The sequence below is a fragment of the Amphibalanus amphitrite genome, unplaced genomic scaffold, assembly GCF_019059575.1.
Source record: "Amphibalanus amphitrite isolate SeventyFive unplaced genomic scaffold, NRLGWU_Aamphi_draft 000383F_arrow, whole genome shotgun sequence".
Classification (NCBI taxonomy): Eukaryota; Metazoa; Arthropoda; class Thecostraca; order Balanomorpha; family Balanidae; genus Amphibalanus; species Amphibalanus amphitrite.
In genome coordinates this window covers 280,833-397,975 of record NW_024881877.1, presented here as the reverse complement: position 1 = coordinate 397,975, position 117,143 = coordinate 280,833, and the positions used below count along the sequence as shown (strand labels likewise).

At 48.5% G+C, this 117,143-nt stretch overlaps 3 protein-coding genes across 3 annotated transcripts; 1 reads left to right on the top strand and 2 right to left on the bottom strand.

Moving 5' to 3' along the window:
• Positions 1-9,249: 9,249 nt before the first annotated feature.
• On the bottom strand, positions 9,250-30,845 carry LOC122390121 (digestive cysteine proteinase 2-like). The gene is made up of 6 exons (XM_043382783.1): positions 30,686-30,845; positions 25,743-25,913; positions 25,322-25,560; positions 24,878-25,179; positions 9,970-10,177; positions 9,250-9,842 (listed from the first exon to the last, which is right to left on the bottom strand). The coding sequence occupies exons 1-6, from the start codon at positions 30,815-30,817 to the stop codon at positions 9,416-9,418; spliced, it is 1,479 nt and encodes a 492-aa protein (XP_043238718.1). The 5' UTR covers positions 30,818-30,845; the 3' UTR covers positions 9,250-9,415.
• On the top strand, positions 15,782-17,972 carry LOC122390119 (procathepsin L-like). Its single transcript, XM_043382782.1, has 4 exons — positions 15,782-16,589; positions 16,740-16,910; positions 17,035-17,273; positions 17,410-17,972. The coding sequence occupies exons 1-4, from the start codon at positions 16,437-16,439 to the stop codon at positions 17,834-17,836; spliced, it is 990 nt and encodes a 329-aa protein (XP_043238717.1). The 5' UTR covers positions 15,782-16,436; the 3' UTR covers positions 17,837-17,972.
• An 8,255-nt stretch (positions 30,846-39,100) lies between the features above and the next one.
• LOC122390126 (protein amalgam-like) lies at positions 39,101-110,938 on the bottom strand. The gene is made up of 12 exons (XM_043382797.1): positions 110,790-110,938; positions 104,343-104,618; positions 58,446-58,577; positions 52,677-52,880; positions 52,255-52,376; positions 49,226-49,379; positions 47,189-47,286; positions 46,538-46,715; positions 45,919-46,046; positions 44,090-44,300; positions 43,707-43,826; positions 39,101-40,898 (listed from the first exon to the last, which is right to left on the bottom strand). The coding sequence occupies exons 2-11, from the start codon at positions 104,404-104,406 to the stop codon at positions 43,723-43,725; spliced, it is 1,395 nt and encodes a 464-aa protein (XP_043238732.1). The 5' UTR covers positions 104,407-104,618; positions 110,790-110,938; the 3' UTR covers positions 39,101-40,898; positions 43,707-43,722.
• Positions 110,939-117,143: the final 6,205 nt, after the last annotated feature.

Genomic DNA, 117,143 nt, shown 5'->3' with positions numbered 1-117,143 from the left:
AGTGGGGTAAGATGGGTTTTTGCAAGGTTTTGCAAAAATAGCTGCAGTTTATTTGTTGAGTCAGGTCTAAGTCTCATCTTCTGGCAAATGGAAGTAAAATGTCTGTAAAAGGTTTTCACTCAGTTTCCCGTTTCTATGATGTTTCTAACCGGCCGAAAAATGGCTCCAAAGTTAAGGTGCCCGTCTTACCCCACTTTCCCCTACACTATGGATGTTTCAATGAAATGAGTGCTTTTAAAGAAATCGAAATAAAAGATAGGTAATTGACTGAACACAAATTCACCACTGGCTTCTGGTGGTATGTGGTGGGAAAGGCAACCCTGGTCCTAATTTTTCTCGCTCGTAGCGCTATTGGTTTGGTCTGCAGAGGAGGCGCCCGTCTTACCTATCCTGACCGTCTTACCCCACTTTCCCGTACCTAATTAATGAATAATTTGAGACTGAAAGTCACCGGCCAGTTTCTCTCACTTTCCTTACCAGCTATGTCCAGGTATGCCTTCATCCGAATTATCTGCGTTTGATTTCCTCCACTTTGTTGCCATTCCGTGTGACGTTGGTTATTTTTTCAGCCTTTATCCGCTGCACCGCCGATGATGGTTGAGTAAACCAAGGCGAGCGGTCGGCAGCGATTGCCCAGAGGGCGGAACGGCCGTACTCGTCGCTGCCCCGTGCCTCCCCGCGCCGGTCGGGGGCGCTCTCACAGGTGTGGACGGCGCCCAACGAGCCTGTTTACGCGCTGCTGAGGTGGCGGCGGCGTGCGGCTCCCTCCTGCCGGCGCGTGCCGATGGCCCCTCTGAGTCGGCTGGACCGCCGACGCGCCGCGCACTCTAAATTGGCCGCGCCCGCCGCCGGCGACCATCTGACGACTGTGCCCAAACAGACAACGGCGCGTCGGCACTCGCGTCGATCTCCAGAGACCGGGGCGGAAGGCGACGGAAGACGGGGGATACCTACCGCTGTCTGTGGTTAAATCTGTGCTGGCTGGGCCATGGCGCTGGGACCTCGGTGTTGCAATGCAGACTAACGTTTCTGCTCTTGGCTCACTACAGCTTTTGTGTTCAACAGGTTCTACCCACACGCAGCATGATGTGAGAAAAATATGAACGAACCGATCCAAAGACATGCTCGTACAATCGAACAACGTATACACCTTTTTTCATTGCGAGTCGGCATAGATTCAATTGACCGTAACCATAGGCGGCCCAGTTCGGTAAATGAGCATTGTGTTAGACTTACTTTGGACTGTACGACAGTTTTCATTTCGTTAGTTTATCCGCTGTTTATTTTCGAACGGTGTCACAGTATATATCGACAAGGGCATTTGATATCGACACTGACAATAGATTTAGTCTTAGTTCACTTAATTTAGTCGCTTCTCGATTGAATTAGGCAATACAAAATGGATTTCGTTAATGGATAATTTGATTTTTATTTGCATTTGATTTTTTGTAGGACAATGAAAATATGAAACATGTTTTGTTTTGTGTTGATGAACTATGCTGAAGTAGCAAACTGACCACGTGGCGTATCTTTATCATTTACACTTGAACCTCTACTGGTTCCCGGTAGGCTAGGTGACCTCAAGCCAGGTCAGTGTGCTTGCTTCATTCGGTATCAAGATGCCGAGACGCCGCCATACCGTTTGTGCCGCGGACCGCGAGCGAATCATCCAAGCGTACCGTGATGGCAACGATTACGTCGCTGTGGCCCGCCAGTTGAGCGTAAAGAGGACCACCGCCTGGTCCATCGTGGCAAAGTGGATGCGTATTCGCCGTTCTTGAACCCCATATTGAGAACTGTTTCTCTGTCTACAAAGCAGACCTGAAGCAGCGTCTTGGACAGGTGCAGGGTATACGCTGGACGATCGCGGCACGGCTCTGGCGGCAGGACACCGTGGCATCGGAACGTGGAGGAGCGCCATCCTGGAGGAGCTGGCGGATCAAGCGATGGCTGCCATGACCCAGGAGAAGGTGGCAGCTGCTTATCAACACGCCAACGCGTTCATCGGCGCCTGTCTGGCCAGAGAGGACGTATGGGCCGAGCGACCGCACCGGCGCGGCGACAACTGACGGCGGCGGAGCGGTCGGTTATGTGCACTGATTGTGCTGCTTGTGTGCATTGTTAATGCAGTGTTACGTAGTGTTCTTTTGATGCGGCATGGCCATTGGCCATACACAAATGAAATTTTGTTTATCATGTTGCTTTTTTACCAGAGGCATTTCAAGCTGATGAACCATTACTGTGGATTAAATTGATTCGTTAACTGCTTGTATTTACATATTTGTTTTAAAATGTTGAAGTACACACACATAAATAAAGTTCTACTTGTATTGAAACCAAATTGTGTTGTATCGTGCAATGAGACTAAAAAGAAATTCTATGGTGTTTTATGAACGTGACAACAATTCATTATCTGCGTATATTCGTAGAGACAGGCCGCGAGGACAATCAAACCAAATTCAGTTATGGGTATGTCGACTATGAACGCTCAACTCATACATATTGATTATATGTATACGATGAAGTTTGATATAATCGTAAACGAAATTAAAAGACCTTTGTCAAAATTGATTCACGCCCGTCTATATCAGATGGACGTTGTCATATTCAGTGCGCTATGTCTAAATCCACTGAACAGTGTCGAAGTTGTGCACACTGCCTATTTTCAATGCCCCTTATCGTGAAGGCGCGTTGTGTCGATGAGAGGCGCGCAAATGTCGAAAGACCACGCCTGTTGCCGGCTTAAATGAAAGAAGTCTATATGACCTGCACAGATGCCGACTCGCAATGAAAAAAGGTGTAGTTGTTGAAACACTTTTAAATATTAGGTGAGTGCATAGGTACAAAGACAACAGACATACCTACACATAATTACATGCATAGATATATTAGTCAAATAAACTCACACGCGGGAGCAACGACAGCTTTGACAACAAACATAGACCTCTGTATACAGAGGTTTATTATGCAACACTACATAGAATGGGAAAATCCTGGCCATCGACTCACCAAGTCACTGCAAGTGGACCTGCTAAGTGCCCGGCCATCTCGGACTGCTGGCAGCGCCTGCTGAGCGGGACGGGACGATACCTCCCTGTCAGCTAAGTCTTGACCCGTCCAGTTTGTCACGTATACAACATTTTAAAGAACGTGCGTGACGGCCTAAATTCTATCATTTATTGCATCACCTTGATAGAACTAAGTATAGTTTGACAAGCCTAAGAAAGAACGGAGTTAAAGCGCCTGAATCACTTAGTACGTGTTTTGATCACTTGAAATGTATGGCGATGCAGAGTGCAGACCTATACTCTGACCTATACAATCAAATTTGTTCGATTTGTTCATTCGTTCGTTACAACACAATACGAATGATACTAGGCCCATGGTTGCTTGCCCAGTTGCATTGTGCCTGGACACTTCGGGTCAATTATTACATTTACGGGTTGCAGTGTCTCCAGAGCGGCTCATAACGACTTCGCCACTCACAGAGGCGGATCTGGCCACTACCCATGTTTCAGCGGCGGCGTACGGCGGCGGGGAGGAGGCGATGACGAGACTCTGCCGCACCGCAACGGCTGCCGACCGGCGACGGCCGATATTTTGAGCTGTGTGAGTCTGATTGGATTAGACTTGAACAGCTCTCGAACTCGAATGGATGTTTGGGCCGGCCAGAGCGCGGCGAGGATTTATGGAACACTTTGCCGTTACTCTGCCGAATGGGACAAGAAGGCTCCCAAATCGGCTGTTCCGGCAGCGGGATGTTTTTTCATCGAAATTCAAATTCACATCTGGAAATGATTCGGCATGCTTTATTCGATTTAACGGGTGTTTTGAATTGTGAAGATGGCAGCATCAATTTCAAATATTTCATGTCGAATTGCTATCGCGAATAAAATGTGTTGTGATAGTGTGCTACATTATTAACCCTCGCCGGACCTATTGGTTTTCTACATACGCGCCGGCCGAGGGGGGGGGGGGGCGGGTACGACCCCCCCCCTCGCCGTTTCGCCCCTGGTGGAGCTAGCGCGTCGCGGAAAAAAAAACGAGCGTGTGCGCCGTTACGAGACGCAGAGATTGGTACCCGATTTTAAGGTCCTAGGTCAACCGGTTACCTTTGAGGTCAGGTCAAGTGCCCCAAGGTACGGTTCAGTTTTTGGTGAATAACTTCGCAAAAAACGGACGCAGCGCCGCGATTTTGGCAGCATCGTGTTCGTCTCGCTCAGATGCGTCGAATGATATACTTTTTGTTCGGGTCAGGTCAACTTGGGGTGTTGACCTCAGGTCAAGGTCAGGTCAGCACCCCCAGGTCACGAAGTTGGTCAAAAGAGGTCATGTCGCATATCATTCGATTCGGCAGGTCTTCCTGAGTCCATTGGTGGCTTCCCTGACTCGCTAGCTCAATTTGATCAAGAGTTATTGACGAAAAACTAATATGACCTTGATGACGTCATAAATGACGTCACGCAAGGTCAACATTGCAAAAGTGACGCATCTAACCTTGCAAGGAGTGCATCAAATCACGATTCTGTGTGCTTGAGATAGTTGGAGATCGTTCCCGGCGCCAGAATAGCAGTTTTCATTTTTCCCCATTGACTTATAATGGTGAGGTCACGAAAATGAGCTGACCTCATATGACCTTAAGGAAAAATCCGAGATATACAAGTTGTGAGACTCATAATGGATACTAGATCCTGCAAGTTTCATTCCCCTGTGACATCTCTTCTGGCAGTGAGGGCGTTGCGAAGTTGCGACATCTGAAGACCGTGTAGAGGTTCACTTATGACGTCATAGGTCAGTGACCTGACCTGACCCAAAAATGCGGTTGGTGTCAAAAGATCCGGCTTGGATCAAAGGTCAGGTATGCCAAGTTTCAGCTCTCTATCGCCAGCGTGTTCGGAGCTATCGCGGAAAAACCCTATGGGGGGGGCGGCACCCGCCCCCCCCCCCCTCGGCCGGCGAGGGTTAAGCACGAAGGGTAAATTGACGTCCTACGATTCCTCGTATTCACGCCTGCAGTATTAATAACAGTTTCATCGATGAAAAATAGTTGAAATGTCAATAGAAAACACATTTTTTTATGTTGTTCAATAGAATTAGAAGAAACATAAACTTTGTGTACGTGAACCGAACCAGACTGGAAGCGCGGATCATACCCACACAAAAAAAAATCGTGGAAGGAAGTCAGTTGATCAAATATGTAGTTTTTGTATGACAGCAGATGAATTAAAACTCGCCGGGCACGGATCCATTGGCTTCCTATAAATTCTACACACCGAGTGGGACGACCCCCTCGCCGTTTCGCCTCTTATTAAGATACTGCCTTGCAAAAAAAAAAAACGAACGTGGTGTCGTTACAAGACGCAGCGACGTACCCGATTCCCGCGCCCCACTGAGGGGGGGGGGGGGGGCTATTCAAAGCCCCTTCTCGTTTTTCTGCAATAGCTTCTCAATCGCCAGACGTATCAACACGAAATTTTCAGCACCTTCGGCTACATCAATTTGACACCTTCTGTTAGCTATGAACTTCGCAGCTGCCATAGGTCTGCCGGAAATGACGTCAGAGTGACGTCATGTTCGGCCGATTTCGACGCAAAACATTGAACTACGGCAATCGGTCTCAAAAGCGATACGAAGTTTTCAATACATAGTTAGTCTCTGTGGGGTAAAAAAAAAAAAACATTTGTTTAACCCGCGCACCGACGGGGGTCTGCGCCAACTTAGTACCGACGGGGGGGGGGGGCGGATGACCGCCCCCCCCCCCCTGAGATCTCGAGAACGAAGCAAGATAGCGACAAGCGGTAAACGGCATCGGATACGCACGGACAAGGTCTACAATTTTTACTGAGGTCATTTTCAGGTCAGGTCAAAGATGACGTCACAGGGGTCGAAAAAGTCAAAATGGCGGCGCTAGATATGGAGAGGGTTTTTCTCGAATAACTTTCGAAGTAGTCAAGATAGGAACAAACTAAGGGCATCACCGTGATCCTCTCGTCAATCCGCATCGAATGATATATATGTTGACCTCGAAAGGTCAAGGTCAAAGGTTGACCTCAGGTCACGTGACCTCGAGGTCATCATGTATATCATTCGATGCGTCTTGACGAGCTGAACACAATGAGACCATCTGCGCGGCTGTATCTTGTTCCTGTAAGGAGTTATTGGCAAAAAACCTTTGGTGACCTTTGATGACGTCACATGACCTTACAGCTGCCCAACAGCAAAACAGACCTCAAGGTAGTGAAGGTTGATCGTATGTGAAGTCATGTATGGTATATGGGGCCATTCCGACCCGTTTTAGTGGTAAAAACAGGGAGTTGATTTTTCCCCCATTGACTTATAAAGGGGAGGTCGCGAAATTGACCTGACCTTAGGTCACCGACATCAAAATTCCGAGATATACAAATTGTAGCTACTAATGACCTAATAACATCCTGCGACTTTCAAAGGCCTCCGACATCTACTGTAGCTCTGGCACGGTGACAAAGTTGCAAAAAAGTGACTTGAGGTTGGGTCATTCAAAGTGACCTGGTGACCTGACCTTAAAAGTTAGGAGGTTCAAACTTGCACACCATGTGTAAAATTGATGAGAGAATAGTCATACCAAATTTCGCGGCGCTACGCGCCGCGGTTTTCCCGCTATCCGCGAAAAACCTCAGGGGGGGGGGCGGATATCCGCCCCCTCGTCGGTGCGCGGGTTAAGCATAATAATATTGAACCAGTAAATGTGAAATCTCATTATCACAAATACAACATTTTTACCATATTCTGAACAATGATTTTATCTTTATATTTATTTATCATCTTGAATTATAAAGCGTTCAATGTCACCATGAACGAGGAAGCCATATTTCCCGCCTATACAAACAGCCGTTCACGCATCATCACCTCAGCCACGAGTAGAGCGAGCTCTCCTATTTGATGCCTAATGATGCGAACGAGTTAAACGGACTACAAATAGTTCGCGGCCGAAGTGCTCCGATATTTCGCGTACTTGTCCCGCTACTGGCCATTGAAAATCTGCTTTGAACTTCAGTTTTGATAAGCTGCCGAACTTCTGCTGTGATGCTAGATGACATGAACACTATACTTTGTTTCTCAAGACATTGTGTTTAGGGCAGTGCCGATCGAGTATATACTTGTGTTTATAGTGTATAACAACATGCAGGTTAATGATTAATCGCACTTTTATATACTGCATGCTTACATTCTGTTCGTCATATGAACATTCGGTCCCGTAGCTCAGTCGGTAGAGCGTTGGACTCCGCGTGGCGAGAGCACGCGCCCCGGTTACAATAGTTCGGGTTCGAAGCACTCGCTTAGCGGTGGCTCTGCGCTGTAAATCCTTCCATTTAAAAGGTTCGGACCAAATTTATAAATCATACATCAAATTAAATTTGGATTTTAAAATGATTCGAAGCTAGCAAAGTTGAAATTAGAGGTGAAAAAAACCATCAAAATCGATTGGCAAGCGGGCATTGAATGGAAGGAACAGATAAAGCTTGTGTGACCTTACACGCTCAGCTTTGAATGTACCCAACGCGCTTGAATGCATTCAGACGGATGCAGTGTACCTATGTTATGTGAATCCACGTTCAGTAAACGGAGGGACGGGAGATGGTGACTGTCGTAATAAAATAACTATTCAAAACTCCGTTTAGTCCTAAACTGGTTCAAATAACGGATTTCGCACCTCATTTTCAGCGAAATTGTCCGCTCCCCGCGCGGTGCGCAAGCAATAAACGCACGCTTTTGCGTCCGCCCTGCCGGTGATGCCAAATGAAAGCCATTGCGCACGGGCAGTTAATTTGGATAGGATCGGATAGGATTACTACTGCAAGCGCCTTCTTCGCGCCAGGTGCGGCGCTCGCTGGGTCGTCAAGGAGCCGTGATGTGTGAGGTTTGCAAACCATGGTAAATAACCCCAAGCCGATGGGTGTTTGAAATGGCTGTGCAATCTTAATTAACCTAGCTGCGTGGCAAAGTACGCAGCACCCTGCTTTCGGAAGGTAGCTCTAAGCTTCTCTTCTGTTAAAAGTTGGAAGAGAACGCGGGCACTAAGATTTCAAAGCAATTACGTATGATGTGTGTCTTCTCCCTTGGATAGTAATCAAACGAAACAACATCATCACTTCGATCAATTTTGAGGCTCAATGATAGACTACATCAATATTGAACCTTTTTTTCAAATTTAGAATCTAGGTAGTAGGTACGTACGTACCTATACCTATGTACAACCAAGGTACCTACATTTCATTTTACAAAGATAGACTTAACTAACCATGGCTACCACCGTTTGCTAGTTAGCCTTGTTCTCTAAATCCTCGACAGGTGTTGGGCGTCAGGTTTGTCAGATCATCCCTGACACCGCTGAGATGTTCAGTGGAACAGCGGCTGTGGTTTCCCACTGCCGGCCTATCGGGAGCCGCGCGGGGAGGCCGTTCGTAGCCGCTGTGTGTGTGTGTGTGGGGGGGGGGGGGGGTGACGTGCGTACCGCGACCGCCGTCCGTCAGCCGTGACGTTATGTAGCGTCACCACCTGCCCGCTCCCACGGCCGACTCGTCACAAAGGCAGCTGGACCCCCTCGCGCCCCCCTGCTGACACGGGCAGCTCATGCGGTGCTGTCGTGTGCGCCGGCCCGGTCTAAGAAACGCGACAGTTGGACAGATACAGACGACTGTCGGACTGGCAATGGGCGTCCCACCCGCAGATGGATTCCGTTTGCGCTTTGCTAAACCTGGTTTCGCTGCCACCTGGCTTATTTTTTTTTCGGCCACCTTCCGACACAAGTACGGAGAGAAAACTTTTCATTCTCTCTTCATTCTCTTCATTCTCTTTCATTCTCTTTTCATTTATCAGATGGATTCCGTTTGCGCTTTGCTAAACCTGGTTTCGCTGCCACCTGGTTTATTTTTTTCGGCCACCTTCCGACACAAGTACGGAGAGAAAACTTTTCATTCTCTCCCGCGTCTGACCTCTGTACTCTGTAGTTACATGGCTTTGCTTCGAATGAATGGGTGTGTACATACTCTACTCAGTCTAGAAAGTTGGGTAGGTATGCGATGCATATTGTTCCAGTCTTCCATAAATAAGCGGACATGTCTTTTAATTCCGATCAGTGCGTCAAATCTCACCTTTTTTGCACTCATGGTGTGAATTGTAGTCTTTAGGTCTGCAGATATGTGCTGAGGCCAGCTTTTGGAAATTTAATATACGTCACGTATTTTGCTCATCCACACGAGCAAAGACATATTTTGATCTTTTAGAAGTGTATTCGGCATAGTTTTGTAAGCCAAGGAGTCAAATATAGGGTTAACATATCAACAGAATGCATCGGCTTCTAAATCCTGAGTTTCCAAGCGAAACGCTGTCAAGTTCACACTGAACTTTAGCCCTTCAAGCTACCTTGAAACTGCGTCTAGACGACGGGGTAGGAGGCGGAGGTGGCAATGCCGCACTGGTTGCCGGAGTTCCTGGTCATCTTGATGTAGCCGTCCATGCCCCAGCTGGCGCCCCACGAGTTCTTGACGAGCCAGTAGTCCTGGCCGTTCTCAGTGCCGTAGCCGACGGCCAGCACACCGTGGTCCAGGCGGCTGCTGGAGCAGCGAGCCTCGTTGTACACACCGCCGGAGTACAGCTGGAAGGAGAAGTGGGAAGCGTCGATGGCGACAGCCACGGGGCCGACGTTGGCGACGGCGTCCTGCAGAGCGCTCTCGCTGCCGGAGCGGACGTCGACGTAGCTGCGGAGGGTGGCGACGTTGTTTCCGTTGGCCTTGCAGTATCCGTCGCGGGCGGTGTAGGGGTAGGCAGCCTCGGCCTCGATGCCACCATTGTCACGGATGTACCTGAAAACGTCAGACGTAGTAATGAAAGCAATGCATTTTACGAGAAGGATAACACTATTGTTAATATTATTTCATTGAGATCTTTAGCCACATCTCTTTCAGCGGTGCGGCTAGTGTGGCGACTTACTGGAAGGCCGAGTCCATCCAGCCGCCGTTGCAGCCGGCGTTGCCGTAGGCGGTGGAGCAGTCGACCAGCTGCTGCTCGCTGAGCGAGACCAGCGAGTTGCCGGCCAGGGCCCAGGCACCCTCCAGCGAGCCGGTGGCAGAGAACGACCAGCACGAGCCGCACTGGCCCTGGTCCTTGACGCCGGTCACCACACCAGAGCCGCGCCAGTCCACCTCAGCCGCGTTCACCTTGCCAGACACCTGAGGGAACAAGTGCCGTCAATGATATTGCTTACCAAAAGACGCCAACCAAAGTGCTAGGTATCATAGGGAATAGCTGAAAATTCCAGTAATTGTTTTGCTGTAATATGTAATATGTAATACTTACCTTGTGGGTCTCGTGGGGCACGGTGCTGCCGATCTTCAGTCCCTTGAAGCCGCGGGCAAACTCTTCCGAGGTCAGGTCAGCGAACTTGTTGAGGGCCAGGGTGAAGGTGTGCTTTCCCTCGGCGTACTCCTTCATGTGCTGCGCAACCTTGACCTTGTTGTCGGCGTACACCTGACGAACAAGACGATCGGATCAGCTACTACCCTGGACTATGAATATTCAATATACAATCACCTCACGCTGGAAAGTGTTTTATGACAACTACTGCCACGAATCGGATGTTTTGTCTGCTTCCAGTCATTCATTTCATGTAAGCCTATACCTTCATCCTGTAGAACTCCTCGATGGGGTTAGCGTAGGACTTGCCATGCTTCAGCTTGAAGGCCTCCCACTCGGGCCTCTCCACGAAGGCGGAGGCCGCTCCGGCCAGAAGCACAACCAGCAGGACCTTCATGACTGTTCGGGTAGACGAGCAAATGGAATAGTAAGTGCCCCTGACATTCGGATTATCTAACGAGGCAAAGCTGTAAGTACCTGCTGTTAAAGGGACTATCCCACCTTCCAAAATGTTGTTAAAACCAGTTAAATTGTGCCCGACTTTATACAGGGTGTCCCATAAGTTCGTTCTCACCTAAATTTTACGCTTTTAGGCTCTCTTGCTTAAAGGCACGCTGAAATTGGTTCGTTACTGAGCTTACGTGGTTGCCATGGCTGGTAGAAATATGCTCCACAGTAACTAATTTCTGTAGACAAAATAGTTTTTGCTAGAGAGCCCGTCTCCTACACAGACGGCTAACGCCGCAACATAGAGGTCTCCAATACGGGTACGTCTCGGTATTTAGTCAGCACGTGACCATTCGCGACGATTGAGGGTGATTGAGGCCTACCAGTCTGTAGACAATGTCCATCGCTAACTGGACGCATAGTCAGCAACTGACACCGATGATTTGTCGGGAGTCAATCATTGCAAGTTTATCCCCTTTTTTGTCAGCTCTCAGGAGTGAGCCGTGTAGCCAAAACTGTGTGGCGCCAAAGTGGCCATCAAAAAGGTCAAAGGGTTAGAAAGTTGGTAAGCAGACTTTTCAGGATGGATTACCAGCTGTCTAAGAGTGTTCTTTCGGGGTACATAACTCAAGGTGACTTAAGCTTTGCTTACCGGAGGGCTCAAAACAGTCAAAAACGTCTTAAAATGGCCAAACATGAGTTTCGTTATGCCTGACGCTAAAAAAACTAAAGGGCTGAGGACATCAACCAGGTCATCTGGACTAACTAGTCCACGTTCGAGATGAAACACCCGTCCAAACCCGAAAACAGCCCCATAAGGGCAAAGGAGGAGGCCTCTGTTTCGTCCCGTTATGTTCCTATGCGAAAAGCCAAGGTCACGGTATTGTGGGGTTATAGGCGTCCAGACGCTGACCAGGTTGCGATTGGTGTCCCAGAAACAGCTTTGGGAAGCATAATGCTTTTCCAAGAACATCTAGGAGGAGTTTCAGCCCTCAAGCTGAACTCGAACCGCAAGTATGAACACATTTATAGAGGAGAAAATGGCATCCGAGAGGTCGTAGGCCCATCTTCAGGCAAGACAGTGCATCAGTGCACAGGTCAAGCAAAGCTCAAAAGCGGTGCAAAAAGACTGTGACAGGCGTTTGTGGCAAGACCACATGCCAGGCACCTCATCGGATCAAAATTTCATAAATATTTGTTGCTTATGCTGAAAATTAGGCTCGTCGAAGCGTAGCGCTGTTCAAGTCTCGAGGAGCTCACGGCGCATGTCAAGTCAGTCTGGGTTAACTTTAAGCCTGCTATGCAGCCAAACATGCCGGTTGGCATGCCGCAGCATGTGTTCATGTGTTTGCTTATTAAATGGGGAGCACATTGAGGGGTCACAAATATATCAAAACGCAATGTACTCTGTTTCACATGCAAATATAATGTGAGAACGAACTTATGGGACACCCTGTAGATTGGATGACCAGGAACACGGTTCTAGCATTTATTTTTCATTAAACATCTTAGGCTTCCCATATTTCAAACACAAACTTTCAAATATGTGACGTCACAGCCCAAAATTACCTCCTTCCCCAGGCCACATTACTGTCATAAAGCTGATTCTTTTTACTCTGTAGGCACCACAACAAAGTTCAGACCAAGTTTTAAGCGATTTTTCAACGAACAAACCCATTTAAATCAGAATGACTAAACGAGGTGACGTCACACTAACGGTCGCTCCATGTTGAAGATAGGGCCTTGTACAAGGCCCATTTTCAAATGAAGGGAACGAATTTCTTCAACACCAAGAGGCCGCGGGGGTTGTAACCTAGATAGATAGTGGTTTCTGAACCTCGCCGCAAACTTGGCTATCTCAACTCAAATCCCATGTTAAAGGTGGGATAGTCCCTTTAAATGAGTGCCTTTATCGTCTAGTGTCATGGTAAACAGCAAAGCAGCATGATTTCTAATTTCTAAAATGTGCTACGATACACTATACAGCCTACAATTTTTCCTAGCCAGTCAGCAAAAGCTTCTTGGAATCCTTCTTGGAATTCCAAGATCCTTCTTGGAATCCTTCTCTTGATCTTGTGAGCCCGGCAAATTGTTTTTGTGAAGTGCGTTAATGAACAAACCAGTATCTGCGGGCCTACTAGAGGCGCCTCCATTCCTAATGCGTAATGTAAATCAAACCAAAAGTCGATCGACGCCTGTGACGCAGCGCGGCTCAGTGCTCACCTGTACGTATTTCCGCAGTCGTGTAGCATCGCCTCTGGGTCGCTCCTATTTATATGGAGAGGCTATCAGCCGTGACCCTGCTGTGTTTGTCACTGATGTTCTTGGTCCCACGGGGTCGGCAAATATTGACTGCCATTTTGATAAGCCGCGTTTGAACTTTGAAGGCTAGTTATGTAAGTTATTCTTCAAATTTGGACACACAAAAATGTCGATTAAATTTTTAACTTCCTTTGGTAGCTTGTTTAGGTAAATGCATTTGTGGACATTGTAACACACAATTTGTTCCCTAGATGACTCGGACGTTGAGTACGAGTATGAACAACGAGTTATTTAAAAGCGTTAAGCTAAGGGGTTTTCACAATATAATATCTACTTCATGCCGTTGTTTTGGTTGCTAATGATCAGGCATCCAGTTATCAGCTTCCGAATTTCCTAGACGATTTGGGTCGTTTGGTTAATTTGGTTGCTTTTGAGGGTTTAACATCTGATGTTTCAGAGCAATGGCATTTTCTTGAAGAAGAATTATTCCAATATGAAATTTCTGTGCCAGTTCCATATCTAAATAATAAAACATTGAAATACTAAAGCTCAGATGTAGCCAATGAGCCTGTATAATTCTTCCGTAGGTTAGCCCTCGCCCGCACATGGGGGGTTGCCACTCCCAGGTAGGTTTTCTGTTCTGCACTCAACATTTAAACCTAGAAACCTGATTTTTCGTAGAGCTGCTGCTCTATCCATTCTCAATGCCCACTAAAAATGTCAAGTTTCTGTGGTTTTTAGTTTCAGAAATATGACCTTGTTTTTCAGGTCATGTCATGACCAAAATGACAAATACTAAACATCTTGCGTCGGTATGTTTGCTAGTCTTACCTCCCACCTATCATGGAACATGTTATTGGACGGTGTGCAGATGTCAGGGTCAGGGTTAAGGTCAACGTAGCTCATCTAATAACATTGCAATTTAGGCTTGCTGAATTTACTTTTCATGAAGTTTCTCGACTGAGTTTTCGGTAAAAACTTCTCAGATCATGATCTCATGTAAATGGGACACACAAACCAATCGGTGCACACATCAGTATACACACAGACACACACAGACATACAAACAAATATCGTTGACCATGACCTAGCTTGACCAGAAATGACCACAGCCGGTAAAAACCTAGTCGGATAGTGTGATAAAGAGCTGTTCTACTGGCCTGGCACCACAAAGGGCAGCGCAATCAGTATATGATGGGCACCGCACGTGATATTCCAACGGTGGCCCCAAACAGCAATATTTTCTAGTTTGACCTGACCTGGAAGCTCAATGATCGACCTAATGAGGTGAAATTGGGTACCATTGGATTCGTCTCTTCCCAACGAATCTGTTGGTTTTTGCCGCGAAGCTTTATCTCCAAGAGGAACGAAATGGCGCGGGGGGGGGGGTGGCAACCACCCCCCTTAAATAGTACCTAATAAATATATATTTTTATAGAACCTATCTTTCATAGGAATATGTCGGTTGCATTAAAATGGCGCTTTTACCTTGAAAGATGCCTCTTTATAATTCATCACTATCATTTTAACGGAAAACTATTTATCTTATAGTTATATATTTTTATATATCTTTGTCACAAGCACTACATAATATGATATAAGTATATTCAACATCTGGGTCAGCTTTGTTACTTATCTCCGCGACATTGTCTCAATACCAATGTGCAGGCAAGGACGTTGGCGTGAGAATGGAAAAGAACGCCAACGATAGCGCCGCGATTTTGCTGCGTCACAGCCATGAAAAATGGTATATATAGTGGAGTGAACTTCATTGCAGCATCTGACTGTTCAGTGTTCAGGTGAGAGCTTATGTGTTGTTTGTACTTTAGCCGTTTTCACGATGGGCTATCCGGCGAGTGCACCTGATGACCAAATCTGCTATCTTCATTTTATGAATTTATTTCAGTGTTTTAATCGATGATGCTCTCTGATATGACAAAGCAGGCATATAAGCAATTAGTGCAACCCTAGTTGATAGCTGCTAAGAGACACACTGAACCTGATTTGACCAAAGCTGCACCTAATCTGTACCAGATGTGCACCAAATGTGTACCAGATGGCCGTCGTGAAAACGGCTATTAGTTACTGTAAGCTTGGACTATTAAACTACTGGTGCAAACAAATTGACCACGGCCAAAAATGTTAGGTACACCAGTTTGCATCTAGCTACCATTTCAGGATAGCCTCGTTAACTCTATTAGTGGGAGGGGGATGATGTTAACGACGCACCATTGATATCTCAAAATCTACGGCTGAATCTAAAAATTCAAACAGCATTCGATTTCACTCGAGGTGATCTACATTAAAAAGAAAAAAATCAAAAAAGTAGATTATCCGAAATCCCCATCTGCCCCAGTACCTATAGGTACTGGGGTAAATTATCCGAAAAAAGTAAATTATCCGAAATCCCCATCTGCCCCAGGGGATTTCGGATAATTTACTGTTTTGAATTTACGGGGTAAAAACTGCATATTGCAGACACTTTTTTGACTGCTTACCATGGCCATGTTTTTTAACCTATTTTAAGTATTTTGAAGCCCATCGGAACAGAATGAATCAGAAATCAACATACATTATAAACATTATAAAGTATTAAAAAAATCATAGGCGGATACAGTTAAATGAATTCGGGGTACACAAAATATAAAATATATCTTTTTTTTGTTAGTGCTATCACAAAAACGGATTGGTAGAGGTCATGTTATATAACATTTACGTGTGAAATCGACCTCCCTTTATTTTTCCTGGAGCCGCCTATGATCCACCTTTTACTCACTGGTGAACATGAAATAACTACAAAACATGTTCATTTCAAACGTCATTTCTTTTGCTACTTTCACATAACGAATGTCATGATCCAAGAAGCAAACAATCGATGTGTAATTACTTTCCAATATTCAGTACTGGACGCTCTTATTACTTTCGGAAGCATATGACATGTGAGTGTTGACGAGCACATCATATAAATAATGAATTCATTCGCTCCATGACGATCTAAATACCACCAAATCGCTCATCAAATGGTACAGTGCATATCAACATGAATCGCCCCTGTTTGGATACCTGCATCCGCAATTTGACAAAATCTGCACCTTATCTGTACCAGATGTGTATCAAATGTGTACCAGATGGCCGTCGTGAAAGCGGCTAGTATGTAATGCATTATTATATCCTCGAGCTATAATGCATTATTATAGCTTGCTGTATTATACCATGTCTTCTTGTATTACACCCTGAATTTTGAAAAAAAAAATCAAAGTAAAGCTACTTTTTGAATTTATTTACATTGTCTTACATGAGCATCCTTGATTTGAACGTAAGCCTAGCACGCTGACATGTCATGCGTTTACAGAATCATGAAGGTCCTGCTGGTTGTGCTTCTGGCCGGAGCGGCCTCCGCCTTCGTGGAGAGGCCCGAGTGGGAGGCCTTCAAGCTGAAGCATGGCAAGTCCTACGCCAACCCCATCGAGGAGTTCTACAGGATGAAGGTAGGCTTACCGATGAAATGAATGACTGGAAACAGACAAAACATCCGATTCGTGGCAGCAGTTTCATAAAACACTTTCCAGCATGAGTTGATTGTATATTGAATATTCATAGTCCAGGGTAGTAGCTGATCCGATCATCTTGTTCTTCAGGTGTACGCCGACAACAAGGTCAAGGTTGCGCAGCACATGAAGGAGTACGCCGAGGGAAAGCACACCTTCACCCTGGCCCTCAACAAGTTCGCTGACCTGACCTCGGATGAGTTCGCCCGCGGCTTCAAGGGACTGAAGATCGGCAGCACCGTGCCCCACGAGACCCACAAGGTATTGACGCATTACATATTACACCAAAACAATTACTGGAATTTTCAGCTATTCCCTATGATACCTAGCACTTTGGTTGGTATCTTTTGTTAAGCAATATCATTGACGGCACTTGTTCCCTCAGGTGTCTGGCAAGGTGAACGCGGCTGAGGTGGACTGGCGCGGCTCTGGTGTGGTGACCGGCGTCAAGGACCAGGGCCAGTGCGGCTCGTGCTGGTCGTTCTCTGCCACCGGCTCGCTGGAGGGTGCCTGGGCCCTGGCCGGCAACTCGCTGGTCTCGCTCAGCGAGCAGCAGCTGGTCGACTGCTCCACCGCCTACGGCAACGCCGGCTGCAACGGCGGCTGGATGGACTCGGCCTTCCAGTAAGTCTCTGAATATGCAGCAACAGTGAACTAGATATGTCGCCATATGTCAATGGATTATAGTGATCCATGTAAGCTGTTCATAACTGGTGTTTTCCTTGAAAAGCTCTGCTTACACTATGTCTGACGTTTTCAGGTACATCCGTGACAACGGTGGCATCGAGGCCGAGGCTGCCTACCCCTACACCGCTCGCGACGGATACTGCAAGGCCAACGGAAACAACGTCGCCACCCTCCGCAGCTACGTCGACGTCCGCTCCGGCAGCGAGAGCGCCCTGCAGGACGCCGTCGCCAACGTCGGCCCCGTGGCTGTCGCCATCGACGCTTCCCACTTCTCCTTCCAGCTGTACTCCGGCGGTGTGTACAACGAGGCTCGCTGCTCCAGCAGCCGCCTGGACCACGGTGTGCTGGCCGTCGGCTACGGCACTGAGAACGGCCAGGACTACTGGCTCGTCAAGAACTCGTGGGGCGCCAGCTGGGGCATGGACGGCTACATCAAGATGACCAGGAACTCCGGCAACCAGTGCGGCATTGCCACCTCCGCCTCCTACCCCGTCGTCTAGGTGTACTTCCAATGTTTCGTGAATAAGTTGAATGCAGCGATGCTGTTTAGTTTTGTTCAGTTACGCTCCAAAGTTAACCTTCCTTTATGATTTAACATATCCCACTCATTGAAAGTGCAATAAAATTTAGAACTCAATGTACATATGTGTGCTTCATTACAATCCAAACGAATGTCTACTGAAATATGTATTGACGAGTTGAGTTCCGAGCTCTAATTGAAGGACAGATGCCAGAGCTTTTCTCCGATAGTTGTTTGAGCTGCAAGAACCTAGTCTCACCAGTAGATGCCGGATGTGAAAGCGACGAGGCAGGAATGAACTTATCAGAGACGTGGCTAGTTGCACCTGGACTAGACTGCTAACTTCTTCAAGTTGAAGAAGGTTCTTAAGCCGCCATGTCAGTTGAGTAAAAATGTTACTAAACCCTCACCAACGATAATTATTGGAATACCTAAAAGGCGGATACCCGGCGGGCATACCTAAACGAACGAATCCGTAAAGAAGCCATGGCCTGCAACTAGAGTTGCAAAGTTTCCCCCAAAGGCTGCTACCGGCACCGCCCCGCCCCACAAATTTTTTTGGGGATACCGGCATGCTACCACGCCCAAAGCAAAAACACCACCAAATTACCGGCATACTAAAAAGCCTGCATTGTTGATTCCAGTTTACCCCTACAAGAAATGCCACATTTTCCTCTTAGTGTCCAAAGTTTGAATCATATGCTAATATTTTTTTGTGCAAAGCCAAAAATACCGGCATGCTACCGGCAAGACATGCCAGATACCACAAAAAAACCTGCGGTAGTGAAAAATTACCGGCATGCCGGTAATGCGGTAGGGAAACTTTGCAACTCTACCTGCAACAAATTCTTATGTAGCAGGGAATCACTAAGAAGTGATGGTCGGCACTCGGCATGTAAGGAACGTAGCTAATGGGGCTTAGCTATGCTAACAGCCGAAATACAGTCCTACGGAAAAACGCAAAAAAAATGACCGATCATAGCAAGATCATAGGACATCTTCCATTTAGCTGTCACATCCTTCAAGTTCAATGCCTATGAAAGGATCCATCCAACAACTATCCAAGGATAATTAGCGGAATCCACCAGCTCTGTTTTCGAGACCAAACCAAGGCCATATATAGGCGGACCAAACAACTCTTCAAACCCTATATACGGCGGACGGCCTTGCTCCGGTCGGGTATATAATGCCTTGCTTGCTCCCAACAATAGTGTTTGATTCAATTCAGCCAAGGACATACATAGTGATTCATTCAGCTTCGAGCTTCCTGCCCTTCTTGCATTCACCTTCACAAACCACTAAATTAAGCCAGCGCACGTGCCTTAGTCACGTTAGGAACCAACAGCCGGGCAATGCAGAGTCGATACCCAATCAGCACTCTGCATCGTCATTGCGTCACTGGCCGTCGTCCGACAGATTGAGAAGATATGGGTTGCACGGCTCTAGTCACCACAATAAATCCTTATTATGCGCCGATTTTCTGGATATTTGTATTTATATACATACACTTTGGATATTTGGTATTTTATTTGGTGAAACACTTCACGAATTTGGTGCAGTTACTTTCGCCCAATTTAAAAAGCAGCAGCGACCACAAGACCCGGGAGGTTGAGACGTGAGTCACGTTCGCGCAGGAAGTGCGTTGACCAAATGGAGCGTCTTTGGTTGAAACAAACACCGAGGCCACAGTGCGCTGGAGCGTGATATCGCCTCCCAGCGGTACGCCACGCGGCGTGCCTGCAGGTGAGTTCGGAGCGTGCCCTCCACTCAATAAGGGCAATTACGACTTGTGGTGGCAAACAATCGGCTTTACCGTTTCCGTCAGTCACGAACACTTCACAGTGCCGCGAGTGTTGTTTGCTGTGTGCCTAGCTAGGGTGAAAGCAAGGGTACTGCGCGAAGTGCGAATCATTGAAAGATGAGTGCCTTTTTCTGGTAGGGTTCGTAGGGTCTCACCCGGTTTGTAGTTGGTGATTTGTCTAGCCACCTACAAAGGTAACATCAATTTATAGAAAGAGGCAAAAACACAACAACAACAACAACAACAACAACAACAACAACAACAACAACAATAACTCATAAATGCAGTTATTTAACTTTAGCAGAAAAGATGAAGTGCCGTCAGTGATATTTAACCCGCGCCCCACTGGGAGGGGGCTATTTATAGCCTCTCCTCCCGTTTTTCTGCAATAATTTCCAAACCGCTTGACGTATTGACGCCAAACTTTCAGTACCTTCGGCTGCATCAATTTGACACCTTGTGTCAAATTTTGAACTTCGTACCTACCATAGGTCGGCCGAAAATGACGTCAAAATGACGTCATGTTCGGCCGATTTCGACGCAAAACATTGAACCACGGCAATCGCTCCCAAGAGCTACGTTTTTAAGCTAGATCCAATTTCTTTGCATGAGAGGACTCAGAATAGACTGCGCTATCAAACTGCTATCTCAGATTTTCGAAATTTGGAAAATTTCAAAAATCTTATATAATAAAACTCCAAATTTATATTTTTACATTTTTTCAATTTTTTTTTTGACTGTTCGAAAAACCGGAATATATGTGATAGAACGCATTATTATGACTAACTCTAGCAAGTTTTAGCTAAATATCTTCAAAAATGGCCAAATTATACGCATTATTGCAAAAAATTAACAATTTTTAATTTTTCATTTCAATTTTTCAGCACGAATTTGACATCGTACGCCAATATAAATAGCACCATCGTGTTCCTTAGCTCAAACTGCATCCAATAGACACCTTTTTTGTTGAAAAATTTTTACTTCAAAATTTGACCTTTTTTGACCTGAAAGTGACCTGACCTAAGCTAAATTTGACTCAAAATGACCTCAAATGACACAGACGACATCAAATTCGAAAGGTTTGGCCTAAATGGACCATAAAACATGTGTCACGTGACCAACGGATGATATAATATTTTCGTGACCTGTGATGACCTGACCTTGACCTGAAAATCAAAGTACAAGTTTGGTACCCTCAGAGTATCTAGAGCATCTGTTCACGAGTGTGTGAACCAAAAATGAGCCTGATCTGACTTGTAAGACGGCGGCCAGAGCCCAAAACGTTAAGAAGCCAAAATGCTAATAATTTTTACTTTGACCTGACCTATGACGTCATCAGTGACCTCGAGGTCAATGAAATTAGGTTTCGCTCGACAGTTTTCCGGGGCTATCAGACGCCGTTTGAATTTTGACGATCGGCCCAGTAGTTTCGGAGTTAGGAGGGCCCCCCCCCCCAGTAGGGCGTGTTATACGCAGACCCCAGTGGGGCGCGGGTTAAATTTGCCAGCAAAGACATAAATTATGAAGTGCTGGAAGGAAGACCTGCAGGAGGAATGATTGTTGCCTTATTAATTAACACTAAATATTTTAGCTAGATAACGAGAAACCAATGACAACATATGTCCGGCTCCATCCCTGACTCATCCCAAGGTCCACCAATGGCATATAGGTACTCTTCGACGCCCCGCCCCGCTGGCCTCCTGGCTCCGGTGCGGCTCGCTCTGATCAGGACCGTAGCGGTGCCAGGACCCGGTGCCTTCTGCTGATTGCGGGTGTTCGGCGCCGACCGCGACGACAGATCACCTGGCACGCGGCCCGTGGCGCGTGCACGGTAACCCACGGCGACGATCCAGGCCTGACACCCATGACGATCGAGGTCTACCTCATCACGAAAAAGAGCCGCCTCAGAGAATGCCTGACTTCTAAGGACTTAAGCGAAACGTGTTTTATGGTTATTCTTGGTTAAATCCAGAATGCGGCGTGTGACCAAGTGCACGGACTGAATATACACTGAGTGGACAGACGGGTAGCCGGCCAATTTACATTGAAAATGCAGCGCTTTACACAAACGTTAGTGTAACCTTAGAAAGTTGCATTAAATTAAGCGTGGACTGCAGAGCTCGTCCAAAGTTAATTGAGTCTGGTTACGGAGTGAGCGAAGCGAGCGGGGACTTTCGTATATTGAGTGAGTCTGGTTACGGAGCGAGCGAAGCGAGCGGAGTCTTTCGTAGATTAAAAAATTCTGAGTATGAGCGGCCGGCCGGCCGTGCGGACGCTTCTGCAAGGCTTATAGCTCAGCAACCACTTGACCGATTTACATGCGGTAATTTTTGTAGGGTAGCTTCATTCCTTCTGCAAAGTTTTGGACTATTCTCAATGCATGTGGGTGACCCCTTATGCACGTGCCACGTGCAAAACGAAGAGGTGTCAGTTTTGTAATGGTTGCAATATCTCGGTAACTACTGGGTCGATTACGCTGAAAGTTGGGATGTATGTAGGCATCCACTAGGCAATGCATATCCATGTGCCAGAGTTGGGGTGCTGCTGCACGTGCGCACGCACGTACAGGGGTCGATTCCAGATCTCGAGAACGGCTGAACCGGTTGTGCTCAAATTTGGTACACGGTTAGGGACCAGTTAGTAGAGTGCCGTGCACAAGTCAGTTGGGACCTATTTTGCACGTGCGCACGTGCAGGGTGCCGCTTGCAGATCTCGAGAACGGCTGGGCCGATTGTGCTCAAATTTGGCACATCGCTAGAGACCGGTTAGTAGGGTGCCGTGCACAAGTCAGTTGGAGGTTAACCCTCGCCGGCCGAGGGGGGGGGGCGGGTGCCGCCCCCCCATAGGGTTTTTTCGCGATAGCTCCGAACACGCTGGAGATAGAGAGCTGAAACTTGGCATACCTGACCTTTGATCCAAGCCGGATCTTTTGACACCAACCGCATTTTTGGGTCAGGTCAGGTCACTGACCTATGACGTCATAAGTGAACCTCTGCACGGTCTTCAGATGTCGCAACTTCGCAACGCCCTCACTGCCAGAGGAGATGTCACAGGGAAATGAAACTTGCAGGATCTAGTATCGATTATGAGTCCCACAACTTGTGTATCTCGGATTTTTCCTAAAGGTCATATGAGGTCAGGTCATTTTCGTGACCTCACCATTATAAGTCAATGGGGAAAAATTCAAACTGCTATTCTGGCGCCGGGAACGATCTCCAACTATCTCAAGCACACAGAATCGTGATTTGATGCACTCCTTGCAAGGTTAGATGCGTCACTTTTGCAATGTTGACCTTGCGTGACGTCATTTATGACGTCATCAAGGTCATATTAGTTTTTCGTCAATAACTCTTGATCAAATTGAGCTAGCGAGTCGGGAAAGCCACCAATGGACTCAGGAAGACCTGCCGAATCGAATGATATGCGACATGACCTCTTTCGACCAACTTCGTGACCTGGGGGTGCTGACCTGACCTTGACCTGAGGTCAACACCCCAAGTTGACCTGACCCGGACAAAAAGTATATCATTCGACGCGCCTGAGCGAGACGAACACGATGCTGCCAAAATCGGCGCTTTGCGGCCGTTTTTGCGAAGTTATTCACCAAAAACTGAACCGTACCTTGGGGCACTTGACCTGACCTCAGAGGTCACCGGTTGACCTAGGACCTTAAAATCGGGTACCAATCTCTGCGTCTCGTAACGGCGCACACGCTCGTTTTTTCTGCGACGCGCTAGCTCCACCAGGGGCGAAACGGCGAGGGGGGGTCGTACCCGCCCCCCCCCTCGGCCGGCGCGTATGTAGAAAACCAATAGGTCCGGCGAGGGTTAACCCCTCGAAATTTCGCACGTGCAAGGCTCACCCTCTCGCTCGCTCCGTTAGTCGCCCCAAAAGGAGTTTTACTGGTAAATTTTATTTTCCGCATAACGTTTTTACGGAGCGAGCGAAGTCTTTCGTAGATTAACGGATATTTCTGAGGATGAGCGGCCGGCCGGCCGGCCGTGCGAACGCTTTTGCGAGGCGTACCTATATCTCAGCAACCACTAGACCGAATTACATGCGGTAATTTTTGTAGGGCAGCTTTATTCCTTCTTTCAAGTATTAGACTATTCCCGATGCATGTTGGTGACCCTTTATGCACGCGCCACGTGCAAAACGAGGAGGTGTCAGTTTTGTAAGAATTGCAACATCTCGGTAACCACTGGGCCGATTACGCTGAAAGTTGGTATGTAGGTAGGCACCCGCTGGGCAATGCATATCCATGTGCCATGCAGTTGGGATGCTGCTACACGTGCGCACGTGCAGGGGTCGATTCTAGATCTTGAGAACGGCTAAACCGACTGCACTGAAACTCTGAAATTTGGTAAGTACATGGTTAGGGACTGGTTAGTAGGGTGCCGTGCAAAAGTCAGTTGGGACCCATTTTGCACGTGCGTACGTGCAGAGTGCCGCTTCCAGATCTCGAGAACGGCTAGGCCGATTGCTCTCAACAATGGCACGTCGCTAGAGGCTAGTTAGTAGAGTGCCGTGCACTAGGGTTGTTAAAAAAAACGAATTTTGGAAAAGTATGCCTTTTCTAAAATTCGTAAAAGTATGCCGCCAGAAAGTGCCTTGCTGGCGGAGGCGTACCGTCCTGATCGAGAACCGCGGTTGGACTTCACTGAGCACCCAAATTTGAGTAGTAGGTTGTGACCAGGAGATTAAAAGTGTGTGTGGGCGCTCAAACCAGGTCTACACCAAGGCCCTGGTCTATGTACATCGCTCCTAAGATGTGTGTCGCCACGTCGCCGTGACGTCCCACGTCGCCGTGACGTCCCACGTCGCCGTCACGTCCCACGTCGCCGTCACGTCCCACGTCGCCCCTTCCCTCCGAGTAGTCGACAAGGCTGTCTTGCATTGCAAACACATTTCATTTCAGATGCCAAATGTTTATTTCTTTTAGAAATGAAGGCCTGCTATCTGCACCAAAGTAGCTATTTTCTATATATTCGCACCGCATGCAAGTTATAAAGGAAATAAAGAATTGAAACACAGCTCGAAATTATTGAGAGTTTGTTGGAAGTCTTTTTCTCAACTCCAAGCAGCTACAATCCATCTAGACGACGGGGTAGGAGGCGGAGGTGGCAATGCCGCACTGGTTGCCGGAGTTCCTGGTCATCTTGATGTAGCCGTCCATGCCCCAGCTGGCGCCCCACGAGTTCTTGACGAGCCAGTAGTCCTGGCCGTTCTCAGTGCCGTAGCCGACGGCCAGCACACCGTGGTCCAGGCGGCTGCTGGAGCAGCGAGCCTCGTTGTACACACCGCCGGAGTACAGCTGGAAGGAGAAGTGGGAAGCGTCGATGGCGACAGCCACGGGGCCGACGTTGGCGACGGCGTCCTGCAGAGCGCTCTCGCTGCCAGAGCGGACGTCGACGTAGCTGGAGAGGGTGGCGACGTTGTTTCCAACCGCCTTGCAGTGGCCGTCGCGAGCGGTGTAGGGGTAGGCAGCCTCGGCCTCGATGCCACCGTTGTCACGGATGTACCTTAAAACGTCAGACACAGTGTAAGCAGAGCTTTTCAAGGAAAACACTAGTTATGAACAGCTTATATGGATCACTTTAATCCATTGACATATGGGCATGGCGACATATCTAGTTCACTGTTACTGCACATTCAGCGACTTACTCGAAGGCCGAGTCCATCCAGCCGCCGTTGCAGCCGGCGTTGCCGTAGGCGGTGGAGCAGTCGACCAGCTGCTGCTCGCTGAGCGAGACCAGCGAGTTGCCGGCCAGGGCCCAGGCACCCTCCAGCGAGCCGGTGGCAGAGAACGACCAGCACGAGCCGCACTGGCCCTGGTCCTTGACGTCGGTCACCACACCAGAGCCGCGCCAGTCCACCTCAGCCGCGTTCACCTTGCCAGACACCTGAAAAAAGATTATACGACATGTTTATCAGAGTTAAAGAGATGGAACGTTGCAACACTCAACAGCTACTTATCTGTTTTCGAAGGCAAAATCAATAAAAAACAAATCATTTTCGAAGAAATTCAAAATGGCACAAGTAGGTACCTACAAAGATTGGCGCTGGCGCAGTTCGCATCAATTACCTGGTGCATCTTGTGGGGAACGGTGCTGCCGATCTTCAGTCCCTTGAAGCCGCGGGCGAACTCATCCGAGGTCAGGTCGGCGAACTTGTTGAGGGCCAGGGTGAAGGTGTGCTTTCCCTCGGCGTACTCCTTCATGTGCTGCGCAACCTTGACCTTGTTGTCGGCGTACACCTGAAGAACAACGGTAAGGAGAGCGGGTCAGATGCTGTAGTTAAGTTACGATGGAATTTTAACAAGCCATAGGTGGCGGAACGGGGGGGCGGGCACTGGGGCACCGTACCCCTTTGATTTTGGCATTTTAACATTAGCCCTATGAGCGTTGAATGGAAACAGATAACAGATAACAGATAACAGATGTATTCAAAAGAAATCCATACAATATGGCTTTTCATTCTTCTACGTCAGTTACAATGCGGACACAATGAGGACACATTTACACTAAACACACAAACCCATCATACATACACCAACTGATCACAGCGCGTCAGCCGATCCCACGAGCCGCCTGACAGTACGGCGGAACCCAGGCTCGCCGGGAACAGCCTGCACACTGTTCAGTAACCTCACTCCCCGAAAACACATTCTCCTCCTTCCAGCTTCGGTACGAATGTTGGGGCATGTGATTAGCCCCGACTGTCGTGTTGCATGGGCATGCCTTTGGTCCGGAAAGAATGGGACCAAAAGTCGGCTGTGTCCCCTAGGGTGTTCCATTTTCCCCAACTTCAGCATTGGCCGACATTTCGATGTCGCCCCATAACCTTGCCATATATCCATGATGTGTGCAAAAACCCAGCTCGATTGAACAATATTTAGATGTCGCGCTCTTTTAAAACTTTTTTGCATGCTAGTTTCATGAAGAATGAAGCTAACACTCGTAGTATCTCAAAGCATTGGCTGGTAGACAAAACGCCTCAAAACGTTATTTGTAAAGCTCCGCTGCTATTAAAAACAGTCTCTCTCCTGTTTTCCCACCGACATTGGCAGCTCAGAAAGCCCGTCGCCGAATCCACGATTAAAACGAGCATTGTGTTCAAAATCATCTGGGCTGAATTCAGCCGAATGACGAAGATTAAAACATTCAACGCTATAAAAAACATGCAAGGCTTATTCATATGCTTAACCCGCGCCCCGTAGGGGGGGGGGGCCGAAAAGGCCCCCCCTGTCCTTTTCGGTCGATATCTCCTAAATGGCTGGAGATATCGCCACCAAACTTTCAGGACCCCTCCGGGCATCAATGTTACACATTGTGACCTAAAATTTTTCCAGAGGCTATGATAGGTTGGCCACAAATGACGTCAGAGTGACGTCATGTTCTGTCATTTTCGACCGAAAAAAGACCTTCGCGAGTAGACCTGTCAGGACTACAGCTTTGAAGATACAGAAAAATGATCAAGACATAACAGGTGTAGAATTGACAGGGCTACAAAACTGCTATCTCGAATTTTTGAATTTTTTGAGTTTTGACCCCCCAAAATCAAAAAAGCATTTTTTTGGATATATTCGCCAAAAAATCCAGAAAGTTTTTTGAGTTTCGAAAAAACCGGAATATATGTGATAGTGCCTACCGTCTTCTATCTACATAACAAATTTCAGATCGATACCTCGTTTTTTGGCCAAGTTATAGCGAAAAACTGTTCAAAAATGATGACGTCAAATTTTCAAACTCAATTTTTGGCAATTCTAGAACTCGTAGAGCAAAACGAAGACCACCATTAGACTCCCCGTGACGAGCTGCATCGAATCGATACCCATTTTATGCAAAAATATCAACTTTGAAATTTGACCTAATTTGACCTGACCTTGACCTGACCTTCACCAAAACGTGACCTAGGCTGGCCCCAAAGGCTGCCTAACCCACATAATCGCATTTGTCATGTAAAATGGACCATAAAACATGTATCACACGACACATTCATATTGTGACCCCCGGTGACCTGACCTCGCTGTTACCTGACCTGGTATCAGTGACCTCAGATAGCAAAGTATGTGTTTGACGAACAATGTACCATCGATGGTTTTCAATAAATTACCAATTTACTCGCTTTCACAGCACATTTCTTGAATTGCCTGTGAACGGTGAAAATCTGACCTTTGACCTGACCTGTGACGTCATCGGTTTGACCTAGGTCAATGAAATTTGGTCACAAGGTAGTTCCCAGGTGGGGCTATCGAACGCCGTTTGAATTTTGAAAATCGGCCGGTAACTTTCCGAGATCTTAGGGGGGGGGGGGGCCGAAACGCCCCCCCCCCCCTACGGGTGGTAGGGTCCGCCGGTAGCCCTACGGGGCGCGGGTTAAGAGAACATTAAGCAGGCGGGAAGGGTAGACTTGAGGCAAGCAATTGAGAAAGATGGCGTGCAAGCCCAAAGGCTTATTAACACTTTGAGTGCTGACTGCTGGTGCTTTTGATGGAATTTTAAATGACTGTTTTTCCTTTCTTACAGGTAAAATGTCGGTAACAAGAAAGTTAGCACAGTTGTGGTTGATCGAGAGAACTCCGCAACCAGATATTCTTGGTGCTCGCTTGCCCTCCCGTGAACAAGTATTGCTTTTTTTCTTGTACCAGCGTCAGGTACTCAAGAAGTCAGTCCCTGATTCCGTGTTGGCAACGAGTGAAAAGCTCAAGAGCATCTGGGACAAGGCGAGGTTGACAACGAAAACCGATGTGAACATTAGGAGGAACGTCAAAAAACTGTTTGAAGAATACAATGCCCTGAAAAAAGATCGGAAGAAGACAACTGAAGGTGCCGTGCTGAAGCAAAAGATTTGGAAGGGCGACTTGGTGGACCTTTTCGACATCTCCAGCGCGGACGTTCTGGAAAGGAGGGATGTCTTGGACGAGGACAAACGCTTCCTTCTTTTGCAGAGAGAAGATCGTACCAGTTCGTCCATGGCCGGCGTCGATACCATCGAACTGGCGAAAGAAAAGAGGAAAAAAGAAGCCGCTGAGAAGTTGGAAAACCGCAAGCGGAAGCAGAAAGCTGAAATGGATCGCCTCCAGGAGAAGGTAGCCCCTCCGCAGTATGGCATGACGTCATCTTCTTCATCGTCGGAAGATGAGGGTGGCGACTTCAGGGCACCGAAGAAAAAATCTCCTCGGCAAGCGCCCATGCAAAAGCCGTCTCTGAATCCCGAACTAACGTCCGTCTGGGATCGAGAAGGGCTATCTGTGCGTCAGGCCTCAAGCTCTTATATTGCGACAGCGAAGAACTTGGGCCACGATGTCAATCAGTTTGCCATTTCGCCGACCACCGTCCATCGTTCTAGGGCTAGAAACAGGGAAATGCTTGCGAATCAGCTGGAAAGGGAGGCTTTCAAGGATCCTCCCCCCATTGGTTCTTCACTGGGACGGAAAACTGCTACCGAAAGTAACGTCAAAATAGGCTTTAGAAGACCGCATTGCGGTGGTTGCTACCGGACAGAACTTCGAAGAGATCCTGGGAGTCCCTGTCGCAGAAGATGGAACGGGCCAAGAAGTGGCCAGAACGGTTTTCCAGCAGGTCGAGCGAGTCGGCGCCAGGGACCAGATCATTGGCTTTTCATTCGATACGACTGCCGCGAACAGCGGCATGCTGACAGGCGCCTGTATACACCTAGAAAACCTCCTCGGTCGCCCCGTGCTGTGGCTGGCTTGCCGCCATCACGTGCTGGAGGTTATCCTCAAGCACGTTTTCGAAAAGTGCTGCGGGCCTTCCACTGGTCCAGAGATCCCAGTCTTCAAGCGCTTCCAGGGACGCTGGGAACTTCTGGATCGTGGTTCGTACCGTACACTGAACGAAACAGAGCCAATGGAAAACGCCCTTGAGCTGCTCCGCGTGCAGATGATTGCGTTCCTGCGAAAGGTTCTCCATGACGGAAGCAACCCACGCGAGGACTACGAGGAGCTTCTCCGTCTGTGCCTCGTGTTCCTCGGAGGAAGTGAGGGACAGGTCCGGTTTCGAGCTCCTGGTGCCTATCATCAAGCTAGATGGATGGCCAAAGCCATCTACGCCGTCAAGATGACGCTCTTCATCGACCAACTTGAGCTGCCAGCTCGCGTTCAACAAGGCCTCCGTCAAGTGGCACTGTTCGTGAGCCTCTTGTACGTCAAGCACTGGCACGAGGCGCTGATTCCGGAGTACGCCCCAAAGAACGATCTGGAGCTCCTGCAGGCCCTCAACGATTATCCCGACGAGGAAGTCAGCGCACAGGCTACCAAGGCCCTAACCCGCCATCTCTGGTACCTTTCAGAAGACCTCATCGCGTTGGCTTTCTTCGACGACAGAGTCGAGGATGAGGAGAAGAAGCGGATGCTGGAGAACCTGGTGAAGCCTGCGTCCAAGAAGGCGCTGAAGCGGCTCGATGGGAAAGGACTGCGTGTGGATAACACCACTACCCTGAGCAACTTCGTCACTAGTCGCAGCAAACGGTTGCTCGAGCTGCTGGCGGATCGGGAAGATCATCCCCAGAACCTGATCAAGGACGAGGCACTGAAGAACCGCATCAGGGCCCTGAAGGTGGTGAATGACAGCGCCGAGCGCGGGATCGCCCTCATCAAACAGTTCGCTGGCGCTGTTAAGGATGAGGAACAGCGCCAGTACCTCCTTCGCGTCGTCCAGCTTCACCGCAGCCAGGTTCCCAAGCGCACCAAGGCCGCCTGCTCGGCCTTCTCACTCTAGAGTGCTATGGCGGTCATGAGCGCGACATCTAAATATCTTCCGATTTTGTTCAACGAGGTGTCAATCGCTTTCATTTGAAGTAAGAATACAGGGCAAAATCGAAATGACGATGTGTTTTGATTTCGAATTTTTCCATAATAATATGGAACACCCTAGTGTCCCCTTATTTGAAGGTGTTACGCCGCCACTGGAACAAGTGTGGGTCATGCTGGAAGTGCTTAATGAATATGATCGCCATAAGCCACACTATGCCATATTCATTACAAGCTTGTCTCTGCTAGTTTACCTTCATCCTGTAGAACTCCTCGATGGGGTTGGCGTAGGACTTGCCATGCTTCAGCTTGAAGGCCTCCCACTCGGGCCTCTCCACGAAGGCGGAGGCCGCTCCGGCCAGAAGCACAACCAGCAGGACCTTCATGATGCTGTGGAAGTGACAATACCAGAATCGTTGTTGGCAGCTGCCGGAAATAACGCCATGTGAAGCATTGCAAAACATTTATTTAGGCTTATCTATAAATTCTGAAAGCAATCGGCACTTATGTACTTTGTAGATACTTTGTATTGAATTGATATAGAAGCCTAGACAGCAGAGTTGATATTTTTACATGGAAGACCATGACATTTTTTTCGAACTACTCCGCCATATATTAGGCATCTATTTGACATCTTAATTTGTATATAATGTAAGATAAAAACAACAAAACCATCCAACATCATATTTATCTTACATTATTTACGAATTAACTTGTCCAATTCAAACAATCACCATGAAATCTCTTTGGCATGTTCTAAATAATTTGAAAATGCAAACAGAAAACTTATGACATATTTTTCACACCATAAAAATCAAATAATAATGTCCGAATGGATGATTGCGGTGGTAGGATGCTTCTGAAAAAGTAACGAAGCTTTGCCTGAACTACAATAAAGCTTCCGAGTAAAGTGCTATTGCCACAACTAGAAAGAAGTGCAGCATTTACCTCCTATCCATAAAATAGTTACATGATCCATGTCTTACCTTTGAGCTGTGCGAAACAGATGCCGCGCCTTGATATCACCGCTCCTTATATACCTATCTGCGGGCGGCGTTCGTCAACAATGGAGATGACTTGGCTACTTAGAATAATCTTATCACGCACCAATGTTTCATTTCTCACAGTAGTGTACTTTTGTCGGCCGCATGCTAAGGTCGGAAAGATATGTTGATTGTGAAGCCACCATATGGCATATTGCTATATGCGCTGATAAGCTTACACAGGCCATGAGTACCGCGTGAAATAACGTACTGTGTCTTTTGTCAAGTAATTGAAGTGAAACAAATTGTAAATTGAAAGTCAAAGGAATCATTGCTATTGATCCAAACGCATGTATTGATTTGTCTCAGCCTGGACTAAAGGTAAATTTAAGTCGCCGTTTGGAGGACATTGTTAAGATCCCTGTATGAGCTAGGTCATGTGTGACGCTAAATAAGCAGTTTCCGTGTTTCCACAATGAGAATGGGGTAGGGACCTTAACCCTATTAGTGGCAGGCTCCTGGCTACCCCTATTAGTGGCAGGGGGGGCTGTTTACGACCCCCCCTTGATATCTCGAGATCTAACGGGTCGATTTTCAAAATTCAAACGGCATTCGATTTCGCTCAACGTGATCTACATTTCTAAAAAATAAAAATTAAAAAATGTCAATAGGGGGGGGGTAGAGGGGGGTAAAAACGGGCAAATTGCAGATACATTTCAGACTGTTTCTCACGGCCAGGTTTCTGAACCAATCTTAACGCAACTTTTGCCGATCGATAGAGAATGAACCAGGAATTCACATGGATCCTAAAAATATGCATTTTCAAAAATCATAGGCGGATACAGATCATTGAGATTGGGGGTACACAAAAAGTATAGTAAATAAGGTTTTTGTTGGTACTGTTTCTAAAAAGGGTGGTAATGGTCTTGTTATGTTACAATTTTCTTATGAGATAACGACTACAATTGTATTGGTCATGCATAGGCGGTGTCAGGGCACCTATGTTGGGAGGTAAAACATAACCCCCCTTTTTGGACGCCTGGATCCGCCTATTATAGCAAAAACGTGTCAAAAGAGGATGCACAATAACTGTATATGTTATCACATGATACCTTTCATTCACTGTTCGTAAAACTGGTGCAGCGTCGTGATCTTCGCCCAAATGACTCGCTTCACGAATAGGACCCCCCAATTCTCAGTGCTCTGGAGCCGCCCCTGGTAAAGTTATGAACTTGAAATTTTCAGGGAATGTGCCCAATTTAGTTTTAGGAAAAGTCAGAAAATTTCAGCATCGTAGCTTCAGTGGTTTCGGAGATATTCTTGAAAAACCTGAGGGGTGGATAAAAACAACCCCCCCTGCCACTAATAGGGTTAAAAAAGGGTGCCGATATCTTGTGACCAAAAATGCTTTGTATTTTTTCGCTGCTTGATTTTAAGCAGAAATGCATTAACGTGCTTAGTTAATTCAAAAAATTAATGTACAAATTAATTCATGTACGAAAATAGGATGAGGGGTGACGTCACTTGGTAAGAAACTGTCAGAGAAGTTTACGCATTTCAAAACTAGGGTTCTAACCAATTGTAATTGGTATCCTACTGCCATGTGATTGGCTTAAACTCATGTGGACCTTATAAAAATCCGAGAATGGGCAAGTCGTAAAAGCTCGGGATATTCCCATGCGAAAGACTTTCTGGCGCTGAGGACTTTGCAAAAATTGTCACAATTTTTGGATCATGCAGAGGTTCATTGCATGATCTGCGTGACATGACTTGAAAATGCGGCCAGTGTCTCAGTATCAGTAGCTTAAAGTGACCATCCCAGCTTAACATTAGTTTTGAGTTGAGATAGCCAAAATGGGGTCCCTGGCTTGCACGTACCGGTTTGAGCACTCACAACATCGAGATGTGCCTCTACTAGAAAATATCTAATTTCAAAGTTGCAGCACTTTGAATTCAGAGGGGCTAATGCATTAGAATGCCCCTGCTGAATGTGTGACGTCAGCGCAGATCTAACGATTTTAAATATTTTACTAAAACGTTTGGTAGAACGCGGTGGTATATGCTGCTTTGCGCGCAGCAAGTGCCACACTTTCAGCTGCCAAGCTATTACTTCCAAATAAAGTCGCTAGAAACAGCGGAGATCCCAAAAGTAAACAAAAGTAAGAGTCTAATAGGTATCTTGAAAACCGTTGAATATTTTTCGGTGAAATTTGGTAGATACTCATTTTCGCTCTCTCTGACCCGAGCGACATCACTTTCATGCATATTCAACTTTTTTTAAGGTGGGAGGGTTCCTTCAAATCAAAGTTCAGGTACACTAAGTGTCAGTTTTCTATCACTGGTGCGTTCCAAGAAGCGGGAAAAATCGTCAGCAGGGACCTCCTTTGCCGGGAGGTTTTTAACATGGAACCTTTGATTTTATCTGCTTGTCGAGTCCTGCTACTTGATCTATGATCTCGCGGAGCTTTCTGTTTAGTTGTTGGCGTTTCAGACTCCGGTAGTATGTATGAACAGCGTTTTGTCCAGGTAATTTAGTGCGCTGGCTAGCCGCAGCTGTCGGTACCCATCCATTCATTCCCCAGCATCGCCTGACGGGAGCAGAACATTTGTCGACGTTATTAAAACCCTCTCCTGTGTTCCGGCACTTTAATAATGCACTCACATTCATGCCGTGTCTGTGGCCAATGCAGACATTAATCGCTATGAAATACGAGTTGCATCGTCATTACCGCCGTTGCACACATTGTGGTGTGTGCAGAAGTGGCGCCGGACAGTGGTGGGCCGGTCGGTGCCTCAGTTAGCTAATACGTTCACTGTCCGAAATGGCCCGCACGTCTCATAGAACAGCGTGTAGAAGCTCCGTGCACACAATACAAATCAATGGTGTCACGCCCGCTTCCCAAGTCAATGATAGCATCGAGCCGTGCCGGCCATTGAGCGTCGTGCTCCTCCCGTCGCAAAGCAGCCATTATATCGGCTATTCAGACGGGGTCGATTGCAGCGGGCCCGGCCGGTGTGCCCCGTGGGCCCTGAGAACGGTCCGGTGCGTGCCGAACGCGCCGCCGGCCCCAGGGAAATCAACACCTGGCGCACCGCTCCCCGGCACGTGCACGCGCGCGCCGCTTCAGCACTCACTGCACGTGCACGTGCGCGCCGCTTCAGCACTCACTGCACGTGCACGCGCGCGCTGCTTGCGGTTTCAGCAAACACTGCACGTGGCGCGAGACGGTGTCAACTGGTGCCACAGCTACCTCCAGTGGCTTTTAAAACGGGCTGGACGCTTTCCAAGCTCAAAACGAAATATTCATTTTTATGTTTACTGCAAGTTCCCATGAATATCTAGTCCCGCTGCTCAGCGGCTGGCATTCCTTGCGGCCTGATATCATTTATATGCGGCTTAAAATAAGCACAAACCGCGATCAAAACTAGGTATTTGAAATTGGTTACGTTGACTGCGATGGTCTCTTCCAGCCTGCATTGGCATTGACATTTAGTGAATTTAGGGAATAAAAAAATAAGACTATTTTAGGTGACTGCTCTCTATTTATTCGTTTTCTGATATTTTCATTTGTTTCCTCATAGCGTTGTATGCCCTCTTTGCCTCAACGTTGCTGCTCAACCATTTCACGCTGCTAAGTTACTTATTCACCCTAGCACAGTTCTTGTGGTATATTGCCGAACTACAAAGTAGTGCCTAGAGTGGCGCCGCGAAGGGTGTGTCCCAGCGGCCATTTCCGCCGCTCCTTGCCGCCGGAGTGGGCCCGAAGTGCGCCCTGAGTAGGCCGTGTCGCGGCCGGCCGGTGTCAAACTCGGACAGTTTTCCGGTCGGTATCCGTCCGACAGTGCCGGCCCGGGTCGCGGTGACGCCCACTGCGGCGCCGCTCGTCCCAGGGGCGCCTCTGGTCGCCGCCCGGGCCACTCCGCGCCGCCCCGCCGCCGCCGCCTTTATGGAGAATTCAGGGGTCCGGCCGGCGGTAGGCAGCGACCGTCGCGAGGTCAGCCGCCGGTCCAGGCTGAGCGACGTCAGTGTGGTGGCGGACAGCCGTGTGAAACATTCATCGCCGAACTAGCGTTAGATGCTAATATTCTCACTTTTGACATATACATTTAAAATCTGTCATTTATCACTAGCTGGCAACCCAGTTATTCCGAACGTGACGCATGAAAACACGTAGTTGGGCATCGTAATCTCACCTTTTCTAGCTAACAAAGCTCTATCTTTAAAGACTACTGCAAGTGAATACCAAAGCTCCCCCAATCACTGCCCGCCTACATGGCTGGTAGACCCCGATGGTGGCTGGTCTCAGGGGTCGGAGCGCTCTCCCCCACCCAACCATCCATCGGAGCGTGTTTCTTATTCACGTCTCAAACACACGCTCTCGATCAAACTCCCAAGAGAATGGGGCTGGCGAGGGGTGAGCCGCGCTCAGTGAGGCCACTTTTACCGTGGTGTGGGTCGGCGGATCGGCCTGTATCCCACGCGCCGTGCCCCTCATCTGCACGCTCCATCGCCCCCCGGCCGGCCGACCGCCGCGCCAGGAGTGCAGGCGCTTTTTTCCGACAAACAGTACGGCGCGGCGGGGGCGCGGCAGACGCCGACTGGGACGGGAAATGGTCCCGGAAAATGTATGGCCCACTGCGCCGTATGCGGGTCTGCCCCCGCGTAATGGATGGCCTCTTGGTGCTTACAGTGTTTTCGATTAAATTCACTATTACGCCAATTATTTGATGGCATGCATATTCCTGGAGTGTTTTCAGCCACCTATCCTCACTAAATGTGCACACAATGAATATATAACAAGAGCTGGAAATGCTTCTTGTTGTTATACTTTTGCCCTTTCGGTAGTCTTCGCACGTATAGCAGAGTTAGATAAATAGGGGCTTTACGTCACGGCTGATCCGGGCCTGTGAGGATCCATTACGGTGTTCAAGCTATCGGCGCCTGGGAACATATACTCATACTGAAAAACAAAACAAATGAAAATGCCCGTTCGTCCATAGGCACCATATTACCACATGCATGACACCCAACGCACGCATTTTATTCATCTATTTATTTATTTATTCACTTATGATTTTGACAATTTCTTCTAAAACTGACGATAACTTTAAGTCAGCGGCCGTTGGAGCTGTCTAATCGTCTCTCTCTCTCTCTCTCTCTCTCTCTCTCTCTCTCTCTCTCTCTCTCTCTCTCTCTCTCTCTCTCTCTCTCTCTCTCTCTCTCTCTCTCTCTCTCTCTCTCTCTCCCCTCGGACTCAGCGAACCTCTCTGACGTAAGCGCTCCTGAGTAGCCAGCTCTCAGTCAGGTTCGTCACGGTAAGGCTCGGTTAGGGCCGCCCGCACATTAGTGGCCACCTCGTGTGTCATTTTTGAGTGACGCTGCGTCACTGCACTGCGTCACTCAGTGACGACGGGAGGGGACTGTGAGTGACGACACGAGGGGACCGTTCGGCGGAGGGACCGCCGTCCCCAGGGCACCGCCCGCTCACTGAGTAGTCGGCTGGAGCTTAATTGAGTTGTGCGCGAACCCGGTCGCCCCGTCCCGGCTGTGACGTTCCGACGGCCGCACGGCGGAGGGAGAGGGACAAAAGAGAGCTCCGCCGCCGCCGCCGCCGCCGGTCCCATGAATATTGGAGGCGCCGAGAGCCGAGAGCCGCTGGTGATTGGCTGCTGGCTGCCGCTACTGGTGCTGGCACCGGTCGGAGGGGGGGGGGGGGGCGACCCCGCGAGTCTCCCCGTGGAGACGTCAAGGGCACCGTCCCCTTCCATGTATGTTCTAAAATGGCTTGGCATCTTTAGACGAGGCGCATTACCTGGCAGCTAAATTCATCAGCCCTATAAACATGTTTTTTTTCTAATTGGACATGTTCTCTATTGTCTCGTCATTATAGGTTGTTATTATCTGAAACGACTTGGGAGTTTGCTTTGAACTGATGTCGAAATACGTGTTTTACGTGCAATATCAATTCACCATACTTCATACTGAGTTTATCATACTGAAACAGGCAGTACATAGGTATTGACATCTTATCAAGGACGGGCGTCAATGACCTTATAAAGTCGACAAGGTGCCAATAAATAAGCACACACCTCGTATCACTTAGGCAGGTGAAATGGCCTGTAAGCGCGTAGCGTATCGATGTGATATGAAAGCCCAGGCTCGACCCGTCGTCGTCAGCGTCCGCTCTGCCAATTTCCCACTGCTTTGGACGTATCCGATCGCTCCTTTCACGAGGCGCCCATTGGCCGCACCCCACCCTCCCCTGGCCTTCATCACGTGCCATATAAGCCGCTCTTCATCCGACACCGGCCGGCGGTGTCCATAGAACGCGCGCGGCCCGCCGCCAATAGCACCAATTAACGAGAACTGGCACTACGACGAGTATGTGGCCGAACACACTGGCGGTGGAGGGGTATGGGCGCTTACACGGACTGGACCCAGGGTGGACACGGAACGGACACGGACCGGACACGGAACGGACACGGAACGGACACGGAACGGACACGGACCGGACACGGAACGGACACGGAACGGACACGGAACGGACGTGGAATGGACACGGAACGGACACGGACCGGACACGTACTGGACATGGAATGGACACGGAACGGACGGAATGGTTACGAAACAGACACGGAACGGACACGGAATAAACGTGCATTGTCGATCAATGAAAATACGATACACCATCCTGCTCAAACGTATGTAGCTGATAATTGTGATAAATTAAAACGAAGTTCCAACAAAACATTTAGCTGCTAAAATGCTCGCCATGCCACTCGGTCCTTTCGCACCATGGAATTCTCAGGTCAGGCAGCGGACCCTGTGGCCCACTCGCTCGCCGCTCTCCTCAAATAAGACGTTCAGCCATTACTACTGAGCCCGGGTAATGAGTGAATGCCGTGCTTGGAAGCCGTCGGTGCCCGCCGCACGGTGCTATCCACCGTCGGACGAACATAAACTGCCACTGAGCGCGCCCGACCAATTTACATAGCCCGGTGGCAATGTCAAACGGTCGCCCCGAGCGAGAATGATGTGTCAGTGACTTTGCCTCAAGTACTACCTTTCAGGAGGTGGACGGTTTTCCGATGCCGTTGGCTTTCAGTGACTTCCTGCGTGGCAGATCGATGGATGGGCACGGTCCGTGGGGAGGCGCTGGTCGGCCGGGCCAGTTTGTAGGTATCCATGTAAAGTAGCTGGTGTAGCTGAACTGAGACAAAGTCAGAAAGGATGAGTAGCAGACGGGACGAGCTAAGCGCGGCTGATGAGGTGCTTGACAGCTGTTTGTGCTGAATAGTGAATAGGCATTGAAATATAGCTACTGTTGATTAGAATAGCGACGTTGATACAATTTATCCAATTAGCAATTATGATGAATTCATAAAGAAAACATCTATGCCAGTTGGACATTTGAGAGCACGGATGAATGGAATGCCATATTATGGAAGGTAAAATATATTTCTACCACTTCGCTATTGAATATTTGGTAATTGTATTATAATTCAACAAAAGATATCCTGAATTGAAGTTAGTGCTTTTGTTATCTTGACCTAACTACCGAGAAAACATCTCACTGACGCTTCATCAAAGATCAATTCTGTTCTGACGTCAACATAACTTATGTCAGCTTACAAAACTTCAGTGTTAAAACTGTCCATATAACCCGAGTTCGTGTCTGTTAGTTGCTCCCAAGTATCTCCCAATAATGCGTATATTTATTAGAAACGGTGATGATAACGATGATTAGAGAGTCGTTAGAGTCGTTATGGAACAAAACCAGAAATTGTTACCTATATACTCAAGTTACTAACTAGATTACCTGCAAACATTGATGTTCCGTGTCGCCACGGTCACATAACACATAAATGAATGTACGGATCAGCGACAGCGCGATGTTCAAATTTTCCAAACAACCCATAAAACGAAGTTTATTTACACCGAAGTATTGCAAGTGTAGACATTCGAACACCAGCCACTCTGCATTCTACGTTTCATTGCCTTCGTTCTAGAATACATCACATTGTTTACACATTTCGTGGCGTCGCCCACTGTCGCCAAGTGTCGGTTCTTATTCGCCGTCTGGCTCCATCAAGGCACTAGAGGAGCAGCCAACACACGGCGCGAGGCAGCCACTGAGCGGTGCTGTTTGCGTGTACCGGGGCGGTCGGCCTGCTCCCGAGGGTGCTGGGTGGGCCGCCGACCGACCGTCGACCGCGACACGCGCACTCGAGTACGGCCTCAGAGAGCGACAACAGCCGAGCGACACTGCAAACCGACCCCGCAAACACACACGCACAGGCCTGCTGAGTATCGAAACCAAACACCGGACCGGGCAGTCGAGCTCATTCAGTTATTGTGAGTGATACCCTGGATCATTGTGATCTGGTGGAAAGTTCAGCTCGGAAATGCAGGTGGAAAGCATTATTGGCATCCATTCGCTACTACCTTCTTGCTATAAGCTACCAGTCTGTTGCGCAAAATAGTTGATGTGAGATGTTCGCTGTATTGACCTTGACTAGTTGATGGTAGGGTGGATAGGGGCTGAAGGACCCCTGGGAGAATCGAGAGACCATGGATAGAAGAAAGGAGCCGAGACGTAACATAACAGTGGTCAGCTCGCTGTCACAGTCACGCAATATTTGCGATCACGATCAGCACGTAAGTACGATACCGAATGTTTCCTCTCCATCTGACGACCACGACGAGACAAAACACATCTACTCGCTCGTATTTCCGTTTTACAGTCACAGTATTGGTGTACGTATCATATGCATACGAGATGCATATGTAGCATTCGTATGTAAACAATAGACAATACTACACCACTACACATATTTTACATCTGTTGTCACATTTTACATCACATCAAAACATCTGAGCAGTTTCGTACGTAAGCCTGTCCGTGATCCCATCCGTGAACATTCGTACATCACATTATAGTTCATCCGAGCCATGCAATCATGCACAGTCATACACGCTACATCATATCATACAGCCAGCGTATCTTCTAACCGCGCAATTCTTAGTCTGAGTCAATGGCACCGCATCTCACAGCTACACACATCCACAAATGTTATCAGCTATATCAGCCCCAAGTCTCGCTAACGACAGCCTCAGCCATGACCACTGAGCCTGCGACTATTCCCGAGTATAGTAACGGTGCACCTGTTCCAACGTTCGAAAGGTGATCTTTTACCAGACGTCTTTCATCACACACCATCCATTCGTGGGCAGCTGCGCTCATTTGTGACCCTCTGTGCCTGCTACCCGGCGAGTCTTCACGCGCGTGTCACCCGGCCCGTCAGTTTGACACCGCTGTAGCCCGACCAGGTGTCAGTTTCACAGAGGTGCTGCGTCTGACACGCCGGCCGAGGTCCGCGATGCCACGGAGCAGCCACGTGACCCGGATATGTTGGAGTGACGTCACCATATGACGTCATCAGTGACGAAGGAATGTCTCGAGCTGAGCTCCATGAGCTGGACCTGAAACGATAAGAAATGTCGGGAATTCAGTCGCAACAACATCAGGGTATCGCATATCCCTTGCGGCTTACATAATGGAAGGACTGGATGATGCAGTCGCAAAACACTCCATATTTAATGTTACACCGATTAGCGTTAATTGAAAATGTAAACCATATCTACTAAGGGAATTGCGAGTTTCACAGTCAAAGTTCTTTGCACTATTTAATTTATAAATGTGTGGACGTCGTGAACGCCTGCAAAGGAATCAGCTTGTGAGACAGTATATCAAGCGTGTGACCAAACGGGTTTTGGACCCTGGCAGCATATCGAAGGTGGAGGGCACACAACGCATAGTAGGCATAGAAGAGGTAGAGACGTAGGTCAGGTCTCTCATCTGACAGAGGTAGCGGGCGGATGTGGTTGCCCGCCGGCTAGCAGGAATGGTGGACCAGTTTCTGGGTTATGAAAACCCCAACGGAACGCTGAATTATGTTGTTGCATGATTTCAGTTAAGTCAAATTACCGGACGTCGGCGTAAAACATTTATGTAGTGCGTAGGACCAGAAGCCATAGCGTTGTGAACGTCTGCTGCAAAAGCAGGCAATCCAACCACAGTGGTTGCTACCGGAGGGGGGTGTTACCGAGACCGTTTGGGCATGTCCGGTAGGACACCGGTCTCCCACGCCGGATCAATGGCCACCATTCTCACCATATCTCGGTATAGGTTCAACAGATGAGTGACGGCAGCAGGCGTCTCCACCGCACACCCGTCAGCGGCTCAACGGCCTCAGAGGCTGTGAACTAATGGAACCTGTCCAATAGCAAAGACTTACCGGCTCTACCCCGGGCGACGGAACGTAGCAACAGCCGACGGACTCAGCAGCGCCCAACGGAAATCCGGCACCCAAAGTTGGGACTAAGGGCCTAGGGATTTTGGCAAATGCATGCTAGAATTCGGTGCAATTGGTGCCATACTGCAGACTTCGGCTGTAGTGGACCAGGCAACATGACGCCGTCATGTCATGATTTAAACTCATTTACCGTAACAACGGTCCATTTATGAATAACTTTTGCATATTTATGTAGGAAATGGATACCCTAAGGTATAGATGTGTTACGTAATGCTGCCCTGATTCATGATTCCAAACAAATACTGGAAAACGGACATGGAATAAAAGAAAAAGAGGAAGAATACTTAGAATTACCTCAGTGCATATTGTGTATTGCTCTTACAGTGATGCCCTGAGCCTATGTGCATTGCACAGAGCTAAAAAACCTGCACAATACCAATGCTCGGTCAATACCTACTAGCTAACCTCCAAGTCACCCTCCCCAGTTTAGCCAAAAATAGGTTCATTGGGACGCAGTTACCTAACTGAGCCGATATTATCAATATCTCTCCCCTGCAATGACTAAGGCGGACGCGATGTGCTGCCGTTGCTGGCAACAGTCGATTGAGATCGTTTACTGATAACGATCCACCAACAGTACGGCGACGAGCCGTTAATGACGCAGCGGGCCGGCCTGTCGAGTCGCGTCAAAGCACCGTAATACATTAGCGCCCTGCCCAGCAAGGCATGACCGGCGCCGGACTCAATAATTCAACCGCTGCCCGGTTTCGAAGGCGGCTCTGCGGTCTGTCCGCTCCCCGGAGACCCATAATGAGAGGCGGGGTTAAAGGCGATGCAATCGTTGCGTCGCTCCCGACGGACGTCGACTCGTCGTCGGCGCCGAGGTGCCGCGGTATAAATACGGCGGGACGGCGCGCGCGGCCCCAGGGGCCTCAGGGGCGCGGCGGCGCCGCCGTCTGGCAGCTCCTTTGTGCGCCGGCGGGCCGCGTTTATAGAGAGCAGTCGGCGGAAACCGGCCACCAGGCCTGCTGGGAACCGTTGCCTCGCCATACTTTTGCCGGTAAATTTGGTGACACGATAAAACTTGTAGCAGCGGGCGCCAGTGGGACCATGAAGACCGGACAGACGGTCAATTTACTGGTGCCGACGTCCCCTGGCCAACTACATCATCGGCAATGATGGCGGACGGTGCAGAACGGCGCCTCCGACGCCGGTCCGGCCCGGCTCGGCGCCTGACGGCGGGCGGTCGGGCGGTCGGTATACATAGGAAGGCTCGCGCCGCCCCTTCCGCGCTGTGGAAGTCGGGGTTCGTGGAAACGGAAACGATGGTCGGCCTCAACGCCGATCGGCGTCGTTTAGGGCGGCGACAGGGCTTTGGCCGAAGGGAAAGGCAACATATGTGTGAGCAAAAGCGAATGTGACTTCAAATTAACTTTCTGCCTACACCCAATGGTGCACGATAACAAATTATATAAGAAAGGGACGAACGAGGCTCATTACTTGCGCCGCGATCCCGTAAATTGGTTGACTGGTCGTTCACTTGCGCTGAAATCCCTGTAGGCAATCTACTCGTGTGGCTTCCTTGTGTTGCAGATCCTCGGACTCTTCTTTCTACGGATGTTACCATGGTTACCCACATGTGCTGCAGCAGGGTCACGTACCGTTTCCCGGAACCATACCAAGGTGACATAGCTGCATATTTCCTTTCCGATCATACAAATAATATTCACCAGAATTGTGTTTTATGTTGAAAAGCAGCCGACGAGGTCCTTCTGGGGGTGTTTTTGGTTACCTGTGCTGGTTCAAGCCGCGAGGTTAGATGACGAGGGCCTGCATCACCATACCATGCAGTTTTATATCTGTTCTTGTGCGGTCAGATGATGCTGGCGAGCACCATACCATGCAGCAGTTACCTACCTGTGCTGCCCGTGCTAGGGTCACATGATGTTGCCCGAAACCGCGTGGTTTTGCCTACCTTTGCCAGTGCACGGTCAGACGATGCTGGCCAGTATGACCCCCACGGTGATGAAGTAGATGTGGACGTAGAAGGTGAGCCGACCGCCGCGGCTGCCGGACCAGCTGCGAGACTCCATCGCTGACGAGGGAACAGAACGTGGCACATGTCAGCAGCATCCATACCGTGCAGCTGAGCGAAATGGAAAAACATGACCAACTGTCAACACCTAACTACATTTAGTTACTTCATAGGATATAGAGTGTATGACATACATATGGTACTACCTATACATATGGTATATGGTTACGTCTACGGGTGGCGTTAACCATTTCTACCGATATGGTGGAGCATATCGGACATCCTGTCTAAGAGGACAGGGGTCGGGGTGGTTGCACACTCACCTCTGCCGATGGTGGAGAAGTGGAACGTGTCCGAAACCCGGTTCCAGCCGTGCTTGTTCTGCGCCTGGATGCGCAGGTCGTAGGCGGTGGCCGGCGTCAGGTGACGCAGCGTCACTCGCTGCTCAAAGTGGATGTCGGCCACCGGCTGACGGCCCGTGGTGGGCACCAGCACCTCCTTCCAGCGTCCCGGGCTCTCGCCGGTCGAGTTTACCTGAGCGGGCGGAGGGAAGGTTACTGGTTAGTGTCGGCTTCATCTGCACGGACCGACCCTGAGCTGAGCCATCTCATTTTCCCGCTGATCAGGAAAATGTGATGTGAAACTGTGGTGCTGCTGCACTTATGACATCAATAACGTGGATATGCGGTCCCGTACATATTGAGTTTTCTGTTTTATTATGCTACATGAGAACAAAAAGTGACTGTTTTATGAAACTAGCTGAATTGGCTAAATGTCGGGAAATGTCCAGTGGTTGGAAGCGCTGCGCATCTCTTATCTCTTTCGTAGTCAAACGAAGTCCTATTTCTTTCAAATTTGTTTATAAAAAAAAACATACTCCAAAAGTGTGAATGACTTATAGCTATAAAGTTGAACTGTTTGCTACAAGTTTGTAGATTGAAGTAAGGTTGAGTTTTCCTACACGGTGATGATATTGAGGAGCATCATCCTACGTTTTATTTTTGCAAAGTTGTTGGAAACTTTCCGGGCCCTGCCGGGTGTTTTGAAGGCAGCGCTATCGGATTAGGTTGTCTGCTCTCTACCAGTTGTTTACCCGAGCCGGCGCGGTCTCGTTCGGGCTCTTAGCATTCTGCCGGCCAATTACTCCGGCGAGCCGGGAGGTCATCCGCAACGGGAGGAGCTATGGCAGCGCGATGGGACGAAGGCGGTGGGACCGGACAGAGACGTGGTGGGATGAAAAAGGTGGGACGGACACGGAGGTGGTGGACGGGGGCGATGGGACCATACGAGTCAGTGGGAAGAATAAGGTGGGATGGAGGCAACATGGGATGGGATGATTGCAGTAAATGGGACGGAGGTGACATGGTGGAACGGAGGCGGTGGGACGATCCTGCCGCGAATGGACGTAGATATGTTGATACACGGCACGGCGTTAAGTGATGCGTATTTTCGTCAGCAGCATTTTGTATGAGCAGCATTATACGAGTATATGCACACTCACAGCGGTGGCAAAATTGCATTTCTATTTAGGTAATTCATTCCAAATGCTACTTTTTCTTTTTCAGTTTTCCGTACCGGATGGGCAAAGGTGTCGAAAATGAAAAAGCATGAATATTCCCGCCGTGATACATGGCATGCACGTCCGCGCGCGAGCAGTTCCATCACGTCGACGCGAACAAGTCTGAATCATTTCCGGTAGCCGGGCGGGAGAGCGTCTCCCATTTGTAGTGAATCCGGGCGCATATCGTCCACCATCGCTGCAGAAATGGTGCCGTCAGCGGTGACACAGGCCGGGTCGGCGAGAAAAGACAGGATGAGCCGTACAATTTTTACGGGGTCATCTGCAGTTAACCGAGAAATGGCCGCCGGACGCCGGCTGCGAAGGGCGTCGTTGCTACGTATCAGCCTCGCTGTTGTGTCCCACTATCGTCCGGCGCCGAGTAGAACGACGTCCGTTATGGAGAACACGCAAGTACACCCGCAGATACACCCACAAATACACCCACACTTCTCATATCCACAATGCAAGTACGCATTGCTTCCAACTCCATATGAAAGCAAGCACATAAAAAGCAAGCACAATGAATATAAAAGTAAGCAAAGCCTTTCATTAATGATGTGTCTTTGAACACATCCCCGATCACATCCTTACCTTAGTTTTCCTGTACGCTATCTTGTACTCCAAGACAGGACTGAAGCTCTTGACCTTCCAGGCGAGGTCGTACGAGTCGACATCACCTCCCATCGGAGCGCTGGTGATCTCCACCTTGTCGGCCTCGCCTGAATTGGGGCGGTGGGCGGACTGGATCACTAGACGAACAGGGTTGCTCGGTGTCCGGTGACCTTATCCACCCACTGGGGCTCTCCGTAACGATAGCCTCATACTTTTCAAGAACCATACAGAGAGCTGGAATATCCGGTAATCCTAGGCTGCCTTGAGCTATTAGATTGCAAAGCCAGGATACATAATGCGATATACTTCTAACCTGTGCTGGTCTTCTACATTTAATGGTGACCTCTAACTGACTTCTGGTACTCTGGCTGTGGTACGTCTGGTACGTCTCCTTTGACCTGTGATAGTGACCTGTGCCCCCTACTTCTTGCATCTATATCTTACCTGCATGACGCCTGTGACGTCTGATTTCGACGTTGATTTCTGACTGATCTCTAACGCAGACATCTGACCGACCTCTGACATGTGACGATGACCTTTGACATGACATTGACCTGTGAATCTGACTTGTAACCTTCAAGTCTGACCTCAGACTGACCTGTGACGACGACCTCGGCTTGCGCCGTCCCCAGCTCGTTGCGGGCTGTGCACGTGTACGTGTCCAGATCCCCGGGCTGTACACTGTCGATGGTGAGCACGTGGCGCGCTCCGGGCAGCTCACTCGAGCTCGTCACACGCCGATGGTCGATAGGTGAGTTCCGCCGGCTCCAGGTCACCTGGAGGTCACGGGTCACGGGTCACAGGTCACATACGACACAGCAGTACCAGTAAGTAGTTAGTACAGTTCTGAAGGTCACAACTTCATCAGCATTCGACGGTTCGGGCGCTCACCGACCTCAGCAGTGCAGGACGACGCCTAACCTCATCAGCAATTCAAATGACCATAACCTCAGTACCAGGGGCTGCTCCTCATCGCTATTAGCACTGACGCTCTGTCCGGCAATAATAATGCAGGCTGTGGTTCGTCTACAAAAGCTCTCAGTTGCTGAAGAACGGAAAACTGTGATTTTCCACCCCCACCCCAAAAAAGGCGGCTCTGTCACTTTGGGAGGACAAGGCCATGATCGCATCTTCTGATGGCTATCGTACCTCGGTCAGACGCAACTGCCCGGCTTCCTTGCTACCTCACTCGGGAGACTGACCAGAATCTCACATACCCAGGCAAGCATCTGAGCAGCGGCTATCTCACCTCCGCCAGAGGATCGGAGAGCACGAAGCAGGCGAGCTGCACCTTGAAGCCCTCGCCAGTATGCACGCGCCGGGACTCCGGAGCGACCTCCGGCCGGTCTGAGAAGTCAGAGTATAGAAGGAAGATCAGTGGAAAAACGACCAGAGCACACCTTTGCTGGAAAATAATCTCACAGCCGTCTTCAGCTGGCGAGTAGTTCGAGTGTGTTGGACATTAAAATGCTTAAATCAAGATGAATTACCTACGTATGTGGTCACCGTGATTCTCCGCTTATTTTGGTGATGGCTTCATGCTGCGCTGAATTGCATGCGTTGTGGTGCTGCGCCTCTCTCTTATCACATATTTCTGTTTTTTTATGAAGCCCTAAGATTATGAAATCTCTCTAATGTCACTGTCAGTGAACGCATTTCCGCAAGGGATTCAAGATTTTATATGATTCAGGATGTGATGAAATGATCCCGAATGGGGTGTACAATGTTTCGGTGTTTCTGTTAGCCTTCACTTAAGAGATGTCGATGGAAGAGTAGAGAGATGGAAAAAGGCTTTCTTCGTGGCGCAACTTAAAGGCTACTTCGCGGCTCCATCCTCAAATGATGTCATATTTCTTCAATCTGATGTTCTTTACGGGTAATTCAGGGTGATGTTATTCGTTTCTGAAGTCATTTCTAAATTAAGGCTGACGTTAGCTGCATCCAGTTCTCCACCAACTGCAGTCGGAGGTTAATAATGCCGGTCGCAGAAGCGTGACCTGACCTCAGCCAGAGTACAGTGTTTGACGTAAAACAAATTGAGTCCTCCTGAACTCCATTACCATTATTACCTTATCGCTCACATAAATTGTGCACTTAGTCTGTCGAGCAATAACCGATCATATGATGACCTCAAAATATGAAGTGAATATAATATATTTCGTACTTATCAGTGCCCAATTTTTGCAGATGGGGAAAATATGACTGAGGTGAGACGCATGGCTAGTTAAAGAATAATTTATGAAAAATCGTCAGCTTTACAAAACGAGTCATGATAGTTATCCTCTAATTCTTTATAATCAACAAGACTAAGAGAAAATTTAGATTTAAGTTCGTATATTCATCATAGTCAGCTCAAACCGCCATTTGGGCTTGGCCATGAATAAAAGCATGCCCACTGTAAACATTTTATGCAATCAATATCAATGGATCAATCATGATAGCCTCCAATATTCCTAAACAGTTACTGCGATTACATTCGAGATTTATGGAAATGCTTTTATTCAAGTTAGCACATCCGACAATTGAGTCGCTTTGATTCTGCATCCTGAGCGATTCAGAAGGCTGCGCTTCTCTCCCCGGGGAGGCCCCGGCCTTTGTTTACGCTGACCTACCATCTCTGAACTCGGTGGTAGGCAATCGGCTCTGATAAAGTGCCAGATCAAATGTGGACGGGCCCACTAAACAACGGAGCGCACCGAGAGGCGGTGTATCGAGCGGGCGCTCGACGGGAGGTGGAGAGAGGCACGGTACGAGGACGGAGAGCGGGGAGGGCCATGCCGGACAAGGACAGGGACGGGATCGGAGACTGGACGGACAGTGGACAGTGGGCAAGGACATGGGCGGGATCGGAGATTGGACTGGGCAGCGGGCAAGGGCAAGGACAGGAACGGTGGCAGGACAGGGACGGACATGAATGGGATCAGAGACCCGAAAGAGACATGAGGTCATGGCAGTAGGTATGTTACCGGAGACAGGGCATAAACTGGGTTTTATGATGAAAAATATAGGGAACATCGGACATCCCTAAATTCTTTCGCGGCATATCCAGTACATACTTACCTACACACAGATAACTACAACGTGGCCTTGGCCCCTTTTCTAACAGATAGCACATGTGCCATGCAGTTTTATCTATAGGTAATCTAGATATCTCAATGCAAGCACAATTAGGCATTGCATTCTAACGAGATGATTATTATCACAATAGCTTCAGTTCATTGTTCAGTTTGAGGTCCTAAAGGACACAACAGACGGACGGACGGCTACCAGTGATCTCAGCACTCACAGAGGACCTGTAGACTGACGATCTGGGCCACCGAGTCTCCGATGCTGTTTTCGGCGACACATTCGTACAAGCCGGCGTCGGCGCGGGCCACCCGGAGCAGGGCCAGCCGCTCACCGGGAGCCAGCTCGACACCGCTGGCGCCGCCGACATCCTGCTGCGAACACAACAGGTAGCCGTGTCAGCAGGCGGAATTTGACCCGGAGTTGGGGAGCTGAGACGGTGAAGGAATCCTTCGAACGTGCCTCCAACGTTTAGGAAGAAAAACATGTTCAAAAGTTTTTATTCACATATGAAAAACTGATGTGGACCGAAACTCCACTGGGTTAGATTTGGGCTGATGTTTTGTTCTCTCTTCTTTTTTTTAATCCATTTGATCCTTCGACGGTGTAACATAGTAATTAAAATCCCACAACAAAAACATGAAAATTTGTTTGACATTTCTTTAGGGCAGAGACCAACAAATATAAGAGACGGTTGAAAGCTAATTAGCATGTTAGCAACTCTGAAATAATTTGTGAACATCTTGTCGACATTCAAGCTGTCATTAATCAGCCTGTCCTCCTGTACTCAATGCTATAGCGGAAACCCTGAAATTAAACACTCTCTGTTCTGAAAACAAAGACCTCACGTTGCCCGAGAATTTAAATTTGTAAGAAGGCATGTGCTGCTCACGCCTACCACGTGCCCAACTGGGATACACAGCTCCCCCTGCACTCCACGCGGCATCAGCGACTCACTCGCAGACCCACGCGATGAAACTCGCGGAAATGGTGTCACTTTGTCGGATCAAGCGTATGCAAGTTGCAAAAACAGGCACCGTAAAAACATCCCAACTGAGGCATCCTCCGTGAGTAAAAGACTTGGGTGTTTCATTTCATTTCTCTCTCTCTCTCTCTCTCTCTCTCTCTCTCTCTCTCTCTCTCTCTCTCTCTCTCTCTCTCTCTCTCTCTCTCTCTCTCTCTCTCTCTCTCTCTCTCTCTCTCTCTCTCTCTCTCTCTCTCTCTCTCTATCTCTCTCTCTCTCTCTCTCGCTCTCCCTCTCTCTCTCTCTCCCTCTCTCTCTCTTTCTCTCTTTCTCTCTTTCCTCTCTCTCTATCTCTCTCTCTTTCTCTCTCTCTCTCTCACTCTCTCTCTTTCTCTCTCTCTCTGTCTCTCTATCTCTCTCTCGCTCTCTCTCTCTCTCTTTCTCTTTCTCACTCTCTCTCTCTATCTCTCTCTCTCTCTCTCTCTCTCTATCTCTCTCTCGCTCTCGGTCTCTCTCTCGCTCTCGCTCTCGCTCTCTCTCTCTCTCTCTCTCTCTCTCTCTCTCTCTCTCTCTCTCTCTCTCTCTCTCTCTCTCTCTCTCTCTCTCTCTCGCTCTCTCGCTCCCGTCTGCTCAGACCGGCTCAAGTGTCTGGAAGACGCGAGTCGATATTGACGCCCGACACGAGAGTCAACAACACTCTCCTTTGTTGGGCGACCGTTTCACGCGCCAGACGAGAAGATCAAGAGAAGTCGAGGAGTCCCAAGCTGCCCCACTGTGGAGATCATATGAGACAGTACGCCGAAGACAGCCCGCGGGAAATAATACCGGGAAAGGGAACTGAGTCAAGTGTGCTGCGTTCTTTGATTTCTACAGTTCTTTTTATACCAATTAGCCTCGTATAGATGTTCTTGGAGGTCGGCCTTTGATAAGTCTTAGGCAAATGCCTACCCATCACTGTGCTAAGTTCGCTTCATCCACGCAAGGCGTGAGTGTCTGTGCCTGTTCGCCACGTTTGGCCCTCATGTGATGCCTGCGTACCCACCACCAATAAATAGTTGATGGGCGGCGGCGCGCGCGGGACCGTGCCCGGCGCCGGGCGCGGCGTCACCGCTCATTAGTGGGCTCCGTATCAATTAGCCATGCTCACTGATGAGCGCCGGCGGCTGCGATGTGGCCGATCAGCCTGTCAGCGACACGCCGCGTCATTGATTTGGACAGCAGTTCCGACCGAGTGCTCCGCCCCCGGACACCGCGGGTTTGGCACGCCCAGTCGCCCGACCGGTCATCGCGGTCTGATGCAGGACGGGACGGGAGCCGCCCCCGGGGCACCTGTATGATGACAGACTCCCCGGGCCACCTAACCGACTGATGGAAAAGGTCCACCGTCACGTGTCTACTGACAGCCGCTTCAGGCGCTTCCTGTTAGCGGAACAGCTTGCGAAAGAGGGATCACGGTTACCGTCATTGAAAGAGGGGCGCCTGTCACAGTCACCTGTGTAGTGATAGAGATGGCACTTCTTCACCCTTATGATACAGAGGCCCTAAAAGCTTGTTTCCAGGCGTCTTGTCTGAAAGATAGGCCTAATGAGCTTCATTACCAAAGTATATTATGGAAGTGTTATTCTTTTGCGCAACGTTTCAACGAAACAATAACATGGCCTTTTATATCAAAACGTATGCCTATGTATGATGAATGCGTGACAGCAATTATGGACCTGTTTTCGAGGCCCGGTAAGTGTGATCGGTTGCACCGTCACAGCGCCCACCCCGCGTCCTCACCGCACTGACCGAGCTTCCGTCGTGCTGTGCGCCGCAGGGACCTCCACCAGCCGACAAACATGTTATTAAGATGGCGTGTAACTCGGCCTATTGATTGCCCCTCGAGTGGAATGGGTCACTTCAGGATATTGTCGTCCATAATAACATTAATGTGACTCTGAACCGCACGGAAACGCACCACGCCATGGTTAGATATTGGATAATGTTTACATTATCAATCCTTTTTGGATAGGCTTTAAGTTAAAAAGTTTACAGTGGATAGCAACACAACGACAGACAAGTCATCGGGGAGGTATTTGAGCCCATTTGAGGCTTGTTGTATTACAGCGATGTCAGATATAAATTCCAGCCACAGCCATTAGAGATGTACGTTCAGTTACGTAACGAATTTACTGCGAAATACCCTAGATTGTCATGAATTGCCACGGTCAAGCCGTTTAACATTACACCCAGAACTCCCCGAAGTACCCAGCACTCAGCGACCACAGCCGGCGTGGCGGGCTCACCTTTTTCCTCCACCGGACGCGCGGTTTGGGGTTTCCCCGTGCACTGCACTCCAGTGTCGCGTTGTTACCCTCCTGAACAATCAACTGACCGGCCTCTGGTATCGTACGGATAAATGGTCCGTCTGTAATACAGGAGCGCCGAGTTGAGGCGTCAGTACAGCTTTGCGAGCAGCTCACGGGCCAATAGCGACCTGTGTAACATACTATTCGAAGCTGCTAGCGTTAGCACCAATGCACACAAATGACACAAGACGGAATGGACGATCTGAATGAGATTTCTAATACTATTAGGGGCAATTGTTTTGCTCATATTTAGCCACTCCTTTATGCTTACAGTGTACGTCATGTGTCTATGTCTGTTCAAAATCCCGATTTCTGAGCGGGGAGTGCATCATATGCACGGTGCAAGTCTGCATACTTACACTGCACGTCGAGTGTCTGCGTCTGCTCCAAATCCCGGTCACTGAGCGCAACGGCGCAGGTGTACACGCCAGCATCCGAGGGTCTCGCCTGTCTAATCTGTAGATTATAGCCGTCCAGCAGACTGAGACGACTCTGGTCCCTGAGGACCAGATTTCTCAGCGAGAGGGCCAGCTTTTGTCGCCACCAAATCACGGACATATCACCTGAGGGACGGACAGAACAGATATTACGCGCAGCACTAGAACGTAGAGGGCGTGCGTCGAGTATAAAACATCATTTTGGCGCGGAAATGTCCCCTGGTCTATAAGGGAGGCGAACATTACCTGATATAACGGAGGAACTTAAATAGAAAGCAGCGTCCACAGAAAGGAGGACAAATAGGTATACAAAAAAAAAAAATAGGCTGGAGCGCCCACAAAGGAACCCGCCAGTCGCCACCCACGGGGTCGGTGGGTACAAATGTAAGTCACAAAGCGCATGCTATGCTAGAGTCATTCATCGCCAGTCAAGGATGCTGAGCTCGGATGACACCAATGGGACTCATTGGGGATAATTATGCCTGAGGGCATTATGACATATTTTGCCAGGTAATAAGCCATACAGTATTGCCTAGCAACCCCGCAGAATTGCCTTATTGCAGTATTCCTGAGCCCGGGCCGTTAGACTCAACTCGAGCCAACCGTGAGGGAAGTCGCACGCCTCTCACGCCTTTGTCGTCGTCACGGATGACTAATTAACCTCAGCATATATTAGCGGTTTCATTAATGGCTTTTAACATCATCTACGGTACCTTCATATATGACTGTGGATATTCCTCATCAACAATGCAAAGAAAGTAACATCAATGATGCACAGTAAGCATCGTTTTGCGCGCAAAAGTAGAAACACAAAGGCCTCCCGCATACGTATACATAGATACGTATAGTCCCCCATCCCCCCAAGCGTGACACGACATATGCTGTGTATGCGGTGTTCTCAAGGTGGCCGGCCCAGTCTTACGTTCACCATATGCTGTATTCCCATTCTCGCACACGGATATTTCGTGGAGCTTTGATATCAAGCTGATTTGTGTGGGAGAAAAACGTGTGCGTTTGTGGCGGGGAGGGAGATTTTCTGGTGTGTATGTGTGCTAAATGACGTCATATTCGAGCTGAATCGTTGTAAAATTTAATTATTATAAATCTGCGTGATACTTCAAGGCTTTTCAATTATGCGCAACATGATTGCTGTACTCCAATTTTAACCCGCGCCCCGTTGGGCTCTGCCGAGCAACGCGCCCGGTTGGGGGGGGGGGCATTTGGCCCCCCTAAGATCTCGAGAACCACGCAACCTAGCGACAAGCAGCAAACGGTGTTGGATAGCCCTATCAAGGACTACCTTGTGACCCAATTTTATTGACCTAGGTCAAACCGATGACGTCACAGGTCAGGTCAAAGTTCCAATTTTCACCGTTTACAGGCATTTCAGCGTTGTAAAATCGAGTAAAATGCATTTCATTGAAAATCATTGATGGGGAAATGTTCTTCAAACACATATTTTGCTATTTGAGGTCACTGATACCAGGTCAGGTCACAGAGGTCAGGTCACGGGGGGGGGTCACAATATGAAAGTGTCGTGTGATACATGTTTTATGGTCCATTTTACATGACAAATGCGATTATGTGGGTTAGGCAGCCTTAGGGGCCAGCTTAGGTCACGTTTTATCAAGGTCAGGTCAAGATCAGGTCAAGGTCAGGTCAAAACAGGTCAAATTTCAAAGTTAATATTTTTGCATAAAATGGGTATCGAATCGATGCAGCTCGTCACGGGGAGATCAATGGTGGTTTTTGTTTTGCCGTACGTGGTCTAGAATCGCTAAAAATTGAGCTCAAAAATTTGACGTCATCATTTTTGAGCAGTTTTTTTCGCTATAACTTGGCCAAAAAAATGAGATATCGATCTGAAATTTGGTATGCATATAGAAGAGCGCAGGGACTATCACACATATTCCGTTTTTTCGAAATTCGGAAAAAAATTTGGATTTTTTTAGTTTTTCTAAAAAAATCAATTTTTTGATTTTTTTGGTCAAAAAAACCCAAAATTTAGAAAATCCGAGATAGCAGTTTTGTAGCACCGCTTTTTGTTTACTAGACCATATAAAGAACTTTGAAATTGCTTGATAACTGTAGATTTGGTGAGCGTTTCAATATTTCATGTTTTTTGCTCATTTTTGCTCGAACATGACCTCAGTTTGACCTCAATAACTCCTGACCTAAGGTGACCTAAGACTTGAAATTTGGTGTGAAGGTGTCAAATTGATGCCCGGGAAGCTTCTGAAAATTTGGCGGCGCTGCGCGCCGCCGTTTTCTTGCTATTCAGGAAAAATCACAGGGGGGGGCCAAAATGCCCCCCCCCCCCAACGGGGCGAGGGTTTACACGCTAGAGACTGGGAGGCGACATCGACAACGGGTAATATCGGACTATGTAAGTATGTACATGGCAATAGTTTTATTCTGCTGCAGCATCAATTTAGACCTATTTAGAACGGCCAGAACGGTTCAAAGTCAGACGGGATATTGCCGCAACCGCAACCGCACTCCCTCGCTCCGGTGAGGTCGGCGAAATGTCAGTGTCAATGAGTGGCCACCGTTTGACCTCATCACCACCGTACCCCGTCCCACACACGGCTGCTGACATACGCCCACGCAGTCTGGTCCGCCCTGGGTCGCCATTCCTCAGCTGTCGGGACAGGCGTACTGTGGGCGTGCTTCGGTGGACGCGTGAGAACGACGGCTACCCCTTCACCTCCGCCGAACCGGGGCGGACGAGTGCCAACGTCGGCTGGGTCGGTCCGGGGCTGGTGAGGCCATTTTTATGGTGCAACGTGAGCGTATCCTGCGGTGGTTGAGGGAGTTGTCTCCTGTACTCGATCTTCGTGAATGATATGTGTCTGCATGTACCAGGTGTCAACATTGTGCAATTTGCCGACGACACGCAGCTTCTCGTCACGGGAAAACGTGCAGACCTTGAACAACTAATAAGCACTGCTGAACAGGCTTTGTCTACCCTATACGCATGGTTTTGTGCCCACGACATGAAGGTCAACGCAGCAAAAAGTCAGCTCATCGTCTTGGGAACGCGTCAGATGCTGAAAGGCATGCCAACTATCAGTGTGAATTTCGCCGGCACGACCATCCGTGAGTCCGACTCGGTTACTAACCTGGGCATTGTCATGGATAAGCACCTATCATTTCACGACCATGTCAGTCGCCTCGTCTCTAGATCCACCGGGACATTATTAGCTTTAAACCACGCAAAACACGTTCTGCCGCCCCACGTAATCGTGCCCATTGTCACCTCGCTCGTTGTTTCCCGACTCCGCTACTGCATCGCTGTTTACGGTACCTGTGGTGCTACGGAGTTGCACCGCGTTCAGAAGATACTGAATTTTTGCGCGCGAGTTGTGAGCGGGCGGAGGAAATATGACAGAGTGTCGGATGTGTTACGCGATCTGCAGTGGCTCACTGCACCAGACATGGCCCTGTATCATCGAATGTGCTCTGTACACCGCATTGTGGAGACACAACAGCCGACTGCGATGGCAAGCAAGTTGGACAGAGCGTCCGACCAGGGTCACAACACGCGAAATGCGAACCGGTTCAGGCTGCCACGAATTCGAACAGAGGCAGGCAGGCGGCAACTTTTGTATAGCGGTGTCTCGGAGTACAACGAATTCATGCACCGTTACAATGGTCGTCCAGCATTCAAAACCGCCGTGAAACGCTACTTGCTGGGGCGTGATTCAAACTGAATGATTGATTGACTTGTATGCATGTGTGTGCTTGTGCTTGAATTGTGTGTATCTGTTTTGCTATGTCAACTCTTTTTAACGTTTGACGTTACGTTGATGAAAAGCCGCAATAGCGGATTTAACGTGAATACAATGAATCTGAATCGGAATCTATTATTCAGAGGACATGCGAATTGGATTCGTTTCGCTAGTTTTAATTTGCATTATTAATTTCGCAAACTTGACGAATACAGATATACAGCATTGAAATATACAGTACGTGAAAAACGCACGTTTTGTACTATCAGACAATTAAGAAAAACATTGCTTTTAAAATTGCTAGGAAGTTTGAAGAGGTAAATCCAGATCAATTCACAAGAAGATGTGTTTCATAAAAAAAAATCAAAAGTCACTGAGCCCAATATCCCAGACCCCGCTGACTCCATGATCAGCCTGCGAGTCACCTCCATCACATCCTGCTCATTGCGTCACCTGTTGGTGGAAGCACCCCTGACCCCAGGGAGGGGTGACGAGGGAGGGGACGTCCAACAGTCTCTACACCGCGGGCGGAGGGCCACTGCCAGCCAAGATTACTTTACTAATACTGCCAGCAACCATATCCGGCACTGGCCATCATTGAAATACTGCCGAGAACGGCCGATGAGTTTTTCGATAAAGGCAAACGACCTAACTAATATCGCATTTCCCGTAAGGTTGAAAGTCCTTATATTCTGTGAGTATTAAGTGTGTGGTAGATTATAGTTCAAGGATAAACTGCAAACAAATATAAGCAAATCAAATACAGACACCACAAATGTGGAATGAAACTGTTAGCTGTTGTCATAAATTCAATAATTGAGTGATTTACATAAAGTTTATGCCTCATTGGGCAGAAATCGAGCTCCAAGCTGCAGATGCCCAATGACCCACCCAAGTTCAACGCCCCACATGACCCTCTTCAGACTCAAAGCCTGACATGTGTGCGAGCACGTAACGTAGCAGTATGCAGTAGCACGTAGCAGTATGCGACATGTAACCGTGACACATTAAATTCCCTTATATCTATAGCACATGCACGTGACGACAGTCAGAGCGTTAGGTAAGCGTCACCATCTGCAATATTCACAGCATTGAGTTTTATCACTGCTTCATCTGCAATATTCCCAGCATTGAGTCTTATCACCGCGTTTCCGTTCACATGACGTTTCCTAAAATGCACTTGACAATGGTGAAGCGCATCGCGAACAGATTCGAACAGCCAGTGACCACTTTTTGCACATGGTAGAAGGGCACACAGTTTGCTGATTCTTGGAGCTAATGCTCCGTGAATGAGGGATTGATTGTACCAATCTTCACCGCAATGATCAAGGTACTGGAACTCGATCGAACTTAGAATGAAGCGATTGGTGATAAATCATGTATTAGTCTGCTGTTTGCATGACCTTTGACTTGTACCGCTTGGTAAAGGTTGAGAAAGCTGACACAATCAGCAAAGCCAGAGAAACTGGAAACGGACCAGACTCATATGACATACAAAACATTGCGTCTGATGATGTGTATCAAACTAGGCGGCTGAACATGAGCGGAGTACAATCTGTGAATACAGCTAGACAGACCGGGTCCGTGCAGTGTTTGGTGTTTATCAGACTCGGTGACGTGCAGAACAGCATTACCCTGCGACTGACAAACATCTGTCAGTACCTCACCACGAAAACACCGCTCGGTACAACCGGCAGGCTCCCACTAGCTTGGTGAGTTGACTTGCAATGTCTGTAGATGGTAGGTTCTGCAGTGAGAAGGTGCCAGTGCTAAGCGCATGTTACCCATGCCATTGCTAGAACTGTTAGCAATATCAGCGTGATCAATGTTGTCTGTTCGTGATGAGCGCTCCGGTTCGTAGGTCAAGGTGGAATCCCTTACTCGTGAGCACAATGTCCATGCTACTTGATATGCACATTGCACACATTGCACAAATGTACAGCAAGGCCCCGTGACTTACTGAGGTCCTGTATGGCGCAGGGCAGCACTACGGTGTCTCCTTTTTTGACCGTGTGTCCGCCGGACACGGAGACAAACCGAGGCGGGTAGGGGCCGAGCTGGTTGGGTCGCGCCGCCCGCTCCAGCGCCGGGCCTGGAACACACAGACGCACGTCACCACACATCGTGGAGCCTTGAGTATGGAGCCGAGCGAGTGTAATCCAATACTAGATTCATTTCCTTCGAATGCATATTTTCTACTTTTCATAGTTTGAATTTTAGTCACTGAATGCATTATACTGTATATACCCTTATAATTCGTTAAATAATACAACTGTGTGCATAACAATCATACAACTGAACAATGCAGTTACATTATGAAATGGATGAAGTTCATCTATTCATTTTTAGGAACACCAATTTCCATAGAAATGGCAACAATTTTGTCCGTAGCTTGCACATGCAGCATTTGCATGTGCCGACAGTCAAGAGGCCGTCAGGATACCCGTCGCTTGGACTTGCGATCCATGTCATACACACTTTAATCTAGCGAGCCGGGAGTGGTCATGCAATATTAAACGCTTTGCCGGTGCATCCACATTTCATTACGCTATTCAGCCGGACCCCTTTCTGGAACGGTACGACACAATGACATCCACTTAGATATATCGTAGATAGCAGAAGGTGGCATTCATTGAGTCACGTACAAATGTATAGCATGCATACATGTACACACAGTCGTAAATGTACGACTCGGCAGCTCTTTTTTCGTACGCTGAAATATATTCGCATTGTGTATTGTGTACGCTTGTAATATGTATGTGTGAATACATTTTACAGGCAAGACGCATCGATCACATTTTAACTCTGCAGCGGCAAACTTGGAATTAGAGTTCTGCACGGCTGCAATTTTCCACAGCCTAGCCGCCCCGCAGCCGTCGCTCCACAGCCACAGCCGCCCACAGCCGTGGCAAACTGTGGGCAGCCAGCCGTCAGCCGGCCGTGGATACTTTCAATGAAATGCAACCAAATAGTATATAATAAGTTGTTTTTAGTTGAAACATATAGCCAAAAGCACATTGCAATGGGCTATAGATTCTCAAGCTCATGCAGCATCATAGGTCAAGGTTAAGTGGTTGTGTATCTGGCTTTAGGCCAAAGGCCTGAAGCCTGATGCGCAACGCATGCCTACACAAGCCCTTGCAAGGGGTTAAGAAAGATGGGTAGGTAGGTACCTACATCAACAGAAAACATAAACAACGAACCAGAATAGAAGCACTAGCAGTGTAGACATCTAATGCCAAATCCTGAAGTATGGTTGTGGGACAGAACAACAGACCCTGATGCTTTTCGTTATCAATGTTAGGCATGGAAAATGAAACTTAAGTTGATGGACTTTCAAACAGTGATTGTCTAGTCAAAACTCTTGCTTCTTTCTTACCTTGCATATTTTCTGGGGTGTGATATGCCAGGCTTGAAGCAGCCTTCTGAGCAAGTCTCAAACTAATTTGATATGCAAGGCATTAAAACACTAGTGAGCATCCAAGAAAGAAAATTTTGATTTTTCCAAATAATGATCTTCGCTCAAATCCACAAGGACGTGCGAGGCACAATTGCCTCTTTCAATCAAAAATTTTACTTGAGTTTTAAATGACGTAAATAGCAAAGAAGTGGCAATAAATTACCTTACCTTACCTTACCTTATCGGTTATCGGGTAATAAGGCCACTAGGCCTGGTGGTCCCGCTCCAATCGAGCATGTGTGACAAGGTAAGAACGAGGCTCTTAATAAATTGTTTTGTGTCACTATAAACAGCCATAAAAATTATAATTTATAAATTTTAATGCTATAGAGTTAAAAACTTGCTCTTGAACAAAGATAAGGAATCAAATTTTTACATTTTAGAAAAAGACGTCATTTTGTTTGTAAAGTCAACAGCTCGCGTGACATATTGTGTTCAGGGTCTTCACCGTCACGTGAATTACGTGTTCAGGGTTTTCACCATTATGTGAATTAACCGTAAGTAAGGTTCATGCTCACTTATAATCTAATTCCATTGGCTTCGTTGACCAGCATTTTCTGTTAGCGGTCACTCACACACCAGTTAGAACATAAAGCGCCAGTTTTATATTATGTAATTGGACTTGCCGAAAATCCAGAAATACATCTAAGAGTTATTTTAGATAATATTTTATGAAGCCGTTACCTGCCTTTACCTGGGCGTGATTTCTTTTTCTATTACCTGAAAGAATTATTGAATGCTCGTCTTCAATAGCTGTAAGGTGCTCTCCTTGTGCTCTCCTAATGACCAGGTGAGATTGATTTGAGAGGGATGTGACAATGCAACATGTTGCATTTTCTGAAACTGTCAAGCTCTTGATGATGAAGGAACAATTGGTACCTATAATTAGTATTCTGTACCAGAGTGCAAGCTCCCCTACAGCAAATGGTAAAACCATTACATGTTTTCAAAGGCTTCACCACTTTCAATGTTGGTAGGCATCCTTTGCATGATTTTTACAGGCTAGACTGCTTATCAGAATGTAAGATTAAGGATTTAAAATTTTATTTTTGAGTACTTAAGATTGAGCCTGAAATCTCACAGCCGTGGCCACAGCCGTAGCCGTGTTCTTGGAGATATTTGCAGCCGCCCCGGCCCACAGCCGTGGGGCTGCAGCCAGCCGCGGCTGCAGCCGGCCGGTGCAGACCTCTACTTGGAATAGCCGAGGCTGCTCCGCCGTTATCTTCAGGCTGAGGCACTAGTGAGTCAACAGCTGCAGTGCCCGTCGGGCTGTTCGCCTCTAGACCGGGGAGGTAGACTGTGCCGCATGACACAAGTGTGGTGCGGCACAGCATAGTTGCCTCCTCTTTTTTTTTCAGAGCCAGTCTAGTCGTATTTTTGCTCTGTGGGCTACGTTCAGTGTTGGCACTGCGCAAGCCAATTTCAATGTGTTTTGGGAACCTCAACAAAGGCTATTACTTGTTTATTTTAAAATACAATGCATATATACGAGTAGACCTAAATGCCAAAATCGTGATGTGAAGGCGACCATGTCAACCCATGTGTCGCCGACAAACTTGTCGTTCGGAGTTCTTTTCTGGTTAGTTGTGGACTGTATTTTGTTCGGTGAGTTTGTGCGACATTCGTAGCCCGCCCGCCTGCTATGTGAGCTCCTGGGTTTTTGATATTCGGCGATTTTCAGTAGTAGATAGACGTGAAGATTTCCCGTAGAGGATTTATTAAAGTATACGCGAAGCAAGAAGCGGAAGCAGTTGTGAAGAAAACCGGTAGATGAAACACGCAGACACAGAGCACAATTCACATTCACTGTACAAATCTGAAGCACTGACACTGCCCCGCCGGGCGCGGCTGCGCGCAGGAGAGTCGGTCTGCGCGCGTGCTTCTGTACTCTGTCCCCGCTCAGCCGGGCGAGGCGTCGAGCGGGGCAGATCAGTCCGTGCGCACAGCGCGACGGTCGAAGTGAGACTCTGCCGGGGTCGTACGTGACCCACATTTTATACGCAATGCTTAAGACGTGTGCAAAACGAGTGCGAACTTGCACTGCAGCGGGGAGGTGGCTGAAGGCGCCAGCTTGGCGGCCTACGTGCCTTAAAACGACGTGTCTTTAATTTATATCTCGGTCTCGGTGGCGGCCGCGGCGCTGCTACGGCTCGGCAGCGTCGGCGGCACGCGTACCGACCGCCGGCCGCGTCTGCTCGCGGCCCCGCCCTGCACAATGCCTCACAACTCATCCTGAGTCTGGACGGGGTGACGGCGGTGCGGCGGCGGGACGGCTGCAGCGAGCGGCGGCGGCGCCGCGGTGGCACGGCGGCCGGCCGGCTATCACGGCGGCACAGCGGTAGCGCGGGTTGGTCCGAACACTTCCGTCGGTGACATCACTCCACCCCCGTGTTTGACCACAGGGAGAACACAAAATGACACGATCACCGACAAAGATGTACAAACAAGTACGATTTACACGCCTAAATCGAATAAACTACAAAGCACAAACGGCCACATGCGCGAGTTATGAAGCTCAAATTCACAAAGCAAAACAAGAATGAAGAGTGAGTGCGTCGGTAAGCACGCGCACGCAAAATACTCTTCCTTACTTTAACTGGTTCGGGGGCGTGGGCTCGACAGTCCACAGTAAGCCAGCATCATTTCTTGCTTGCGTTCGGTCGGCTAATGAGATGGCTGAGGAGGCGACGGGGCAAGTTCCAGAAGCGCCACCTTCGTGGCAGGCCGGGTATACGTACCACCTGCTGCCGTCTTGAGCTGTACGGCGCGGACTCGGCCGTCAGGCCCCGGGAACACTTGCAGCACGCGCGCCAGCGGCCAGTGACCTCGGGGCGTGTCAGACTCTGCTAGCAGCACCACGTCGCCGACTGCTAGGTTCCGTTGGTCAGCTTCCCATTTTCTCCTGTGGATCAGGGTATGGAGGTACTCCCTTTTCCATCTTCGCCAGAGATGGTCCGTCAGTGCTTGAACGTACCTCCATCTTTTTTTGGAGTGCAGATCCTGGCTGCTGAAGACTCCAGGGGGAAGACAACGGCTTCCCCTCCCCAGGAGATAATGGCTCGGCGTGAGAGCTGTCAGGTCTCTCACATCGTCTGTGACGTGTGTCAGCGGTCTACTGTTGATCATGCTCTCTATTTCGCAGAAGACAGTTGACAGCACCTCGTCTGTTGTCACCTCGCCGCCGAGCACGACCGATAGCGCTCTCTTGACTGCGCCAATCATTCTTTCCCATATGCCGCCCATGTGGCTTGCGGCTGGTGGGTTGAAACACCATTCGATCTGCTGCTGGCTCAGCTCGTCAGAGATCTTTTGCTGGTTCCACTGTGTAAGTGCCTCTCGGAGTTCACGTTCACCGCTTTTCAGGTTTGTTCCGTTGTCGGAGAAAACCTTCTTTGGACGACCTCGGCGTGCCACGAATCGTCGGAAGGCCATCAGGAAGCTGTCAGTATCCAGGCTGTTGGACACTTCCAGATGAATGGCTCGCGTAGCCAGACACGTCACCAGCAGGCCGTACCTCTTTTCTGTCTTGCGGAACCGCCTGACTGTGAGCGGTCCGAAATAGTCGATCCCCACGAAGCTGAACGGATGGGAGGTGTTGAACCGGTCAGCGGGAAGATCGGCCATTCTTGGAGGCTGAGGTCTCGCCCTTCTCTTGCGACAGATGGCGCAGTCGATAAGGACTCGTTTTACCTGCGAACGACCCCTCGGAATCCAGAATTTCTGGCGAACTTCGTTCAGGGTGTGTTCTGCGCCGGCGTGCATGAGCTGACGGTGCGTTTCGTAGATGATCATCCTCGCCACATCAGAACCTGCCGGGAGTAGAATGGGATGGCGAGCGTCTTCGTCCAGTGGGGCATTCTCTAGTCGCCCCCCGACTCGTAAGATGCCATCAGCGTCCAGAATTGGTGACAGATCGGCGATGCCGCTCTTCTTGTTGAGCTGCTGACCCGCCTGTAACTGCTGCAGTTCGGTCCTGTAGGCCTCCGCCTGCACCATCTGGAGAATGGTCTTCTCCGCGTCATGGAGCTCTGACACGGTCAGTGGGCCTAGGTTTCGCTGTCGCTTCTGCTCGCCTTTCAGCTTCGAGTTGCGGAGGAAGCGCAGGATCCAGGCCACCGTGCGCTTGTATTTTGTCCAAGACGAGAATTTGCTCGGTGTCGGCAGTGCTGTCTTTGGATCCCTCACCGTGACTGTGGCGAAGGCTCCAACTTTCACTTCTACGTCTTCTTCAGCCAGCTTCTGAACGTGAAGCTGCTCTGGCCACCCTTCTTCGTCACCTCGGAGGAAGTCTGGGCCGGATAGCCAGAGAGGGTTGTCGGCGAGCTCCTTCACTGTCTCACCCCTGGAGCACAGATCGGCTGGGTTGAGTCGTCCTGGGCAGTGCCGCCACTGACCCTTGTCTGACAGGTCGTGGATTTCTGCCACTCTGTTTGAGACGAATGTATGGAATCGTCTGCTCTCGTTGCTGATGTACTGCAGGACGACCCGGCTGTCGCTCCAGTAGGTGACCTTCTTGACTTGATCTGGTATCTCCTTTTGGAGCGCGTCCACCAAGCGCACTGCGAGCACTGCTGCCTGCAGCTCCAGTCTGACGATCGACAGTCTCTTCAGCGGTGCAACTCGTGTCTTGCTCATGATGAACGAGCAGTGATGCGTGCTGTCTGGTGAGGTCGTACGGAGATAAGCGACTGCTCCGAACGCTCCCTCTGATGCGTCGCAGAAGACATGAAGCTGACGTGCTATTGTGTCACTTGATGTTGGACGGAGGCAGCGTGGGACACTGATGTTTCTCAGTGCTGGCAGTTCTTGGAGCCATTCTTCCCATTCTTTCTGCTCCTCACGATCCAGCTCGTCGTCCCAGTCCAGTTGCTTGGTCCAGAGCTGCTGCATGAACATTTTGGCTCTGATGACGAAGGGCGCGGCGATCCCCAGAGGATCGAAGATCGACGCAGTCCTTTGGAGGACTCCCCGCTTTGTCATCGGGACGCTTGAGTCTCGGAATCTGAAGCTCAGACTGTCCTCTTCAGCATTCCAGACCACTCCCAAGGCACCTTGTGTGGGCAGCTCCGCTTCTGTGAGGTCTAGTTCCGGCTGGGCGCGCTTCTCTCGGGGAATGCTCTCCAGGACGCGCCGCGAGTTGCTTACCCACTTGGATAGATGGAAGCCGCCTCGGGAGAGTGTCTCTGTCACCTGCTTCGTCGTCTTCAACGCATCATCTTCATGTTCTTCTGATCGTAAGAAGTCGTCCATGTAGAAACTGTTCTTCACAGTTTCCATGGCCTTCTTAGGTAGCCCGCAGTCTTCTCCATGGTCCGCGACTGTTCTTTGGAGGACGTAGTTGGCAGACGCTGGAGACGATTTGGCGCCGAAGATGGTCACCTGCATCTCGTAGATGTCTGGTTCTCTAGTTTGATCCAGGTCGCGCCACAGGAAGCTGAGCGCAGGCCGGTCCTTCTCGATGACACGGACCTGGTGGTACATTTCTTGGATGTCTGCCACCATGCCGACTTTTTCTTCTCGGAAACGGAGCAGGACGCCGGTGAGGTTCTTCAGCAGGTCTGGTCCGGTCAGGAGTTTGTCATTCAGCGATGTCCCGTGCGATCTGGCTGCCGCGTCGAAGACTATCCTGAAGCGGCCTGGCTTATTGGGATTAGTCACGGCATGGTGTGGTAGGAACCAGCGTCTGGGTAGCCGGAGCTGTGCCTCCTCCCTGGACAGCTTTCTGGCGTGGCCCTTTTTTACATATGCATCGATCGTGGCCTGGTAAGCTGCTGCTTTCTCTTGATCGTTTACCAGACGCCTCTCGGTGCCATGTAGTCTCTTTGTAGCCATCACCTTGCTGTCTGGAAACGGCGTGTCGTCGTCAGTCTTCCAGAGGAGGCCAGTCTGGTAGCGGTTGCCGGTTAACTTGGTGGTTGTTGACTCTAGAAGCTCTTGCGCTCGACGGTCTTCTTTCGACTGTGACACTGACCTTTCATACTTGGCTCCGAAGGATTCAGTTGTCCACCAGTCCTTCAGCATGTTGTCCAGTTCCTCGTCAGCAGCGGAGCCTTTCTGGATGAACATCGCTCTTCTAGTTCGTCCATGTTTTCTAGGGTGCAGGTCGGACACAGCGCCAGTCAGGGTCCAACCAAAAGCAGTACGTACAGCTATCGGTTGGCCTGGTTGACCCACCCGGACCTCTTGCTGGATGACTGCTTCGCTGACGTTAGCTCCGAGCAACAGTTCCACCTGTCCATGGGAGCACTGAGGAATGTCCAAGTCCTTGATGTGACGCCACTTCTCCCGCTGCTTCTTGCAGACGTTCGGCATGGAGATGTCGAGAGATGGAACAGACCACGCCTCAGGCACGATGATTCTTCGAGTTTCCCCAGGGGCCACAGAGCTCAGCTCTAGCTTCACTCTAGTTGATGCTTGAGGTTTTCCAGTTCCTTCCACTGTCTGAAGACACAGCTGTTCGTCTTGTCCTGTGATTCCCAGTTGGTTCAGCACAGCTTCACTGCAGAAGGAAGATTCTGACCCTGAATCGAGAAGAGCATAGGTGTCACGGTGAGTTCCTGCCTTCTTTCCATGAATTCGAACTGGAACGATTTGTAGAAGAGTTCCGCCCGTCTTTCCGATGGAGGTAGATGCAGCCACCACACGTACCTCTTCTCCTTCTACCGCTGAAGTTGTTTCATTGGCAGGCCGACTGGCTACGGCTCCCGAGCGGTCGGTGAGGGGCGTGGTTCGTTTGGTGCTGCCATGTATCAGCTGATTATGGCGTCTCTGGCACCCATTTACACCACAGAGCTTGGTGTTGTGACATTCTCTGGCGAGATGTCCCCTTTGCAGACACCAGAGGCACAGTCCCTTGTCGAATATTAGGTCGATTCTTCTTTCGACGTCCAGATTTTTGAACTCACGACACTGGTGCAGTCTGTGCTCACCACCGCACTTCGGACACGACGCATTCCCACCTGGTTTCTGTGCCGTTGATGGAGAGGCTGGTGACGAAGTTGCGGTAGCATGTGCTGCTCGCTTGGTCGTCTGGTCTCTGGTTCTCCCTCGCCTGTCACTCGGCGTTTCAGCGGTTTGGCAGAGCGATGCAATTTGGACCTGCTTCAGCAGCCAAACGTCCAGGTCGATGAGTGATGGGTGTCTTGGGTGGAGTTCGAGCACATGTTTACCCCATTCACGCCGTAGATATTCTGGAAGTTTGACCACCGTTCTTCGGAGATTCTCTGTGCTGTACAGGTCCGCCTCATATCCTTGGGCCTGCATGAGCGTGACCGCGCAGTGCAGGGCGGAATGGAAGGACTCCAACGATCGAACACTGTTCTTCTGAGGAGGTTCAGCCGAGAACACTTTCTCGAGATGTACCTTAATCACATCCGTGCTTCGGCCGAAACGATCTTGTAGAGTTTTGAGGGCTTGTTGGTAGAGGTTGCCGTCAAATAACATGCCAGCGATGGCTTCTTGCGCTTGTCCCATCACTGACGCTTGCAGATGAGCCATTCTTTCTGCGTCGCTGAGCGATGGCTGGTCGTGCACGAGCGCTCGGAACAGTCCGATCCAGCGCGGCCACTCAGACGGCTTGCCTGAGAAGGTCGGCAGCTGGAGACGGGGGATGCTCTTAGTGAACGCGGATGTCGTAGGAGCCGGACATGGTGCAGCTGTCGGTCGCAGCTGATCTATCCATGACGTCTGGCTTGTGGACATACCGGGACTGGGCGCCACGGCCGGAGGTTCTAGTTGCAGAGGTTCTTCTCTGATTTCGGTTAGAGGTTCTCTGGGCGTAATGGAGACTGGCTCGGTGAAACGAAGTTGTGATCTGGAGCAGTTCGGCCTTTGAGAAACGCTTTTCTCGGTGATCGCTTCTCCCAGATTTTCATCCATAAAATCGTCTCGCCTGTCTGCATTGAGCTCGTCTTCCATTTCTTCCCTCAGGTCCGCCTCCAGTCGGGCGGCTTCAGCTTCATCTCTGGCTTTCTGAAGGTCTCTCTCGAATTGCAGTTCTTCCTCTTGCTTCCTTAGTGTCCTTTCTCGCTCCAGCTGGCGCACGCGCAATTCCTTCAGTTTGGATGATATCCTGGCTTCAGCTGATGCATGAGAGGCCGCCGAGCTGCCACTGACCTGTGACCTTGCTCGGCGAGCGACGCTACGGGTCATGCGTGACACTGAGCGTCCCATGCCGTCTTCAGGTTGCCCTCCTCCATCCTCGCTGAAGTCAGTCTGTCTCGTAGAGGTCAGCTGTAGTTCGTCTGTGGTGCTTGTCATGAAAGTCTCGATTTTCTCCTCGATTCTCTCTTTCTCCGTACGAACTTCGCTTAAGTACTGAGCCTCATTTTCTTTTTCTTCCTCACTCTGCGTGTATCCAGAGATACATTCGTGAACGGCCATCAACGCTTGGAAAGCGCTGTCCATTTCTCTGCGGATATTTCCAAACTGGACGCGTGAGGCTCTATCTGTCACGAGAGCTTCAGCGCGCCGGAAAATCCTTGTGAGAGCCGCCCGATGACGACCTCTCACCTGTCTGAGGTGCCGCCACTCCCCGTTGGAGCATTGGCCTTCTCGTGGTTCTTCTCGGGCTGTAGTCACTGCAGCTTGTCCTTGACCTGCAGCGGCTGGTTCAGCTGGTACTTCTTCCATGTCAGCGGTTTCTTCTTTGTCACTTTCACCCATTCGCTCTAGAGACGAGCTTGCTTCTCCACTTGCCATAGTTCAGGATCCGGCCCGGAGGACCAGCAAATGTCGCCGACAAACTTGTCGTTCGGAGTTCTTTTCTGGTTAGTTGTGGACTGTATTTTGTTCGGTGAGTTTGTGCGACATTCGTAGCCCGCCCGCCTGCTATGTGAGCTCCTGGGTTTTTGATATTCGGCGATTTTCAGTAGTAGATAGACGTGAAGATTTCCCGTAGAGGATTTATTGAAGTATACGCGAAGCAAGAAGCGGAAGCAGTTGTGAAGAAAACCGGTAGATGAAACACGCAGACACAGAGCACAATTCACATTCACTGTACAAATCTGAAGCACTGACACTGCCCCGCCGGGCGCGGCTGCGCGCAGGAGAGTCGGTCTGCGCGCGTGCTTCTGTACTCTGTCCCCGCTCAGCCGGGCGAGGCGTCGAGCGGGGCAGATCAGTCCGTGCGCACAGCGCGACGGTCGAAGTGAGACTCTGCCGGGGTCGTACGTGACCCACATTTTATACGCAATGCTTAAGACGTGTGCAAAATAGAGTTCTGCACGGCTGCAATTTTCCACAGCCTAGCCGCCCCGCAGCCGTGGCTTCACAGCCACAGCCGCCCACAGCCGTGGCAAACTGTGGGCAGCCAGCCGTCAGCCGGCCGTGGATACTTTCAATGAAATGCAACCAAATAGTATATAATAAGTTGTTTTTAGTTGAAACATATAGCCAAAAGCACATTGCAATGGGCTATAGATTCTCAAGCTCATGAAGCATCATAGGTTAAGTGGTTGTGTATCTGGCTTTAGGCCGAAGGCCTGAAGCCTGATGCGCAACGCATGCCTACACAAGCCCTTGCAAGGGGTTAAGAAAGATGGGTAGGTAGGTACCTACATCAACAGAAAACATAAACAACAAACCAGAATAGAAGCACTAGCAGTGTAGACACCTAATGTCAAATCCTGAAGCATGGTTGTGGGACATAACAACAGACCCTGATTGTGATGCTTTTCATTATCAATGTTAGGTATGGAAAATGAAACTGAAGCTGATGGACTGTCAAACAGTGATTGTCTAGTCAAAACTCTTGCTTCTTTCTTACCTTGCATATTTTCTGGGGTGTGATATGCCAGGCTTGAAGCAGCCTTCTGAGCAAGTCTCAAACTAATTTGATATGCAAGGCATCAAAACACTAGTGAGCATCCAAGAAAGAAAAACATTCATCTAATTTGATTTTTCCAAATAATGATCTTCGCTCAAATCCCCAAGGACGTGCGAGCCACAATTGCCTCTTTCAATTAAAAATTTTACTTGAGTTTTTAATGACGTCAATAGCAAAGAAGTGGCGATATATTGTTTTGTGTCACTATTAGGAGCCATGAAAACTATAATTAATACATAATAATGCTATACAGTTAAAAAATTGCTCTCAGACAAAGATAAAGTATCAAATTTTTACATTTTTAGAAGAAGACGTCATTTTATTAGTAAAGTCAACAGCTCGCGTAAGAAATATTGTGTTCAGGGTTTTCACCGTCTTGTGAATTACGTGTTCAGGGTTTTCACCATCATGTGAATTAACCGTAAGTAAGGTTCATGCTCACTTATAATCTAATTCCATTGGCTTCGTTGATCAGCATTTTATGTTAGCGGTCACTCGCACACCAGCTAGAACATAAAGCGCCAGTTTTATATTATGTAATTGGACTTGCCGAAAATCCAGAAATACATCTAAGAGTTATTTTAGATGATATTTTATGAAGCCTTTACCTGCCTTTACCTAGGCGTGATTTCCTTTTCTATTACCTGAAAGAATTATTGAACGCTCGTCTTCAATAGCTGTAAGGTGCTCTCCTAATGACCAGGTGAGATTGATTTGAGAGGGATGTGACAATGCAACATGTTGCATTTTCTGAAGCTGTCAAGCTCTTGATGATGAAGGAACAATTGGTACCTAGGTATAATTAGTATTCTGTACCAGAGTGCAAACTCCCCTACAGCAAATGGTAAAACCATTACAGGTTTTCAAAGGCTTCACCACTTTCAATGTTGCTGGGCATCCTTTGCATGATTTTTACAGGCCAGACTGCTTATCAGAATGTAAGATTAAGGATTTAAGATTTTATATTTGAGTACTTAAGATTGAGCTTGAAATCTCACAGCCGTAGCCACAGCCGTAGCCGTGTTCTTGGAGATATTTGCAGCCGCCCCGGCCCACAGCCGTGGGGCTGCAGCCAGCCGCGGCTGCAGCCGGCCGGTGCAGACCTCTAGTGCAAAACGAGTGCGAACTTGCACTGCAGCGGGGAGGTGGCTGAAGGCGCCAGCTTGGCGGCCTACGTGCCTTAAAACGACGTGTCTTTAATTTATATCTCGGTCTCGGTGGCGGCCGCGGCGCTGCTACGGCTCGGCAGCGTCGGCGGCACGCGTACCGACCGCCGGCCGCGTCTGCTCGCGGCCCCGCCCTGCACAATGCCTCACAACTCATCCTGAGTCTGGACGGGGTGACGGCGGTGCGGCGGCGGGACGGCTGCAGCGAGCGGCGGCGGCGCCGCGGTGGCACGGCGGCCGGCCGGCTATCACGGCGGCACAGCGGTAGCGCGGGTTGGTCCGAACACTTCCGTCGGTGACACCATGCACAAGCTCTTTTCATTTGTGGCCACTGTACGGCAGCTGATAACACATCGACTATTGCAGACAGGCCATTCCACTTGTTTGCGGATGTTTCGGAAAGCTATCAATAACTAATAGGTAATTGTCAATATCTCACGCTTAGTTTACACAATTTGATTGGCGTAAAAATTGGCCTCTGGCGTGATGCACTCATGGATCAATAGTTGGCCTCGGAACTAAAATTCCACATCCACTGCGTGAGCTCTTAGAAAGTGTAGTTACATGTAAATAGTTTGTGATCACGAAGCACCGCAACAATTACCTTTTGTGAGCCGCCAGCTAGGAAATGGGAACTGGGGTGCCTGCCCTACCGTATATGCAACATGACAAAAGCGAAACTGAAGCCAGCGAACACGGCAAAATGATTTTTCTTGGCATTTAAGCAAGTCGCAGTGTACCTGGCTCTAAATCTCCGGGACTTGATTGGAACCATGCCGACTCTTTAACCATCAGCTAAGAAAAGGACATTTGTGGTTTACAAAGTCGTAAAATCCAAATAGAGTAATCTTCCGCTTAGTCTTCTACGGCTATATGTTTGCTTTCATGATGCGTGTTTTCCTTCGCTTTTTATTTTCGACTGACTTCGATTGTTTCAAGCTGACAGGGAAGTCATCGCACTCCATATCATTACATTGCTTCCGTTAGAATTATGTGCGCTTGTAAATAAGGTTCGGGCGATATAAGCATGACCATCAGGTGATGACATTTCACCACTGGTAAAATGAGCCTGTACCGCGGGGAATGCGGCCATTTAACCGTCCCGGTAGAATCCAATATGGCGGCTGCGGAGGCACTCTGGAGCGGCGGTGGGAGGGCACCGCATGTGCTCAATAAATAACGTCGCCGGTGCCGCCCTGATGTGCTGGCGTGAGCGGCCGCTGTAACGTGGCCGGCAGTTAGCCCAGTGACCGCACCGGCATCCAGAAGGGCGGGCAGAGGCGCGTCGTCACACAGAGTCGACGGCACACGGCGCCGAGCTAGAGACGGGCATTGACACTGTAGGGAACACACGGCACCCGAAAGGGGCGGGCACCGCTTCTCCCAGAAATACACGGCACACTGGGACAGGGCAGGGAAGGGACAAACACTGCTTCTGTCAACAACACCGACACAGGTTGCAGATATGGCCAGTGTCGGAAACACGCTGCACAGGGCAGGGACGGGCATTACGTCCGTCGACAACACACGGTACAGGGCAGGGACGGACCCTCCGCACTCACACTGACAGTTGACACTTCGGCGATATGCAGCACAGGGCAGGGGCACACAGTATTGACATGACATTGGGGCAGCCATGGGCCAATTCGACACCACACAAAGATTTGGTTGCAGTCTGTCTGAGGGACAGGGCAGACCATTTGGCGCGACGCACTGTTTTGGTGGATCTGGTGTGTTTGTTTTTTTTTAAATACATTTAGTCCGAACCTTTTGATAGGAAGGATTCACAAGGACAGAGCCTCGCTAAGCGGTGCTTGTTGCGGTGACCCTGCCCTCTACCCTCCGATCGCGCAATTCCAATTCTATGACAGAATTTAGAGTCCAAAGTTTAACGTGCGCACGCAGCACATAGCCGCGCACGGCGGTCCCCTCACTGACTTCGCCTGGCTACGGCCTGCCACCAACCGCAACCATACCTGTCAGGAGGCTCATAAATGTCGAGCGCCCGTCGCGCTTCGAACCCGGACTGTTATAACCGGGAACGCGTGCTCTCACCACGCGGAGTCCAACGCTCTACCAACTGAGCTACGGGACCTGCAACGGGATTTGCACGACGCTTCTTACAATTCACGTAAAACGACGGAGCACTTTGAATGTGTCCATGGCATTTATCCAGCCATGTCCAATTCCACCGCGGTGTTGTCAATCAATAGCCGTTCCCATTAATAATGAATGAGTTCCATCCGATTCATCGCTTTCAGTTTACGTATTTATATATTATTTATGCAAGCCTATATGTGATATGTGTACATGCATTTTCGCTAAATCGTGGCGTCACTAAAATCGTGGTATCTGACATGATACACTGTTAAAAAAATTAGCAGTTTAGTGCTAAATCGTGCGCTATTCATTTGCTAATCAGGTTGTATTTTGCACCTTCATACTTTTTACGAACTATTTCCTTGTTTTCTATGGCATTCCTTTCATTTTAGCAGGCTCAATAGGGTTGGGACCTATCTGCATGCTCTGTATGTTTTGGTAAAATAAAAAAGCTCAGAATTTTTAATGATTTAATTTAAAATCACATTGTTAAAGGTAGTGTGCCAGCTTTCTTGGACCGTATGGAGTTAATGGCCCAGATAAGGAGAACCGGATTTTTAGAACTTATCCATACCTTCAAAACTCATGGAAACGTCTTAAATTCGTATGATATAAAACTTTATCGGAATTCACTGGGATTGTATTATTTGGGATTGTATTATTGTATATTTGGACTTGCATACGCAATACAATCCCAGTGAATTCCGATAAAGTTTTATATCATACAAACATAAACCTGGGAAAAATATGACTCTAAAACAGCACGTCTTAAATTCTTCAAATTTTGAGTACCCCAGTGCGAAATTCGCCCCGACGGGTTGTCGGTCGTACCCCAACCACATTTCACACCACTATGAACAATAAATGCACACACTGAAATCGCTATTACCGATATGCTCATCCAATCAAGTTTCGATAAACCCGTTCATCATCATCTCCTGCGGTTTCGAACACGCCTGTTAGGTGGCTTCTGATGCTCGTCGAGGTCGGAATTTCCAAATACGCGTGGTGCGTCGGGCCGCGCGCTCTGACTTCGGCCAAGAAAAATGCGTCAGCTGATCATTGTCATTTCTGCCACTTGCGTGTGGTGAAATGGGGTCACAACTTATAAGGCGGCTTTTTCATATCAATTATTTTACATAAAATCATATTTCAAACCATAAATAATGTTCGACAGCCAAATAAAAGAAACAATACCAATACGGGCTTACAGTTTAAGGCTCGACATTGTGTTGTCTACGATTAGACAGCTGATAACTCATTCCCGTATACGTCGTATGGTCGTAACACTATAATGACCTTTGCTTATTGTCACAAGTGCGCCGCATTCGCGATTGTTGCCCGACGCCTGTTTGCATGTGAGCCCACTACAGTTGTTATACATATCTAAAAACCGAAAAACTTTTAGGCGAAAAAGGCACTATTCCAGGCCCATTTTTGATTTTTTTGCGATATTAGGTAAAAACAGAAGCTTCTTATCCTAGGAAAAATAAAATGGGAAATCTTTCAAAGGTGGCACACTACCTTTAAAAAAATGCCTAGTTAGTTCAGAAATTAATTATTTGTGGCTGAAAACAACTTGCTTCTGATTGGTCGGGCTAATCATGACGTCACATGTAGGTATATAACTGTCTGTATATTTGGCGCAGTTGAGACATACATTTTCTATGTATTTTCCTATGGTAAATCGGAGTGATTGGTCGTGTTTTCAGTGTCTCTTTATTTTGCGCTGGTATTGCGTGGCTAAGAAGTTTTATCAAGAATGGCATATACTAAAATGTTCCTTTAATAATGGAGCTTCAATATCTGTGAGTTTTATTGGCAAGCGAAAACTGATTTCGCTGTTATTTTATCTGGAAATTACTCATTTTTTTAGGTCAATATTCAAAATATTTTACGGGAACAAGTTGGCACTTCTCTTGATTTTTGCACTCAAATCGCGTGCAATTCAACTGTATTGGAGCTTGCAAAGAAGCTTGGTGATTAATTAACTGTGTTGTTATGGCACTGTTTGCAAAGCATGGGTAATGAAACTCTGCCAAAGACTTAGCTAGGTACATAGCAATGCCTCAAGTAATACGCAGGAGGGACAGAATTCAGAGTCCGATCGAGAAGAATCGGTGCAAATGCTACGAAGACCAGGCAGCTCTGATACAATAGCTAGTCGTCTCACTACTCTCACTCCATTAGACCAGCTGATTCCTGACAGCACCGACTCGGATGCAAAGATGGAGCTCATCTTCCAAGCCAGAAACCAGTTCTTTGATGGAAGATGTGATGCTGCCTCTGTCTCTGCTTTGTTGGCCACTTTGGACGGGGCGGAGCTCCGCTCCTTGCGTGAGCGGTTATTCGCCTGTCATCCTATGTATCCTATGTATCCTATGTACATGTTTGTATGTCCTATGTATGTTTGTTTTAAAAACGTTGCAGCGGCGCTGGGAACTGCAGTCTTAGATCTGGGTATGTTTGGCATCTGCAACTCTTCATATACACATTAACCCTCGCCGGACCTATTGGTTTTCTACATACGCGCCGGCCGAGGGGGGGGGGGGGGCGGGTACGACCCCCCCCTCGCCGTTTCGCCCCTGGTGGAGCTAGCGCGTCGCGGAAAAAACGAGCGTGTGCGCCGTTACGAGACGCAGAGATTGGTACCCGATTTTAAGGTCCTAGGTCAACCGGTGACCTCTGAGGTCAGGTCAAGTGCCCCAGGGTACGGTTCAGTTTTTGGTGAATAACTTCGCAAAAAACGGCCGCAGAGCGCCGATTTTGGCAGCATCGTGTTCGCCTCGCTCAGGCGCGTCGAATGATATACTTTTTGTCCGGGTCAGGTCAACTTGGGGTGTTGACCTCAGGTCAAGGTCAGGTCAGCACCCCCAGGTCACGAAATTGATCGAAAGAGGTCATGTCGCATATCATTCGATTCGGCAGGCCTTCCTGATTCCATTGGTGCCTTTCCCGACTCGCTAGCTCAATTTGATCAAGAGTTATTGACGAAAAACTAATTTGACCTTGATGACGTCATAAATGACGTCACGCAAGGTCAACATTGCAAAAGTGACGCATCTAACCTTGCAAGGAGTGCATCAAATCACGATTCTGTGTGCTTGAGATAGTTGGAGATCGTTCCCGGCGCCAGAATAGCAGTTTGAATTTTTCCCCATTGACTTATAATGGTGAGGTCACGAAAATGACCTGACCTCATATGACCTTAAGGAAAAATCCGAGATATACAAGTTGTGGGACTCATAATGGATACTAGATCCTGCAAGTTTCATTTCCCTGTGACATCTCCTCTGGCAGTGAGGGCGTTGCGAAGTTGCGACATCTGAAGACCGTGCAGAGGTTCACTTATGACGTCATAGGTCAGTGACCTGACCTGACCCAAAAATGCGGTTGGTGTCAAAAGATCCGGCTTGGATCAAAGGTCAGGTATGCCAAGTTTCAGCTCTCTATCGCCAGCGTGTTCGGAGCTATCGCGAAAAAAAACCCTATGGGGGGGCGGCACCCGCCCCCCCCCCCTCGGCCGGCGAGGGTTAACCCTATTTCGGACGGGGAGACCTTTCAGGATTTTCTTGTACAATTGCCAAACGCCGCGAGACATTCAGCTCATATTTGGTGACTTTTCCTAAATGCTCATTGCGCACATCTCAGCAAAAAAAAAAAAAATGCCGGGTCAGGTCAGGTCAGGTAACCAGAGCGGGTTTGTTGACCCCACCTCAGAAAAGTTTGCAAACACGTCAGAGCTTGAGTTTTTCACGAAGTTATTTCCTCTCATCAAGTCTTCAAAACAGGCAGTATGTGTCGTTTGTATATCTCAGAATTTTTGATCTGTGACCTGATGTTAGGTCAGAGTCGTGACCTTTACATTGCAAGCCTATGGAAAAGTATTGAAATGCGACCTGCACCTCGAGTAAACGAGTCAAAACCACCCAATTCTTTAAGAATTATGATAAATTATCTTATCTGTAATGATCCAGGTGCCATTTACTGACAGGGACACCGGAGAGGGTTATCTGAGCCGAGATCATGTGAGGTGATATCTACCATACATCAATGCTCACAATACTTACAATATTGACAATGCTTTTGCTTACAACACTTACAATACTTACGATGAGACCAGCAAGCACTCTGCCGTTACAGTTCTAACTTCTGCTTCGAAAAACGACGTTACACACATTCGCTGCCAGCATAACATGTATTGTTTGACAGTAACAAAATACAATTGACATCTGAAGTCTGAACCCCAAACGGACCGCCATCCACTCAAATTTTATAACCCTGACCGGTCAGGGGGCGAATGGAGGTCATTTCCTGGGCATTACACTCAGCCCTTGCACAGAATATCTCACCTCACAGTGATCATTACAACAATAGCACCGACTTGATAGTGGATTTCAAAGTACTTGCATCAGCTCTTCCTGCTATTGCAGACGATCATCTCCTCAGGGTAATGTTGTTCGGGACATGAACGAAGATCGTTTTCGGAGTTTCATAAGTGCTACTGCAACAGCCTGGCACAAAACAGGACTTGTACGCTCTTCTCTGCACTTTGCCCTTCAGTATATCACAAAAGAATTGTTTAGAATCCATCCTACGCTTCTTTCACAGTCTCCCTTGCCACCGTAGGGCGTAGATAGATTGCTGTTGCTGGTAAGTTAAGGCACGGTAGATAGAAATTACCTCGGTTCTCAACGCCTTAAGTTATTTTCATAAAAAAGAACAAATAAATGATCAATAAGATGACAGGAATGTAAACATTTTAATCGTAAAGTAGTCCAAATATTGGAATGAGCTTTTGCTTTTCAGCATCCTCCGATTCATCATCTTTATCATTTGAAAATTCGAGGTACATAAAATGTTTATCACGCGCTCATGTTAAGTGGGAATATAGTACACGGCAGACACATCAATTTTTGACACTGAACATTTCATCCGTAAATGTTTTAGCATAATTTAAAGTTAAAAACAGCGCGAATGGCAGAGTGAAGCAAACAACATCTTTCACCCAATGATATAACATGTAATCTGTGGTGCGCCAGATGCGCCATTATTTGTCAACCGCAGAAGGTGACATGTGACGTAACAGCATCAAGAGCATCTTTTTTCAAGAACTTTTCAAAACAAGTTTCCTATCTTTATTCCCCCATTTCTCTCAGCTTATTGATTTTATGAGACAATGGTATACACCATAAATTCTGTGAAAATAGTTTTATCATTTTCATGCATTCTTAAAAAATCGAGTTCCCAACCCCATTGGTAGCTTCCTACTTGTTCTGCTGGACCTGCTATTTAAGCTGCTAAAAGACATGTTTTGCAAAGGTGCTAAATCATTGGCGGGAAAGGTTAGCATCATAGGACTGCTACCAAACGGCGAGTACATAAAAGTCTGCTAAACGACTGCTAACTTTTTGTGTTTGTAAATTTGTAGCAGTTTTAGCCTGACCCAATAGAGCTACAGCGCCGCGGAAAAGCGCATTCGATAGCCCTATTAACGCCCTTTCTGAATAATTCTCTCAGATTTGACCTAACGTCAACGGTTTTGCCTCCAGGGGACATAAACTGCAAAAATAGCCGATTTTTTCGGAAACAGTTTTTCTGCAATAACTTTTGACCCAAGCCTTGTACGAGCTTACTTTCACCGGCATCGTGTTCCTCTCGTCAAGACGCATCGAATGAACTATAACTTGACCTTGAAAGGTCAACTTGAAAATATGACCTCAGGTCAAGGTCATGACCTGACCGGAAAGGGTCATGTTGCATATCAGTCGATCCGTATCGTCGAGCTGAACACATCTAAGGCGTTTTCATCGCTCTATCATGCCTCTATCAAAAGTTATTTGCGAAAAACTGTTAGATACCATTCGTGACCTAAGATGACCTCAGGGCATAAACAAGGGTCACGGACACCATTTTCATGTTCAGTGTGTCTAAACCACTTGTAATTTGGTGTTTGGGAGTGTTTATAATGTCTTTCATCCAAAAGAGGCGCATTGCAATTTTCTCCCATTGACTTATTTATAATGGGGAGGTCGCAAAATTGACCTGACCTTAGGTCATCGATATCAAAATTCTGAGATATATATTTTGTACATGCTATTGCTCTTAGCAATCGCTGAAAGTTTCAAAGCGATCGGTCACTCGGTGTAGCTATGACAGACATTGAAACTTTTTATGAGGTGAGGTCACTTCAAGTGACCTGGTGACCTGACCTTGAATGACCCTGGTCTGAAATTTTCACAACATGTGTAGAATTGATGTATGATAAGGTGTACCAAAAACGGCGGCGCGGCGCTTTTGAGATATTCGCGAAAAAACACAAGGGGGGGTGTTCAAACACCCCCCCAGCAGGGCGCGGGTTAAATGTAGCTTGCATGTGTCTTCACCCTTGCAGCTACAATTTTATCTATTGACGATGACGTCTTCTTTTCAATCAGTCTTTATACCAGATATTGTCAAATGATTCTCGGAATCATACACCTTATGGGATCAAAATACACTCTCCAACAGAGTCATAATTGCAGTTGTTAACCACGTGACGCAAATTAACAATATATGCATGTCATTCTTTATTTTATATGCAACAATAAATTCCAAAACATTTGGGCACGAAATGTATGGCGAAATCTAATGAAAACTTATCGTAAGGCTCATGGGTCCGTGACTCCATTCACCGTAAGGAATTACTCACATTTCAACAATGTTCCATCAACCGGTGATTATTGCTACTTACTTAGGTAGAGTTATTCTGCAGCTTAATGACATAAAAACTTACCTCCGTCTCCATGGTGCGTTGCTATCTTGTCCTACTTTAAAATTTCGCCGAGTGCAGGGCGCCTTGTTGTTTAAATACGCATGTTGAGCAAACTACAAATAATATCTGAAGTTTATCGTTAAAGCACTATTACTTGAAGTAAATCTACACTTTAAACAACGTTTGGCGACATTAAAAGCGCGTTAATTCAAATAAGTTCCTCTCCCCGCTCACACCACACGCACCCACGTGGGCACACTTCCGGCAACTGAAGTCAACGGCTTTCCTAACGGTTTTCCTGCAAGGTCGAGCTATTTCATCTTCGTGGCGGACCGGCATGGCTAGAACACAAATGACGTCACACGACAATGCAGCTTGCTGATTGGCCGGGCATTGACTCAAACCACTGGACCTGAGCTGTGGTTCGCACCAGGGTTACAGAGTCAGAGTCAGAGTCGGGTGGAGTTGACAGTTGTGGCCGGAGTCAGAGTCGGAGTCGACGGCGACTTTGGAAGCCGGAGCTCCGAGCTGGAGTCGGAGTCTGGGTCACCGAAAATCAATTGATACCGCACTCGCAGCGTATCCGGACAAATCTTTGCATGGCATTTCTTCGTCGCGCAATTCTTCGTCCGCAAAACTTCGTCCGCGCATTTCTTCGTCTCCGCCTTTCTTCGTCTTGCATTTCTTCGTCTCGCATTTCTTCGTCTCGCATTTCTTCGTCCGAGCATTTCTTCGTCTTCGCATTTCTTCGTCCGCGCATTTCTTTGTCTCGCATTTCTTCGTCTCGCATTTCTTCGTTTCGCATTTCTTCGTCTCGGATTTCTTCGTCTCGCATTTCTTCGTCTCGCATTTCTTCGTCTCGCATTTCTTCGTCTCGCATGTCTTCGTCTTGCATGTCTTCGTCTTGCATGTCTTCGTCTCGCATTTCTTCGTCTCGCATTTCTTCGTCTCCGTATTTTTTCGTCTCGCATTTCTTCGTCCGCACATTTCTTCGTCTCCGCATTTCTTCGTCTCGCATTTTTTTCCGCAAATCTTCGTCCGCAAATTGACAGTGCAGCCTGCTGATTGGGCTATTGCCTATTTCATCTTCGTAGCGGACCAGCCATGGCTAGCTCACATGACGTCACTCGGGGCATTGATTCAAATCACTGAACCTACACCAGGGTTAGGTACGGAGTCAGAGTCGGAGTCCGTTGGATTCGACAGTTCTGGCCGTAGTCGGAGTCGGTTGGAAACGACAGTTCTGGCCGTAGTCGGAGTCGGAGTCGATATTGGAAGCCGGAGCTGGATTCGGAGTCTGATTCACCGAAAATCTCTTGACTCTGCAGTGTTGGTTCCCAACACTGCAGAGTCAAGAGATGGTGGTACACGGAGAAAAATAATTACTCCCCCCGGGAATCACGATCCCCTATTTGGGAATCAACTGACACCCATGGTGTAATCCGATTCTGAAAAACAGTGTCCATACACCGTTTTTTAGTGTAAATTGATCTCGGTCAGAATCACATACCCAAGGGTCATTTGACTCCCAAAATTTTGACTCCCATTTTAGGTGTCGTGTCAAAAGATCCAGCACGGTGTCAGTGTAAAATGACACATCTAAGCGTTTTTGACGCTATCATGAGGAGTTTTTATATCCTATAGGTGTCATTTCACACAGTTGAGCGTTTTCGCAATCCGTGACTCCCTTATGAGGTGTAATTTGATCCTCAGTGGTGTCATAATATTCCGTTCAAATAACTTATTGAGTGTAATTTGACCCTCGGTAGTGTCATAATATTCCGGTGTCATTTGAGCCCCATTGGGTTCAAATGACACCGGAATATTATGGCACCACTGAGGGTCAAATTACACCTAATAAACGAGTCACGGATTACGAAAACGCTCAACTGAGTGAAATGACACCCATAGGCTTCAAAAACTCCACATGATATTATCAAAAAACACTGCATTATTACAGAAGTTGTTTTGACGTCACTGGTGGTAGGAACCAACACTGCAGAACCAAGAGATTTTCGGTGAATCAGACTCCGAATCCAGCTCCGGCTTCCAATATCGACTCCGACTCCGACTACGGCCAGAACTGTCGTTTCCAACCGACTCCGACTACGGCCAGAACTGTCGACTCCAACGGACTCCGACTCTGACTCCGTAACCCTGGTGTAGGTTCAGTGATTTGAGTCAATGCCCCGAGTGACGTCATGTGTGTGCTGCTGGTCCGCCACGAAGATGAAATAGGCCAATCAGCAGGCTGCATTGTCTTGTGACGTCATTTGTGTTAGTCGGTCCACCACGAAGACGAAATAGTGCGACCTTGAGGAAAACCGTTAGAAAGCCGTTGGACTTCAGTTGCGCGCGCGGTGAGCCACGTGGTGTGTGCGGTGTGAGTGAGGACAGAAATTATTTGAATTTACGTGCTTGTAATGTCGCAAAACGTTGTTTGAAGTGTAGTTTTGTTTCACGTGATAGTGCATTAACGATAAGGTTCAGTTTTTATTTGTAACTTGCTCTGTACGTATTCAAATAAGGAGGCGCCCTGCACTCGGTGAAATCATGAAGTGAGGACAGTAAGATTGCAATGCACTATGGAAACGGAGGTAAGTTTTTATGTCATTAAGCTGCAGAATAACTCTACCTAAAGTAAGTAGCAATAATCACCGGTTGATGGAACATTGTTGAAATGTGAGTAATTCCTTACGGTGAATGGAGTCACGGACCCATGCGCCTTACGACTATAAGTTTTCATTAGATTTCGCCATACATTTCATGCCCAAATGTTTTGGAATTTATTGTTGCATATAAAATAAAGAATGACATGCATGTATTGTTAATTTGCGTCACGTGGTTAACAACTGCAATTATGACTCTGTTGGAGAGTGTATTTTGATCCCATAAGGTGTATGATTCCGAGAATCATTTGACAATATCTGGTATAAAGACTGATTGAACAGAAGAAGTCATCGTCAATAGATAAAATTGTAGCTGCAAGGGTGAAGACACATGTAAGCTACATTTAAAGTCTCGTTGCAGTCTTGCTAATCGTTCCTATAAGCTTCAGAAGCAGAACATACCCATGGGGTTGGTTAGTTGTGCCATATACTATTGGTCTCAAGATAAGGGCCCAGGCGACCTGTTTTTCTGATGCGATGAATACATATTACCCTTTATACCCTCGCTGCAGCTCGGTTCGAGTGCATCCCTCACCCCTGCACACAACCCAATCCCCGCACTCGAATATTACCGGTATTTCTCATATAGGAGACCAATAGTACCGGTAATATTGATATTAGCTGATGTATGACGCTAACAGGAACAGGCTCTGAACCGGTATAGAAAAACCATCCAAAGAGTCATTTGACACCGTTGAGGTGACACCTACGAGGGGTGTTTTTTGAAGCGTACCAAAAACGTGCAGTTTCCAGGAGTCCGATTACACCCGGAATCAGACACCCCCCGAGGTAATCTGATTCTGGTTGGGAGTGTATTTTATACCACATGTCGTCAAATGATTCCCGGAATCATACACCGTGTGGGATCAAAATACACCCTCAAAATCCGATTACTCCCTGAAGTGACACCTAAAAGGGGTGTTTTTTGAAGCGTACCAAAAACGCGCAGTTTCCAGGAGTCAGATTACACCCGGAATCAGACACTTCCTAGAGTATTATGACACTGATTTGGGGTGTATTTTTATTCCATAAGGCGTATGATTCCGGGAATCATTTGACGACGTACGGTGTAAAAATACACCCTCAACCAGTGTCATAATACCCTAGAAAGTGTCTGATTCCGGGTGTAATCGGACTCCAGAAAACTGCGCGTTTTTGGTACGCTTCAAAAAACACCCCTTTTAGGTGTCATTATTTTTTTCAGTGTATACCACCAGTGACGTCAAAACAATTTCTGTAATAATTTAGTGTTTTTTGATACTATCATGCGGAGTTTTTGAACCCTATGGGTGTCATTTCACTCAGTTGAGCGTTTTCGTAATCCGTGACTCGCTTATTAGGTGTAATTTGAACCTCAGTGGTGCCATAATATTCCGGTGTCATTTGAACCCAATGGGGCTCAAATGACACCGGAATATTATGACACTACCGAGGGTCAAATTACACTCAATAAGGCATTTGAACGGAATATTATGACACCACTGAGGATCAAATTACACCTAATAAGGGAGTCACGGATTGCGAAAACGCTCAACTGTGTGAAATGACACCTATAGTATATAAAAACTCTTCATGATAGCGTCAAAAATGCTTAGATGTGTTATTTTACACTGACACCGTGCAAGATCTTTTGACACGACACCTAAAATGGGAGTCAAAATTTTGGGAGTCAAATGACCCTTGGGTATGTGATTCTGACCGAGATCAATTTACACTAAAAAACGGTGTATGGACACTGTTTTTCAGAATCGGATTACACCATGGGTGTCAGTTGATTCCCAAATAGGGGATCGTGATTCCCGGGGGGAGTAATTATTTTTCTCCGTGTAGGGTTAGTAAATGCAACACGTTAATTAGCACCACGAATAGCAGGTAATTTAGCAGCTCAAGGCTACTAAAATTTTAGCAGGAACCGATTAACAGGGCTGATAGCAGCCGAAAATAGCAGTTATAAAGTGCTGAAATTTGGCGCGAGAATAGCAGGTGAAACTGCTAACCTTTTTTTACAGTGTACCCTTCAGTTCAACATTTTCTTACCAAATACAAAAAAAGCAATGTGACAATACCTACTATACAGTTTACCAACATTTTTTGGAACAACTGCTGTACCAGAATCCATAAGCAGGCATCCTTTCTATGAACTCCCTTTGGTGATGTATTGCTTCAACTTGTTCTGTTTCATACGTCTGATTCTATTTGAAAAAGTATACACCTGCAATATTTCCGTTCCTCTCTCCCTCTCTCTCTCTCTCTCTCTCTCTCTCTCTCTCTCTCTCTCTCTCTCTCTCTCTCTCTCTCCCTCTCTCTCTCTCTCTCTCCCTCTCTCTCTCTCTCTCTCTCTCTCTCTCTCTCTCTCTCTCTCTCTCTCTCTCTCTCTCTCTCTCTCTCTCTCTCTCATTCCGAGCCTAATAAGCTAAAATGTAGGCATAATCCTCAAGATATAAACACTCGGTTAATGACCAACTTGACCAAGTATATGTAAAATGCCATCCATGGGGCGACTCGGGTTTCTGGCCAGGATACTGAAATCAGCCTGGATTGCACTGCTATAGGTCGGCCAAGGTAAACATTTTTTTCCAAGCGAGAAGCGGTCTAACCATGCTGAGGTGTTTGGTTGGGTGGAGGCTCTTACAATTATATTTGAATCATGTGCAGTATTCGGCCAAAGTCGAGACCAATACCAGACGAAGGAGTGGTGTGGTTCCACTCTGCGAGCTGTTGTGATTATTAAAAACGTCACAGAGGTATGCTGACATTTTGCTTGACCTCTGCCTAAAACCAGACATTTCATTTGTCAATTATGTTTGGTCAGTGATCATCACTCGTCATAATATTCAGTGATAAGGTTAACAGATCACAGTGACGGACCTGTTCATTCCATTTCCTTGTTGTCCACCCCACCCCCACCCCCACCCCACTCGTCGGAACTAAGTTGGCGCGGACTACCGCGCCGGTACGCGGGTTAACCCTCGCCCGCACATGCGGGGGGTTGCCACCCCCAGGCAGTTTTTCTGCTCTGCACTGAATATTTTTAAAGCTAGAAGCCTGATGTTTCGTATAGCTGCTTCTCTATCCTTTCTCGGTGACCACTGAAAATTTCAAGTCTCTGTGGGTTTTGGTTTTGGAGATATAACCTTGTTTCAGGTAATGACCCAAAAGTCGGGAAAATCGGGACCTGTTAGAAATTCGTAACGTGGCTGCCATGTGTTTTTTCGGGGTGCTGATCCCGAATATCGTGTCAGTTTTGATCACAGATTATGTCTTTAACCCGCGCCGTGCTGGGGGGGGGGCGTTTTTACGCCCCCCCCCCCTCAGGTTTTTCGCGAATATCTCAAAAACGGCGGCGCGCAGCGCCGCCGTTTTTGGTACACGTGTTCCTACATCATTTCCGCACATGTTGTGAAAATTTCAGACCTAGGCCGTTCAAGGTCAGGTCACCAGGTCACGTCAAGTGACCTTACCTCAGAAAAAGTTCAAAGGCTCGCTATAGCTACACCGACTGAACGATCACTTTGAAACTTTCAGCGATTGATATGAGTAACAGTATGTATAAAATGTATATCTCGGATTTTTGATATCTGTGACCTAAGGTCAGGTCAATTTTGCGACCTCTCCATTATAAGTCAATGGGAGAAAATTGAAATGCGCCTCTTTTGGACGAATATCGTTCAAAACGCTCTCAAACATCGGTTCATAGGTAAACATGACACACTGAATAGGAAAAATGCACCTGTGACCCCTCTGTGTGCCCCTGAGGTCATATCGGGTCATGAACGGTCGCCAGCAGTTTTTTGGCTATAACTTTTGATAGAGACGTGCTAGAGCGGTGAAAACACGTCAGATGTGTTCAGCTCGACGATACGGATCGACTGATATGCAACATGGCCCTTTTCGGTCAGGTCATGACCTTGACCTGAGGTCAAATTTTCAAAATGACCTTTCAAGGTCAACGAATAGTTCATTCGACGCGTCTCGACGAGAGGAACACGATGCTGGCAAAAGTAATGTCATGGCGCTTATGAGTCAAAAGTTATTGACGAAAAAACGTTTTTCGTAAAAACGGCTATTTTTGGAGTTTTTGCCCTCTGGAGGCTAAACCGTTGACCTGAGGTCAAATCTGAGAACATTATTCAGAAAGGTCTGTAAAAGGGCTATCGAATGCGCTTTTCCGCGGCGCTGTAGCTCTATCGGTTCCCGAGATAGCCGTTGGCCGTTTCCAAAATGTTGAAATAGTCAACATTTTACCTTTGGTGACCTCTGGTGACCTGACCTTTGACCTGACCCAAAAAATGACCGAAGTGTTTTCGTCCTTATTTTTGACGCTCTTTCGATTGCCGCTTACCGCGTGTCGCTACGTGGCCCAGGAGCCGAGTTAGACGGGGGGGCGTGAAAACGCCCCCCCCCAGCACTCGGCGGAAAGTTCAGGCCACCAGCACGGCGCGGGTTAAGCATTTAGACCAGGTCGGGTCAGGTCAGGTCAGGTCAACCGGTAGGGGTCGTTCGTGACGGGTGCTCGTAGTACAAGTCAACCGCCTCTGACAGCTTCGTAACATGTTACGAAGGCACCAAAACTACTTTGTAAATGTTCAAATGGTTGCTAAATTCGCTCCAAAAACTAGCCTAGATGCATGAAAAAAAAACTTAAAAAAAAGTGAACCGAGGTCACCAAAAGTCAATGACCTGACCTGACCTTCAGGTGACCTTGACATCCACCCTAATGCACGGGATCAACATTAAATCGCATGTTTGAACGTTTGAAACCACGAAAAGCTTGCAAACGCGCAGCTAATGCGAGCCGACATACGCAAAATCGCGATTACGGCCAAACATGGTCTCGGACAGTAGGTCACAGGTCAAAGGTAATTTGGGTCAGGATCATGAAATTTTAGATGTAAATTTAATCAATGCGAGAGTACTGAAAGTTTCGTTGCAATCGGCCGCTTTTTACGCGAGTTATTTGCGAAAAAACCTCAGGGAGGGGTTGCCTAACCCCCCTCCCCAACCTGTGCCGTTGAGGGTTAAAGGGACTATCCCACCTTCAAAAAAGTACCATTTAGGATTCGGAAATGTTACTCATGATATTGTGACGAATTCTGCAAGTTTTTACGCGTTTTCATTGTATATTTTTTTAGATATTGCGACTTTTATATTTCATCTTGACGTCATTTAGATCGGATCTGTGACGTAATGAAGGATTTACTTCATGTCAATGTGGGGAAATTTGTCAGCAAATATAGGTATTTGCTCTCAAACATGACGCGGCTCATACAATAACAAGTGTCTCTGATTAGCTTATTCGTAAATCAAGTGAAACTTCACATGCGTGACAGGCGTTCAAAATGCAAATGACGTCATCAAATGGCCGTTAATAGTTAAGAGATAGGGCCTTAGCTAAGGCCCACTTTTCAAATGAAGGGAACGAATTTCTTTAACACCACGAAACTGAGGATATTGCGACCAGGATATATAGTGGTTTCTGAACCAGGCCGCCAACTTGGCTATCTCAACTCAGAACTAATGCAAAGGTGGGACAGTCCCTTTAAGATAGAGCGAACACAAAAGTACCGGTGATCCTACTTATTACCGTGTAATTTTTTCATGGTGTACGAGCACATGCCAGCTTAAAGAAACAAACCACCCATGCGATTTTCAGGCGATTGTACACGGAGAAAAATAATTACTCCCCCCGAGAATCACGATCCCCTATTTGGGAATCAACTGACACCCATGGTGTAATCCGATTCTGAAAAACAGTGTCCATACACCGTTTTTTAGTGTAAATTGATCTCGGTCAGAATCACATACCCAAGGGTCATTTGACTCCCAAAATTTTGACTCCCATTTTAGGTGTCGTGTCAAAAAATCTTGCACGGTGTCAGTGTTAAATGACACATCTAAGCGTTTTTGACGCTATCATGAGGAGTTTTTATATCCTATAGGTGTCATTTCACACAGTTGAGCGTTTTTGCAATCCGTGACTCCCTTATTAGGTGTAATTTGATCCTCAGTGGTGTCATAATATTCCGTTCAAATGACTTATTGAGTGTACTTTGACCCTCGGTAGTGTCATAATATTCCGGTGTCATTTGAGCCCCATTGGGTTCAAATGACACCGGAATATTATGGCACCACTGAGGGTCAAATTACACCTAATAAGCGAGTCACGGATTACGAAAACGCTCAACTGAGTGAAATGAAACCCATAGGGTTCAACAACTCCACATGATAGTATCAAAAAACACTAAATTATTACACAAATTGTTTTGACGTCACTGGTGGTATAGGAACCAACACTGCAGAGTCAAGAGATTTTCGGTGAATCAGACTCCGAATCCAGCTCCGGCTTCCAATATCGATTCCGACTCCGACTACGGCCAGAACTGTCCTGAGAGGCAAATCCAGCTCAGAGTTTTTTTTTGTTTTTTTTTTTTGGGGGGGGGGGGGCAAACCATAACAATTTATCGATTCTTTCAATGCATCGTCCATAGGCGTAGAGTTGAAATTATGCCGTTTGGGGGGGGGGGAGCAAATGCCCATTTTGCACCCCCCCCCCCTGGATCTGCCACTGGAACTGTCGTAATAACCGACTCCGACTACGGCCAGAACTGTCGACTCCAACGGACTCCAACTCTGACTCCGTAACCCTGGTGTAGGTTCAGTGATTTGAGTCAATGCCCCGAGTGACGTCATGTGTGTGCTAGCCATATAGCTGGTCCGCCACGAAGATGAAATAGGCCAATCAGCAGGCTGCATTGTCTTGTAACGTCATTTGTGTTAGTCGGTCCACCACGAAGATGAAATAGTGCGACCTTGAGAAAAACCGTTAGAAAGCCGTTGGACTTCAGTTACGCGCGCGGTGTGCCACGTGGTGTGTGCGGTGTGAGTGAGGACAGGAATTATTTGAATTTACGTGCTTGTAATGTCGCCAGACGTTGTTTGAAGTGTAGTTTTGTTTCAAGTGATAGTGCATTAACGATAAAGTTCAGTTTTCATTTGTAACTTGCTCTGTACGCATTCAAATAAGGAGGCGCCCTGCACTCGGTGAAATTATGAAGTAAGGACGGTAAGATTGCAACGCACTATGGAAACGGAGGCAAGTTTGAACCATGCAAAACCATGCAGGCAAGTCTGAGTATACCGATAATCGCCGCTCGATGGAACAGAGCAATTCCTCACGGTGAATGAACCCATGTGCTTTACGGTAAGCTTCCATTAGATTTCGCCATATTATATATGCATATTTTTGTACTTGTACTTTATTGTTACATACAAAATTACGAATGTCATGCATGTATGCTATATATCTGCGTCACGTGGTTGCAACATGCAATTATGACTGGTGGATACTGTATTTTAATCTCATAAGGTGTATGATTCCGGGAATCATTTGACAACATCTGGTATAAAATGCACTTCCCACCAGAGTCAAAATACCACGGCGGGTATCTGATTCCGGGAGTGATCGGATTTTAATCTGGTACCACATGGCATAAGATAACGCCAACCTATATTTCCAAATCATTTTAACTAAAATGGTGAACATCTCAACGCACCGTCGCCATAATTCATAATTTCGACCTCATTCAGTCACCACCGGGCAACAGCTGGCTCATCAGACTGACATCAATGTTCACCCGCTGCCTCTGCAGCGTTTGCCAATTTCTTTCCTAATCTGGTGCGCCGAGGTTCGGCGAGATTCACTGCAAACTTCTGACCTCGCCTCAATAGAGCCTGATTGAGAATATCTGCGAAAACGTCTCCACGCGTCCGCGTACCCGGCTGGCCTTTGATTGGTGTCCCGTCTTCCCTGTCCACCCCCCCCCCCCCCTCACCGGCCGGGGCTAGTTCAGCATCACAGACCTGGCTACAGGGAACAGAATCTAGAAAAAAAGTAAATTAAACTTTCGCTTTCATTTCTTAAAAAAAGGTTAAATATATATAACGATAAAAGATGAATTGATGAAACTCATCATCTGTGTGCCGAATCATTTCCGATGTGTTCAATGGAGCACATCGGTTTTGCTCCCCGACGGCTTTTGTCGTTTGTTGGCGATTTGGCGAAAGTTAATAAGAGAATCTCGGTACAAAACTGTAAAGCTGTCTCAACAAGATTAGTTTCAAAAGTGGTAGTTGACCGATGACAAGACAAGACGGCCGAGACGCTAAAAATCGCATACATTGAGTGACAGAGACGTTCGAACAGCATTACTGGATGACAGCAAATACGACAGTTTAATTGTGTGCCAGTCACCTGAAAAACTGCTTAGTGTGAGTAGCAACAAGCTCCACTTGGCATTAGATTCGACCTGTTCGGACCTTGGTCCGACCGAGTGTGGAAACGTTTCGGATTTTCCCCTCTCTCGTAGAGATCACCGTTCGCTCGAGCGGCGACGAGCCCGTCAGGATCGAGAGTCCGTCTGGAGTCGATTCAAGAGCCGGCGACGTCCGCCGCCTCTTATAGCCCCAGCCGAGTGAACGGAGGGCCGACTGAGAACGGGACCTGTTTGCGATGAACCTGATGCCACTCTGGGAGCTGGGGAGCACTGTCCGAGCTGGGGAGCGGCTGACGGGTGTCGCTGGGCTCTGACAGTGTTACCGTTACTTTTATCGTCACTGAGTGTCACTGTCACGCACTGGCGGATCCAGGCTTGCGTTTTGGGGGGGGGGGGGGCAACTCATGCAGGAGCCAAACCTAGGGTACCCCCAAATCCTGTTTTCTCATCGGATTTAGGCCACTTATTTTTCGTCACAGCCCTGACACTATGAATTCTTTTAACTAAAAAGAAAAATATATAAATGGTAGCCCACCCGACCCATGCCTTTATATTACTTTGTAAACACTTACCATTGTTTTTATCGACCAGTTAAAGGGACCCTCCCACCTTAACATTAGATTTGAGCTGAGATAGCCAAAATGGGGTCCCTGGCTCACAATTACCGGTTTCGGCACGCACTCACAACATCGAGAAATGCCTTAAATCGGAAATATTGAATTTCAAAATTGCAGCATTTTGATTCAGAGGGGCTAATGCTTTTGGATACCCCTCTGAATGTGTGACGTCAGCGGAGATCTAATGATTTTTTAATATTTTACACAGATAACAGTAGTACTACTGTTATCTGTGATATTTTACTAAAACGTTTGGTAGCATGCGGTGGTATAGGCTGCTTTGCGCGCAACAAATGCCGCACTTTCAAATAAAGTCGCTAGGAACAGCAGCGGATATCCCAAAAAGTAAACAAAAATAAAAGTCTAATCTCTTGAAAACCGGTGAATATTTTTCGATAAAATTTGGTAGATATTCGTTTTCGCCCTTTCTGAACCTAGCGACATCACTTTCATGCCAATTCATTAACTTTTTTGAAGGTGGGAGGGTCTCTTTAACCCGCTTCGAGTCAGTGCTTGGGTCCCTTTGCGGGCCGGGAGGTGGTAAAACAGCCCTGTCTAACTCGGCTCCTGGGCCACGCCCTGATTGAACTATGTTTCATTATCGTTTGGGGGAGGGGGAAAACGGGCCACTTTAGGCCTCTGGGAAGGGGGCATGGCCCTAAATGCCCCCTCCCTGGATCCGCCAGTGTAAGAAGAGACCATTGGAGCTGCAGTTGGGTACCTCAGACATCAGGGTACGTAGGACTCGCATGGAGATCTCTTATGCTATAGTGTACTGAAAGGACCCAAAGGAGCCTGTCTATATGGGCTCCCGGAGATAGACGTGGGCCCTCAGGAGCCCGCCAGAGCCCCAATGAGGGATAAGTGAGGGATACCAAGTGCCTGCAATTGCATATTGCATAAGCCATAACGCCTTTACAAATCAATATATTATGCATCAGTGGCAGATCCAAGGTGGGCCACATGGGTCATGACCCCCTTGGTGCCCGGGGGCACCACAGGCCTGTCAGGGGCACCACCGGCCTAGTAGGGGCACCACCAGCCCGCCAGGGGCACCACAGGCCTAGCAAGGGCACCACGGGCCTGTGAGGGGCCCCACAGGCTTGTCAGGGGCACCCCAGGTCTGTCAGGGACACCAGAGACCTGCCAGGGGCGCCGCCGGCCTCGCAGGGGCACCATGGGCCTGTCAGGGACACCAGAGGCCTAGCAGGGGTACCACAGGCCTTACAGGGGCACCACCGGCCTTGCAGGGGCACCTTGGGCCTGTCAGGGGCACCACAGTCCTGTCAGGGCCCAGGGGCACCAGCGGCCTAGCAGGGGCACCACAGGCCTGCCAGGGGCACCACCGGTCTAGCAGGGGCACCATGGGCCTGGCAGGGGCCCCACCGGCCTCGCAGGGGGCACCACCGGCCTCGCAGGCATCACGGCATCACGCAGGGGCACCTTGGGCCTGTCGGGGGCATCACGGGCCTGTTGGGGGCACTTTAGGCTTGTCAGGGGCACCACAGTCCTGTCAGGTCCCAGGGGCATCAGCAGCCTAGCAGGGGCACCCTAGGCCCGCCAGAGGTACAGCCCACCGCTAAAGTAATGTAGGGTTTTACCAAACTCAACGGTTGGCTTTGACTGGCGATTGTTTAATGCGAAGTGATTGAAAAGAAGATGTCAATAGCTAAAGTTGCAGCTGCAAGGGTGACGATACATATACCTAAGCTATATTCAAAGTTTCATTGTAGTCTGGTTAATCGTTCCTAAGCTTCAGAAGCAGAACATATCCATGACTGAAACCTCACATTACTTCTGCTGTGGACTATGCCACAGGCCTGCCAGGGTCCAGGGGCACCACAGGCCTAGCAAGGGCACCACGGGCCTGTCAGGGGCACCTCAGGCTCCCGTCCCCCCCCCTCCCCCCAGATCCGCCAGTGATGCCACACCACGCGAAACACCGCCAACTACCAGCTGCCGCGCCATAAACACGTGCCATCAACAGTATTTTTTTAAGGTCGACTCCGCTCGCGCAACTTTTGACTGACCCTCACTGCTACTATATTGCTTCCATATTATGCTGTGGAAAGCTTTACTTCACCAAGTGGCTAAAAACCTCCATCAAGGTATATTTTCTTAGCAAGTTTTCTGGCGTTTTGGGGGGGGGGGCCAAACAGGCCACTTTAGGCCTTTGGGGGGGGCCATGGCCCCCGTGGCCCCCCCCCCCTGGATCCGCCAGTGCTGTCACGTCATCATCACTATGAGAACGGCGGATAGCTTCCGTTGACGCTATTAGCCGCCACCTTTCCCACTAAAGACAAGAAAATTCCGGTGACCTGACCGGTATGACCAACGGTGATAGAAGAAACACCGACAACGAATGCATTCAAGAGTGCATGCTTCTGCTCAATAAATTGCATAGCATGACGATTTGCGTCAAGTTGTCTACAAGTCTTGCAGCTGTGATGCATTTGCTTAAAATTTGTGTAAATAAGGCATAGTAATTCTTGTTTCCGGAGTATCAAGTTGATTGAATTGAACAAATGTATGATTGATTAACTGGCACGATGAAATATATCACTGGAATTCCAACGAAAACTGTATTGCTATCAACCATCAGTGGCGACTTGGACTACAAACACGTTTCAAAACATTTTCCAAGCGCAAACCCTTGGATGGTAACCACCTTACTCTTTGTGGGAGCAGCTGAGCAGTTTGGGATGAGTCTGTCACACGGATTCTACTTCCTAAGCCTGGCTTTCGACTCGGAAAGGAAGACCGGCGAGGCATACTGAAAAGGACACGATCGGATGCCAGCAAAGATGCGATATTTATCTCCGTTAGTTGGAGACCATTTGCATAATGAAGAGCTAGCGCATTCAGTGCCACCATTCATAGAATGCTGATCAATACATTTCCATATATCCAGCTCCAATAAAAATGTTTACACTCAATCGCATCGACAGTCAGTTCGTGAATTGATACGGATTCTTACTCATGGTATTGGAGTAGGTGTGAGAAAGCACCCCTGCTCATTCCAAATGTTTGATAAAAACTTGATAAGCAGTGGACTAGGAGTAAATGGAATCGTTGTACATACAAAAATCATACAAACTGTGCATGGTGGGTGACTCAAAGTTATATTACATCTAAGAGTCAAATAACAAAACTTAGGTGCGAATTCCTGACGCATGGACATCTTGGTATGCCTCTGAACCTATCTGATGGACTATGTACGTTCGCTTTGTAACATTGGCATACTACTTTTTAACGAAATGCTCAGAACATGAGAAGAAATGTCTCCGTGAGGTGAGCTGGAATCTGTCGTCTTGATGGGTAATATTTCAAGGAATCAGCCGGCGGAATAGTCTGAGTCCGTGCCGAGCTGCTCACTCTCGCGTTATGAACGGTGTCCCCATATCATACCTTACTGCCCCGCTCAGCAGTGTCTCGCAGTCCCCGCACCATGCCTTGCGGAGCGGCTCTGTAGCAAGTGCTCCGCCGTTCTGTGATAGGGATGGGGGTTGTGGACAGTGGCGCAGCCAGGGGGGGGGGGGGTCAGAGGGTCAGCTGACCCCCCCGAAATTTCTGTCAGGGGCCCGCTCGAGAGAGAGAGAGAGAGAGAGAGAGAGAGGGAGGGAGGAGAGAGGTCCTAATCTAACCGGACGAGAGAACTGGCCCGGGCCCCCTGGGTGGATGGGGCCCGGGCCCCCCGTGGATGGGTCCGGGCCCCCCGGGAGAACAGGCCCCGGGCCCCGGGTGGACGGGGCCCGGACCCCCGGTTGGATGGGGCCCGGGCCCCCGGGAGAACTGGCTCGGGCCCCTGGGAGAACGGGCCCGGACCCCCTGGGTGGATGGGGCCCGGCCCCCGTGGATGGGTCCGGGCCCCCGGGAGAACGGGCCCCGGGTGGACGGGGCCCGGACCCCCGGTTGGATGGGGCCCCGGCCCCCGGGAGAACGGGCCCGGGCCTCCCGGAGAACGGGCCCGGGCCCCCGGGAGAACTGGCCCGGGCCCCTGGGAGAACGGACCCGGGCCCCCTGTGTGGATGGGGCCCGGGCCCCCGTGGATGGGTCCGGGGCCCCGGGAGAACGGGCGGGGCCCGCAACCCCCGTTGGATGGGGCCCCGGCCCCCGGGAGAACGGGCCCGGGTCTCCCGGAGAACGGGCCCGGGCCCCCTTTGTGGATAGGGCCCGCCCCCCCCCCCCCCGTGGATGGGTCCGGGGCCCCGGGAGAACGGGGCCCGGAACCCCGGTTGGATGGGTCCGGGCCCCGGGTGGACGGGGCCCGGACCCCCGGGTGGCCCCCGGGAGAACGGGGCCCGGGCCCCCGGATTGATGGGACCCGGGTCCCCTGGTAGACGGGGCCCGGAGCCCCGGGGGGACGGGGCCCGGATCCCAAGGTGAACGTGGCCCGGGCCCCATGTTGATAGGGCCCGCGCCCTCGTGTGGATAGGGCCCGGGTCCCCGGTTGAATGGGGCCCGCTAGGATGACCCGCTTGCTCCGCAACGCGAATAAGGTGTATTTTCGATCGGTGGGCGTTTGGTTGGTCTTGTGTCCGTGGGTTATGTATCCATTTCGGTCGATTGCTTTTTGACAGCTAAGCATTTTGGTTTGGGAAAAAATATCCATCGCATCGAGGTGCTGGTGTCTGATGAGCATGCGTTCTACTATAGAACATGTCATGTGTAGTTTATAACAAAGGTTGACGTAGGTTATTGAAAAATGAAGGCCATCGATGAGTTACTATGTAGAGGTTTGAAACATTTATATTTTTAAGAATACTGCTGCTCGTCATGCAAAAGCGATGGTTGGATTTTGGACAAAATTGAATGCCCTTTCCAACTATGCCATTTTCATTTGTCAAACGTACCAGGTTATGCAGTAAAACCCATGTAATTAAGTAAGTCATTAACAAATACCATTTTCTCCAGCTTGTTCCACCTTGTTTTTGATCAATTAGCTTTTCACAATTTTTCCATGCGAGGATGTGCATTTCTTTTGCCAACAGGCGTTGTTAGAACCAGCTCCGTCAAGCAGTCACCCGAAAATAGCATTAAGTCCCAAATCTGTCCGAAACGTCAATTTTCCAGCATAAGTGCCCTCACGGGTGCACGTGGCGCGTGCCATCCCTGCACCGCACACCATTCGATAGCCCTTTCGATTCTCTACACGATACTGTGTTCCCCGTGCCTATCGGGCCCACGGTTACCGAGATACTGCACGGGGACCGGACCAGTGTCGGGCAAATTTAGCCATTTTCACACGATTTTGCAAGCCGATTTATGCATGTATTGTAAAGTCTATGACCCGAATTTGCACTTTTGAAGCACGCGCCATGTGCTCGTTATCGATCCGATCGAGCTGAGACCCTCAAAGGCACGTTGCCCATCCTTGATCTATAAATCGTGAAAATTTCAGCGCACTAGGCGCAACGGTCTGGCCTGTACCCCGCGCTAAGTAACACCATGCCGGGACCTTGATAGCAGACAGAATCTACGTCACCACATCACCACACCACAACAAACCCGGCCCAAGGCAATACATGTCCCATATGAGCGCGTTAAAGGGACTATCCCACCTTTAACATGGGGTTTGAGTTGAGATAGCCAAGTTTGCGGCGAGGTTCAGAAACCACTATCTATCTAGGTTGCAACCCCCGCGGCCTCTTGGTGTTGAAGAAATTCGTTCCCTTCATTTGAAAATGGGCCTTGTACAAGGCCCTATCTTCAACATGGAGCGACCGTTAGTGTGACGTCACCTCGTTTAGTCATTCTGAGCCCTGTTCGGGTCCGCGCAAAATATTTTGCAGAGTGTGAAGTCACACATGCGATGAAGTCAGCCGCCTGGCTCCGCCCATGCTCCGCCCCCTCTCCGCCGGTTCGCAAAGCCGAGGGCCACGCGACACGCGGCGAACCGTGGCGCGGATGGACTGGTGTGTTTCGTTCAGTTACTAAGTAAAATGCGTTCAAATGTGGTTAATAGCAATGTGCCACTGAAAAGAAAGATAATGATACCAAAACAACACCATACTAACCACTTACAATAAGAAATATATGAGGGTAAACTTTAATCCGCGCCACTTTCGCCTCCTGCAGCTACTATTTTCTTCTTGCGCAAAACTGAAAGATTTTGCGCAAGCCTACGTCACACGTGTGACGTCATACGCCGAAGGGCGGAGCTTGGCACCCGACAGACCCCAACTGCGCATGCGTGGTGCAAAATTTTGCAATAGGATGCGCTGCCCGAACAGGGCTCTGATTTAAATGGGTTTGTTCGTTGAAAAATCGCTTAAAACTTGGTCTGAACTTTGTTGTGGTGCCTACAGAGTAAAAAGAATCAGCTTTATGACAGTAATGTGGCCTGGGGAAGGAAGCAATTTTGGGCTGTGACGTCACATATTTGAAAGTTTGTGTTTGGAATATGGGAAGCCTAAGATGTTTAATGAAAAATAAATGCCAGAACCGTGTTCCTGGTCATCCAATCTATAAAGTTGGGCACAATTTAACTGGTTTTAACAACATTTTAGAAGGTGGGATAGTCCCTTTAACCCTCGCCGGCACAGGCCATTCCAGCCATTTTGCGTCCTTCGACGGCACAAGGGGGAGGTTGGTACGACCCCCCGCGTTTGGCCCATGATCGAGCTAGAGCTTCGCGGAAATAAAACGAACGTGTTGCCCGTGACGAGAGTAAGCCGATGATACTCAATTTTAAGGTTCTTGGCCATTAGTTGACCTTCCAGGTCAGGTCAATGACCCAAAAATCGGGAAAATCGTGACCTGTTAGAACGTCGTAAAGTGTGGCTGCTATAGGGTTTTTCGGGGTGCTGATCACGAATAGTTATCATGTTAGTTTTGATCACAGATGATGTCTTTATGCATTTAGGTCAGGTCGGGTCAGGTCAGGTCAGGTCAACCAGTAGGGGTCCTGCCGGGTATTTGTAGTACCTACGTGTCAGCCGCCTCTAGCAGCTTCGTAACATGTTACGAAGCCGCAGGGGCGCCGCCACGGATTTTTGACTGGGGGGGACGGACTGACCGACTGAAAACCCAAAAGAAGACATTCTTACCGTGGCTTTTTCGGTCGGATGCATTCAACGTTTTAAGCAAATATGCCACTTTTAACATAGGGTTTTGAACTGAAGTAACGGTTTTGTAGGTTGAGCTGAGACGAGTTCAAATCAGGAGCTTTTATGGCCCAACGATCACCCTTGCCAAATATATCGGTATCGATTTTAGGTTTGAAGACTGAAGTCATTCCCATAGATTACACTTGGTCATTCTCTTACCGAGAAATCCATTCCCTTACGGAAAAATGCTAGCCAATCAACATTCAGCTGGTTTGAACTACGTACTATGCTTGGTCAACGCGCAATCAGCTTCCGCTGCAATATAGGTACCTTAGTAGCCTCTACGAAAGATGGAAAATAGTGATGTAAAAATAAATATAGAATCCTTTTGCAAATATTCATTACTTCCTGACCATTTTAAGTTTAAAAACTCATAAAACTGTGGCAAAACAACTGGTTTGAGGAAGGTAGTTTAGGGTATTTCCTTAAAGTATTGGCTATAGACCGCATTCCCACCGAGTACCTACCTACATATATATATACAAATCTGATGTCCGATTCAGTTTGGCACGGCAAAGCCTCGTGTTCTATCACGGTATAATTGCTGATGTATGCCACTAATATGATCGATAATGCATATTGCATAGATAATGCATATTGCATACCCGCGTGGGGGAGGGGGCGTTGTATAGTCACAAATCTCTCTTTTTGGTTTGTGCACGAATCGGCGCGTAGCGCCGCGAAAATTGGCAAAAAAACATCAGGCAAAACTGCTCCAAAATACGAATTTTGCAGACCGTGTAGCAAGTTTTTTGCAATTTTGCAGACCGTAACCAGAAAACCTTAGGTCAGGAAAACCAAGTCAAGTAGTCAAGTCGCCTCAAAGTTTTTTGGTCCTGTCAGCCGTATAGCTTATTTCTTAGAAGCTGGAAATTTAGTGTAGCGTGACTGCAGAAGTGTGGGGTCGGAGCGGGAATCAGTCGGAGTTGATTGTTTTGGCCAGTTTTGGCCAGAGTCGGAGTTGAAGTCTTCGAAAATGTTCGAATTTCGACTTCGAGGTCGGATTGGTGTAAAGTCATGTTCTTGGCTGGTTAGGCGAAATATATTAGGCCCGTGTTCGGCCAGCCGTGTTAGACGACACACGTTGATCATGAAATCAAAGATCGGCAGTTCCGCGATGACAGGTCGGATAGGAGTTGGAGATTTTGTTGGCCGAGGTGGCAGGGGTCAGACCAATGCAAGTAGGCCGACACCCCATATACTGAGTATCTAAACCTCCTGGACCCTCTCAGATTCGGCACCGTTCTATCTCTTCCATCCTCAGGACAGTCAAATCCTTCTCCTCCACGCCGCAACCCCCCTGCTCCGGGCTGGACGGGCAACTATCCCATGCAGGAATGGCTCCACTGGAGCTATAGTCCTTTGCCGGGTGCGGTGAGTGCCAGTGGACTGGGCTGCCTGTTCAATTGGTCGGATTCATCCCAGGTGGCTCACTGGGGTGGCTGCCCCGACCAATGTCTCCCACTAATTCTTTCATGCTTGCGGCTCTGAAATGGTCTCATTGGACCGAAGGGCCTAATCAAATTTCGAGTAGGATAGGGGAGAGTGGGGAAAGATGCCCAGGGTTTGACTATGTCATATATTATTTGAAAATGACGATCGGAAAGCCAAAACTTGGAGTTTCAACGGAAGCCGACATCATTTTTCTCCAAAAATATCACACTTTCGTGCCTGAAATATGATAACTTTTTTTGCTATCAAGCATTTTCCTGAAGAAGTGAAAGGGGGCATCTTACCCCACAGGGTGGAAAAGACGCCCCCTGGCGCTGGGTAAGATGCCCCCTGCACTAAAAGTGACATAAATAGGCACGTGAATCGCCTGAACGAATTAGTAGTCCCTTCGAGCCTGCAGTAGACACCAAACGTCATCGTAAGGGCCCTCAAAAGTAGTCGTAAGGGGCTTCAGAGGTCATCGTTAGGGCCATCATAGTCCAGCGTGGCCAAACAAGCCTCCGTGGTGGCGTTCGGAGACCACTGTGGGGCCCTTATAGGTCTTCATGATGCTTGAGGGCCCTCGAGCCCATCGTGGGGACCTCAGATGCCAGTGTGGCCCGTGGAGCCAACGTGGGAGCCCTCAAAGGATGTCGTGAGGGGCCATAGAACCAATAATGGGGCCCACAGAGGCCGTCGTGAGGGCTCTCAGAGTCAGATGCCGCCCAAAAAGTCGCTGTGTGGCAGGGCTGCGGAGTCGGAGTCGGAGTCGGAGTCGGAGTCGGTCGGAGTCGACAGTTGTGACCGGAGTCGGAGTCGGAGTCGGAGTCGATTTTAGAAACCCGAGCCGGAGTCGGAGTCGGAGTCACCGAAAATTTGTCGACTCCGCAGTCCTGCTACGTCTGCGGAGTCGGAGTCGGGAGTTGGAGTCGGTCGGAGTCGACAATTCTGCCCGGAGTCGGAGTCGGAGTCGGAGCTGGTTTTTGAAAGCCGGAGTCGGAGTCGGAGTCGGAGTCGCCGAAAATCCATCGACTCCGCAGCCCTGCTGTGTGGGCCGAGAGACCGGCATGGGGAGCACCCGACCGTACCGGACTCTCAATAGTCCCAGATCGGCTTTTGTCTCTCATCACAAGTATGTAATACATGATTTGACGGGCTGCTTGAAGGACAGCCTACGGATTTAGGGGGGCGTCTTTCCCCATCAGGACAGGGGGCATCTTACCCCAAGGTACCGAAGTAACATTAAATCAGCACAATTTGTTAGCCATAAAACTACACCGTGAAACAAACTGTTTGGGGCACAGTACACGCATGTTAATGTATCACGACTATAGCAAGGGACGCAAACATTATCTACCTTTTTTGATATTTTCAATGTTTTTACGCCAAAATATTTTTTGAAAGCAGCAAATAAAAACATGCAATCACCAGCCAGCCGTTGCCCAACTGAGCTTCGCAAATTTTTGTGCAGTTAACAAGGCAGACTTCTGCTTTACGCTAAGAACATTAATTTCCAGGTTCGATTCTTTGTTTCCCCGCTAGAGGGGGTGGGGCGTCTTTCCCACCCTGGGCATCTTACCCCACTCTCCCCTAACAACCAGTAAAACGTCTTTTAGGGCGACCAACGGAGCGAGGGTGGGGTGGACCTTGCACGTGCAAAATTGCGAGGGGATACCTACAACTAACTTGTGCACTGCACCCTTCTAACCGGTCCCTAACGATGTGCCAAATTTGAGCGCAATCGGCCTAGCCGTTCTCGAGATCTGGAAGCGGCACCCTGCACGTGCGCACGTGCAAAATGGGTCCCAACTGACTTTTGCACGGCACCCTACTAACCGGTCCCTAACCATGTATCAGATTTCAGCACAATCGGTTCAGCCGTTCTCGAGATCTGGAATCGACCCCTGCGTGTGCGCACGTGCAGCAGCACCCCAACTGTGGCACATGGATATGCATTGCCTAGTGGGTATACCTACCTACATGCCAACTTTCAGCGCAATCGGCCCAGTAGTTGCCGAGATATTGAAATTGTTACAAAACTGACACCTCTTCGCTTTTCACGTGGCACGTGCATATGGAGTCACTCACATGCATCGGGAATAGTCCGATGCTCGTTAGAAGGAATGAATCTAGTGCTACCCTACAAAAATTACCGCATGTACGTACCTAAATCGGTCAAGTGGTTGCTGAGATATAAGCCTAGCAAAAGCGTGACCACGGCATACTCAGAAATTTCCGTTAACCTACGAAAGACTACGCTCGCTTCGCTCGCTCCGTAATGAGTTTAGGGGGGGACGTCCCCCTTCCATTCTGAGAGTGGGGGGGACGCGTCCCCCCCGTCCCCCCCGGTGGCGGCGCCCATGTACGAAGGCACCAAAACTACTTCGTGAATGTTCAAATGGTTGCTAAATTCGAATTCAGCTCCAAAAACTAGCCTAGAAACATGTATAATTCGAAAAAGTACCGAGGTCATCATAGGTCAATGACCTGACCTGACCTTCAGGTGACCTTGACACCCACTCTAATGCATGGGAGCAGCATCAACTCACATGTTTGAACGCTTGAAACCACGAAAAGACTGCAAACGAGCGGCTAATGCGAGTCGGCATACGCCGAATCGCGATTCTGGCCAAACATGGTCTCAGTAGGTCACAGGTGATAGGTCATTTGAGTCAGGGTCATGCAATTTCTAGGGTAGGTGTAAAACTGATCAACGCGAGGGTACTGAAAGTGTTGTCGCGATCGGCCGCTTTTTACGCGAGTTATTCACGAAAACCCTTAGGGGGTTGCATCATACCCTCCCCCTGTGCCGGCGAGGGTTAAAACTTCTTGTGATCGAATTTACGTAATGAAGAAGGATAAAGGCACAATCTTCTACAGCAGCCAATAGATGACTTAGGACAGGCACATGGGACTACTTAAAATATTGTCCGATAGAAGCAGGCAACAGCTCCGTTAGCATATATGCTATGCATATTGCGGAAGGGGCACATTTCGGTCTCGAAAGATACGAATTCGTACCTCATAGTAACATATTTCTGTCATGGTCAATTCGCGTAGAAACTAGAAATTGAACACCGGGTGATTACCGAGCTATTGTTCTATCAAAATTTTCCCATTCAAACTCGCTGAGGGTGATCGTGTAGGTAAAGGGGGCCCGCTCAGCAGAATGCGTATGAAATATAGAAAGATTCTGAAAAATGGGTGGGGGCCCGCACACTAGGGGGCCCGCTTTGGAGGCGATGACCCCCCCCGAAACCAAATCCTGGCTGCGCCACTGGTTGTGGATCCTAGCACCCTTCTGCGTCTTCATACGCCCTGTATGGTGGTGATGTTCACCCTCTTAGCTAGTCTAGAGTCTGCATATTTTTTGTGTGCGGCCATTATGCCTTTTCTTTCTCCATCTCCTCTCTCTCTCTCTCTCTCACTCTCTCTCTCTCTCTCTCTCTCTCTCTCTCTCTCTCTCTCTCTCTCTCTCTCTCTCTCTCTCTCTCTCTCTCTCTCTCTCTCTCTCTCTCCATCGCAATTTGTCGTCCCGGGTATTGCAGGTATGCGCCCTGTCCACGGTCTAGTAACCACCGCCGCCGTATGACGCCTGAAACGTCAGCCGTCTGTGATGCTTCGGATCGACCGAGTTGGCTTAATAACCAGGCCACTGGCGCCGGAAAACGGCGACCAATTTCATTACCGATAGTGTATGAACGACAACGAAACGGCTCCGCGCAGCGCTCCGCGGAACAGGCGCCCACATTCGTGCCGGCACATCCATGCATTTAACGGCGGCATAACGGTAATTGCCTCGGCGGCAGACTCAAGTGAAATGACTGATGTCGAGACCCGGTAATATCATTTGATTGTCGAGGACTATTTGAATAGAACGCTCGCATTGGCACATTTGTTCAATGGCCATAACTCATTTGACGATGACGGAAAAGTTTTCAGTGAGCCGTTTTATACTCGGGGGGTCTTATATTATCGTGTCACACTAATCTAATAATGATAAGCATTGGCATAAATGTTGTCGTCCGATCATTGCGATCGCTGTGGTGTCAGAGAAATACATGAATGGGCATACATTCATGCAGCACACCGACCAAGCGCGTCGCTCAGTTAGCTAAATAAGGCTGCAAGCCAGGGCATCCCCCTTTCGAGTGGCTGATAACGGACGGATTGGTGCAGTCCGTAGCCCTCAAAGCACTCAAAAGTGCCGTTTTATGTACAAGTGTGTGTTCGTGCTGACAGATTGATATTCTACCTCTCACAGCCACCAGTTGATTGGAGTGATAGGGTGTGTCACTTAGCATGCCATCAATCGTAATCGTGTCTTCGGTAAAGGTGAGAACACAGGAACAGACTGCGTTTTTATCCACAGGGAAAGTAGCAAAGCTTCATGCTATTCTGTAAGCAGCTAGTGACCTGTGAGAAGTGGGACATTAGATTAAACTGACATACCTGCGGAGACGAGACAGCAGAATGTCAGGACGGTCACCGACGGTAGAGCGCCTGATCGGATCATGGTGCCGGGGAGGGCTGACACGGCACCACGAGGCAGAGAGAGGCGATCCTGTGTCAGTTTAACACTGACACCGGTGGGAGTGATGTTCCTGTGTCAGACTGACACTGACACCAGATGATATAGGTGTTTCCGAGTCAGTCCAATACCGGCTTGAGCTTATGGTGGTCGTGGACTCCGGACTCCGGATAGCTGGGCTGCCGCAAGTTGTGACCCTGAAAGAGAAGAGGCATGTGATTAACAGTGTCTCGCGTTTCGGACAAATTGAATGATAATTAAGAGGCCTAAGAGGGTAAGAGTGGTGTATCGTACATGCGTGTGCATAATTAGACGGCCAGCCACACGGGGTATAGCTGACTGCCTCTAGCTGTTCGGCAGGGAGATGGAACTTCGTTTAGGGTAGCGAAATGGAGGAGCATGGAGGAGGTTGAAAGCAATATATTGACGTAACAACGGCAGAACTTATTTAGCAATTACGTCGCAACAGTTAAAACTCAGTGGAAAGGTAAGTGTATTGTGTTTTGGTCGCATTTGAGAGATATTGCAAAGCCGCGTTTCACCGGTGTGATTATGGGAAATGTCTCAAATTTCAGAGGGGTGCCTTTGTGTATCTGCTGCGTCCGACAAGGGCAAATGTGACTGTGAATGATAGTCACCGACAGCCACGCCAAGATAGCCACTCATCCCGGGAAACTCGAAAATGAACACCAGTCACCAGGCCGTGGTGCACGGACGGTCCTCAACGGAGCACGAGAAATAAATGGTCGGCAACGGGGGCACTAAACGATCTGATATACCAGTATAACGCCTTTTGGGGCGACTAACGGAGCGAGCGAGAGGGTGGGCCTTGCACGTGCGAAATTTAGAGGGGGTACCTCCAACTGACTTGTGCACGGCACCCTACTAACCGGTCTCTAGCGATGTGCCAAATTTGAGCACAATCGGCCCAGCCGTTCTCTAGATCTGGAAGCGGCACCCTGCACGTGCGCACGTGCAAAATGGGTCCCAACTGACTTTTGCACGGCACCCTACTAACCGGTCCCTAACCATGTGCCAAATTTGAGCGCCATCGGTCTAGCCGTTTTCGAGATCTGGAATCGACCCCTGCACGTGCGCACGTGCAGCAGCACCCCAATTCTGGCACATGGATATGCATTGCCTAGTGGGTGCCTACCTACATGCCAACTTTCAGCGCAATCGGCCAAGTAGTTACCGAGATATTGCAACAATTACAAAAGTGACACCTCTTCGTTTTGCACGTGGCACGTGCATAAGGGGTCACCCACATGCATCGGGAATAGTCCAATACTTGGTAGAAAGAATGAAGCTACCCTACAAAAATTACCGCGTGTAAATCGGTCAAGTGGTTGCTGAGATATACATAAGCCTCGCAAAAGCGTGACCACGGCCGGCCGGCCGGCCGGCCGCTCATACTCAGAAATTTCCGTTAATCTAAGGAAAGACTACGCTCGCTTCGCTCGCTCCGTAATCATGAAATGTATAAATTTAAGTTAAAAAATATACAAGTCTGGAATGTAAGAGAAATCATCCAAAGAAACATGTACCCGCGCGTGCGTGTTCATTTGTAGATGTTTTATGTACCTACTATATAGTAACGCAGCTCCCTGTGCCACAATTGAGTTATTGTCGATTCCTGCACCGCCATGCGCTCGGTGAATGCTGGCGGAGGCTGGACGCATCTAGTCTTTTTGTGTCGCCGTATTCCGTCACCTCTGGCTGTGTCACGGAGTTACCGACAGCTGCTCATCAGCTGTGTACAGGTTTACCCGAGTGGAAGTCTTCTGTCACCCCGGAGACTATTTCTCGTCCGGCAATCATTCTGGGCAATATGGTCGCGCACTCGACACATTGGCACTTGGTATAATGAGATCCTATAGTTCTTTCTACAATAGTTTGTCATTCTATCTTCAATGTGTTGCATGTTCATCTGCGCTTCTCAGTGCAATTTTCTATTGCAACAGCAAATTTTATTTCAGCGCAAATTTCAGCGATTTCAAATAACTTATGTCCAGATATTCGATGGAAAGCCGCTATTCAGTTGATCCCATAAAAAAGACTTATATTTCGGCTGAGCTTAGTTGACAGTGGGTGTTTTTTTCTGGCTGTAGCTATAAATATGATTGATACACCCAGGCAACTTCTTAGATCTCACAGACTGGCCATTCAACTAATAATCTTTAGACACGGTGGATGTGACGCAAACTGACCCGCAGTGTTGTGTAGCATCATGGGATTAACGGTAAAACTGTTTGGACATGTTGAATTGGTGACTCAAAACTATTGCTTTTCATCATGCAGTGTAAGGGTGCATAGGCATCAGCTGCATATCAAGTTGTACTGATCTCAGGCAGCTTTTGCCAAATTGTCAGGGAACTCAGATTTGTTTTTCAATAGAAAAACACAATTCTAAAGAATAGTGTTTTAACTATTGACAACAAACCTTCGGTTACCAAAATACAGCAGACTAATTTTCTAGCGAGTTTTTATGTAAATGGTAAATCTAGCTTAGCTCCTGTGTATCAAGAAAATAACAGATAACCTACATTTTTTCTGACTTAATTTCATTTTCGACCTAAATCAACATTAGCAAGCTCACTTAGTCAATCGTGTGAAATCATTATAAGCGTTCGTTTCAGCACAGTTGACAGTCAGCAAAGCCAGGCGGTCAGCAGGATTCGACGATTTAACGGGATTGGCGATCAGAGAGATCAGGCGATCACATGGACCAGGTCGTCAGCGGGTCCAGGCGGTCAGCAAGATCAAGTTATCGGCAAGACCAGACAGTCAGCGATGTCACGTGGTCTATTACCTGTCGTCGAGCCGGCGTTGGCCTCTCAGCAGATCTGGTGGCTACCTTATGATTCCGTCTGTGGGCCTCTGGATTTCCGTGCAGTGGTTCAGCCCTCCACTCCAAAATCAACGACAGCACCCACTCCACACACGCGTTATTATTTCAGTCCGCGGACAGCAAAGCATCACCCAAAGAGACACCAAGTGTCCAAGCTAACTACATGCAGTCCAGGAAGTCAGGATAAGTCACAATGTTCTACAGTGTCCAGACTATCACACGAACCGTTGCGGGCCCCAGCCGAGCAGCACGTGCCAGGGTCGGGTCCTCGACGCAGAGCGGACCCTCCCGTCGGTTCCGACGCTGCCCGTCGACTGACTCCGCGTCGCTTTCGACGGGAGGTCCGAACCTGCCGACCGCGCGCGTCACCACCGGCGGCGGCACCGGACACGGTCGGAAGCAGGGAAGAAGGGGGGGGGGCAACAGGAGCTACGGCAGGAGGGAAAAGGGAGCTGAGCTACACCAGAGGGGAGCTAGAGCGGAGGAGACAACGGGATTTGCAGCAGAGATGGACTCCGTAATTAGCTACAGAGAAACAAAAATTAACTGCAGCAGTGAGGGGGCTGCAGCTACTACAAGTAAATCAAAGAGGCCCTGTAGGATAAACAGCCAAAGCTCCACCTTCCACAAGGTCAGCCTCAAAGAAGAAGAGCACCAGCAGACAGCATTTGATCCCGATAAATTAGCGGCGCGGTTTTTGTTCGCTCACTAACCGAGAGAGGGAGTGGTGGTTTATACGATTGCCTTCCCGTTTTGTCTCAAATTAAGCTAGGACTTCGCGAAAACGAGTCAGTTGACCACTGTTGAACAAGGCTGATCAATGGAAGCTGCTTTAACCCACGCTCCAGAGGCGGTCTCAGCCAACTTCGCCATAGTGGGGGGAGGGCATATCGTACCACCCACCTCTAACTCAAAAACTAAGAGGGCTAGGAAGACGCGGTTAAAAAGCAGTCGATAGCTCTCAATGCGTAAGATTGAAAGTATTTGAGTCATTTTTTATCTTAGAGCAATATTGGGGTCACCAGAGGTCATCAAAGGTCAAAATTTGCCAAATGTCATTATATTTTTCAGAAAACATGCCGTTATGTCAGGCACTATGATAGCTAGAAAAACGCATGGAGAGGCACTCGATAGCTTTTGAACTTTTCCTTTGATAAGGTCATCATCAAAACTGACTTCAGGTTAACGGTTAAGCCTCCATAGATCAAACATTGTGAAAATAGCTGTTTTGGGATAAAAAATCACGAATAACTTTTGAACCAGCAAAAATGAACAATCGGCAATGGCACTATCGTGTTTCTCTCCTTCAGACGCTTCGAAAAAGAAAATATATTTTAACCTGGAAAGGTCAAGGTCAAACTTTGACCTCAGGTCAAGGTCACTTAGTGACCCAAATAGGTCATGTTGCATATCATTTGATGCGTCTCGACAAGACAAACACCATTAGGCAATCCCCAGTGTTCTATCTCTTTCCAATCGAGAGTTATTGGCAAACATCTGTTTGTAGCCGCAAATGTCCTCGGATGACCTTTCTAGAGGCTATCAGCAAAAAAGACATCTTAGTCGTCACGGCTGGTCCAAATCATTTTGATTCTGAAATATTTGGACTGTTCCTATGCTTACGCACGGATCTAGATGCATTTCATTTTTCTCCATTGACTTATAATGGAAAGGTCACGCCACCATCTCTTTTGTGTGTGTGTGATCGAATCAAATACTAAACCATGCAATGGAATGATTCGAAATACATTGAACTGAACTGGCCTGACCTTAAGTCACGGATATAAAAAAAAATCCGAGATATACAAATTATAGGTGCCCATAACATCATGCAATCCACCAAGCTTAAAGCCTCTCTGACGAACACTGCAGGCTGGACATGATCGCAAACTTTTTTAGGCTTGGTCAGTTTACTTGACCTGGTGACCCGACCTGACATGACCTCGGGTCAAAAATTTCATGCATTGTCCAAAATTGATGAACAGAAAGCTACTACAACCGGCGCGGCGCTACGCGCCACGTTTTTTTTTTATTCACACGCAAAAAAATCGCGACAGGGTGGTAACATATGCCCCCCCCCCCACACACTGGGACGAAGGTTAACTTAACCCTCGTCGGCCGACGGGGGGCGGGTGCCGCCCCCCCCCCCCCCCATAGGGTTTTTCGCGATAGCTCCGAACACGCTGGCGATAGAGAGCTGAAACTTGGCATACCTGACCTTTGATTCAAGCCGGATCTTTTGACATCAACCGCATTTTTGGGTCAGGTCAGGTCACTGACCTATGAGTTTATGACGTCATAAGTGAACCTCTGCACGGTCCTCAGATGTCGCAACTTCGCAACGCCCTCACTGCCAGAGGAGATGTCACAGGGAAATGAAACTTGGAGGATCTAGTATCCATTATGAGTCTCACAACTTGTATATCTCGGATTTTTCCTAAAGGTCATATGAGGTCAGGTCATTTTCGTGACCTCACCATTATAAGTCAATGGGGAAAAATGAAAACTGCTATTCTGGCGCCGGGAACGATCTCCAACTATCTCAAGCACACAGAATCGTGATTTGATGCACTCCTTGCAAGGTTAGATGCGTCACTTTTGCAATGTTGACCTTGCATGACGTCATTTATGACGTCATCAAGGTCATATTAGTTTTTCGTCAATAACTCCCGATCAAATTGAGCTAGTGAGTCGAGAAAGCCACCAATGGAATCAGGAAGACCTGCCGAATCGAATGATATGCGACATGACCTCTTTCGACCAACTTCGTGACCTGGGGGTGCTGACCTGACCTTGACCTGAGGTCAACACCCAAAGTTGACCTGACCCGAACAAAAAGTATATCATTCGACGCGCCGGAGCGAGGCGAACACGATGCTGCCAAAATCGCGGCTCTGCGGCCGTTTTTGCGAAGTTATTCACCAAAAACTGAACCGTACCTTTGGGCACTTGACCTGACCTCAGAGGTCACCGGTTGACCTAGGACCTTAAAATCGGGTACCAATCTCTGCGTCTCGTAACGGCGCACACGCTCGTTTTTCCCGCGACGCGCTAGCTCCCCCAGGGGCGAAACGGGGAGGGGCGGCCACGTGGCTACCAGCAGTTGCTGTCGCTGCCGCCGCGGCGCCACCAGCGCTGGAAGTGTCTTCACCTACCGCTGACGTCACGATCACGCGATCGCTGGGCAGAGGTCACACGATTGTTGATCGGTACCGCCAAGATGGCGTCAGGGGGGCTTGGCCTTGGGTGCACAGAGACATTATAGGTCATGCACGTGGACAGGTCTATGAACCAACAAGATGCGACTTGCGAGGCTAGCAGTCTGGTGGCAGCATAAGTCGTAACTCCCTGAAATGCGGCACGAGCATAACTGCGTATACGGTCGGTGATACTGTCGGGCCGTCGGCCGTTGGAGAGCTCTGGCCTGAGCAATAATGGCCGACGCGCAACCCTGTCCTAGGGCCAGTCGGTCTTGGTGGCCAGTAGGGCGGCAGCGGAAATGCAGGATACGACCCACCTTATTTGCGCCTAGGGGCAATCTGCAATCGTCGGCAGGCAGCACAAAGATGTTCCCTCTGTGATGGTTTGTCAGCAAAGGGAAGGGTGCAGTTCGTGGGGCGCCGCCGCCTGTGGTCACTTCCACAGTGTATATAAATAGTCACTTCCACGTCAGTGCAACTGCAATGTCTGGCCGACCGCTAGGTGTCACTGGGTGTTTCATATGGGTCATGGGTTCACACGATGCCGCCGCCGAGTACGTACGGGCGTTTGCGGCGCCGATGTGTGTATGGCTGTGGGCCTCGCCGTTCTAATGAATCTTACAGTCTCATCCGATCCAGTAAGGTGCCAAAATTGACCTGATCTCACGTCACCAATATCAAAATTCCGAGACATACATTTTATAGATAATGTTGCTCTTATCAATCGCTGAAAGTTTCAATGCAATCGATCAATCGGTGTGGCTATGACGCCAAGTGAGGTGAGGTCACTTGGCGTGACCTGGTGACCTGACCTAAGGCGACCTGGGTCTGAAATTTTCACAACATGTGCGGAAAAGATGCACGAACAGGTTTGCCTTTTGAAATATCTGCGAAAAACCGCGGCAGTGGTGTTCAAACACCCCCCCCCCCGGCCCGGCGCGGGTTAAATTGTTGCCATGAATACGTGTAAATATCGAATAACATGATTTCTGAGTGCAATCGTCTTCATTCCGTTTCCTAAAAGTGTGATTTTAGTCCTTCCCAGCTCGTCGGCCTTACCGCCGAGGAAATATTGAGCATAGAGGGAGAAGGGGAAGACTGGGGCTATAGTTTTCCCCTTGGGCAATGGATCACTGCGGGAGTCCACCCCCGCCATTTGGGAGTTCGATCGGGGAGCGCCGATTCCCACGTGGGCAGCGCCGAGAATCGACCTTCTCCAGCACACACCGCAGACCGAACAAGCGCCGCCACTTACATATTACAGATCTCTGCATTTCTTTCAAAATGTGTCGAAATCTTTCCCATGGTGCAGCTTGCAGAATAAAGAGATCCCGGTACAGAAGGTTCGAACGTTTCAGCGCTCGATGCATGAAACTCCTGATGGGGATAGTTTACAGTTGCTGCGGCAATGACTGGCGAAAGCAGCCGTAGCCGGTTGAAGCCAGTGAGAAGAGTCGTTCTTAACTTCACTTAACTTCACTTGGCACGCTCACCTTTCCTTCATGAAATACATAGCTGGTATCACGACCACTTATATATTTATTTTTTTTTTGACAAAAGGTAAAGATAATGACTTCACAAGAGCTCATCCAAAGTTCGGACTCGTTCTGATTTTCGTTCCGAGTTCCGATTCAACTGTTGATAAAATGTTGTATGTAAATGGACACCAAATGTGCCTGCCTGCAACTAGCTAGATAAATCGACTCCCACCTATCATCTGCGATGTGAGACTGTTAGTGCAAAGGTGAAAACTATCGTAAGTGCATTGCTCGGATGTTATCTCCAGTAATTATCGCTCGCCAATTAAGTCGTAAATGTTGACTGATGCACTGTTCTTTGAAATATCCGGCGGTAGTGTTATCTAACTTCTGCGTAAGATCATAAACTGAAAAAGGGTCTCTCGAGCTATTCTGCTCCCTAGATAAACTGGAAATTCGCGCCTTTTTGTCAGCTATTTGAGTGAACGTCTCTCGTCTGAGAGCATTTATCTGCTCTGAGAGCTTTGGTGCTATTTATTTTCCGACCATTAAGAGGAAGCCAAGTTAGCAAATAAGCTCAGACGTCATTAAAAGTTTTCGTCCATCGCCTCGGTCCGGACCAAAGTTGCTGCGCTGCGCAGAGTGCCTCGTGTCAGGCTCGGTTATTATCTGTCACAGACACTCAATGGCTGGGAGTGAGGCATCAGGACGGTCATCGCCCAAAGCTAAAACACAGAAGCTGCGTTACACATTTATCGATCCAGTGCTTCCCTACCTGCCAGGCTGATACATACATACAAGACTCGGTTGGTAATAATTATAGCATAACATGCGTCCGTTCACGCAACTTCCAGAATTACAACCCTTGCAACAGATTTTCCAGTTTTTCCTTTTTGTAAGACTGCGCGTTGTTTTGCAGTTCTCCTACGAAGAACCACTCCTTTCCTCCGTTTGTTGTGATTTGTCCAGATCTCGTCGGCGCAGCGGTCCACTATGCAATTTGATACGGACGCCGCCTCGAGCGCCTCGCAATGGCGAACCGATCCGGTAGTAAAGTGGGGGAGTGATGCGTTCGGCAGACGACAGGAAGAGAACGCATTCGCCAGCAGGCAACAGGGCGGGAAGGTCGTAGCTCTGGAGATAGACGGTCGAGGGCTCGTAGCTTCATCACTTAAGCCAGAGAAATAGTGGCTAACTGACAGTATACGTGAAGAAGGTTTAACCCGCGCCCTGGTGGGGTCTGTTTATAACGTGACCTGGTGGGGGGGCTATTTTTTGCCCCCCCTCGTATCTCAGAAACTACTGGACGGATCCGCAAAATTCAAACGGCGTTCGAAAGGCCTGTCAAATTTGTCGAAGGAAACCAAATTTCATTGACCTCGGGGTCACCGATGACGTCACAGGTCAGGTCAAAGATGAAATGTTTCACCGTTCACGGGTCTTCTAGGGAATGCGCTATAACACCGAGGAAAACGCATTTTGTCGAGAATCAGCGATAGGGCGTCAGTTGCCTAGTAGATATGTTGCTATTAGAGGTCACTGACAATACCCGGTCAGGTCACAGGTCAGGTCACCAAGGGTCACGGGTCAGGTCACATGAACCCAACTTTACTAAGGTTGTGTGATGCATGTTTTACGGCCAATTTTTCATTTCCAACTCAATGGTGTTGGTTATAAGACTATCAGGTACGGCTTAGGTCACTTTCTGGTGAAGTGCAGGTCAAGGTCAGGTCAAGGTCAGGCCAAAAAAGGTCAAATTTTAAAGTTGATAGTTTTGCATAAAATGGGTATTGATTCGATGCAGCTCGTCACGGGGAGTCTAATGGTGGTCTTTGTTTTGCTCTACGGGGTCTAGAATGGCTAAAAATTGAGTTTGAAAATTTGACGTCATCAATTTTGAACAGTTTTTTCGCTATAACTTCGCCAAAAAAAAGAGGTATCAATCTCAAATTTGGTATGTGGATGGAAGGCGGTAAGGACTATCACATATATTCCGGTTTTTGCGAAATTCAAAAAACTTTTTTGGATTTTTTGATTATTATATCCAAAAAAATATTTTTTGATTTTTGGGGGTCAAAATCCAAAAATTTCAAAAATCCGAGATAGCAGTTTTGTAGCCCTGTTCATTCTACAGCTTTTATGTCTCTAACATTTTTCTGTATTTGCAAAGCTATAGGCCTGACAGCGCGAAACCCTTTTTTGGGTCGAAAACGGCAGAACATGACGTCACTCTGATGTCATTTCCGGCCAACCTATCATAGCCTTTGGAAAAATTTTTGGTCACAATGTGTAAAATTGATGTCCGGGAGGGTACTGAAAGTTTGGTGACGATCGGCGCAGCGGTTCTGGAGATATATCGAAAAGTCTAGAGGGGGGCAAAAAATAGCCCCCCCCCCCCCACCAGGTCGCGGGTTAAATCTGGATTCGAGCAGTGAGCAGTGACTTACAAAACATTACCAAGTAAACGGGATTTTCATTTCCATTGCGAGGCCGTGTCTAACTATTTTCATGGATTGCTGACAGTTTTACTATTTCGTTGTTATTCTAGAAAAATAAAGCCATAGTTCGCTTTTGTTTAGCTTGCCAGTACTCGACTTTTGACTCGACTTCTCGAGCCTTACTGTAGGACTTTCCTATGAAAGTATGCAAGTGCTTGTATGCAAGTGTTGGATCCTTCTGAATTTGGAGCAACAGCTCTCGGCAAATATACAAATGTGTCTTACCACGCCATACATATGGTATTTGAATGGAATGATATGCAAGTGCTTCCATGCCATAATATGGATGGTAATATGGAAATGAAAGCATTAGTAAATGTAAAGGAAACGGAGCAGATGTGGTTATTGGGAAAATTCGAATCATTTTCGAGCCATAATCGAGACAAAAATTAATCATAGTGTACATAACTTATATCATTTGGGATCCAACGAGACGTATGCAATATGCATACTAGTGCCATTGGTCCCACAATTACGTGCGAACTCTTGTATGACCTGTTCATATATCATATGTCTGTCACGTTCAAACGTTGTGACCATTTGTTTCATTGCCGACGGGGGAATATCCAGCCAGTAGACCGGCACAGCTGATTGCTAAAGCATGCACCGGGATAATGCAATAAAACCGACTTTGTAACCGAATTAGGGAGTGTCGGCGCCGCGGGCCGCGCGCCGCCCCTGCGCGGAGCCAGTACAAAGGGGACGCCTGCCGTCCCCACACTGCCAGGTGGCAGACCAATCCCCAGCGGGATAGACCATTTTCCCAGCCACTGAGCCGACCCGAGCCCTCCAAATCGCGCCGAACACCGCCGGCGCTCACCATTGTTGTCGCACAATTGAGTTGGCAGAAGGTTTCATTACCAGTCAAATGGTAATCCCGTGAAACCCCCTAATGTGTTATTTACTTATGTTGAATAAGCAAACTGTTGTGCACTGCATCTGGCCAGAAGGTCAGACAATTGACTTGCTTTAGAGTTGTGAGAATGTGTCGCAGTGTCGCACACACATGCACCGACAAAATGGTTTACCTACCCGTGAAACTGCCAGTTCTGTTAAGCGTGGTTTCGTGTGGAATGGTTTTGTGGTAGGTTTCAGTGTGTTTTTAGTGAATTTAGTGTGGTCTTTAGAACAGTAGATGCAATGTTTTTTTTTTGCGGAGTGATGTGACTTGTGAGCCATGCAGCCCTATCACCACTCCGCCAAGCTGGCGCCAGTTACCCACAACGCTTTTGGGCGATAACCCCCAGCACATTCATCATAAATTCGACTATGTCGGTTTGCGGCCGCCTGTCTCTGCGTGCCATCACCGCAGTGCTGGGTTAATTACTGGCGTGCCTCCTAAATGGCGGGACACTTAGCTGATTGTACGTCAACACACTGAATAAGTGACGAATTCAAACGCTGCTGGGCTCGTGTCAAGTGCCTCTGGGCTTGATTCGAAATGGAATGAGCTAATTCGACTGCTCTAGTAGTTATAAAGCGGTGGACAGTTCATATGTGGTAAGTGCCTGGAGCGCGGTGATTGAAGCACGCCTAGACAAATGCGACTACATTGCTGCATATTCTGTCAGTAATCAGGTAATCGTCCTTTGGTGCTGTTCCGTTTTCCGCCTAACTATTCAGTGGATCGTAAGCTGGAACAGATAAGACGATGCGAAACAGAGATAGCATGGCTTGGCTCAGTTTGACCAACTCAAGCTTGCCTTGGAGACGACTTTTTTACATTCAGATAATTTTAGACGCGCTTTTTTGCAATATTTGATCCCGTCGCTACATGACAATATTGCATGCTGATTGCAGACGTCTTCCAAAGAGAATAAAGCCATCGCTTTGAACTTGGCCTGTATTACTTACCTTCTTTATTGTGACGGACAGTCTCTTTCATAGTGATAAAGTATTAAAAGGTGTTCTCATTTTTAGATGCCTTATCAATATTGAATCGTGCCTCAATTAAACCATTCCCTCCCTTGATAGTCACTTTCACATCTCTCGTCACTCTAATTTGTCGTCGTTCGTTTGGGGCCGGCGTCCGTTGGACACTTGTGGACTATATGGGACGCCTCGCCATCAATACCCAGAGCGGGTGTGCGACGTGTCCGTTGCCGTCGCGTCGGTCGGCGTCGTTTATCACCTGCGGCGGTGACGGCGGACGCGCCGGGTCGCGCTGGAGCGTGGCGGGACGAGCGGTGACGGGCCGGGGGCGCAATGGTGCACAGTGAGCTGTGGACAGGACACCCAAGGACTATAGTAAGACGCTTGGAAACACTGGGATGGATTTATAAATTAGATAAACACCACCGCTATTTACAATCACCCTATGGGAAAGGAGGGTACGAAGCTATATCAGCATCGCCTCCTCTTTACAGTCCGTCAGTGTGAGTTGGGTCACCGGCGATCAACGGCCGTCGAGTCTGATATTGGCCGGCGCCTTTCCACACCACTGACTCCCGTCGTGCCACGGCAGTCAAAGGTAGCAGGTGGCACGTGATAGGCGGACGGCTGGTGGTGAGCAGCCAACCGCAAACACCACGTGCGATTAAACACCCCTCTCGTCATCCAAAGGCGAGCAATGCCGCACGCACACAATATTACGGGACTCATAATGGAAACAAAGGCTAACTCAAAGCAAACGAGGGATGACCGGCCGGGAAAGAGGGTCGGTCTGACTCATAGGCAGGGTTGTATACGACTCAAT

Bases quoted from the DNA above. Each gene is read 5' to 3' on its own strand.
- LOC122390119 (XM_043382782.1), top strand. From the start codon at position 16,437: ATGTCATGCGTTTACAGAATCATGAAGGTCCTGCTGGTTGTGCTTCTG. The intron at 16,590-16,739 runs GTAGGCTTACCG...CTTGTTCTTCAG, and splicing joins AGGAGTTCTACAGGATGAAG to GTGTACGCCGACAACAAGGT. The intron at 17,274-17,409 runs GTAAGTCTCTGA...TGACGTTTTCAG, and splicing joins TGGATGGACTCGGCCTTCCA to GTACATCCGTGACAACGGTG.
- LOC122390121 (XM_043382783.1), bottom strand. From the start codon at position 30,817: ATGAAGGTCCTGCTGGTTGTGCTTCTGGCCGGAGCGGCCTCCGCCTTC. The intron at 25,914-30,685 runs GTAAACTAGCAG...GTTGTTCTTCAG, and splicing joins AGGAGTTCTACAGGATGAAG to GTGTACGCCGACAACAAGGT. The intron at 25,180-25,321 runs GTAAGTCGCTGA...TGACGTTTTAAG, and splicing joins TGGATGGACTCGGCCTTCGA to GTACATCCGTGACAACGGTG.
- LOC122390126 (XM_043382797.1), bottom strand. From the start codon at position 104,406: ATGATCCGATCAGGCGCTCTACCGTCGGTGACCGTCCTGACATTCTGC. The intron at 52,881-58,445 runs GTAAGTCACGGG...TCCGTCCCTCAG, and splicing joins CTGCGCCATACAGGACCTCA to GTGATATGTCCGTGATTTGG. The intron at 44,301-45,918 runs GTAAGGATGTGA...CCGCCCGCTCAG, and splicing joins TAGCGTACAGGAAAACTAAG to GTAAACTCGACCGGCGAGAG.